Source organism: Zootoca vivipara, chromosome 5, assembly GCF_965207765.1.
Source record: "Zootoca vivipara chromosome 5, rZooViv2.hap1.1, whole genome shotgun sequence".
In the NCBI taxonomy this organism is placed as follows: Eukaryota; Metazoa; Chordata; class Lepidosauria; order Squamata; family Lacertidae; genus Zootoca; species Zootoca vivipara.
In genome coordinates, this window is record NC_142588.1 from 90424166 (window position 1) to 90546273 (window position 122108).

The window sequence follows — 122108 nt, forward strand, 5'->3', positions numbered from 1 at the left end:
TGGACTCTGGTTCTGCCAGAATAATGAACAGCCCTGACTGTTTTACAACACTCAGAAAATTACCAAAAGGCAAGGACAGCATTTGTCTTGCTGATGGAAGGCATTGCTCAATCTCAGGTATAGGTACGGTTTATCTACCATGTCTAGATGTAGAACTGAGCGATGTATTGTTTGTTGAAAAATTAGAATATTCCTTATTGTCAGTTTCATGTCTTACAAAGGTTGGTTTTGCATTTAGGTCATTAATTATACAAAAATGATGGTTTGTACTATTTACAACATTATCTAGTGATGGGATAAAGAGACATAAAACTGTAAAAAAAAGAAGTGTTAGTAACTGATCTATGTCAGGAAAATTCTAATTGTCCACATAAAAACTGCATTCATGTTCTACACAGAAAAATGGGGCATGCAAGTTTTAAATATCTGGTGAACATGCAAAAAATATGTAAAGGTTTAAAAGTTAACCAGTGCAGCACCTATCTTGATTGTGCTATTTGCAAGCAAGCAAAATCAAAGTTGCAACCAATACCAGGTAGGAGTGATAGAATTTCTACACACGTTTTGCAACTTGTTCATTCTGATTTAATTGGTCCTTTTTCAGAGAGTGAGGGAGGATCTCGATATGTTGATTATTGTGGATGATAAAACAAGATATTCATAGCTATATTTATTGAGAAACAAATCAGAATGTGCTGATGTTTTTAAGTCATGGAAGGTATGGGCAGAAAAACGGTTTCAAAGGTCAGTCATTCAACTCCAAACCGACAAAGGAGGCGAATATTTAAGTAATCATTTCCAGGAATGGCTTAAACGCCATGGAATAATGCATCGCCTCACATGTGCAAATAGTCCCTGGCAAAATGGAGTTTCAGAGAGAAGATTGGGTATTATACAAATCGTATAAAAAGGCTTGCTAACTGATGCTGGACTGCAAAATAATGCAAAGCTTTGGGGAGAAGCTCTTCTGACTGCAATTTTTTTAGTGAATCGTACTTTCACTACTGTATACTGTCTCCCTGCTTATTTAACTTATATGCAGAATTCATCATGAAAAAGGCTGGACTAGATGAATCCCAAACTGGAATTAAGATTGCCGGAAGAAATATCAACAACCTCAGATATGCAGATGACACAACCTTGATGGCAGAAAGTGTGGAGGAATTAAAAAACCTTTTAATGAGGGTGAAAGAGGAGAGCGCAAAATGTGGTCTGAAGCTCAACATCAAAAAAACCAAGATCATGGCCACTGGTCCCATCACCTCCTGGCAAATAGAAGGGGAAGAAATGGAGGCAGTGAGAGATTTTACTTTCTTGGGCTCCTTGATCACTGCAGATGGTGACAGCAGCCACGAAATTAAAAGACGCCTGCTTCTTGGGAGAAAAGCAATGACAAACCTAGACAGCATCTTAAAAAGCAGAGACATCACCTTGCCTACAAAGGTCCGTATGGTTAAAGCTATGGTTTTCCCAGTAGTGATGTATGGAAGTGAGAGCTGGACCATAAAGAAGGCTGATCGCCGAATAATTGATGCTTTTGAATTATGGTGCTGGAGGAGACTCTTGAGAGTCCCATGGACTGCAAGAAGATCAAACCTATCCATTCTGAAGGAAATCAGCCCTGAGTGCTCACTGGAAGGACAGATCGTGAAGCTGAGGCTCCAATACTTTGGCCACCTCATGAGAAGAGAAGAATCCTTGGAAAAGACCGATGTTGGGAAAGATTGAGGGCACTAGGAGAAGGGGATGACAGAGGACGAGATGGTTGGACAGTGTTCTCGAAGCTACGAACATGAGTTTGACCAAACTGCAGGAGGCAGTGGAAGACAGGAGTGCCTGGCGTGCTCTGGTCCATGGGGTCACAAAGAGTCGGACACGACTAAATGACTAAACAACAACAACAGCTTTCACTACTGCCACGGGGGATATTCCCTACAAAATGCTTTTTGGGAAGGAACCAGATTATGCAGGTTTACATGTTTGGGGGAGTTGGGCTTTTGTTTATATCCCCAAGTCTGTGAGACACAATGGTGAGCCTAAAACCAGAAAGCTACGTTTCATTGGCTATCAAGGCTATTCTAGCAGACATTATCATTTTGCTTTGGGAAATGGCCGAGTAATCATTTCACAAAATGCTGAATTTGCTGAACAGGATAGGTGTTCATGCCAATCCTAGTATTTTAGTTCCTCTATCGGTTCTATCACAGAAGCATCTCAGGCAGCCAACTATTGAGGAAAGGTTAGAAAGTGGGGAAAATTTACTCTCAGAAACTGACACTTTGCAAAGTGCCACAAGCAGTGATTCAGAGGAACAACAAAATAATGAACTAGAGGAGCAACAAGAAGAGGGGGAAAGTCCAGTGATTATTCCTAGGAGGTCTACAAGGACTACCAATTCTAGCAACCATGTTTCTTTCTGAAGCCTTAGCTGTGCCAGATTAGCTTCAGTAATTCAAGGAAAATAGACCTCCACATAAATTTTTCAGAGCAATCTTTGCATTTTTATTCAATAGTAGATACTACAGTACAGTACTGTACTGGGTTAAATGGAGGCCTGCTCCCAAGTAAGCTTAAACAAGACAGCAGCCTGTGAGTGGCAACTGGGAAAAGGCAGGTAACCCTGGCTGGCAGTTTGGGGTGGAATGGGGAGTTTGCCAGTGGGACTCATTATCTGAATCTAGGCCTCTGAGCAAAACTTAGCTGAATACAAGTACATTTAATTTCCAACTGTGCAATCTAATGTGCATTTACAGCACAATGAGTAGTTGGATTCAATATTTATAATCCAGCACATATTTGAATTGCATGCGTATAATCTTGTAACCGTACCCACAACCAGGCACATTTGAACTGCATTGCAGCATGTGGGGCACATTGAGGCTCCCACCCCTCTTCCTTTTGCTTGACTTCTGACTGAAGGCGTTTCTCACATACAAATCGTAACCCATAAACTGAGAATTAAAGCAAGGCATGCACCCTTCAGTTATCACCGCATACTTAGGCTTACAGATCAATACATTTAGGATGGCCCTGTTCTTGTGAAACATACCTCTCCTCTTCCTGGGATCTAACCCGTGGGAAGCAGCTCACTCCTTGTGGAAGGACCTTTGCTGGGCAAATTGTGCTTGTATGTTTCCATAGTCAGCAGTAGTGGAAACCCAACTGTCCCACGTTCCTCAGAATTGTTTATTTCAAATATTTCTTTGCCTTCTTTCAGGGCAATGCCCTCCTCCCAAAGGCATAACTTGCTTTTTTTTAAAAATAAGTGAGAAACATTTCTAAATTTTAAGCTCTTTGAGTAATTTAACGTATTTTAAAAGTATGGCTGCGAATTTTTTCTTGATTTTCAGGTTTTATCTTCCGTAAACGGCTTTGAGGGTCGTGTATACAAGCCGCATATAATTTTTTTGGGAAACGAATACAATACATAATAAAAAATAGCGGCATATTTCAAGTTTTTGTGATTTTAAGGCCCCTTTCCATTGGATTCCTTCTGTCGTCGCTGCCCTATTTCGAAACGTGAGAGGAGAATGAAGCACAAGCCACTGGCCATTAACCACCGCGCCTCTGACGGCTTCCTTTCAAAATAAGCGGGGCGGGGAAATAACCGCCAAATCTCGCCCGTTGCTCGAGAATTCCCGCCCAAACGCGCCTCGAACGTCCTTAAGAGGGCGGAACCAGAGGCGGCCCGGAACCGTTCCTTTTTGCGCATGTGCAGGTTCCCGCCCCACCCTCCTGTGGGCGGGACCCTCCCGGAAGCGGAGGCGGGGCCTTCGCGGGCGTTCCTCATTCTGGGAGCGACAGGCGGAGGCTCGTTAGTCTCGGGTTGCTGCCGGAAGCGAAGCTCCTCGGAGACTGGAAGCGCGCCCCGGGTAAAGGTAAAAGATTACTGCGCACGCGGTGGAAAAGCGCGCGCTTTTTGATTTAGCCGCTCGGAAGCAGTTTGGTTGCAGATATATACAGTATATGTGATGTTATCTTAAAAGGCGGGAATTACTGTTGCAATATATATATATAATTTTCTGAAAAGGAGGGAATTCTTGTTGCAAATAAATAACAATTTGTGTGTGTGCTGGAAAGGTGGGGGTTCCTATTGCAAAGCATATATGTATGGTTTTCAGAAGTTGGGAGTACTCGTTGCAAAGAAATAAATGCATATGTGGGAGTTCTTGTTGCAAAGAAACACGTGCGCACACGCCTCACTTCTGAAAAGGTGGCCTGTTTTGCCTTTCGAGTGGCAGCTTCAAGGAGAAAAGTGTGTGGGGGATGAGCAAGTTGAATTCTTAAGCGGATCAAATTTTTTGCTTGACAAGGGAAATTAAGTGTGTATTTTGTTTTTGTTAATTTTCTTTATAAGGGCTTTGGCTACACAAATAAACATCTCTGCATCGCAGAGTGGCTCACAGGAAGATGGGTTAAAGAAAGGCCATTTGAGTCTTGGATCATTTCAAAGCACTGCATGTAAATCTCTTAGTAGTATAATGTCCTTGCTATGCATGTGAAGCTAATAATAGTAATTGATTATACCCCGCCCATCTGGCTGGGTTTCCCCAGCCACACTGGGCTGCTCCCAACGGAATATTAAAAACACGACAAAACTTCAAACATTAAAAACTTACCTAAACAACTTCCTGTTGTGAGCTGGTTTCAGAGAGATTAGACCTAAAAGTGCTTTCACTCAGTGGCTCCCAAACTTTCCTTCTGCAACAAACCACTTGAAAATTGCTGATTAGCCATGGCACATCACTTAAAGGCTTTCCCCCCTAGTTACGTGCATTTGTAATGTGCTGTGCCAGATGCAGTTTGATTTTTTAAAATTGTATTCTTATTACTGCTTTTATTTCTTTTAATGTGTTTTATTTCTATTGCAATTTGCATTCCGTAGAATTCAAATCAATACAATAAAATACAGTATTATGAATACTGTATTGGAAAAGAAGTGATAAAAATGCAGTTAAAATCAATATGAATATTGAGGCTTGCAGGCCACTACCGGTAGTACTCTACAGTTTGGGAATCCTTGCTTTAGCTAATAAATAAATAAACTGGGTTACTTTGTTCTCTTTCCTGCAATGTTCTGGAATTTTTGAGCTTAATGGGGTTGTGCGGAGTGACTCAGCTAAAAGAGTTTCAGCTGTGTGTGTTGGTCACATGTAGTAATAGTAATACAGTAGTCTAATAAAATGTAAGGAATGACTGTATTTGTAGTATTGTGTATACAGTGGTACCTCGCAAGACGAATGCCTCGCGCAACAAAAAACACGCAAGACGAAAGCGTCTTGCGATTGTTATGGTGACTCGCAAGTCAAATTTTTCTATGGCCGTGTTTTGCAAGACAATTCCCCCCGTGCTCCCCCCGTTTTTTTTTTTGCTTGTTTAAATCGCAAAACCGTCAATACCCAGGATGCATTGTGCATACCCGCAAGTTGCTGTCAGAGAAATCAGGGGCCGGGCCGGAAATAGCAGACCGGAAGTAGCGCTGCCGCCATTTTGGAAGTGGGCGGAGCATGCTCAGAAGTGACTTTTGATGCTGCTTTGCCCAGTTCCAAAATGGCCGCCGCGCCAGAAGTCGCACTGCGGCCATTTTGGCACTGGGCAGAGCAGCATCAAAAGTCGCTTCTGAGCATGCTCCGCCCACTTCCAAAATGGCTGCCGCGCCAGAATAAACCAGGGGAAAAACAAAAAAAATCAGCTAGGAACAGCTGGAAAAACGGGGATTTCCCGGGGAAAATGGGAGTCTTGGCAGCTATGATTGTGTCTGGAGCTTTAGAAAGCCTCCCCAATGCAGCCTGGGCTCACTTCTCGACATGCAGTTCCAGGGTAGACTTCGAGGAGAAAAGAAACTTTTTTGAAGCTTTTTGCAAGGTTTTCAGCAGTTAAGGTAAGTTTCTTTGCACTTTTCATAACTTTTCATAAAAAAACTTTTAAAGGTTTTAACTGCCTTTTTTTATAAAAAAGTGCCTTTTAAGGTTTCTCAGTGCCTTTTTTAAGGTTTAAATTGGCCCCCCTTTTTTTAAAAAAGTGCCTTTTTAAAGGTTTAGACTGCCCCCCCTTTTAAGTGCCTTTTAAGGTTTCTCAGTGCCTTTCCTTTTTTTAAGGTTTTAACTGCCTTCTTTTTTGCAAACGTAGCAACTGTGCTGACATGGGTCCCAAGAAAGACTTTGACACGGAGTTCCTGGAGGTCGTGAAGACACAGGGCTACCTTCCACAGCAGGTCTTCAACTGCGATGAGACCGGGCTGTTTTGGAAGAGGATGCCCAAAAGGACCTTCCTCACTTAAGAGGAGACCAAGCTGCCTGGCCACAAGTTCATGAAGGACCATCTGACCCTCCTCTTCTGTGCCAACGCCAGCGGTGACCTGAAGATAAAGCCCATGCTGGTGTACCACTCCGAGAACCCACGGGCCTTCAAAAAGCACAAGGTCAACAAAGACCAGCTGAGCGTGTTGTGGCGATCCAACGCTAAGGCTTGGGTCACACGTGTCCTGTTTGTGGAGTGGGTCAATCTGGCTTTTGGCCCTGCTGTCAAGCAGTACCTGCTGGACAACGACCTGCCGCTGAAGGCCGTGCTTCTGGTGGACAATGCTCCTGCTCATCCTCCAGGCCTTGAGGAAGACTTGTTAGAGGACTTCCGCTTCATAAAAATCATGTTCCTGCCACCTAACACTACCCCACTACTGCAGCAGGTCATCGCCAATTTCAAAAAACTCTACACCAAGGAGATTTTCAGGCGCTGCTTCGAGGTGACTGATTGCACCAACCTCACCCTGCGTGATTTCTGGAGAAACCACTTCGACATCGCCAGCTGCGTGAAGCTGATCACCACGGCCTGGGACGGGATCAGCCAGAGAATTCTGAATTCCGCTTGGCGCAACCTGTGGCCAGACTGTGTGGCAAGAAGTGACTCTGATGCTTCTGCACCAGAGTCAACAGTGCTGGAGGACATTGTTTCCTTGGGGAGGACCATGGGCCTCGAGGTCACAGAGGAGGACGTCTGCGAGCTGGTGGAGGACCACGACCACGACCTGGTCAAACTGCAGGCAGAGGCTACGCAGGAGAGGAAGAAGTGACAATTGAGGAACAGCTGTCCTCCACAGAACTGAAGGACATCTGCCAAAAGTGGGAAAACGTGCAGACTTTTGCGCGTCGGCACCACCCAGACAAGGCTCTGGCACGTGACCTTGCAAACATGCTTGACACAAGGATCATGTCCTCTTTCAGAGGGGTGCTGAAAAGGCAGCTGAAGCAGCAGACCATGGAGAGGTTCATCATGAAGAAGCAAAGAGTGGAAGAGGAACCAGCTGCTCAGGCTTGCCAGCCTGAGACCGTTCCTGCCTACTCTACAGTGCCTTCTACCAGTTGAACAGCGTTCATGCCATCCCCCAGAGACACCCTCTGCAGCTCTGGGTACGTAAAAGATGGTCCTGCCTCATGTTTGCTGATTTTTAAATGTTTTTCTGTCATGTTTAAAAAGTTGAAGTATGCCTTTACAGAGCACTTTATAAACACTATGTAAACCAAATTTGACTTTGTTCTGACTTTTTTTGCCCATAGGAACGCATTAATTAAATTTCAATGCATTCCTATGGGAAACCGCGCTTCGCAAGACAAATTTTTCGCAAGACGAAATGACTCTCGGAACGAATTAATTTTTTTTTTAAGAGTTAAAAAAAACTTTATTTCAAATTTCAAAATATACAACAAAAGCAGTAACAAACTTAAACAAGGTAAAATCAATCATATGCATAAATACAACCCCCCTTTACCCACCCTCCCCCTCCCCTCTGTACTTCCCTCCGCACTTTTTCGACTTCCTTTTCCACTCTTGTGTTCACCCGTGCATTTACTTCCAATATAATTCCACTTTACTATTAAGATTTCTAAATAATTATTTTTGTTTTTATTCCCTTCATATCCCCTAGTCTACACATATTAACATATCTTCTTTCGAACAATGTTTCCTCATATACTGATCATAACTTTCCCACTCCTTTCTTAATTTCTGCTTCGACTGATTCCTTACAGCTGCTGTTAGTCTTGCCATCAATAGATACTCGCTCAATTTATTAATCCATTCTTCTACTGATGGTATTCTAGCGGATTTCCAATTTGCTGCTATTAGCATTCTTGCTGCTGTACTTGCATATAGGAACACTTTTATATTTTCTTTAGGGATTTCCTCATTTAACAAACCTAATAGGTACATTTCTGGTTTTTTTGATATTGATCGTTTCATCATTTTTTTCATTTCTTCATGTATAGTATTCCAAAATTTTACTATCTCCTCACATTTCCACCATATGTGAATAAAAGTTCCCGGTTCTTTACTGCATCTCCAGCACAAATTGGATTTGATTTTATAAATCTTCGCTAGTTTCACAGGTGTTAAATACCATCTATAGTAAATTTTCAAAAAAAATTCTTTTAAATTGTTAGCAGCTGTAAATTTGATGTCCTGACCCCACAGCTTATCCCATTGTTCGATAGTGATTGTATGGCCAAGATCTTTTGACCATTTTATCATTGCCTCTTTCGTACTCTCTTCCATAAGATCCCAATTTAAAAGTAAGCTGTATGTTTTAGATAATACTTTCTTTTTGTTTTGGATAACCTCTAATTCAAATTTAGTACTTTCTTTTGCAAATCCTAATTTTTTATCTTTTTGGAAAACACTAATTAACTGTACATATTGCCAATTGCTGATTCCTAACTTTTTTAATTCTTCATATTCCTTCAGTTTGTAACGGAACGAATTAATTTTGTCTTGCGAGGTACCACTGTAGTTTGGCACTTTCCTATCTAAGGATATTTTAGAGAAGTTGCAGAAAATAGCAGCCCAAATATCAAGGCTTGTGTGTGTGCCCTACAGGAAAACTTTGCTTGTTTACTTATTTTGGTAAGAAACAGGAAGAGTTGAGTGTGGTTGGTGATCTAATAGTGTTTTATAAAATTAATTATAAAAAATAATTCATGGTGGAGGGGTGAGGCTTGTGGTTGTTGTTTTTAAAGAAAACCTAGGAGTCTCCCAATGAAGTTGATTAGCATCTGATTCAGAAAAACCAACCAAGGTTTGTCATACAGCCCAGTGCTCCAGTGGAACTCACTTCCTCAGGATGGGATGATGGCCAGCTTAGAAAGGTGGGTGGGAAGATTAGACAAACTGAGGGAGGATAAGTTTACTGTTACTGTGATTGCCAAAGAAGAAGATGATGACTAAATGGAGCCTCCATGTTCAGGGGTAGTATGTCCCCTAAGGCTTTTGCCTTTGTCTTCTCAGAGGGTATCTGATTGGTCAGTGTGGTAAACAGGGTACTGGACTGGATGGAGAAGACCGTCTGCTCCAGCAGAGCTCTTCTTGCCTCAACTTGTGAACCTTTTCCCTTCTTTCCATACTAATAATTGACCTCAAAGCTGTTCTTTGATGGAATTCTGCCTTTAATCAGATGTTGCCTTTCAGCCGTGCCTCCTCTGCTAGATGTAATCTGTGTGTAAACTTTAAGAAAGGTGTGTTGTACACAAAATCTGCCCTCATTCCCTTATGGGGTACACAAGAGCCCTTATAGAGTCCCTTGTAGGTTCTCCATTGGTAGGAGAAAATAGCAGAGGCCAACCAGAGAATATTGAGAAGCAAAGCAGCCAGCAAGCCTGATCTTTATTAAAGCTTTTGCAACAGGGTGCTCCCCCCACACTCAGGAGAGAGGAGGAGGACCCAGAACAAAGGTGTGCCTGCCCTTATATAGACATTTTTAATTGCCCGCTCTGGAGTCCAACACCACTTCCAGAAACAAAATTAAAAAGTCCATTCCAGTAGCACCTTAGAGACCAACTAAGTTTGTCATTGGTATGAGCTTTCGTGTGCATACACACTTCTTGGTCTCGAAGGTGCTACTGGAAGGATTTTTTTTTATTTTGTTTCGACTGCGGCAGACCCAACAAGGCTACCTATCTGTAACCCCCATAAACAGAAGGGGTGTAGCCCAAGACCACCCCCCTGATACATCATACTTACATCACAGAAAAGGCGGTCTACAACAGAAATCAGAGTCTGAGTGCGTTGTTTATCTCCTGTCTGCCAGGTTATCTGATAATGCCTTATCTGATTGCCTTTTCTGGTATTTTGGCCATTCCTTTGAGATGGTCATTACTTAATTCCTGAGACAATTGGAGGGTTTCCTCACCCCCTCCCTCCTTGAAGAGAAACATTTGGTCAGATTGGGAGTCAAAATGGTTTCAGGACTGTCTTCCTGTGCTTCAGACGTGGTTTATATATTTATGTACGTGTTTGCTTGGTACATTTATGAACATTCATTATATGTATATAAGACCTTAAAATTCTTATTACAGGTGTAAATGGCGATTTGCTTCTATTCGGTTGCATGCTGGAGGAGCAAAGAGCAAAAGTGTTGTGCCCTGGCATGCCTCATTGGCTTGCTTAGTCACTATGATAATTTGGGAATTGAGAGCAGTTTCGAATTCAGTTTCCTTTTCCCATGTCCCACCCTTTGGTCTTTTTCTTACTGCTCCGTGAATGCATGCTGTTTTCCCATTCAGGATCCGTTTGCTGCTTGTGTACTCCTGGGGTGCAGTAAGTGCTGATATCTGAGGTTCTTTGTGTTTTGTTTCCTTTGGGGGGGGATGTCTACTTGCAATTAAGTAGGTTTAAGATTGCAGCTAACATAAAAATGGCTTTAAGGTGCTGCTGGAAGGAATTTTTTTATTTTGCTTCCCAAAACTATATTTAACATAACGTGTGCATCAAGTTTTTTGGGGGGTTATGGCTAAATTTGGATGCAACTCTTAATTATTTTATGTGGTTGCTCAGAGTCTGGGCAATATGAGTGGAATATGAATGAACAAAGTTGATTGTTAGAGAGGTGGCAAAGCAGTGTGCAGCAAATCTCCGATTTGGCTTCCAAGGGAGCTTTGGTTTCAAAATCAATCTCCAGTTTTGCTAACATAAAGAAAAAATCATTTATCTATAATCTGTGCTCCCCTCCTCCCACCATATGAGAAATGTTTGTGTTTTGTTGAGCACAGAATATAAGGATGCATTTTATAGTGAGTGCTCTCCTTCCCGCCATTTACAGTACAGTAGTGTTGTTGGGAGAGGAGACACTGTGTAACTTGAAACCTCACATTGCCTGTATTTAGCACTGTGGGATGGGCACTTGGGAGTAAGCCCCATTGAACAATGCCTCTGAGTAAACACACAAAAGGATTGCTCTGCAAATGTCCCCAAACTGCCTGCCTTCATTTTGTTCCATTGATTTATTGCCTTGTTCACTGGATAATGTACAAAGATTCATTTGTAGAAAGTGCCCTAAGTCGTTTGGGCAAGAAATATCTTTAGCCAGATGCAAAGAAAGGACAGGGCCTCCTTCACCTTTAACAGGATTGTAGAATAACTCCTCTTCAGCAGCTGTTGTATGACAGCCTACAGCAGCCCCCCCCCCAATCTATCCACCAGAAACTTATTTCTTCACCACCGACCCTTCTCGTTTTCTTGAACGTGCACCCAGAGGAAAGGTTCTGTTTAACTCAGAAGCTCACAAACTGCAATTGGAACACTATTTGGTCAAACCAGTATGTGAACAATTGAAAATGCTGAATTTTATCTTTGGCCCCTCCCATAAGTGTCCCCACATAATAAGGTCATCTGAAGGCTCCCTGCCCTGAGAACCATATGTGGTAACTGAATTTATGAAGAACATGGACTTCTTTGTAGTGGCACCATTTTTATGGAATGGGAATAAAGATGCCTCCCAGGTTAGTTTGTCTTTCAGAAGGCTAAAGATCATTTTGTTTTAAGAATGGGGCTTTGTGGATTAGCAATCAGGCAAATACCTTGTTTTTAATGGAAATCTTTCAAGACAGGGCTGCTAATATTTTTGCTCTGCTTCTTTGGCTTGCATTTATGATAAGTTGTGTTACTTAGTCTAAAGTGTGTGTGTAACCCCCAGTTTGCTGAAAGTTGTTTGATGAAAGTTGTGTTGCCACCTTCTTCCCCAGGCAATTTTTTCTCCAGCTGAAATTAATACACACTAACTTTTATTTTGTTACCTTTGTACAGCTATATGCATAAGTTCTGTTTTATCTTCTTTCCCTGGGGGAAAGAGAGAGAAAAGGCTTTGGAGCAAATGCATGTGTGTATTAATGAGGCCTGTGCCAGAATATAGAGCTCCCTGCTGTATTCTTAAAAAAGCTACTGTGTTCCAATTATTATTCCTGATCAGTCCTCCTTACCCCCTCATAGGGTCCTTGGGGGTCTCAGATCACAAGAGGCATTCACAACCTAGAACAGAACAAATTATGAGAGCTAAGATCTGTGGAAGCTAACCAACCAACTGTAAGTAGCAGTTGTCAAGGGCCAGCACCCAAAACCTTGGGGACTGACTCGTATTTAGCAGTAGCCAAATAACCAAAATCTGAAACCAACCCTGCAAGGTATAATTCTGCCCTGCTCCTTAACTTTAACCAGTCTGGGCCAGGAGACTCCCAGCACCTTATTGGATGTCACTTAGGATTCCAAGGACAAGAGCTCAAAAGATCAGACTCTGTCCCTCGAGCCCACACAATTGTTCAGTAGGTAATGATTTAAGAAGTTGGGAACTCAATTCAGTACTCAAGGCTCTAGCCAGAGAAACAGCAGAAAAAGATGGTGTAGATTTTTTTAAATTAAAAAAAAAGCATTAATAAAAATAACATGTACAGTATACCAGTGAGGAATACAAGTAAACTGCAGTTAAGAAATATCTTTGGGATTTATAAGACAAAACAAAAACTTGCTTACAAACCATCACCGCAGTTGACCCCAGAGGAAAACTGGGAACCAGACAGGTCCCCAGAACAAAAGTTGTGAAGCAAAAGATAAGGAAATACGTTTTTAATCCTAAACAGCACAGCAACAAGGGCGACCCCAGCTATCTAATCAGGAAGCTTCTGGATGCCAAGGTCCTGCGTTTCACACAAAGCAATTTTTTTCTAGTTGACATACTGACCTTGAACACACCAGACATTTAGATAATGCAGGTGCTGGTTCTTGTGAGCTCATTTCCAATTAGTGCGGTAAGAATATCTTCTCAGATTTTTACCCAGAGGCCTGAGCAATGGAACCGTTTCCTTGAAACAGGTCTGTTTTTCAAAATAAAACTTTTAAGGCTTCATTACGGTTGAGAAACTTGGTCACAACTCATGTGAATTCTGCCTTTCATTCTCAAATTACGGGTTTTCTCTTTAGGCTTAAAGATTAAAGCTGGCATAGGCTTGTGCTGGCATTTCTTACCTGACAGATGATAGAATTCAGACTACGGAAGGAGGAAACAATTTAATTGTTGCTGTTCTGAAGGCTATAAATGAAGGATCTTGTGTGTCAAAATTTGGTTTCATCATGAATTCTGACTAAACCACAGAGTAGCCTTCCAACCTGCTGGGCAGAATCTTAGTGCTTAAGTCTGAAAACGTGCATGTAAGAAATTAACTCAATCCTGTGAATCTCATGGTACAAAAAATGTGTTGGCCTTTCAGACAGTTTTTTCCTTCTTGTGGAAACATTTGTCCTCACTCTTTTGTAATAAAGTTTATTGAACAGGAAATTAAAGAGAAGCATCTTAGTGCTCCAAAATCCATACATTTTGTATTGATTGACTGGTTTAATTGAAGCTGACTTAAAATATTGATCATAAAATATTCCCCCAGGTATCATTTAAAGTTTTCAACATTCAGATTCACATGGACAGAAGCTGATTTGGGCTATATTCCAAAACACCTGAAGCAGAGTTTGAAATTAGCAGGGCGCACCAGGTGCATTTTGCAACTAAAGTTTCTCCATTTTCAAGCACCTCAAAAAGTCTGGGTGCCATTTTTTGCGCCTGGCTGACACTCAAGGATTACTGAAATGTATGTTATTTTAAACCTCAAAGTATATGTTAAGGATAGACAATATAACAATAAAGGAGTAGCCTGTTTTGAAAACTGAAGTTTGGTACCAATATTTTTATTGTAAACACCAAATTAAACAGATACTGGTATTAACAATTTCTGCTAAAATTGTGGCACTTATGTGAATTGCATATTAATTCATGCTTAAATAAAAAGTGTTTGCGACCCCCCCCCAGCAGTGACTAGACATTCCGTTTTGGCACCCACAACCTTCTATCCCAGTTTCTAACACTGACCTGAAGTGCACCAGGCTGTGACCTATCTTGATGGACACAAAGCTGTCTGGCAGGTGTCTTTTTGCAAGCATTTTAATTTCCCTCTCCCCTTCTCTCTTTCCCCAGCCTCCCACATCTGCAGAACGTGACTCCCTCAAGCAATGGGCAGGCCCAGGAAAACCTCTGGCAATGTACCCTCCCCTCAACCTGCTGCCACAGCGCCAAAAGCAGCCCCGGCAGCCCCGCGATCTTCTGCCTCATCCAGAACGGTACCTGCCAGCAGCAGAACTCAGAGTGCTCCTGCTGCGAAGGATCATGGTGGCCGACAGGGGGCGGCTGAAAAGCCAGCCAGTGCCACAAGCCTGAGAGGAACAGGGCAAAGTTACCAGGCGAGGTCCACATCGGCATCCAGCAGCGAGCAAGGAGGCACAAAGAGCAACCATGGAGCAGGAGCAAAGACGCCCACAGCAAGAGCAAGAGGAGGAGGAAAGTCCCCCGCTGCAGCTACTGAAGCCTCTGTAGGTCCCGCTGCTTGCAGCCCATCGCCGACACAGGCGGCTAGCAAAACTCAGGGCAAAGCCCACGGTAAAGTGAGCCACTTTCCTTCCCCTCTCTCTGCTGAAAAGGTTGCTGAAATAGAGAAAGGCACCCGGGGTCAGCGCACTAACCCTGAATGGTACAAGTACCGTGAAAACCGCATCACAGCATCCATAGCTCCCCAGATAGCCAACAGCAAGTTTGTGAAGGGCCAGAGCTCCGAGATCCCTCAGTCGTACCTGAAGCGTGTGGTGGAACCTGGTTCCGGCGTGCAGACCCCGGCCATGTCTTGGGGCATCCGCAACGAGAAGAAAGCGGTGCAGGCTTACGAGGCACTCAAGTCCAGAGAGGTTAACAAATCGGTGAAGGTTGATGATTGCGGCCTCTTCATTGATAAAAGGAAACCTTGGCTGGCTGCCAGCCCCGACGGGATTATCAAAGACGCAGATACTGGGGAAGACCTGGGGGTTCTGGAGGTCAAGTGTCCCTACAAACACAGAGATAGGACGGTGACGGAAGCTTGCAAGGACAAAAGCTTCTGTCTGGAGAAGGTGGGCGACTCCTACTCCTTGAAGAAGAACCACCATTACTACACGCAGTTGCAAACCCAGATGGGCGTCACTGGCCTTCCAAAGGCAGAATTGGTGGTCCACACCAACAAAGAAACGGCGATTGCCCCTGTAGATTTCGACCCTGTTTTCTGGGAGACGACTGCATCCAAACTGGAGAAGTTCTATGTGGAGGCTGTGCTCCCTCACCAGGAGGCGAAGAAAAGTGCGGCTGCCTGGGCTAAGGAAGAATGAAGGTGCTGAGAAGTGCTGGCACCCTCCCTTCCATGAAATATGTGCCTTCAGATCTCGTAACGGATGCTCCTTTCTGGCTTCTCGCCGAGTAGTGCAAAGTAGTTAAGTTCCCTTCTGTGCCTTTAATGCATCCTTTATAGTTATTAGTTACACAGCACATCCTGCCACTCACCTCACACCCCCGGACGCACACCCTGTTTTCCTGCGACGATCACACTCCGCTTGCATATAGCCCATCAGCTGGGCAGGAGAACAGCAGATCTTCTGTGGTCATGTGCATTCCTTTCTGCAAGCTGCATTAAGTATGCTGCGTACAGCAAGCCGGCATGCCTGCCATTTCTACTGTGAAAGGTGGCGGCAGCCATGCTATCTCACCTGCCTGTCCTCACTTGGTTGGGCCAGACAACATGATAAAATGGCAGCAGTTGATGTGAAAGGAGGAACACACAAATTAGCTTCTCATCTGCTCTTTCCATGCAAGTGGCAATTGCACCGCTGCCTTAATGATTCCATGCTCCCATATAACTTGGACTTGGATGTTCTGTGAAATTATTTTTGCTGCCTTCCTACCACCAGAAAAAAACTTGGAATACAGTTTCTGAGACCAGAGCACTTGTGGCTTGGGTTTTGGGGTGTATTGGTTTTTGATTTCCTGCTTCTTTTTACAATACAGAGCCACCTCTCTTACAGGACATTCACAGTACTTCTTGGAACCTGTGCTTTGCTTTTCCAAAAAACAGCCTGTGTGGTGTTGAAATTCACAGTTATAAGCTGAGTGGTGTTGGGGAGAAGGGCACCTGGATATTTAAAGAGCCAGAGGACATGAATACAGGAGATGGTGCGGAAATCTAGCTCATGCACCTATTAATTTGGGAATAGGTTCCACCCAATTGTATGGAACCTGTTTCTGAGCAAATGTGAATATCAGACCTTAAAAAGTAAATTCAGTGCTCAGCAGTGATGAAGATGGGGGTATCCATTTTTCTCATGTAATGTAAAGATTATTTTGGGTGGTTGTGTTGCCATGTTGACTGAGAGCACATCCAGGCCTTCTCTACTAGAGTACCAGCAACTTATCCTCTGAAGCTACTGGCAGCTTGGGAAGACTAAATGTTCATTGTGTAATGCTTTATGTTTATAAAATCTCAGTTTATGAATTGCAACTTTGTTCAGAACAGAAATTGGTTTGGTAGTTCAGCATCAGTAATAGAGCATATGGCATGTCTCCTAAATTGTAGATATGTTTGCTTTTGTATAATCAGAGCTTCTGCTGTGCAAAATGTAACACATGTTTAAATAAATGCATTTGCTTTGGATGTTTTGTGGTAGATGCAAAACTTGATCCAGGAGAACAAAGCTGGGACAATGAGCAGGTCATTATAAATTGTTATTTTTGGTACTTGGCAGGCCTGCCTTGTAAATGGTGCCTGAGCATTGGGCAACAGATTTGAGGTCTTAATGGGAAGAGGAATGGGGTGGCTGGAAAATTGGCATGAGATGAGAGAGCCAGGTGGGGTGTAATGCATACTCAAATTTAAAACTTTTAAGTGTCCAAAACCATTTTGTTAAAGCTTGCCTTAGAATCATTTAACACCAGTTTGCTGCAGTGTTTCAAATGCTAGTTTCAAATGCTTCACATGTTAAAATAGCAAACATATGATTGGCTTCCATGACAGACAATAAAGCAGATAGTGCTATGTTAAAAAGCAATGCAGAAAACTACAGGCTAGTTTAAGGACTGTTCTGGTAAATTGGGGGAAAAGCATGATTACTGTAGTGACAAATTTATCAAAATAATTGAGGGTATAGGGCAGGGGTCAGTAACCTAAGGGCCAGAAGCGGCCCACGGAGGTCGTTTGACTGCCCCATGAGCCGCCCCCGAACCAAGCTGTCTGCTCTCACACTGCGCTAAACCGGCACAATGCGGTGCGGGGACTCGCTTCCGCAGCGCCAGAAAACGCCTGTGCACGTGTAGACGGCCAAATTGAATCTGCACACAGACGCCAAAAATCGTGGGCACGCTTGCTCACACATGTGCAATCCAGCCCACAGAGGAATCACTGCAGGACTGAACCGGCCCAGGCAAGATAAACCTTGCTGACCCCTGGACTATAGGAGAACAAGTCTTGCTGAAGAAGACTTTGTTTTGGTGGGTGATGCTGTTGAGCTAATCTTCTGCTTGTTGGCTTCCCTAGAGATCCTCCAACTATTGGCCTCATTAGATGTTCATGACTTTGTCTTGTGAGGTGGAGAAAAACTTCATACACTTCCTCCATTCAATGTATAATATTATAAACTCAGTTCCAAACGCTGCAACCTTTCTTTATAGGGGAGTAGTTCCAGCCCCTTGATCATTTTGGTTGCCCTTTTCTCATCTGGCAGGTCCTTTCTAGAGGTTTGTCCAGGAGAAGCATGTAGCATGTAACCCAGTGTACTTGGCGTTATGAAAGTAACTCGCATAGAACATTCCTGAGTTAACCATAGCAGTAATGGGATTAGAGCACAGTTCCTTATACAGATCAGTAACATGTTACGAAGGCTTGGCGAACTTTGTAGGAACCATAAGCAGCCCATTGCTTCTCCACCCATTTCTCCTTACTATGCTTCCCTCCCCTAAAAGAGTGTGTATTCTCACGCCCATTAGTTTTCCATTGGGAGTTTGGATAAAATTCACTCCAGTAGAATTAAAACTTGATTCCCTTGCCCTTTGAGTCCCCCAAATGAAGCTTACATTAGTACTGCACATTTTTTTAAAAAAAACAAATTCAATGGTTGTGAACATCAATGATCCAAGACACAGATCTTTTGAGTTTTGTTTTTACAAAGGGTGAAAACAACAAATTACACAACGCACCTGTGGGCACAAGTAATCTATGGATTTCTGTGAAAATGATCTATGCTTTTATACCATGGTAGTGCTGGGAAGCACCAAAAACATGAATTTTGCAGTTGTCAGGAGGCAGGTGTGACCTGTTAATTTGTTTTGGTGGGTGGAGGCCTGTTAAAAGAAAAGCACTTTCAGTGGGATGTTCAGCAGAGACGGGGGTGGCGCTGTGGGTTAAACCGCAGAGCCTAGGGGTTGCTGATCAGGTCGGCAGTTCGGGCTGAGCGCCCGTTGCTGCCAACCCAGCTGTCGGAAAGCATGCAGTGCAAGTAGATAAATAGGTACCACTCCAGCAGGAAGGTAAATGGCACTTCTGTGCACTGCTGTAGTTCACCAGAAGTGGCTTAGTCATGCTGGCCCCATGACCCAGAAGCTGTACACTGGCTCCCTTGGCCAGTAAAGTGAGATGAGCTCTGCAACCCCAGGCAGGGGTCCCTTTACCTAGTTTCCTGAAATAGCTGCACATGGCTTCTTTGTTACAGAAGTCACTCTCCTACCTGTATTGCTACCTTGCTATTTGTTATTTTTCATTTGTAGCTCTATACTTTCAAGCAGTGTGTATGGAAGGAACCCCATGAAAAGAGGTGGCCTTCTCAGTCATCAGTGAACAACCTGTAACCATTTCCCCTAGTGAAAAAGTAGAAAAAAGATTGCCCACCCCTCCTGAGACCTGTTAGGTTTCCCATGAAGGGGGTGAAAATACTTTTGCTGTGACCACCACATCTCTCAGCAGCCTCCTTGTGCTAGTGTGAACAAAGCACCCTTTGCTGTGTAAGGCATTTGTACAGCAGTTGCAATAACTAAATATATTAGTGATGGATTTGCATCTTGCAGAGCAAAGGTCCTGTGCATTGATTGCATACTAAGACCAAGCAGGCTTTTCTCTCTCCCTCAAAATGACATACTACCATATATTACTGAAGAATTTTCAACATTTGTGGGGGAGAATTGTGTGCTGTTATTGGCAGCCTTAGCAGTTGAGCCAGATACATTTGTGGACAAAGCCTTTTACACAATGCTCAAACCACATTGGTCTTCACCTTTAAAATAGTTTAAAATGTTACCATATCATGGTTACCACAACATAAAGTTCTGAGAGGATTTTTTCCTATCAAGGCCAGTTTTAACATTGCCCCTCTAAACACACCTGACTTGTTGAAGATCAAATAGGTATTTCTGCATCTCACATGTGCCCTAGCTGTACCAGTAGGCACTTGCTCTAAATCCATGCAGGTGTGTATAATCGCCTGCCTGCCTGCAAGAGGAAAGGATCCTCAAAATCTTCTGGAGCAGATCTAGAGAGAGAAAGTGGGAAGAGGACCACCATATGTGCTTGTACAATGTTGGGTGTTGCACTAAGAAAACCTGCAGAAGTTAAATTCATAAAAGTTAGTTGTGTTTAAAGTCTAAATGAAATAGATAAATTTGAAACTTAAATTTACAACTCTATCCAGTTTCATAGGACTGCATTTCTGAATAAATACATATGTAAAGTCTTCATGGTGTAGAAGTAAACGATCAGCCAACTTTGCTAGTTTTTAAGGCTTTACCTTTGTTTTGATCTGTATACACTCATGTAAGGTTGCACAAGCCAGCAGAGTTCTAGTCATCCACCCCCACCTTAGCAGAATGTAACTATGTAAAACACTCCACTTGAGTTACAATGAAGTCAAATATCTGCAATATAACTGATTAAAAAGTATTTTTATTCTATACATAGCACTCCAAACACTTGGCATAGGACAAAGGACCACAATACACTACTTTACATCTTTAATAGAAAGTGACTACCTATAAAAGTGTAAACACTTTGAGAGGGCAGAGGGGAAGGAAGACATTCATGGAGTAGCTCCCTAAATTCCTACAACCTGATGACTGAGAAGTCTGTCCTACATAGGAAAAGGCCTATCACAAGCCACTGAAAATACCTTGTACAGTGAGAATAGGGTTGTACATACAAGCAGTCAAATATAAGGTGGTGTGTGTAAGATCAAGAAGGCACATGGGTCAAATAAAAGGTTCAGTGGTCTGATATAGACAAGAGTGCAGAGAGACCTGTCCTCCAAAACAAGAGTTTGCTGGCATGATTGCCCCAGGAAAAAGCAGTAATGGTTTGCATAGTAGACAGGTCACCATTTAGCATGCCCCACATTTCACCTACAGCAACAAGGTGAAATATTCTCAGCAACGAAAGAGCAACTTGAAATGAAAGCAGGACCCAATCTGCTTCTTCAATGTGGCTCACCATCATACCTCTCAAGTCTTCTGCTACTGCCATCTCTTTAGATTCTAGAGCCTTTGCAGTAAACTCATCACCACCTCTACTGCTATCAGCTTTGGTCTTTTCCCCACAGCTCCTGTATTCCCTTCAAATTAGACACTAGTGCAACTGGAAGTCTAGGGAAGGGTGGTAGTTTAATATGGAGCAGGTACAGCAAGACATTTTCTAAGTAATTGTATATAAAATATTTACATTAAGTGAAAATTGCCACCCCCTCAGGTGACTAGCCTGACTATGGGAATAGCACAGTGTAAGTTTCTGAAGAGGGCAGATTCTTTAGAACTAGGCGCAATGACCACATTGCTGAAGTTTAATGTCAATTGCCCTGCATTGCAGTTCATGCCAACACAGAATGGGAATCTGCACTTCAGTTGCAGAAGGTTCTCTCCCAAGCAGTGTATGCACAGAAAGACAGCTAGCTGCCTTTTTCTAACATGTGCTTTAGCTTCATGAAGGGATTCAGAAGCTTCAACTACCAGGACATAGTTGGATCTAGGGCCAAAGGAACAAAAAATAATAAAATGAAAATAAAAATCATGACAAACCTAGGGCCATAAACTTACAAAATTTAAGCCTGAGCAGCTACTGTACCACAAAAGAACAAACTTTAGGCCAGCTTCCCATAGATTGTTAAAAGGCACCGAGCCCTTTTTGCACGAGGTCAAAGAGGCTTCTGGCTGACTTAGTGCATTGTGCACTGGAATCCACCAAACCAGTCACGTGTCTGCCAGGCACCTTTGCATTTGCTGCTCTAGTGTAACCCTGAGATCTCAAAAGCAGTTCAGGCCCTATCAAGTGGAGAACAGCATGCCCCACCCACCTGCAATAGGCTTAAATAAGACACACGTTTCTGGAAGCATAGGGCCCCCTCACTTATTTCCCAAGGAGGCTCCTACATTTTGATTGTCTTGCCAATAGGGATCCAGTCCCAAGTTCAAAGGGAACCCGTCCACCCCCCAAGCCAAAGTCAGTCGCAGAATCGCTTGCGGGGAATGGTGCGGGCTCTGTTTGAGCGGCGAATCTCCTGCTTTGCATCACGGCATCGTTGGCAGATGAAGATGTCAGGCACATTGGATTTACGTATCTTAGCACAGGAGAGATGGATCCAAGTGGCACATTCGTTGCACTCTATCATAGGTCTCCCAGCGAAAGGCTTTAAGCAGAAGCAAGTGATGAGATCCCAGGCATCATCCTCTGCATGTGAGAAAGCACAAAATGTTAAAAGGCAGGCACCATAAAGTTTTTACACATGCATGGCACCCACATTACTAATTTTCAGATTAGAGACATAGTCTGAAAAACTTTTGGAGCCCTCTCTCCCCACCACCAACCCTACTGGAAGCAAGCAGTAGTAACATACGGTGATCTACTCACCATCGGTTTTGGTGTCTGAGGCAGCAGCAAACTCACACAAAGCTGCAAGAGGGAAAAATGAGATGTCAGATGACTAGGAGTGCCCACATTTATGCTGGTATGCTAGACCCTGCCTCTACTACTCAACCATGACAGAAGCTCCTGAAACAATTCCTTGTAGCTCATCAGTTCCTTTGTGATACTCCAACTTTAAGGTGTCTTTGAACTCACATTCCCACAACAGCCCAACCCCTCACAAGACCACTGACCGGGAAAGGGGGGGGGATGACACTCATCACTTGGATCACAAAGCTGACAATAGGGAGGAGTAAGAGCTGGATTGCAGAGCACAAACCAAATCACTGGCATCTCCAGCTACAATGACAAGGTTCTCTGGTAGCAGGTGGGAAAACCTCTGCCTGAGACCTTTTAAGAGCTGCTGCATCAGAGAAAACAATACTGGGCTCGATGGTGCATTTATCCCATTCTGAGGGAACTGCTTCATATGTTCAATTGACTTCCTTTTGAAAGCTTCACTATTTTTGCACACTTACTACTACTTTGGGAGCCGTCTCTACTGAGTTCTTCCTCACTGTTCTGCTCTATGGTGTTCCAACAGGCAGCGCTGATTCTTTCCTCTTTGCACGAGTTCTGTTCCTCAGGCTTCTCAGCTGCTTGCATTCCATGGATCCAGTCCTTCTGCTTTATGTATTGCTCCAGGAGAGATGTGGACTGGAGCTCCTCCTTTGGGAGACAGGATTCAAGCTCTCTTGATTCTAGGTGTGTCCCTTTACCTGGCTCAATCCTTTCCTGCTGAATGTCCTTTGTGTTCATTGGCATCACCCTCTTATCTACCTTTCGGTCCAAGATTAACTTCTTTGCTGACTGCTTCCTCTTCTTAGTTTGCAGGGGTCGGCCTGTACAGAAGCTGCTGGAAATGTCAGAGTTCAGGAGGAGGTTTCCAGTCCCTCTGCATGTAGTGTTCCTGATTCCTCCATCATCTGATAGCACATGGGAGTCACAGCACTGAGATGAGACCCAGCTGTCACTGTCTTGAGTGCTGCCTGTGCTGTTCTGGGGGCTCATGTTGCCTCTGTGGACCCAAGGCTCATTCTAGAAGGGGAAGAGAAAATCCATATGAGATTTCAGGACCTTCAGATTGGAAGGGTTTTTTTGGGGGGGGAGGGGGAGTCATCAGAACCCAGAACAGAAAAGTGAGAATCAAAGTAGACAGCCAGCTCCAAGATTGTTAAAGTGTAAGTTCTCTTACCTCCTTTGGGTATGGGATGTAGCCTGCATAAGCTAGCACAAAAGTGCAGAACTGATTGAAGTCTTCTACAGTTCTTTGTCTTTTCTGTGGTGGCTACAAAAATATAAAGTTGAATGGATCAGACTCTTAATCCTTACATACATTCAGTAAAATAAAGCAGTCATGCATAATTAGTTGCAGGCAGTCTGGAGTGCAAATAGGTTCTTTTTACCACCATGGGACGCAGGTGGTGCTGTGGATTAAACCACTGAGCCAAGGGCTTGCCAATAGAAGGTTGGCGGTTCGAATCCCTGCGACAGGGTGAGCTCCCGTTGCTTGGTCCCAGCTCCTGCCAACCTAGCAGTTCAAAAGCACGTCAAAATGCAAGTAGATAAATAGGTACCGCTACAGTGGGAAGGTAAACGGCATTTCCGTGTGCTGCCATGTTCGCCAGAAGCGGCTTAGTCATGCTGGCCACATGACCTGGAAGCTGTATGCCGGCTCCCTCGGCCAATAATGCGAGATGAGCGCCGCAACCCCAGAGTCGGTCATGACTGGACCTAATGGTCAGGGGTCCCTTTACCCTTTACCACCACCACCACCACCATAGTAGCACCTTATATAATGTATTAAATTTGGGGGCGGGTACAGAAAGAAGAAACAATATGATGCATCTGCAGCAGCACAGCAGGCAATGCAACCTTCCAATCATTTGACTAACTTCACCCCAAAAGGTGCACTCCTCCATTGTCTCTGGAGACACGTGGATGCCAACAATACTTGACAACCAATCCTGAACATTCAAACCCAATGACCCATACAGTGCCTATTCCTTCCAAACAAAGATGTACAATCTTATCAGTATGACCTTGGTCAGCATTGTACCACACTCAAACCCCATAGCTCTTTGTAGACTCGGAAGCAGCATTATATCAGCCAGACCACTGACCTGACTCTGAGTAGTTCAGTATTGTATTCAATGACAGGCAGTGGCTCTTAGGGGAACAGGCAGAAGTATCTCCAGCCCTTCTGGGCATTGCCAAGGATTAAACCTGAGACCTTCTGCATGTACACTGCCACAAAGTCCCCCAAAGACTATAGCCTACCTCCTCACAACATATGGGGAAAGACTACTAAAACAAGGATATCCAACCCCTTATTCAAAATAGGAAGGAATATACACAGAGTTGTCAAGATCATCAGCCATAATAAATAATAAGTCTCCCAATCAAATATTAAAAACACAATACAGCATTAAACATTAAAAACTTCCCTAAACAGGGCTGCCTTCAGATGTCTTTTAAAAGTAGGATAGTTGCTTATTTCCTTGACATCTGATGGGATGCCACAGAAATAAAAGACATTTCCCCCCATCAGACCTCTTTATTTAAAACCCAAGAGAAGCATAGCAGGTTCCACCTGTAGGATTTCAGAACAGCAGGAGACAGATCTCAAGAGAAAGCAACCAAGGAGCTCTCCTGCTACTTGGTAATAACAGTGTGGAAATGTGAATATATTTCCCTGTGGACCTCTTATCAGAGCAAGCAAAACAAGATGAAGTCTCCCCCTGCAGACAAAGGGAAGCAACAGATTATCAAATTCCAGCCACAACAAGGGAGCTGGGAATAAGCTTTTGATGTCCTCCCCCACTTCCAAGCAAGCCATGGCAGACACTCAAGAGGAGAGGCCTGCTCCTTAAAAGACACCCTCTGCAGCTGCCTCTCCACAACTGACACCCCAAGGTTATGAACAGCAGCACTGAGCTGGCAAACAGTATTTCCCACAAACACCTGTCAGGATGGGGGTAGAAGCCCTACAACAGTCAGGCAAAAAATTATGATTGGCAAATTTCCACAACTGGATTCAATGCAAAGATGGAGAGCAGCCCTTGTCAAATGGTTCTTCATCTTGAATAATATACAAGGCACAATATCTTCTCCTTCCATGCCCACAAGCAACAACAAATCACCATGAATAGCATAGTCAGAAGAAGAAACAACAATAATTCAGGCTAAACAACAACAATAACTCAGGCTAAGCCTAAACTCAGAGTTAGAAACCTGAAAGATTGACTCGGTGCCAAAACACTAAGAAGAGGCTTGGGCCCACTGAGCAACTTTTCTTTTTGAGAGCAAGGAGACCCTACCCCTTTTCAAGAAAGGTCAGGAGAAGCTCCAGGGTAGCCAAGACCAAGTTTGCACCCTTGAGCTGCACATCAGCCTGCAATTTACCCGTCACAGCCTCTGCCCTGCACCTCAATCTCACAGGTTCACACACACAGTAAAACTAGTAGCAAGCAGGGTGCTTAAGGAAATCAACAAGCTGTGCCATCATAGCATGCCCTCTAAAAAGCATTAGGGAAAGGAGATACGGTTTGTATATCCTTTTTTACCTTTACCTTATGGTATGTAGTTGGATCCCCCTCTTTTTGGGGAGGGGGGCAATAGAGAAAGAGAATAAGTGATTTGTAACACATGGGGTTAGGGGTGGGGGAGAAACCAAGCCGGCTCATCTCCGCCCCTCCCCCGGCTTGGCTTATGCGCGACTGACATTTACTAGCATTCCCCCCCCCCCAAGATGCCCCCTTCTCGCCTCCTTGGGGACAACACATACACAACCCCCCACAACACACCTGATCGCTCCCAAAATGGCGCCTGCGCAGCCGCGACTGTCCCGGGAGAAGACGGGGAGGGGGTCAGAAAAGAGAAAGAGTAGCAGCGCCTCAGTCTGCGCCCCCCCCAAATACCCACAGTTTACGAGACACACACGGATACACACACACACACACACCGGAAACAACCCAAAGCAGACCGTCCTCGGCGCCCCTAGCGGGGAAAGGGCCCCGGCCCCAGAAAACGCGGGACGGCGCTGCCCGCCCCCGACCTCGAGAAGGCGGAGCCGCCCTCGCGCCAAAGGAACCAGCGAAGGAAGCAGCCTCTCCGCCCCGAAAGAAGCGCTGCTCTCCTCAGGGAACCGGGCAGCCGCCTCCCCTGCCCCGGATCCCGGCCGCCGCCGCCACACACGGTTAGGGCGAAGCGGCCGAGCGCCGTCGCTATCGCCTCAGAAAAAAATAAAATAAAATAAAACAACGCCCCCCCCCACTCCTCCTCGGCTCTGACCCCCTCGATTCTCTCTTCTCTCCCCCCCCCCCCCGCAACACAACACACAATTTATTTCTTCTCATCGGAAAAGAAGCGGCTGCCGAGCCGGCAGCTGACAGAACCGCTCCCCCCCCCCCGCCGAGATCTCTCTCCCTCAGGAGAAGGAAACGAAACCGCCAGGTTACAAAAAAAGGCAACCCCCCCAATATATATGTATATATAAATGGTCCCTCAGGAACCAACTCCCAAGGGGACGAAGTCCTTCGCCTCCTCGCCCCCAATAAAATAACTGGAGGCGGCCAGTCCCTCCCCCTCGCCAAGTTGATGCGCGTCGCCATTCAAACTGCGCATCTTGCGATCCATTATGCGTAGAAGGGCTTACCTGCCCCCTCCCGTTATTTTATTCGACCAGGTACCCCCAACACACCGAAGCCGCAACCAACCCGGCTCCCCCGACCCTCCCCCCCCGTTCTTTACCCGGCTTGTAAGATGCCGGCTGCTCCCTCCCTCCCCCACACCCGGGGCAGCGGGAAGGAGAGGGAGGGCTCGGCGCAGGGAGCTCGGAACTCACCTCGTCCCCTCCGGGGGATCCGGGGCTGGGCACGGGGCTCGCACCTGGGGAAGGAGGAGAAAACACGCGGCGTTACTTAGCTGGAGGCCCCGCGACCGAAAGGACCCCACGCGCCCGTCGCTTTGGGGCAGCCGCCCTCCCCCCCACACACCTCGGCCTCCCCGCCGCCCACCTGCGTAGTCCTCGAGGCCGCTCATCGCCTCTGCTCAGGCGCAAGAAACGGCACCGCCGCCGGGGCAAGAGGAGGGGCGGCTAGGCCAGCTGACGTCCTCCGCTTCGGGCTGACCACCCCGCGCCCGAGGAAGGCGGACTGTGGGCACCGCGCGGTCCCCCGGCCAAGGGGCAGCAGCAGGGCGAGGAAGGGCTGTGCCAGCGGGAGTGGCGGTGGCGGCGGCGGCGGCTCCGTCTGTGCGCGGAAGGCGAGAAGGGAGCAGAGTCGCGGGGCTGCTGCTGCTGAAGGCGGCGATGGTGGTCCCCCTTTGCCGCCACCAGGCTCTCCTCTCCTCCTCTCAGGGGTGACCGGCGCCGGCTGCGGGGCGGGCGCTCCGCCTCCTGCGCCGCCTCCCTCGCCTTTAGCCCCGCCTGCTCCTCCCAGGGAAGGAAGAAGCAGCTTCCGCTGAGGGAACGCTCTCGCGGCGCGTGCCCGACGGCGCGTAGCCCCCTCCCACGGTGGCGATTAGTTGCTGGTGGGGGGAGCGCGCGCGGGTTGGGATCTGCACCTTCCCTGCGAAGGAGACTCCTGCCCCCGGGCTTTCTGGGAAGAGGGCGTCCTCCCGGGCGGAGTGGAGCTTCTCCCTCCGGCGCAGCGCCTCTCGGCGCAGGAGCGCTTTTCTTTCCCCCTCGGGGGTTTCACGGCAGCCGACATGCATGGATGCTTGGGGCGCTGATGTCTGCAAACGTTACTTGAAGGTCGGCGACATCCACCCAGCCGCGTGTCCTTTTGCAGCGCCTGGAGACGGGCAGTCAGGTCGTGCATCCATAGTGACCAGAGGAGGAACGATCGCTGGGAGGAGCGCAGTCGCCATGGTGCATCTGTAGCAGAGAAATTGGATGTCTTCATCTGCCCCAGCTGTAATAAAACTTGTCTCTCCGTATCGATCTCTACCCAAGGCTCACTCCTTCATTGACTACCAAAACAGATGGATGCCAACCAGCCGTGGTGGAAAGTCTTGGGTTCGGGAGGGGATGCAGAGTTCACTTTTTCCTTTTCTTCGTCTCCTCCTCCATTGAAGCAGCAAATGGTGCATCAGAAACGCTTCCTGCAGAGGCGGCGGTCTCCTCAAATGTAGGTTTGCAGCACGGGCCCTGTTGTTCCTGTCTTCCTTCTCTCTCCTCTCTCTTCCTTCCCCTCCTAGTTGTCGGAGATGGTTGGTCACCTCCCCACTCTCTCCTCCGCCTGCAGACTCGCAGAGAAAACAAATCTTTCTGGGAATATGGCCCCAGCCCATGGCCATCTTCTTACGTTGGAGGGAGGCACTAAATTTAATTTGTATTGGTGCCTCCTTCTTAAGGCAAATTTTACATTGCCTTTTTAAAAAGTGTAGTCCACAAATATTTGTTGTTGTTGTTTAGTCGTTTAGTCGTGTCCGACTCTTCGTAACCCCATGGACCAGAGCACGCCAGGCACTCCTGTCTTGCACCGCCTCCCGCAGTTTGGTCAGACTCATGTTGGTAGCTTCGAGAACACGGTCCAACCATCTCATCCTCTGTCGTCCCCTTCTCCTTGTGCCCTCAATCTTTACCAACATCAGGGTCTTTTCCAGGGAGTCTTCTCTTCTCATGATGTGGCCAAAGTATTGGAGCCTCAGCTTCACGATCTGTCCTTCCAGTGAGCACTCAGGGCTGATTTCCTTCAGAATGGATAGGTTTGATCTTCTTGCAGTCCATGGGACTCTCAAGAGTCTCCTCCAGCAATTCTTCGGCGATCAGCCTTCTTTATGGTCCAGCTCTCACTTCCATACATCACTACTGGGAAAACCATAGCTTTAACTATATGGACCTTTGTAGGCAAGGTGATGTCTCTGCTTTTCTCCCAAGAAGCAGGCGTCTTTTAATTTCGTGACTGCTGTCACCATCTGCAGTGATCAAGGAGCCCAAGAAAGTAAAATCTCTCACTGCCTCCATTTCTTCCCCTTCTATTTGCCAGGAGGTGATGGGACCAGTGGCCATGATCTTGGTTTTTTTGATGTTGAGCTTCAGACCATATTTTGCGCTCTCCTCTTTCACCCTCATTAAAAGGTTCTTTAATTCCTCCTCACTTTCTGCCATCAAGGTTGTGTCATCTGCATACCTGAGGTTGTTGATATTTCTTCCGGCAATCTTAATTCCGGCTTGGGATTCATCTAGTCCGGCCTTTCGCATGATGAATTCTGCATATAAGTTAAATAAGCAGGGAGACAATATACAACCTTGTCGTACTCCTTTCCCAATTTTGAACCAATCAGTTGTTCCATATCCAGTTCTAATTGTAGCTTCTTGTCCCACATAGAGATTTCTCAGGAGACAGATGAGGTGATCAGGCACTCCCATTCTTTTAAGAACTTGCCATAGTTTGCTGTGGTCGACACAGTCAAAGGCTTTTGCATAATCAATGAAGCAGAAGTAGACATTTTTCTGGAACTCTCTAGCTTTCTCCATAATCCAGCGCATGTTTGCTATTTGGTCTCTGGTTCCTCTGCCCCTTCAAAATCCAGCTTGTACTTCTGGGAGTTCTCAGTCCACATACTGCCTAAGCCTGCCTTGTAGAATTTTAAGCATAACCTTGCTAGCGTGTGAAATGAGCGCAATTGTGCGGTAGTTGGAGCATTCTTTGGCACTGCCCTTCTTTGGAATTGGGATGTAGACTGATCTTCTCCAATCCTCTGGCCATTGCTGAGTTTTCCAAACTTGCTGGCATATTGGGTGTAGCACCTTAACAGCATCATCTTTTAAAATTTTAAATAGTTCAGCTGGAATATCATCACTTCCACTGGCCTTATTAGCAATGCTTTCTAAGGCCCATTTGACTTCACTTTCCAAGATGTCTAGCTCAAGGTCAGCAACTACACCTGGGGTGTACGAGACCTCCATATCTTTCTGGTATAATTCATCTGTGTATTCTTGCCACCTCTTCTTGATGTCTTCTGCTTCTGTTAGGTCCTTACCACTTTTGTCCTTTATTGTGGTAATCTTTGTACGAAATGTTCCTTTCATATCTCCAATTTTCTTGAACAGATCTCTGGTTTTCCCCATTCTATTGTTTTCCTCTATTTCTTTGCATTGCTCATTTAAGAAGGCCCTCTTGTCTCTCCTTGCTATTTTTTGGAAATCTGCATTCAGTTTCCTGTATCTTTCCCTATCTCCCCTACATTTTGCATGCCTCCTCTCCTCCGCTATTTGTAAGGCCTCGTTGGACAGCCATTTTGCTTTCTTGCATTTCCTTTTCCTTGGGATGGTTTTCGTTGCTGCCTCCTGTATAATGTTACGAGCCTCCATCCATAGTTCTTCAGGCACTCTGTCCACCAAATCTAAATCCTTAAACCTGTTCCTCACTTCCACTGTGTATTCATAAGGGATATGATTTAGATTGTATCTTACTGGCCCAGTGGTTTTTCCTACTTTCTTCAGTTTAAGCTGGAATTTTGCTATAAGAAGCTGATGATCTGAGTTACAGTCAGCTCCAGGTCTTGTTTTTGCTGACTGTATAGAGCTTCTCCATCTTTGGCTGCAGAGAATATAATCAATCTGATTTCGATGCTGCCCATTTGGTGATATCCATGTGTAGAGTCGTCTCTTGTGTTGTTGGAAAAGAGTGTTTGTGATGACTAGCTTGTTCTCTTGACAGAACTCTATTAGCCTTTGCCCTGCTTCATTTTGAATTCCAAGGCCAAACTTGCCAGTTGTTCCTTTTATCTCTTGATTCCCTACTTTAGCTTTCCAATCCCCTGTAATGAGAAGAACATCCTTCTTTGGTGTCATTTCTAGGTGTTGTAAGTCTTCATAGAATTGGTCAATTTCACTTTCTTCAGCATCGGTAGTTGGTGCATAAACTTGGATTACTGTGATGTTAAAAGGTCTGCCTTGGATTCGTATCAAGATCATTCTGTCATTTTTGAGATTGCATCCCATTACAGCTTTTGCCACTCTTTTGTTGACTATGAGGGCCACTCCATTTCTACTACGGGATTCTTGCCCACAGTAGTAGATATGATAGTCATCCGAACTGAATTCGCCCATTCCCTTCCATTTTAGTTCACTGATGCCCAGGATGTCAATATTTATTCTTGCCATCTCATTTTTGACCACATCCAGCTTACCATTATTCATGGTTCTTACATTCCAGGTTCCTATGCAATATTTTTCTTTACAGCATCAGACTTTCCTTTCGCTTCCAGGCATATCCGCAACTGAGCGACCTTTCGGCTTTGGCCCAGCCGCTTCATTAGCTCTGAATCTACTTGTACTTGTCCTCCGCTCTTCCTCAGTAGCATGTTGGACGCCTTCCGACCTGAGGGGCTCATCTTCCAGCGTCATAGCTTTTATATGCCTGTTGTCTTTGTCCATGGAGTTTTCTTGGCAGGGATACTGGAGTGGCTTGCCAATTCCTTCTCCAGGTGGATCACGTTTGGTCAAAACATAACTTCTCCAAGTTATTTAAGCCCCTTCGCCACGACAAGGCAGTGATCCATGAAGGGGCCACAAATATTTAAATGTTGCCTATTCACAATTGTTTAGAATTCATGTAAGGGGCAAAATGTATCCGTTCACTTATGCAGATATCCAGTTTAGAATATTTTAGGAAAGACTAGTGCAGGTGTGTACTTCGGGTGGAGAATGTTTTTATACTGTATTTTTCTATTGCTGGGGAACCTGTGGCCCTTCGGATGCTGTTAAGTTTCCCACTATCTCTGACCATTCGTCATGCTGGCTGGGGCTGTTGGGAGTTTAGCAACATCTGGAGAACCACTAATTTTCCATCACTGATCTATACTTTGCCTTTTGATTATGATTGTCAAGGTGGCTTACAACATGTTGCAATAAAAAATAAGAGCAGGCATCTGGTTGCTCCTGTGTCTTGCATAACTATTCCTCCTTTGTATGGTCTCTTTTCCAGGGTTGCTTACAAAAATTGTGATATGCAAAATGCACATGCGAAAACACACTTTCTTTCTAGGAGTCTGCATTCCCCATCCACTATCCCTTTGCAAAGCTGGTGCCCTCTAGATGTTTTGAACTACAATTCACAAAAGTGGATGGGAGCTGTCCTATAGAGCATAACATCTGGAGGGCACCAGGTTGAAGATTGTAGTGCTGAGGCAGCCACACAAGGAGGTCTTCTAGGTGAGGCAATCTGCATGTCCCTTGAGTGCCCACAAAGGGACCAGCTTCTCATTCCAGGCAAGCGACACATGGAAAGGGTAGCATTTTTAAAAATGGCCATTTTTAGGCACAAAGGCTAGATCTTCCCACATTTTAAGATTTGCCTGTCCATTCATATACACATTCAAACCATTGCGTTCAGAATTGCTCCCTGAACTCACTTAAATGACGCAATACATTCAGCACCTACCTACGTTTAAGCCTTGACACAGACATCCAACTGAAGGTTGGTTTTGGGTTTGTTGCTTTAACTTCCCTAATTCAAGAGACAGAATAGTACCATATATACACAAATCTAATGCACTATCAGAGCCAGTGTAGTGTAGTGCTGCTGGGTGACCTTGGGCTAGTCACACTTCTTTGAAGTCTCTCAGCCCCACTCACCACACAGAGTGTTTGTTGTGGGGGAGGGAGGGAAAGGAGAATGTTAGCCACTTTGAGACTCCTTCGGGTAGTGATAAAGAGGGATATGAAATCCAAATCCAAACCATCAAATCTAATGCACACTCTAATTTTCACAATGTAATTTGGCCCAAAAAAGGTGCACATTACATTTGAGGAAATACTATATGTTTATTCTTTTAAATTAAAGTTGGTTCCTAAGAAGAAAAAATCACTACAAGATTCGGCATTGCATGGAATTAGCTCACCCCTTCACTTGACGAAGAGGATAGAATTAGCTCCCCAGACTATTCAGAAGGACAGTGTTTGGGCTGGCAGGCAAGGAAGAAGAGAGGAGAAGCCAGCAATTCCAACTGCATGTTTCTCCCTAGCAGCTGTAACTGCTGCTGCGGCTCCTGAGTTTTGTCTGAAATGGGAAGGATAAACACCAACTGTGGCTTACTGCCACTTTTGGTGTCTCCCCCCCCATTGGTTAAATTGTTATTTAGTTAAATGAAAAATTTTAATGTTTGCCTACAGTGTAGTTTTGCTTGTATGCCTTATGACATAATTGTTCATTTGTTGCTTATGTGACTTTGTAATGTTTGTTTATTCCCTTTTCCTACTTATCTTTATTACCGGTACTTTGTTCCCTGTTCTGGAATTGAAACTATTCAACATAGAGCAGGCTGTGAATACTGTGAATAAAACAAAACCATCATAGGTGTTGAATTAAAGTTCCACATGCTGAAAATAAGAAACAAAACTCCAAAACACCAGAGAGATCCCATTTTATTTACAGAGCAACCTCAATGCTGATGATCAGGGTGTTGAAAATTTGCCTTGCAACAGAAAAAAAATCTCTCTCTTTTTAAATTACCAAGACACGGTGTGTTAGCTGAGACAGAACGGAAGTCCTGCATGGAGTTTAGACCGTTAGAAGCTCAGAGACCGGACAGATGTGTGGACCAATTCATTTGAGCAGCTTAACCACCATTTGCCAACCTAGTGTAAAGCATATGTTTTGGGAATATAGCCAGGATTGTAGTCCAAAACATCTGCAGGGCACCAGCTTGGCAAATGCTGGCTTATATTAAAAGCCCCAACAACGGAACTGCCAAGACCACCAACCACCTTCTGGCAGACAGTGGGGTCAACTGTTGTGTTTCCACCCCAGAAGAACTCTGGCCTTATCCCTACCCATTTCCAAGATCGCAGCCCAGAGTGAAGACGGGGAGGAGAGACACCACCCCTCCCTGCCTTCCACCCTACAAAAGCATCACCTGCACAGGATAGAAAGGGGAACTGAAGGCTAAGCCATGAAGAGAGAAATGCTTTCCTAAGAGGATCTGAATTGTGTGTTTGACAGTTAGAAGAAGAGGCAGGACCTCTTTACTGCGGAATGGTGGGGGGAGAAGGAAGACCCCACCCCACCCCAACCATTTCTATGGCAAGTTTGCAGTTCCACCCTTTTTCCTGGAGCAGCTACTCAATGTGCAACATTTAGCAGCATTTTACACACGCACAAACCACCTGACTGCTCACTGAACATGACAGCATCAGGTTCAATTCTACCAAGGAGACAGGTGGAGAGAGAGAAGGGATTGCTTGCAGCAGGTACCTCCCCTCCTCCTGTCCAAAAAAGCAGCACTGGGCACTCCCCACCTCTCTCTCTGCCATCCTTTGGTCCCTGCCCAGCAGAGACTTGGCACAGATCCAGCAGCAAAACGGGCAACTCTGGTCGCTTTCCTCCCCCTGCAATCCCCAGCAGGTGCAGGCTTCTGGGGCGGGGCGGGGTGTTGGAAGGGTTAACCCAACAGGCACAGCTAATGTTCACATGATGTAGGCGAAGCCCCTGCTGTACCATCAGGTTATGATGGGGGTTGCTGGGCGGCTTACTCCGCTCCCAAACAGCTGACGCACACAGTCTGGGCACCTGCTTTATAGAAAGCCCTCCTTCCGAAACTGCTCTTGCAGGATGTTTCTGTACTCTTCAAAGCCTCCCTCAATGCGCTGCACAGTGCCATTCCCACACACCCACAGCTCCTGGCACACCAACCGGATGAAACGCTCGTCATGGGAAACGAGAATCAGACCACCCTGGAACAAGAAGGACAAAGAAACCTCAGACTTAAAGCATGCCATACCAGCCTCAGCTCTCCCAGCCATTCTCCTGCTAGCCGCAGGTGCTAACCTGGGGCTCCTGTTATCGCTGCAGATTTTGCAACATATTTTATATCTTGCAAGCTCCTTTTTGGACAGCCAGTTTTGGCTGAAATGTGGGATAAAGCTATAATAAAAAGAGACTCCCTGATCCCCCATATCACCAAGGAACAGGGCAGCAAAGCTGCTCAGCTCTGTTCGTAGTGCAATTAAATGGCGTAGAACAGCCTCTGCCAACCAGGTGTTTTGGACTACAACTCCCATCAGTCCCCAGCAGCACAGCTGGACAGGAAGTAAGTGTTTCTGCAGAGGGACTAAACAGCCACTTGGAGGAAGATTTACCCGGAAATTGTTGAGCGCTTTGGCCAGGGCCTCAATGGTCTCCATGTCAAGGTGGTTTGTCGGCTCATCCAGAATGTAGAAGTTTGGGCTGGAAGGAAAAGGGAAAAGCAATGAATGTAGCACTGGGTTGGAAATCCCTGAAGCGAGCCACAAAGGCACTTCCTTCCTGTGCAATAATTGAGGTCATTATAAAAGAAAACAGGTGTGGTGGAGGGCATACTCATCTGAGCATAGTTACCAAGGCATGGTCATCTGAGCAAAAGCCACTCTGCTTTTCTGGCCTCCAGACAGGCTGGCAACAGGACGGACGGCTAACTCGCCAGAGACTCCATAGCATCCCAGCTGATGGCGGTACTCCTCCTCTGTCTTCCCTGGAACCCAAATACCGAAAGGTGTCAAATTCATGAAGAAGCTGCCACTTACCAGCATGTTAGCTGAACAGAACCTCTCAATGCTAACGAGTACCCATTGCTGGGGAGCAGCTACAGAGGAAGGCCTGCTTATGGGTCTCCCAGAGGCATCTGGTTGGACACAGTGAAAAGCAGGTTGCTGGACTAGATGATCCTACTCAGCAGGCTTCTTATATTCTCAAGACCATCAGAGCACTGCTGCTCTGCCAGGATCGACGAGACCACAGTAGCCTAATAACACACTGATCTTAGCACTGGGTTAGAGGAGTGGCGTGGCATTCAAGGCACACAAATTCACAGAAAGAACCACACTTGAGCTGGAGCTAACAGCTAAGAAAAGAGGCCCCAGATTACTAGGATAGAGATGGTAGGTTAGCTTGACAGTGTCTTTTGGTTACGGAGCGAAGTGGATTCTTGAGTGGCTGACCTCAGGAGGACACTGGGAAAATTATTATTGTTATTATTAATTCAATCTATTGCCTGCACTTGAACATCAGGGCCCAGGGCAGGTTCCAACAAGTTCAATATTAAAAACAGTTCAAAACAAATTAGTCACAGGAATAAGGTCCTGAAAACATGGACCTTGGGTCTCAAAGGTCAGGGTAGATGAGTGTTTCTGCTTGACATACCAGTAGAAACTACATTTTACTATGTTTATTCTGTTGGAAGCTGCACAGAGTGGCTAGGGAAACGGAACTACTGAGACACACCTCCCCTCTTGCTGATCTTAACACTAGAGAGGATCTGCAGAGAAGGAGGATATATTTCAGTTATTTGGGGCTCAAGTCACATAGGGTTTTAAACACTAATGTAAGCACCTTGAATTGGGTTTGGAAACTATCTGGCAACAGATGACACTTGAGGTTTTCTGATCTGGTGAGTTACACAATATGCACTTGAACAAATAAAGAAATACATTGTTAAGCTCCCAACTAAAACTACTGGTAGATATAGTATAGAGCACATATATGTGTCTTTTTGAAATACTGGGGTGGGGAGGATGAACTGCTTGCAGATCACCAATAAAGCATATGTTTTCCTAGAGGCTGGATAGCTGAAGGGCAGGAAGGTATATTTCTTCTCTCCCAAATCTGGCTATATTGCACTCATCCTTATTTTTGTTATGTGTCACCAACTAACTCCACAGGAATCCCTCCAGCTTACCTGGAAATTTCTTTGCTAGTAGCTCTGTGGCACTGATGTTGAGATCCAGCTGATCAACATGGTGCTGGCTAAAATAGCCAATCTTAAGGTTCCTGCCAAGCCAGAGCGAGGAGAGAGAATGTGTTATTACAGGAAGCAATTATGCAGCAACAACCTCCCATTTCTGAAACCACCTAAGTGAAGGAATGTTTTTTTTCCACTGTGGACAAAAATGTTGCTGCCTGACACTGAGGAGAGAGTATAAAAGCACAAACGGACTGTTTCTCCTTCAGCTACCAAAGGAGATCCATTTTCCACAATTCCCCCCTATGCCCAAGGCAAATGATCTCCTACTGCATCCATTTGAATTAGTATGCTGAAATAGTTAGTGGAAAGTAGGTTTCGTATATTAATTCCCATATATCACTCATTCCCAAATCATTTGGATTTATTTCTCTTCCAATAAAGAGACAATGTAATGAATGAAAGGGAGGAATCATACAAGACATTAAAGAGAAAGGGGGTTTAAGGTGGATGAAGAGAAGCTTTGCCAAGTACACAAAATCAGACTCTTGGGCTCTGATAGCTCCTCAAATGTATTGAGTTCTTGTCAAGAACTATCCACCACATTTCCAAAGGCTGCTCCCCTACCACAGGGACGAGAAACTTGCTTCTCCTGTTAATAAAAGCTTCAAAATCCCTATGCTCCAAATTTCAAAATTTGCGGCATCTATGTTTTGCAGTTCATACCATCACTGAGGTTCTGCTGGAGACAGAAAGCAACACACAGAAGCATATACCGCAAATGCTTCGCAGGAATCTATGTTGTATCCACAACTCAGCTTTCTGTGGTTTGACCCATTCGCCCCATAACACTATCAAGCCCCCTTATTTTTGCTGAAGCTACCTGTGAGCATGCCTAATTCCTTCAACAGGTGCCAGATCTCCCATCAAGATCTTCAACATTGTAGACTTGCCAGCTCCATTCTCCCCTACCTATTGGAAACAATGAATGAATGAATAAATGAAAGGACATCCTTCAGAACTCTGGGAGGGTTTCACCTGACAATGCCTATTAGTGGAAGCCCTATGCAAGTATGCAATGGGGCTTTCTCCCATTCCTTTTCCTGCACACTCCCTGAAATTGGCTCTGTGTGTGTGTCTCTCTCTGTGTGTGTGTCTGTAGAGATAACTTCTAGAACAGTATGCCGGGGCGGGGGGGCAGGGGGGGAGAGAGAGAGAAAAGAAAAGGGGATCATTCTGTCTGGCAAGCTGCAACCCTTGCACAGATCGAACGTTCATCATAACGTGAAATCAAATGTTACCCTCTGTTTTAATTTTAATTGTCATTTCTCTGCTCAAAACTTCAATAATCAAAAGAGAAAACCCCTCTCCATACCACACAGATGCGGGACTCCAGGTCGGCTGAGACTGAGAGGGAGCGAAAGATGTAGTTGTTGGGCTCATAGTAAAAGTCCACTTCATCCAGTTGCAAGATGGGAGGAGAAAACTTCTCAAAGCCATCTGGGAACCTGCAGGAAAGAGAAGGGAACTGAGCACAAAAGGAAGTAGCACAAAGGAGAGTTTTACTGTTTAAAGTTATTCCTAGTGCTGTTCTGACCCTAATATTTAGCACTTACAGTGCTTTCTGTGTTCAAAGCACCTCTCGTACATTATTAGAGGTACAGTCTAATGGCATGTAATACATCCGATTTGCTGAAGCCAAGTAGGTCAGGACCTGGTCAGTGCCTAGATGGGAAATTGTCACTTAAAGTTACAAGGAATAAACCATTATAAAGAATCTTATTGCAATCCATACAATAACTCCCTAAGGCAGGCCAGTATTATTACCACCATGTAACAGATGCGGTGGGGAGTTGAGGCAAGCTGAGCAAGATTCAAACTGGAGACTTCTCAGTTTATAGCTCCATCTCTTTAGCCATCAGGCCATCCCAGTTTTTCAGGGCTGTTATATGGTCAGGGACCATATCAGGAACACGAGCCACCACATCGTGACATCTGAGGGAAATGGAAGTGTCCCTTCCAATTCTATGATTCTATATCTGCGAGACAACAGTGTGAATAAGATGAATGCTCTATAGACCCGGACACTGTATCATTGGGTCACTGGCAATGGAAGCCCAATGGGATGCTCCCACTGCAGGAGCTTCTAAGTGCAGAACAGGAAATGCCATGCAGAGAATTGGCACTCTCCAAAGAGCCTGTTACCAGACACTTGCATCCAGGCCACATTTTTAAAAGCCCTTTCACAGAACCCTCTGCAGAAGGTGCCTGAGGTATGAATCAGTCTGAAGCCCCCGAGAAAATAAAGAACCAAAGTGACAAACTCAAACCAATCTGTGGACATGAGGTCTTTTGGAGCAGGAAAAAAAGAGGAAGGAGAACATCTTCCCCATATGTTATGGTATTGCATCCCAACCAGGTTTCAACTCGATTCCAAGTCTGGAGAAGCCTTCCCAACCTGGTGCTCTCCAAATGTCAGTGGACTCCAGTTCTCATCAGCTCCAACCAGCATGGCCATTGGTTAGGAACGATGGGAGTTGTAGTCCAAAACATTTGCAGGCGACACCAGGTTGGGGAAGGCAGGTCTCTTCACTTTCTGTTTGCAGTATGCAACACTGTATGTTGTCCCATGCAAGTTCCTAAACCAGCTGCTAGTCCCACTGACTAAGAAGTTCTTGAACACACAAAGGTATCCAAGGCAAACCAACTCTCGACTTAGTGGTCACGAAGTGAACAGTTTATCGAGACCAAGAAGGTCAAGAAAAGAGTGGTTCTGGCTTATGAGGCAGAGAGCGTCTGGCGCTCCTCTGCAAAAGTTAGCTGTCTCATTTATGCGAAGAGACACTTACTTCATTATCACTTCAGAGTCTTTGTCCACAGGTTTCAATTTTGGCCTAAGAGACAAAAGAAGGTCAGACCCATTGCAACAAAAGAGGACACAGCAATTTAGAAGCGGGGAAGGCCTCACTCACACCAGAGCGCCTCCCATGGAAAGAGCCATCTACTCCAGACTCACCGAAATCAATGAAAGCAGACTGTCCCCCATCCTCTACAACTACTTGAGCAAGAGCATCTAAGCCAGCCTTGCTCAACCTGGTGCTCTCCATATCTTGTCATCCCTGGCCATTGACTATGCTGGCTGGGGCTGATGGGGGCCCAATAACATCTGGTAAGGCTGGCCTATGAGTTCAAAGACAGCAAAGCAAGAGGGACCACCTGTGGCCTTGACTCAGTTTGGAAAGTACTGCAGATTTCCAGAAACAACCTGTTTTCTCTGTTAATAACAAGAGCGGGGAACCTTTGGCCCCCCTGATGTTGAACTACAACGCCCACTAGCCCTAGCAAGCATGGTCAATGACCAGGGATGATGGCACATTTGGAGAGCAAAAGATTCACCCCACTTGGTTTATAATAAGGCAGGAATGCTGGCCTGGATTCATTAAGTTCAACACAGTAATGTATTTTTTATGGGGGGGGGGTTTCTTACGCTTCCCATCTATATACAGGTTGCAAAGATTCCAAAAAGAAAATATTGTCCAAGGAACTTTGATATCTTGGTGACTTTGTGGGCCCTGCACTTCCAAGCCTCTGTTATCACCCCTGTCAATTTATTTTGCTTATTGATATATATATATAAATATTTTATACCACCTTCTTGCCCTAACAGCAATCTGCCGAGCCTACATTTACTCATTCACTTATTCATTAACACCATCTTTGTGCCACCCCATAACTTAAGAAAACAAAACTCCTTGCAACCCCAAAGTTAAAAGACAGTTGTCTATCTCCGGGTGGAATCGTGCAATGCAAATATGGGCCAATGCTCAATCCAGCTGTGGTGGATACTCACAGCTTCTCCAGAAGTTTGAGTTTGCTCTGCACTTGAGATGCCCGGTTTGCATTATAGCGAAATCTATCAATAAAGACCTTGAGAAAAAGAGAGAGAGAGAGAGAGAGAGAGAGAGAGAAGGGAAGATCAGAGACTTTCAGGTAGGAGAAGCCCTCTGCAGAGTCTCAGTCATGAGAACATGGCTCATTTGTGGACCCTAGCCACCTTTATTTCTACAGGTGCATCCTGGTGATTTTAATCAGGATGTACTTTCAAAAATCCATTGCCCTGGATGGCACCCTCTGCAATGCAATGAGGCCTAAGAAGTAGGTCAAATTGCTTTCTTGCAGGTGCCGCTGAAGTAATACGGGGGCCCTCAGGTATAGTGGGGGTTGAACCTGAGGAGCAGAGCACATCCTGCGTACTCATAGGCATATCATTCAAAACCCACTCACATGTTTCTCATTCCAGTTTACACAGAAGATTGTAAGCCTGTGGGCCGTACCTAGTGAAGTCTCAGAAACATTGGCAAGTCGGGGTGGAAATGGGTTCCAGTGGTCTTCCTCCATCTCACCCCAGTTCTCAACATCTCACCTCTGTGACCCCAGACCTTGCAAAAAAAGGTTTCAAATGCTTTGCAGGGGAAACTGATCTTTGAAGCAGAATCATACAAAATGTACACATGTGAAGGTAATTGGCGTGGGGTCATTGCACACAGGACGTTGTCTTTCTCGTCAACGATCTTCTACTTATTTTAGGCTGTCACTCAATTAAAATGTGTGAGCTGATTCACCTTATGAATTTTAACCAATTCACTGTGCATTGATTTACATGCTAAAAGGAGGGGGGGGCGATGACACATCCTTTGGTTTAAGTGATGTGCACACGTGTCACAGCAGGACATCAACTGAGGCATGGACTGCTAACACAGAACCCAGAGGTGCGCGGGCACCCATAGGTCCTTCCCTGGTGCTCACAGGGTTGCAACAACACATACTCCTAAGATTTCAAGGGCGGCATTACAGCTGAGTAGTTAACTTGAAAAAAGTGAACATACTTCCCCCCAAGCCTAATTGCTGTTAGTAAAGGGAGAATATGAATTGGGGGGGGGTAGTTGTGGTGCACATATGGTTTCTCTGATCTGCAAATGTGCCCACAGACCCATAAAGGTTGTCAATCCCTGTTTTGAGGCATCTTGCCTTTTTTTTTAAAAGGCAGTGCTTCCCATCTGCAGCTTTTATAAATATTTAAGCATTGTAACATTGCATCTAGAAAATCTACTGACTGATTTATAGTGAAGATTTGAATAAAAAAACTGATTAAATCTGCTGTGCATTCCTAATTTGATTAGGTGCAGAGAAAACTAACAGCCCTCACCTAAACTCACTAACCCAGGTATGAGTGCAGTACTGAATGCTGAAATCCACGTGCAAAGAAAAAGGTTAGAGAATTGGGCTGGGCACAGTATTTGGCCTCTTGAGAATCTCATGCTTCTTTCTTTTTTAAAAGCAAGTTTCTAATCCGTAGGGCTGCAGAGGCGCACTTGAAAGTCTGTATGCAACAGCTGCTGAAATCTCAGAAGTCATAGGCATGTGGCCAAATTCGGTGGGTAGGGGTGGGTGGGGCTTCATTCAGCCCTCCTGCTTCTTATCCCCATGGCCAGGAATTCCAGAATAAATTATGCAAAATAATTTGGAAAGCACAGTACAAATTATGTGAAAAGCAATTTTGCACAATGCCAACATAGGTCAAAGAATTTCACTTTTACTGGAGACAGAAACTGTGGTGGTCGATCAGCCTCAGCCAGAGAATGAGCAGTGGTCAGGGAAGATGGGGCTGGGAGTCTAGCAATATCTAGACGGCTTTAGGATCTCTACCCTAAGCTCAGGAGATGGGTCCACATGAATCTACATCACCTCCCTCTGACACGCTCTTAATATTGACCCACACAGCGAGGCTATATCCCTAAACAGAACCATACCTGGATGTGCTCTCGATACTGTTGCTGAGCCTCAAACTCGCGCTGCTGGTTCTTCAACCGCTCTTCTTTGATCTTGACGAAGTTCTCAAAATCGCCACGATAACTGTCGAGCCGCTGCGAGTGGAGGTGGATGACGTCAGTGGCCACGGCGTTCAGGAAGTTCCGATCGTGGGACACGACCAGGATGGTCGACTGCCATGTCTGGAAGAGCCAGCAACCAAGAGTCAACCTCAGCAGTGTGGAAATTTCAGACAGGTAAAGGAGGACCTAACCTAGTTCTCATCACAGCCTCTTCCCACCTTTCATCAAAATGCTAAGGGAAACAAACCAAAGCAAACCAGAAGCACAATCTGGAAAAATATTCTTTTAGCTTCCAACAGACCTGCAAATAGTTCTCCAGCCAGATGATAGCCTTCACATCCAACATGTTGGTCGGCTCTGGAAGTGAACAAAAATGAAGTTCTTTGGCAAGGGACTTAGAAGTTAAGAAATTAAAAAGCACCCATTCTCCAAACAGGATGGAAGTTCTTCGACAAAGTGATGATGTAACTCTGTGGTAAAGCATATGCTGTGCAATTAAACATCCTGGGTTCAGTCCCCCATGAAAGCAACTTAAGTATCCCAAGAATGGGGGGGGGGGCACGGGACATCCTGGATATCTGCTAACCAACAGTAACAATGGTAGGAAATTAGCTGGGCCATTGAACTGAAGGTGCCATCAATTAAATTTCCCTTGAAAGGACTTGGTAGAGAGGTTTCACTTGTATTTCGGGTCTGATTACCATACAACTGTGCTAAACCTGTAATTCAAAGGGTCACACATCTCTGTTAGGACTGGCAAGTGTCCACATACAATGCAAAAGCTCTGAACTTGAACAACTTAAAAAAAGAAAAAACAACTCCTAGAAGTTCCAAAACACCAAACACATTTCTAGGACCAAAAGAAGGTCTTTTTATCAACCTGTTAGATCTTATATGCAGAATTCATCATGCGAAAGGCTGGACTAGATGAATCCCAAGCCGGAATTAAGATTGCCGGAAGAAATATCAACAACCTCAGATATGCAGATGACACAACCTTGATGGCAGAAAGCGAGGAGGAATTAAAGAACCTTTTAATGAGGGTGAAAGAGGAGAGCGCAAAATATGGTCTGAAGCTCAACATCAAAAAAACCAAGATCATGGCCACTGGTCCCATCACCTCCTGGCAAATGGAAGGGGAAGAAATGGAGGCAGTGAGAGATTTTACTTTCTTGGGCTCCTTGATCACTGCAGATGGTGACAGCACTCACGAAATTAAAAGACGCCTGCTTCTTGGGAGAAAAGCAATGACAAACCTAGACAGCATCTTAAAAAGCAGAGACATCACCTTGCCGACAAAGGTCCATATAGTTAAAGCTATGGTTTTCCCAGTAGTGATGTATGGAAGTGAGAGCTGGACCATAAAGAAGGCTGATCGCCAAAGAATTGATGCTTTTGAATTATGGTGCTGGAGGAGACTCTTGAGAGTCCCATGGACTGCAAGAAGATCAAACCTATCCACTCTTAAGGAAATCAGCCCTGAGCGCTCCCTGGAAGGACAGATCGTGAAGCTGAGGCTCCAATACTTTGGCCACCTCATGAGAAGAGAAGAATCCTTGGAAAAGACCCTGATGTTGGGAAAGATTGAGGGCACTAGGAGAAGGGGACGACAGAGGACGAGATGGTTGGACAGTGTTCTCGAAGCTACGAACATGAGTTTGACCAAACTGCGGGAGGCAGTGCAAGACAGGAGTGCCTGGCGTGCTTTGGTCCATGGGGTCACGAAGAGTCGGACACGACTAAACAACAACAACAGATCCCAGAGGGCCTAAGTAGATCTGCTGGGGATAGATGGATGTGCTTTGCTGGAAAAGAGTTGGACTAAACAGTAATTTGGTCTTCTCCTGCTTTATGGCTCAATAGAGACCACCACTTATAATCTTCTGAACAGGCTATGCTCCACTTTGGGGCCTAGATCTAGGAGTTTATATCACATTCCATGAATTCTTCAGACTTTGCATCTCGCCCTCTAGCACAGACATGTATGATGGTACAAGGTCTACATGGCTTTGCCCCACAATCTATTAATATATATGCCAATATCACCTAAGCAGTTAAAACCAATGTGCATTAATAAACTTTGGGCGCTTATTAAAATGGAGGGACAGTTTTAATGTATGTTTAGAACACAAAACCAAACAGAAACATGGTGCCAGTCGATCTAGATTGGATCAATTGTGTCATGGCCCTCTTGCTCTGGACTGGATTAATTCAGAGCAGGAGGACCAGGACTCAATTTAGATCTTCCTTCAATCTTGCTCTTTCCTCTAGCCTTCAAATTATGGTTAGAAAGCCAACTTCAACCCATAGCTTCAAGCAATCATTTTGAGGTGACCAGTTTGATTGATTTGAAGTTTACCACTGCAAACTTTGGCAAGATCAACTTGGAAATGAACAACAGAACCCCAACAGTTGAGGGTAAAAAGGTAAAGGACCCCTGATAGTTAAGTCCAGTGGCAGACGACTCTGGGGTTCCGGCACTCATCTCGCTTTACAGGCCGAGGGAGCTGGCGTTTGTCCACTCTGCAGACAGTATTTCCGGGTCATGTGGCCAGCATGACTAAGCCGCTTCTGGTGCAATGGAACACCAAAACCAGAGCCAAAACGGAAACAGAAACGCTGTTTATTGAGGGTAGGAGCACATAAATCCCATGGATTTCACATTTGGAGAATACTGTGTAGTATGCACTTTCTTCTCCCCCATTTGCCTCCAAACAAAACTTACCATCAAGCAGGAGGAGGTCAGGCCTGAGAACATCAGAACCAACAGGACAAGGAGAAACGGATGGAGAAAGAAAGAAAGAGAGGCAGACAATCAATATTAAGGCTCAGTTTGAAGGCTACTATGAAGTTGTTTTGAAAGCATTTTCTCTTACAACATGGGATGGACTAAGCCAACAATGACTACCCCATCCAACTTCAGCAGTTTTTGCTTAGTTATCTTAGATTTGCTGGGTTGACATTTCCCACTCAGCCCAGGCTTTTGTACCATTCGAGAATACAGCACATCAACAAGACATACCTGGCGAAAAGGGCACGAGCTAAAGCCAGCCTCATTCTCCAACCACCTGAAAACTCTCTGGAAAGAAGGAACACACATCAGATTCCCTGTGCCAGGTGGGCACCCATCAGCATACATATACAGCAGACATCATTACGGTTCTTAACAATACAAGGTGGAAACCAGAGGTATCCCAGTTTAATCTATTGTCACTCCACCCACATCCCCTGTCCAAACTGTAATGTGAAGCAAGCGGCTACCAAGCTTTCTATCACCTGGTATGTGCACCTCGCCCACAAAGACCACCTTCTGCTAAGGTAGAAAGGAGGAAAAGCTAGGACTCCCAACAGCTCAGATCATAGCAGGAAAAAGTTAAGCTCTGGTAGAGATCACTTACTTGGTTGTCTGTTGCTGCATCTTTGCACTGAATCCCAGCCCAGCCAGAATGACAGATGCTCTGAAAAGTGGCACGGGGGGGTGGGAGGGAGAAGATAAATAATTGAATGAAGTCAGTAAGTTGGGGAGCAAAGTATTTCCAATGAAGAATGCAGTTCCAATTGGCTGAAAGATCTACATGTTGTTCCAAATGCACTCAGACTTTTAACGAGAAATTTAAAGGCACAACACCCATCTGAGATGTAGTGCTGGAGTTTATTTCAATGTAAACACACAGAGAAATAAAGAAAGGAAGATAAGGAGCAAGCTTCATACCAAAATATTGCATTTGCCAGCTCAAGCTAAATGTGAGGATCAGTTGTGCAATTCTCCAACCCAAGCAGTTTTAACAGACATCTGCCTCAGAAGCTGCCAGTCCAATTGGCAGAATTTATTTATTTCCTGACATTTAAACCCAACCTTCCTTCTGCAGTGGAACCCCAAGATTGTGCACTTGTGGTTCCCACATAGGCACACCCTGGGAATTGTTGCAACTCCCCATTTCCCTTAAAGTAAATGTAACTCCTTTAATGATTATACAGCAATCAGTACTGCGGAGATACAATCCCTGGCCCTCTGAGCAAGACTCCAACATGCAGTTGGAGAACAGAAAAGTTGGAGGGGTGTTCCAGCTTGCCCTTGAATCTGACCCATGCAACCTTTCTGTAACATACTAACATCCTGCTTCAATTACATCCAAGGCCTAAATGCATGTCTTGAGGGGTGGGTGGAGGCACAGCTTGGAGTGGCTGGCATGCAACCTCTTCAGCCGCCATCTCACCCCTCAGGGAATAAGTGTGCCTCAGTGGGTGGCTGCCCAGCCATGGCTAGAGGAGTGGCTGGCACTCAGCCTTCTCCTCCCCCCAGTCTTGCTTGGGCAAATGGTTGGGCTTTGTGAGCAGCTAACACATCCCTGTTGTACAAGTTATTCCACTGCTGCTTCTCTGTGGCACGCCTGGCAGAGAAGTGCTTGGCTCTTTGTAAACAAGCGAAGGCTTGAGCTGTTCGATTCTAGCAGAGCTGGAGACAGCATGGGGCACCAAGGGCAGATCATTGTCAATTTATGGGCAGATCAGCAAGGTCAGAGGCAAAATTCATGGTGTGTTCTCCTCAGCCCAGAGGTTGTTGACAGGTGCTATCATACAACCTTCTGACACAAGTCCTGTCAAAAAGGACTCCACCTCCTATCTGGATTTGAAAGTCAGGGTTTAGAACATCATACATCCCAAATCCTGGCAGCCGTTCACAAAATTTCTCTCCTTAACATCTAGTAAACTAAGCAAATGGCTGAAGATATGGATTTGCCACAACTAAAATGAGTGGCATCTTACCTTGCTGGAGCCTTGTCCGCCTCAATCTCTTCTAGCCTGGCATAGATTTCTGACAGTCGAGCACCTTCAGTGCCTTCTCCCCTGAAGCAAGACATAAGAATAGCATGTCAGTTTCGTGGGTGGTAAGAGAAGGGCAGCTCTGTACCAGAGGACGCTTATGTCTGAGCTAAGAAATTTGGGAAGGTGGCATCAAGGCTAGGATTACCTTCCAGAATTGACTCGGGCTGTCAGCTCCTTCTCCTCCTTCAGCAGACTCTCGCGGGTGGTATCACACTCTAGCACGCTCTGCAGGGCTGGCGTATCATCCCCTGCCACTTCCTGCTCCACGTGGAGGATGCTGATGTGTGAGGGGATGCGCAAGTTACTACTGGCAATCATCTTCAACAACGTCGTTTTGCCCAACCCGTTCCGGCCCACCAGGCCATACCGCCGGCCATATGCCAGGTTCAAGTCTGCACCAGTGAGGAGGACACTGAAAGGAGAGAACACACAGACCCTTATAACAGTCAGACTCACTGGCCCATCGGAGTCTCTGCACAAAGCAGGTTGCTGTCCTCCCAAACTACAGAAACCATGGGAAGCAGATGAGGCAGAGTGTCAGATGCCTCATCCAGGCCATGTGGTACAATGGCATCACAACACCTTGTGGGTAGAGCTACAAGTAGCCTAGCTTAGGAAGCTCTCTCTCTCTCTCCCCACCCCCAATCTACTGCTTTGCTTTTAGTTTCTACTCACAAGTAGCACAAATCCAGCCATCACACCACCCAGCGCTGGGCTTCCTCCTGCCTCCAACTGCAGAGGCAGAGCTTAGCCATCACAGCTAGTATTCTGACAAACACCTCCTGGCCTCCCAACCTTTCAACAACTTCCAAACATACTATTTTATAAATGTGTACCTCACCCTTCAGTGTAAAACATTCCTGCAATAGCTAAAAGCCATAACATGCAAATAACACAACAGCAACAGAAGAGATAAAAGCAAGAAAAAACAGGAGCAAGATAACAGCAAGGAAAAAGAGAGATTAAAGGCCTTGGAAAATAAAATGCTCTATGCACAGCACAAAAGACACATCATAAAAGGTGCTAGATTAGGCTCCCTGGGGAAAACATTTCATAATTGGGGAGCCACAACCACAAAGACCCTGTCCTCAGTTGCTACCCATCATTTTAGACAATGAGGTGTTAGGATCTCTTACTTGCAAGTAGGACCCTGGCAGAGACACATGGCCAACTGGAATGTTCCCTCCCTCCTGGTCAGTAGTCTGGGAGCTTCAAAAGCTTTCTCCAGCCCGAACATCACAGCTACTGATGCCAACTGACACCAGCACACTTACGAATCCGCAGAGTTTGTGCAATTGTGCAACAGAACTCAGTAGCACAGCATTTGGCTAATCTACGTTTATTTACATATAAACACACATGGAGCACTGCAACATGGCTCCCTCTCTCTCTAGCATCAGGCAGCAAAGAGAAAGAACAAAGGACAATAGTCCCACTTCAGGAAACACAGTAACACAAACTTTCTGTCTCCGTCACGTCCCACTCTGTGGAATGTAAACATACATTGTCATGTGATAGGCAACAATCCCATGAATGCAAACACGGGGGATGAATCTCACTGGAGAAAGCATTTCATAATTGGGGAGCCACAACCACAAAGACCCTGTCCTCAGTTGCTGCCCATCATTTTAGACAGCAAGGGCACCCAAAGGAGAGCCTTCAAAGACTGCCCAAGTATACAGGCAGGCTGACACCAGAATAGAAAATCCCCAGATCAAAGCCAGATAAGAGTTCTAAAAGGATAAACATCAGCACTTTGAATTGCAACAAGAAAAAGGCTGTTTCAGCATCAGTAGGATGTTCAATGCTCAGTTCCGGTCCGTGATCATGTTTTTTAAACTATAACTGCATACAGGCAGCCCCATGGACAAGCATGCCAACAACCTGAGCACCATCTGCCAGTTCAGAGATTCCCATCCACAGCTGACAGGCATGTCTACCCCACAAACTCTGGGTGCCCATCAGCCTGCAAGCACTCACCGCTCACCGAAGGACACGTCGAAGTTCTCAATGCGTACATCGTAGGATTTGTTCTTGCCTGATGTCTCGAGACGAGTTTCCTTCTTGCTGGCTGCTTGGCTGGCAGATGCTTCTTCAAGCACCCTGACACCAGGCAAGAAACAAAAGGGACCATTAAAACAGGGGAAGGCAAACATTTCTTCCCATTATTTGGAATGCCTCAGCCTCCCCAACATTCTCCTCCCATGAAAACTTGATTCTTGCATGTAGGCTAGAACCTGTCTCCCTGATAAGACTTTTCACTCACAATGGGCTTCCAGACTTCATAGAATCTCGGTCCTGCTTCTTAGTCTGCTTGGCTTTGAGGCGAGCCTCTGCTTTCTCCAGCTTCTTGGCATTCACTATCTGCAGTGCAAGAGAGGGAGAAAGAAGCATCAGAGGAAATGCCTGGTTGAGTCATTGGGATTAGGTTGCCCCCCCCCCCCCAGGCCAAGCACAGTTATGCTACCTCCCCTTCCACCCAACTGCACTACACTGCAGAATGGAATATATGGACTGAAATGGAGTGGAGGGAGACAGAGGAAGCCAGGATGCAATATGCCAGTGGTAACCAAGGTGGTGTCCTCCAAACATTGGATTTCAATTCTCATCAACCCAGGAAGCATGGCCAATGGTCAGGGATGATGGGAGCTGCAGTCCAGCAACACCTGGAGGGACCATGTGGGCCACCCCTGAACTAGAGAGCAAAGGGGTCCTTGCCACCCTAACAATATAGCCTTAGCTGACTCAGCAGTTTGGAATCAACTGACCCTCCAGCTCTGGTTCGCTTACCGAGTTCTGATCTCTCTTCAACATCATCCCTGGCAGCACATCCAAGCCGGAATCTGAAATCAAGCAAGAGAGAAGTGAAAATGCTGCTTACAAGAGCTTCAGCACCAATACATTCCCTTCCTCCACTGTACCCTGCTTAATAAAGCACCGTAGTTGGTAGTGTTGTTGCATTGTTGGCACCTGTCTGTCAAGAGACAATGGAGTACGCCTTTGGCAGTAAAGTCAAACTGCTGCATTAGCAGAGTCAAAGTGACCTCTCCGGGGTGGAAGTCTGGGCAGTGAGTATGGAGATCCTGGGCTTCCTAGCCTCACTGATGTGGTCCAAAGGAAAACAGAGCAATATGTTTAAAACCAGTTTGGCTGCAGGAGCCAAATTTTACTGCAGCAAAGAGCTATAATAAGCTTGCCGTGTTTCTCCGAAAATAAGACACTGTCTTATATTTATTTTTCCTCAAAAAAACACACAATGGCTTATTTTCAGGGGATGTCTTGTTTTTTCCCCTCCTCCCGCGGCCGGCATTGCTGCTGCGCCTATCACTGTCTTATTTTCGGGGTATGGCTTATATTCTTTGAATGCTTAAAAATCCTGCTACGGCTTATTTTACGGCTACGGCTTATTTTCAGAGAAACAGGGTAGGTGGCTTTAAAAAAACCACCAAAATTAAACAGAGGACCAATCAACAACTACTATCCATGGCAGCTAAATAGAACCTCCAGATCTAAAGACAGTATACCTGTTGCATGTTGATGGGGGAGGAGGGCAGGCAAATCATTGCCTTCATGCACCACTATCTAGCCGGCCACTGTATAGATCCCTGGTCTGATCCAGTAGGGGAGCCCAGAAGCAACAGGCCCTTCTGCCAGTGCTACTCACCATAATTGTCTGTGATCTTCGAAAGCTGGATGGGGGCATCCAGGAGCACCTGTCTGCTACCCTGGGAGTTTTCGCTGTCCCTGCCAGACACAAGATAATTAGCTAAGAGACCCTAAAAAAGTTTCTCTCTCAGTCATTATTAATACTTCTCACAGAAACAGCCTCATACGATGAAAACAACAGTCACACAGTCCAATATCCTGCCCTCAAACCCTGGGAAAGCAATAGAAAAGGAAACACGCCAACACCAGGAGTTACCAGAGCCCTGCAATACCTGCAGAATCTAGATCCCCACTGGCTGTATTATTGCCATTTGTTTGGTCCCCTCTGCCTGCTCTCAGCTTCACCCACTCAGTATCAGTCAAAGGGAACATACATATGGAGAGTGTTGTACATCCGCTGGCAGATAGCACGGATGTCCTCATCGTCCTTCGAGTCTCTGGCCACATCTTGCAAGAGCTCCCCGACTGCTTCAAACAGATCATCCACTGACTCAAAGTCTGAGCTGCCGCTGTGCAGCACCCCTGTGAAAGGAATGCAAGGCACCGTTAATGCATGGCTGAGTCTCTTGCATTCCTTTGGGCTTAGTCAGCTACCAGTAAGAATAGGGCCAATATTCCAACCTGGTGCATAGTTTATATTTATTTTTAGTTTGCACCCAGCTCTGATATTTTATGTGAGTGGTTCATAAAACTTTTATATAAATAATTAAACATTTACATCACCTTTTGCATGACCAAAGAACCTTTAGTTGGATGACTTTCCTACACCATGCTGTCAGACAACAAAACTGTTGCTTGGGATACAAATAAGATAGCTGGGTATCGTAAAGTTTGCTTCCCTTAAATTTGTCTAGGTGGATATACACTTATGCTGAATGGAAATACTGAACCATTGACCTAAGACTCAAGTCTGTTAGTAAGCAGTAATTCAATTTATTAAGGTCATGGGTTTGAGCCCCACTTTGGGCAAAAGATTCCTGATTTGCATGGGGTTGGACTACATGATCCTCGTGGTCCCTTCCAACTCTACGGTTCTATCATTCTATGATCCTTCCTGTGACACTGCTTGGGAAATGAAACCAAGGAAAAGTTACTTAATCAGAGAGAAACAAGTGTGATCCTGATTATGTGGTTTGTAATGAGGGGGAGGTCAACAATGTGATTTATTCTTCCCTCATACAATGTGGCCCACACACCACACCTCAGTTTGTGAAGCAGCCTCTGGGCTTTGGCTGATCCGTACCCTGTGATGATTTCCCAGAAAAATACCTTCCTAGACCTTGAAAGGAAAGGAGAAAGGAAGTAGTAGGACAAAGAACAGGCAAAATGTTTCATCATTCTGGAACTCTGAGTCCCGATCAGGGAAAGAACGGATTCAAGGCTTCAGAGATGAGGTGATGTATCAAAGCTGCAACACTAGGCATACTTATGATTGCTGAAGAAGAAGAAGAAGAAGAAGAAGAAGAAGAAGACTTATCTGGATGTAAATCCAGTTGAAATCTATTGTGCTTATTTCCATATAAGCATGTTTAGGATTAGGGCTGAAACTGAAATAAATAAGAGTAAAGTTTGCTTCCCTTAAACATGTCTAGTTGGATAAAAATCCTGAACCACTGACTTAAAACTAAAGCCTGTTAGTAAGCAGCCCATGATCTATTTGCTGCGCTGCCGAGTTTTGCCTCTGGCCTGCCCCACCACTCGTATGTGGCCCTTGGGTGCTCACCTCAGGCTGAAAATGGTGAAGCTGGCAGGTGAAGATTTTTTTGTTCAAACAGGCTTTTAGGAACTGACTGCTTTCAATGAAAGGGCTGGTGCTGTACTGTTTTTAATTATGATTGTTTGCATGGTTCTAATACCATGTATACTTTACTTGTATCTATATTTTACTTCTAACAGTGTTGGTTTTTAAAATTATTTCCCCCCTATGGTTCTCGTTTTTATATGCAAGCTGTCATGAGCCCCAAGGAAAGATAAATATGTAATGATTTCTTGCCTGTCATTTAACAACAAGCAGACCCCCTCAACCCCCCCCCCCCGTATTAACTCACAGAAATACACACACACACATATATATGTCACTTGACTGGTTTCCAAACAAGGTCGGTGGCGTTACTGAATTGTTAAACTGGGTGACTGACAGCCCCTCAGCCTGAACCACAAGTGTCTAGTTACGCTCAAAGTTAGGGGAGAAGGGGCTTGATTCCTTGGAGCACCCACTGAACCAAACAGGAGTTGCTTCTGAGTAGGCAATGTGCAGGAGGACTGAGCCACAAAGGTTATTGGGATGCAGAAAGAAGTTTATTATTATTATTATTATTTAAAGAGAGATTTGCAAGGGAGTGGGCACGTTTTATAAAGCACATTTCCAGTTTTAAAAAGTGTTGTGGCGGTTTGAGCAATCGTGTGACTGCTGTAGGTGTGTGTGTGCCTATGTATGTCTATGTATAGGCACACATATGTAAAGATACTGATATGCATATACGTATGTATGAGAATGAAATATATGCTATCTGGGTGTCATTACCTGGGACCTTCGTTCCAGATAACACACACACACACACACACACACACACCATGAGTGTAGCCGGGGGGGGCGGCAGAGGGGGGGAGTGCCCCCCACCGAAGTCCTGCCCCCTCCCTACCCAAAGTCCTGGCTACGCCCATGACACACACGCATTTGGGCCTTGCATCCTACACAGCCGACACGAGGGGAGGCCAAAGTCAAAGAAGGAGCGGAGGGCCAAGGACCCCTTCGCTTGGCTTCCTCGGGCCGCCCGCCGCCCTCCCTTCCCTTCCCTCGGCATGGCCACCTCAGCCTTGTGGAGGGAAGCCGGGGACAGCCACGCTCAGGGAGCCCGGCTGGGAGGAGAAAGACGCCGCGCTCCCCGCAGCCCAGGCCCACCCGCTTCGCCCTCGCCTCAGCCTCACCGGTCACGTAATCGAACATCTCCCCGTCGAGTTCCGGGAACTCCCTCCGCAGGATCTCGGCGCAGGAGGCCGCCATCGCCACCCGGCCTCTGGGCCTTCCTCGGTTCCCGGATGCAGCCCTCAGACGCCGGCGCCGCGGTGGTCGATGGGAAATGTAGTCCATTCGTGGGAGAAACTAAGGCGCTCAGCCGGGCGCAAAGGACGCTGGGAAAGAGAAGCGGGGGGGGGGGGGAGTTTGCCCCGGGGGGGGGGAGAGAGAGAAAAGGATCGGGGCCTTCCTCTCCCCATTTTTCATCCAATTCCAAATAGAACCAATGGACGCCTTTTCAAAATTGCAATATCATAGGACCAAAGAGTGGAAGAGAGTAAGAGTGGTTCTACATTGGAACGAGAGTTCCTCAGAAGGTGGTAGACTCTCCTTCCTTGGGAGTAAAATAAAAAAATTCCTTCAGTAGCACCTTAAAGACCAACTAAGTTTTTATTTTGGTATGAGCTTTCGTGTGCATGCACACTTCTTCAGATACGGTGAAATAGAAGTCCCCAGGCACTTATGTAGAGAAGGGGTGGGGAGGGATGGGGAGGGGAGGGGGGATCACTCAGAAGTAATTACATCCAGGAGGCCCACAGACAACTTTCCAATACTGCCTTTTACATGAAATTGGACTCAGACCCCACACAAGGATACAAAAAAGAACTGAACAAGATTGTCAAGGAGCTACCCCTACACATCCAAGAACAGATCCTCACAAACACACCAGTGGAACCTCGGCCAGGAACTTTCTATCTTCTACCCAAAATACACAAACCAGGAAATCCAGGACACCCCATCATCTCAGGTATTGGCACCATTACAGTGGGTGTTTCCGGCTATATGGACTCTGTTCTGAAACCATATGCTATCAGTGCTCCCAGCTACGTACGTGACACCACAGATTTTCTGAGGAAAATACAATCTTTGAACAATCTTCCTAACAATACTATACTAGCCACTATGGATGTGGAATCTTTATATACCAACATCCCACACAATGATGGTTTACAAGCCATAAGGAACACCATTTCAGATAAAACCACAGCGGACTTTGCTACCAAACTCTGCCACTTTGTCCTTACCCACAACCACTTCAAATTTGGTGATGACCTGTTCCTCCAGATCAGCGGCACAGCCATGGGCACCCGCATGGCCCCACAGTATGCCAACATCTTCATGGCAGATTTAGAACAACGTTTCCTAAACTCCTACCCACTCAAACCTCTCTTGTACCTGCGATACATTGACAATATTTTTATTATCTGGACACATGGACAACAGACCCTGGAAACCTTCCACCAGACATTCAATGACTTTCACCCCACCATCAACCTAACAATGAACCAATCTATGCAAGAAATACATTTTTTGGACACTACTATAAAAATACAGGATGGACGTATAGACACCACCTTATACAGAAAACCAACTGACCGACAAACATATCTACATGCTTCTAGCTACCATCCCAAACATACCAAACAATCCATCGTATACAGCCAGGCCCTACGTTACAACCGCATCTGTTCCAACTCTACAGACAGAGAATCTCACCTAAGAGATCTACAGCAAACCTTTTTAGAACTAAAATATCCACCTGATGAAGTTAAACAACAGATCAACAGAGCCAGACTGATACCTAGAGAGAACCTGCTGCAAGACAGACCCAAAAAAGAAAATAACAGAACACCACTAGTCATCACATACAGCTCCCAAGTTAAAACAGTACAACGCATCATCAGAGATCTACAGCCTCTCCTGGACAATGACAGCTCCCTTTCTCAAGCTCTGGGAGGAAGACCTTTCATTGCCTACAGACAGCCACCCAATCTTAAACAACTCCTCACCCACAATAATACAACCACCAGACTTAACATGGACACTGGTACCAGAGCCTGCAATAAACCCAGATGCCAACTTTGCTGCCACATACACCCGGACAACATCATTACTGGCCCCAACAACATCCAACATACCATCTCAGGACTATTTAATTGCTCATCTTCTAACATTGTGTATGCCATCAAATGCCAACAGTGCCCTTCAGCTCTCTATATTGGACAAACAGGCCAAACCCTACGCCAAAGGATAAATGGACATAAATCTGACATCAGGAACCAGAAGACAGAAAAACCAGTAGGAGAACACTTCAATCTCCCAGGACATTCTATACAAGATCTCAAAGTAGCTGTCTTACTACAAAAGAATTTCAGAAATAGACTGGAAAGAGAAGTTGCTGAATTACAACTTATCACCAAGCTCAAAACCATGGAGGGACCTGGTTTGAACAGAGATATCGGATTCTTATCTCATTATACATGATAAGCGATCTTCAGCCATCTCAACCCTTGCTTTTTCATGCAAAACCATTTGCAGTCATTTTCGGTCATCAACAGCTATCAGTCAGTCAATCACCCATTTCCACCACCCTTCTGAGTGATCCCCCCTCCCCTCCCCCTCCCCACCCCTCCCCACCCCTTCTCTACATAAGTGCCTGGGGACTTCTATTTCACTGTATCTGAAGAAGTGTGCATGCACACGAAAGCTCATACCAAAATAAAAACTTAGTTGGTCTTTAAGGTGCTACTGAAGGAATTTTTTTATTTTACTTCGACCCAGACCAACACGGCTACCTACCTGTAACCTTCCTTGGGAGGTTTTTAAAAAGCAAAGTTTAAAGGGCCGTTTGTCGTGTATGATTCCTGCATTGCAGGGGGTTGGACTAGATGACCCTCGAGAACCCCTTCCAACTCTACAACGATTTTGTGATTCTGTTTTCTCCTTTCTGAATAGGTAGCTCTTCTACACTGAAAGCAAACCTTTTGGGGGAGGGGTGTAACGAGGGAAGTGTGTGATTTTAATTCAGAAGAGTCAGCTTTTGGAAGATTAGAAAATATTGCTCTAAAGCTACCCGTTTGAGAAGTGGCGTTTTATGTGTTAAATGCTCGTGCAAGTAGCACTGCATGTGAGGTAAGGCAAACAACAACAAAACAGCAACCCCCCTGGTCCACTGAATAATACTCCCAGTATGTACTGTGTTAATATGAACAAGTACGTTTCGGCATATTCGATTTAGGCCACCAGATGGCAGTAACAGCCTGCATTTGATAAAGTACATTACAGTATTTGCCTGTTGTCTTTGTCCATAGAGTTTTCTTGGCAGGGATACTGGAGTGGCTTGCCAATTCCTTCTCCAGGTGGATCACGTTTGGTCAAAACATAACTTCTCTAAGTTATTTAAGCCCCTTCGCCACGGCAAGGCAGTGATCCATGAAGGGATCCCTGCTTATTTAACTTACATGCAGAATTCATCATGCGAAAGGCTGGACTAGATGAATCCCAAGCCGGAATTAAGATTGCCGGAAGAAATATCAACAACCTCAGATATGCAGATGACACAACCTTGATGGCAGAAAGCGAGGAGGAATTAAAGAACCTTTTAATGAGGGTGAAAGAGGAGAGCGCAAAATATGGTCTGAAGCTCAACATCAAAAAAACCAAGATCATGGCCACTGGTCCCATCACCTCCTGGCAAATAGAAGGGGAAGAAATGGAGGCAGTGAGAGATTTTGCTTTCTTGGGCTCCTTGATCACTGCAGATGGTGACAGCAGTCACGAAATTAAAAGACGCCTGCTTCTTGGGAGAAAAGCAATGACAAACCTAGACAGCATCTTAAAAAGCAGAGACATCACCTTGCCGACAAAGGTCCGTATAGTTAAAGCTATGGTTTTCCCAGTAGTGATGTATGGAAGTGAGAGCTGGACCATAAAGAAGGCTGATCGCCGTAGAATTGATGCTTTTGAATTATGGTGCTGGAGGAGACTCTTGAGAGTCCCATGGACTGCAAGAAGATCAAACCTATCCATTCTGAAGGAAATCAGCCCTGAGTGCTCACTGGAAGGACAGATCCTGAAGCTGAGGCTCCAATACTTTGGCCACCTCATGAGAAGAGAAGACTCCCTGGAAAAGACCTTGATGTTGGGAAAGATGGGGGGCACAAGGAGAAGGGGACGACAGAGGATGAGATGGTTGGACAGTGTTCTCGAAGCTACAAACATGAGTTTGACCAAACTGTGGGAGGCAGTGCAAGACAGGAGTGCCTGGCGTGCTCTGGTCCATGGGGTCACGAAGAGTCGGACATGACTAAACGACCAAAAAACAACTCATTTTAAAACAAGCTGATTGCTGAACCGTCTGCGGGCCGGATTTAGAAGGCGATTGGGCCGGATCTGGGTCCTGGGCCTTAGCTTGCCGACCCATGGCATAAAACTACAGGCTGGTAGGACCTGCTAACTGCCACCAGAGGGCATCCTTGAATAAGAGGAAGGAAAGGAATGGAAAGAAGACAAAATAGCTTAGAAAAGAGCCAAGTCTGGAATTACACCTCCTTGTCCCTGTTTTAAGAATATTGCTATATTCATTATCTCAAAAATGCACCATGGTCTTGGATACCATCAATAAAGCAAAAGCAAAAGCAAAAAACAAAAAAAACAGAGGGGAGGGAGTTTTGTATTGGAAGCTAAACACAACAATAAAAATACACTTTGTAATTTGATGAAATTGGGACTGGCTCGTGATACTCTTATCACTCCCAGAAATCTGTGTGGGCTTGTGTCCCTGCACCTGATTACACCGATAAGCAATAAATACCCTTCATTTCTCCACAGCATCCATAGTCCCTTTGAAATTTCCTTTGGCAGCATCTCAGGCCACTGTCTTGGAGAAACTGGAAGAATCAGGGCAGGACATACGTTCTCAAGTCGGCTGAAAGATGTGTTGTTGGAAGAATCAATAAAGACATTCATTCATTCATTTATGATTTTCTTGGTTTACAAAAGTACATGCTTTGTCTCTTTTTTTCAGGTTGTTCAGGTATTTGGGGCTCATTCTTAGCTTTTTGTGTGAGAAAAATAAATGAGTGTGGTTCCCTCCCCCCCCCACTTCTGGGTTGAGAGAATCCAGATTGGGAGGGTTTGGAATAAATAGGTTAGTTTTGGGAGGGTGATCGTTTTGATGATGGCTATTTTGTCTTGAGAGGGTGAAGTTGGTGTTGTTCCATTTCCTCAATTCTGTTGATTTGTCGCCACAGGGGCTTGTAATTGTGGAGATATCATTTGTTGATGTTTCTGGTTATTTGACATCAGTGACATGGCTCAGATACTAGTTTTTATTCATATGGTTTTTGAAGATTTCAATACCAAAGAAGAACTACCTGGGATGGTTTCTTTAGAAGAAAGAACTACAGGACAGGAAATATTAAATTCTTTCTATTCCTTCGTCAAAAAGCTTAATGTACCATTACACAACCTTCTTGCCGTCACTACTCATGGAGCAAAAGCAATGATGTGGGGTTAATGGATTTATTGCCCTTTGTTAACAGCATGGAGATTTCCCTGACTTCCTTGCATCATTCACCAGCAAGTTTTGGCAAGCAAGAGATTGAACACAAAAATGTGATGGACATAGCTTTTAAAATTGTAAATTCAAATTGTGGAAAATCACTTCTAAAGCGGCAACTGAAAGTAATTTTACACACAGATGTAAGGTGGCTCAGTAGGCACAAATTTTTGCTAAGATTTTGCAGTTTGTTGAAAGAAATGATATCCTTTTTGAAGGAGAGAGGAGATGAGTACGCTCAGTTAGACGATGAAGAGTGGTTGTTTGAGCTGGCTTTCCTTGTTGATTTCACAGGTAAACTTAGCGAAACGAAGCTAGAGCTACAAGGTAAAGGTAAATTCATTGGAGAGATGATGAGCATAGTTTTATCCTACAAAACAAAATTTATGCTAATGATGACTGACCTTACAATCAATACCTTTGATCACTTTCCTAATATGCAGGACCATCTGGAAAAAATCCTGATTTTGTTTTTCAAACAGAAAAGTATGTGGCCGAAATTGGTTTTGTTATTCAGGAGTTTGAAAAGAGATTTGGTGACTTCCAAAAAATTGAATCATTTGTAGAGTACATGTCATTTCCATTCAAATCTGATTTGGACATTAAAGAAATTGCAGTCACTATCAGCAAAGATTACTCATTGTCAAACTATCTTTGGAAAATGGGACATTAACTCTGAAAAATGACATTTTTCTGAAGGCCTGTGCAGAAGAAGTTTTCAAAGTTTGTGCCTAGACAAAATTATCCAAATTTGAGAAGCAGTGAAATTCTACACTCATGTTTCAGTTCAACTTATTTGTGTGAATCTGCATTTTCATATCTAAAAATGTCAAAGAGTAACCAATGTTCCAACATGACAGATGAACACCTTAAGGATTCCCTGAAGCTGGCCCTCATCCAGTACCCTCCTGATATCCAGCAGATGGTGAACAAAATGCAGACCCAGCTGTCGCACTAATGATGGAGGTAAGCATGTATTTTTAAAAATATATTGATTTATGTCAGGGGATTTTTGCGGCTACTCCCGAGTAAAGACGCTCCAGTCCGTTCTGTCTTTAAGGGTTTTGTTGTGCAAACTATTTACAGTGCAGAGATAGCAGAAAACATGACCTCCTAGTCATTCGCAGAATCCGGCAATGGCGCCCTTCTGCTCCTGGGCCAACATAATAGCTTGGGGACCCCGAAACGCTGCCCCCTAAACCTGCGTTTGGGCGCGCGCCTCAATTCGGGCGCCGGAAGCAGCTGCGCTCAGCTCCCTCTTCCACCTGTTGGCTAGGGCAGTGCAGGGGCTCTGATACATTGCTGAGTCTTCCTTCCTCCACTAGTTGGTTTGGGCGGTGCAAGGGCTTTGATACCTCACTGAGCCTTCCCTCCATTGCGCTCCCTTCCTCATTCCCCCTGCCTGACCCGCTGCTACCGCTCTCGCTGGGCGAAGTGCTGGTCAGGATGATGGGGGGGGGAGGCTCTCTGTAGGGAGTCCCCCTGACAATTTATAACAAGCTTTTCAGGTTTTATGGAAGCGACTATCATTTGTTATTATTTTTATCATAAGCTCAGCCAAATATAATATGTTTAAGTTGAAGAATGACAAAAGGAGAGTGTGGTAGATCACTGCCAGTTTTTGATACCAGATAGTAGATCACAGCCTACTTGAGGTTGGACATGCCTGCCTAGTATGTTCAAACACATGGCTTATGATCATTGTAATGGACTGGGCTGGCTTGCGATAGAACCCCAGGGTGGAAAGTGTTAATCCCAACCTCCTTGTTGAGTGACACATTCCATTCCTGAGGGGCGGGACTGCCATGAGTTTAAAAGGAATGGGTAGGAGTAATTTCAGTTGATAGAGTTGAGAGGGGTTTTGGGAGCAGGAGCGTGTGGGTAGGAGATCTTAGAGTGTTCTGAGGAGTTTACTAGAATTATATTATCTAGCCAGTGTTATAGGAAACTAAGAATATGATCTAAAGCTTATACGCATGAAACCATTACGCATTTTACATGTCCTCTAGTTTAATAAAGCTTTCTTAAATGTTATATTAAAAACGGATGTGCCTTGTTATTCCAGTGAAGTATCCTAACTCAAAAGGGTGGTGACTGTAGAGAGGAGGTTAGACTAAACCTGAGGAGCAGGAAAATAGTTTAAAACCTCAAGGTCAAGCCCAGGGAAGACAAGTGCCAGGAAGAAGGTGCCACAAAGTAGCAACAGGCTGCTGAGGTGAAACTTAGGTAAAAAGGGAATCCTGACTGTGAGCACAAGGTGGTTCCTGATACACTTGCCGGGAGTTAAAAGGGATACAGAGCCACATTATTGGGTGAACCGGAACTGAACTTTGATTACTAGCAGACCCCAAACCTAAACAGGCAGTTTATTTGGGAGGATTAGTGGTTTGTTTGGGAAATAACCAATTTCCTTCAACACTCTGCTAGTGGTAAAAAGGGAGGCACATCGCATTGGTGGGATCCGCACATATTAGGTGGGATCATCACAAATTTTATTGACAACGCCGGGACTGTCGCATAATAATTGGTGGCAACGCCCGGGTTCGCCGCAATCATCAATTACATTTAGATATCTACTTGCACATATGGACTGCACATACTAATTTACTAGTGGCCATGCCCCTGCTTGTGTTGCTCACCAGGCCAGTTTACTCCCACCCCATAGACCTTGCCAAACCCCACTCAGTCCCATTCAGTAAGGAGAGGGGAATATTTTTGGTTCCATGAGCCAGATCTTTTCTAGATTGTTCGCCTGGGCCAAATTTGACAAGTAGGTGGTGCCTGATTCCACTTAAGCAGGAGATTTTTATGGACACCCCTTTCTGATTCAGGGAGTGGTGTGTATTAAAATCCTACCTCCCAAAAAATGAACCTTCCTCTTCATTTTAGCAAAGATTTCCGTCAGGGTTGTTGTGACTACTCTTGAGTAGCGACCTTCCACATGCTTGTCTTTCAGAAGCTTTTATTAGTGCACATTATTTACAGTGTAACGAACTGCTGGTTTTATGTCTACTCGCTCGAGTCAGATTCCTGCACTGCCCCCCTCCGCGTCCTAGACCAACATAAAAGCCTCGGAACTGAGAAGCGCCTCCCTTTCCTCCTCCTCCTCAATTCCGACGTCAGGGGGGGGGGAGGAAGGGTCTCCGGTCTGACTGATTCCTGTCCTCTCTTTCCCACTCCCTCTCTCCCTGCCTATGGAGCGGGGGCTCTTGGGTGTTGCCAGAGCCCTGGCACTCCCTTTCCGTTTCCTGACTCCCTCCATCAGACCCTTCGCTCTCATGACTGCTGGGAGACGAGCTGCTTTGGATGAGGGGGGGGGCTGTTCTCTGTAAGCCCTCCCTGTTACAATTTCCTTGCAGGTTTGCTTGGAATCCTCTGCTAAAATAATCGGGGGAGGAGACTCGGTTTTAGCATTTGCGATGCAAAACCCTTCATGAATCAGGAGAGGGTTTGCACAGCAGAGCAGGGCAGTTTCTAGGGAGCTGTCCTGCCCTGCCCGCCCACCTGCTTCATTTGAGTTTCCCTCCTCTGCTTCCATTCTACACAGAGTTGCGGGTGGCACTATGGTCTAAACAACTGAGCCTTGGATTTGCCGATCAGAAGGTTGGCAGTTTGAATCCCTGCGACAGCGTGAGCTCCCGTTGCTCGGTCCCAGCTCCTGCCAACCTAGCAGTTCAAAAGCACGCCAAAAAGTGCAAGTAGATAAATAGGTACCGCTCTGGCGGGAAGGTAAACGGCGTTTCCGTGCACTGCTCTGGTTTTGGTGTTCCGTTGCGCCAGAAGTGGCTTAGTCATGCTGGCCACATGACCCAGAAAAACTGTCTGCAGACCAACGCCAGTTCTATCGGCCTGTAAAGCGAGATGAGCGCCACAACCCCAGAGTCGTCTGTGACTGGACTTAACTGTCAGGGGTCCTTTACCCTTACCTTTATCTTTGCTTCCATTCTACACAGGGTCCAACATTGCTGTAATGGTAGATACATTTAAATGATAGAATATTCTTACTGTTAATGTCAGCTGGCAATGTTTTTTGTTGCTGTTGCTGTTCTCTTAGAAATTACTATGCGTTGTTATTTTCTCTCTCTTTTTTTGGCTATATTCACAAATTAAAAATTGAATGAAAGAAATGAAAAACACCCCCCCCCCCATAATGGTTATAAAACAGTTTATACTAGGAGGGAGAGAATAAACGAGAACTCAGAAGTGCTCAGTCTTTGGTGCCCTCCAATTAAAACAAACCAATCTGCTTAACTCAGCTGCTTCATTGAATAGATATGAAAAGTCCAACAGATCATAGACAAGCCTTTACATTGATGTTGGTTCTGTCTCCTCTTTCTAAACACATGCCTATATGATCAAACATCCTTGTGCTATCATTTTCTGTGGGAAAACAACGTTCCCTGTGTGGGAAGATCACCTCCCAAAAGGCGAGAGATAATTAATCAAGTAGAGTCAATCAGAATGTCAATCAGAGTTAAAAAGCAAACCTGTTCTTAGAAGTGTCAACTAAAGGTATGTCATACTTCAAGGAAGTCCCTTCATCAGGAGCCAGCGTAGACTTTCACAGTCATGGTGCCAAGCTGGCAATTGATAGTTATGCAAGCTGCTTCGGCTGCTCTATAGAAGGAGCAACCTGAGACACTTCAAACTGGGATAAATGCATTCCATGTGGGGCTTCACTTGTGCATGACCTGGAAGCTGCAGTTAGTGCAGAATGCTGCAGCACTATTGCTGGCAGGAGTGAGGCCTTGTCAGCACATAACACCTGTGCTCAGAGATCTGCACCGGTTGCCGATCTGCTACCAGGCCAGGTTCAAGATGTTACTATCCTATATAATAAAGTCCCTGTGTCTCTGCGTCCAGATTCCCTGTGTCCCGTTTTCCGCGCTACTGAGCATGTGCCCCAGGGACACAGGGATTGGACGCAGAGACTGCATGCACACACACACACACACACACACACACACACACACACACACACACACACTCCCCACCCCACCCCTCTGCCCTGTACTGGCTCAATAAGCAGTTAAAACAGAGGCCACCAGGTGGAAGGCAGGAGCAGGCAGCAAGGCCCCTAAGCAGGGCAGGCCCTCTCTCAACGTGCCCAAGGGCCTGAGGAGGAAGCCGGGGTGACCAAAAAATCGAGGCCCCGGCTTCTCCTCACTAACAGGCCCGAAATTGAGGCCCAAACAGCACAAGCAACCGGGAGACCCCCGCTGGGCCGGAACGGCCAGGAAAGGCGCGGGGAGGCCATCGAATGCTCAGCGCCAACCGTGGGACCCTCAGAAAGTGCCGGGGCGGGCGCAAGCCCCCCGGACGGCAAACCTCCCTCCCGGACGCAGCAGGCGACTGAAAAACAGCTGCGGAGGCCAACAAAAGTAGCGGGAGCCACCCCCCCAAAAAACTGGGCATCCACCCTGGAGCAGCCGCCCGGGCCGTCCAGGAGCCAGAATTCGGCCACTGGGCCCTGGCAGCAGCAGCGCTATTGACGGGGAAAATTTAGGAACCAAACGGCAGGCGCAAAAAGCGCGCGAAAACAGGGTGGGGAGGGATCCGCACTCCAAACACAAGCTTCGGAGGGGCTAAAGGAAGAAATACCCCCCGCACCCCCCAGCCGAGCCCGGGCTGTAAAGGTAAAAAAAGGGGGGGACTTTGGCTTGGGGTTTGGGAATGGGGGGGGGGGGAGAAAATTAGGGATAAATTAAGGATCAAAGGGAGGGGGGAGGAACAATCAATTAGACAAGGAATAAAAGCCCCCCACGCGCCGCTGCCACCGAAAAAGGCCGAATGTTCTAGCGCCCGTTTATTAAACGGGCTGAATGGCACTAGTTGGCATATAAAACTCTTAGCAACTTGGGACCAACTTACCTGCAAGATCGCCTTACTCCACATGTGTCCAAACATGCAGGCTGGCACTGTTACAGGTCACACATAATAGCCGTTCCACATTTGTAGGAACTCGATCATTTATTGTGGCACTTTGGAACTCCCTATTGAGATCAAGCATGCGCCTTCATTGTACACTTTTCGGCGCCTGCTAAAAACATTCCTGTTTAGACAAGCCTGCTCAGATGCTTAGAAAGTTAAGGCAATCTTGCCATATTTTTCGCTCCATAAGACACACTTTTTCCATCCTAAAAAGGAAGGGAAAATGTCTGTGTGTCTTATGGAGTGTAGGCACTGAACGGTAGCAGGATCCCTCAAGCGGAGGGATGCCTCCGCCGCCGGAGCCATGGCTCCCAGCACTGGCGGAGGGGTGAGCAGCCCAAAATCGGATTGCTCCTCCCTCCGCCGCTGTGGCTGAGGGGAGGGGGAGGGGGAGCAGCCCAAAAGCAGGCTGCTCCTCCCTCTGCCACCGCCGCCAGCAGCATTGATTCAGAATATTTTTTTCTTGTTTTCCTCCTCTAAAACTAAGTGCGTTTTATGGTCAGGTGTGTCTTATGGAGCAAAAAATACGGTAATCTGTTTTAGTATTTTACCTTTTGTATGTTTTAAAGTGTGGTATGGTACCCCCAAGAGGCCCCCTAACACAAGCACACACACACACAGTGTGACTGCACAGGAATGGTGCCCCCCGACATTTAGTCACACAGATTGATTTCAGTGGGGCAACACATTATTGATAATATGAGTGTGGTGTAATGGTTAAGAGTGGTAGACTTGTAATCTGGGGAACCGGGTTCGCGTCCCCACTCCTCCACATGCAGCTGCTGCGTGACCTTGGGCTAGTCACACTTCTTTGAAGTCTCTCAGCCCCACCCACCTCACAGGGTGTCTGTTGTGGGGGGGAAGGGGAAAGGAGATTGTTAGCCGCTTTGAGACTCCTTCGGGTAGTGATAAAGCGGGATATCAAATCCAAACTTTTTTTATAAAAAAAATGGAAAGTGCAATGCTGGTGGTCAACAAAAGAGGTTTAAAGACTGTCTCAAGGCAAATCTTAAAAAATGTATAAACACTGACAACTGGGAAACACTGCCCTGCAAGCGCTCCAGTTGGAGAACAGCCTTTATCAAAGGTGTCATGGACTTTGAAGACACTCAAACTCAGAACTCAAGGGAGAAACGTGCTAAGAGGAAGGCACGCTTGGCAAATCCACACTCTGATCAGCTCCCACCTGGAAACCAATGTTCCCACTGTGGAAGGACGTGTGGATCCAGAATTGGCCTCCACAGTCACTTATGGACTCATTGTTAAAACCGTGTTTATGGAAGACAATCTTACTCAGCTATGAGTGATCAAAGAAGAAGAAGAAGAAGAAGAAGAAGAAGAAGAAGAAGAAGAAGAAGAAGAAGAAGAAGATCTACTTTAGGACTGAGTTGAATCCAACTCCACATGTTTGGCATAGGCCAGGAGTCAGCTTTGCCTGCTGAACAACAGCCCGAAGGGGAAGACGTTAGAGTGACTCCACCTGCAGCTGATCTGCCTTCAAGGGCATGGAGGTGATAATGAGAACCAGCTGGCTTCAGCCTTCTTAAACAGAGCTCTCAACAGCAGTTAGATGCTGGAAACAACGCCTGTGATTCCTGGTTCTACCTTGCCACTTCCTGCTCTTTCTCTGGAACCTTGGCTTCATGAATCAGGTTCCCTGACAGCTGGGTTGTCTGGCTACGTGGATTGATTTTTGTCTGACCCTTGGAACGGACTTAAGTTTGTATGCTGACTCTGGCAAACATATCTAAGGGACTTTTTTGTTTGATTGGCCTCACACTCCACTGAGTTGTGCACTCTGTTGCTCGGCAATGGGACTATGGCAGTGTTGCTACTCTTTTTTTGTGCTGTGTCACCAGGTCTTGCTTGCTATGTATATAAGGTGTTTCAGTTTCTTGTTACTAACAGAAGAAAAAGAAAAAAGGTGATGACTTTGCTCCTAAGGTTGGGATAAGAAACCAAAGTTAAGCTTGGTATAATCTTCTTAACACCTCCCTGACAGCTTTGCCTCTTTGCAGATGAATCTCGATGTGAGACAGTGGCTGCCAGAAGGATGGGTGGGGCGCATCACTTCTAGTTCTCTGTAGCTAAAATATCCTTTCTCTTCCTGGGTAAATGGGACTGTGAAAGACATAGAGGCAAGACAGGCAATAATGGAACTGGAAATTTGTGGAAAAGGAGGCACTTAGAGGGGTGTTGGCTCCAGAGAACAGACAGAGAATGTTTTGCCCAATTCCTGTTCCAGGAATAGTGAGGTACTGCCTCTGCTGTAATACTGTAAACCATGTGTGAGTCAACCTCCTTCTTTGTTAATTCCTGCTGTATCTTTTAAAATTATAATTTAATTTTCTTTTCTAGGAGAATAATGAAATAACCATGCCACTCCCCCCTCCTTTTTGTTGTCGTTGCTACATCTCCCCTTTGAACCTAGTACAGACGCTAGTCTGCAGGGCTTGGGAAAGAATATATCTAGTCCAGCATCCAGCTCTCACAGCATCCCAGCGTCAAGCAGGAGTGGAGCAAAGGGTGTGCTGTCTCCTATGATCACCAACAGCCCTGGCTGTGTGGCATCAGTATATTGCTGACAACATCATAAAGATGGCACATTCTCCACTGTGCCTCATTTCCAAAATGGAACATGAACTCCTGGAATCTCACACCACTCCATGGGCGTACCCAGCGCGGGGCAGGGGGGGCAGCTGCCCCTCCCTAGAAGCAGGGCTGGTGGGCAGAGGCGGAGGCGGAGCACAGCCCGGCGGAGCGCGAGTTCGCAGTTCGTGCCGCGCCCTCCCTCCAGCTCCCCGTTGCGCCCTCCGGCAAGGCCAAGCGCGGCAGGGAACCAGAGAGTGCGGCGCGGCGGGCGGGAACGCCGAACTCGCGCTCCGCTGGGCTGTGCTCCGCCTCCGCCCACCAGCCCCGCCGGCAGCGCTGCTCTTGGCCAGCTTCTTCCTTGGTGCAGGGCAGGTTGGCCCCGGCCAGCCGGAGGGGCAACAACAGCAGCCCAGCAGGCTGAAGGGAAGCGCTGCTGCTGCTATGTGAGGCTCGTTCCTCAATCTTCCTGCCCTTGCCCGGAAAGAAGTCCCCAGTCACAGCTTCCTCTCCTGCGTGCCTGAAGGAGACGGCTCCTTGTGAGGGGAGGCGGGAAAGGCGGCAATTTTGTTTGCCTGCCGATGCTGTTTGCCGCCACCAGCCGGTGGAGGGGGGTGGCCTCGGCCATGTTTGAGGGCACCTCTGTGGTGAACATGTTCATGCTACTCGGATCTGGGCCGCCTCTTCAAGTGCCTGCTCGACTCCAAGGTTGGCAAGAGTATCCCCGCTCTCCCTCCCCCCCTCCACCTCCTCTCTTTCTCTCTCCCTCTCCCTCATCTCCATTAACTCGGAAGGGAATTGAGCTAAAATCAGAGCAGAGCTTCCTTCCTCGGAATTGGGGAGAGGTGGGGATGGTCCTCTTCCTCTCATTCCCCTTTCAATCCGCTGCTGGTGGGTTTCACTACGAGCATGTGCAGAGTGTCTTTCTAGCTGCAGGGCAGGATTACAGCCAGGACTACACCCTGGGTCCCAAGTTTGATTTCCCAGCAGGAACATAGGAAGGGAAATAAGAGAGTGGAATGGGTGGTAATCCAATAGCCAGGCTTAATTGGAGGCGAGGGTCCTCAGGACTTAGCTGCAGGACTGCTTAAGTCCTGAGATGTATGGAATGCTTTGTACATAGTGCCTCTGAGCATGTGCAAAAGTAACTGCTGATAATGACGGTATGAACCCAGATTGCGTACTGTCTTTGCCCCTTTAATCCTGTGGACTCTCATCATGCATATGACACTAGGGGTGTGATTGCTAGAATTAACCCCTAAAACTGCTGTAGCTCTGCTAGCTGCTGTATGAGGAACTGCATTTATCTGGACCTGTCTGCTCTGCTGGCACTTTGGCATGCTTTTAGATGACACTTTGGCATGCTTTTAGGTAATTTTGTGCAGGAGTTTAGTGAGCAACCCCCCCCCCCGGTGTTAATCACCCACATTGATCACTGATAGCCTTTTCGACTCCCAGTGCTGATCTCTGGCCCTGTGTGTGCTGATTCAGCAAATGGCATCAAATGTGTGCAAACAGTCTTTGGACATGCCAATATGAGTCAAGTCACTAGCCTGAGATGAAGGTAGGCTATCTTGCCCAGTGATCTGTGGCAGAGGCAGGAGGCTAATTTGTAGGGCATCCTCTATCTTGCGAAGTGTAGGAGGACTGATTGGTCCATTCTATTCTAGTCTTTCAGATTTCTAAACCTTCCAATCTTAAAGTATAGTTCCAATGATGTTGGAACTTCAACATTTGCAAGGCTCTGGGGGAAGGGAGTCAGACAGCTGTGGTACAGTGCCTGGAAAAACCTCTCTCCGTTTTTGATAGGCAGGTGGCTTGTGCCTAGGGCAATCTATGCACATAATGAAAAGCATGTAATAATCACTTACTGGAATTGTACCACTTTAGAATGCAAAGGAGCAGAGCGTAATAATATGTTTGCGCTCACCACAGCAGCAACTGACTATGCAAAAAACGGCACACATGAAAAATGCCACTTGCTTAGATACCCTAAAAAAACTGCAGCCTTTCAATGCACATTTCTTCTCTAAAGCTTCTTGTGTGACATTACATTTTTGCAAGTAATTTCTGCATTTTGTATGTTATTTTCACCAATATATTCATTATGATGCACATGTTTCCCTATTACTTGCATTCTCCTTTGTTTTGGAGGATCACTGCAAAATTTGGATACATGTGGCCCCTCCCCTCCTGTGCATTGCCCCCCTGCCCCCCCAGTTTTGATCCTGGGTACGCCCCTGCACCACTCAGATATTGGTTTTTCTTTTCAACAGTATAAACCTCTTACTTTTTGCTGTTCATCACCCCTCATGCCTCATTTGCCCTCCTCTTCCACCATTCAGCATTCTGGGCATTCTGAGCATGCTTAATGCTTTTTGGGCTTTTTGGTCCCGTCCCCCCCAATATGAAGTTCGTTTCATTTCTCCAAACCTGCTGACACATTCCTGCTTTGCATGGATGCCACCATTTTGGTTACAAAAGGAAGTGTCCCCAAACTTTGCATATAAAAGGAATGATAGTTGGTGTAATAGGATTAGGGTTAAAGAAGGTAAAGGGACCCCTGAGCATTAGGTCCAGTTGCGGACGACTCTGGGGTTGCGGTGCTCATCTCGCTGTACTGGCCGAGGGAGCCGGCGTACAGCTTCCGCGTCATGTGGCCAGCATGACTAAGCCGCTTCTGGTGAAGCAGAGCAGCACATGGAAACGCCATTTACCTTCCTGCTGGAGTGGTACCTATTTATCTACTTGCACTTTTTTGATGTGCCTTCAAACTGATAGGTTGGCAGGAGCAGGGACCGAACAACAGGAGCTCACCCTGTCGCGGGGACCTGAACCGCCGACCTTCTGATCGGCAAGCCATAGGATTAGGGTTAGGGTTAAGCTAAATGGGCTTTTGTGATCCCCTCCAACCCTGCAACTCTGATGGTAAAAAGAGACGTCAAAGTGGATGGGCAAACTTAATATGACAAATCCCTGTTGTTGGCAGAATGAGTCTTTGCATAACTAAAGAAATAAACAAGCACAGACGTGGGGTGGAATGGCAGCAGAGTTTTGTAAGACTTGGGCACTGTATTGGCAGTAGGCTACAACTACCAATAGGTGTGCCAAGAGTTGTGTTAACAGCACATATCAGGTAGACATCTTATTCCAAGTCCTCCTCAGGCAATGCTTCCCTGTTCTACCACTCCAAGATCTATTGCCCAAGGCCAAAAGGCGAGATGCAGAAGCTGTTATTTGGCTCCAGTGCCATCCAACTACTGGCGTGTGAAGCTGGGTACACATGATCCTAGCTGCAACCCATACCTGTCTTGTGATTTCTTGAGAAATACTGCTGTGTGATGCATTTTCCCTTGAAACACCTTCGTTCTGATTTGAAAATGTACTGCAAGCCACATTCAATTTGCTGTTAAGCTGAGGTGTGTACATTTGAGAGAGCTTTTGCCCAGACACAGATGACAGCGCACAAGCTGAGACAGTTTCTTGATTAGGAGTTGGATTACAATAATGACAACGATAATGGTAGGAATTAAGGTATCTGTGGGTGTGGGGAAACCAAACTGTTAATGTGCACCGAGCGAAGGCATCCCAACAATCTGCAAATGCAGCTTGAAACTCAGGGTGGGGGGATGAACCCGTTGCATTTTAAGTTCCTAATGTGTACATAGCCTACACAACCTGCTTCTTGCTAATCGTTTTCTTTTCTATTTCTCTCCAAGGAATAATAACCTTGGTTCTTTTTGATGTTTCTCATCCTTCATTGATGGACCTGAAATTCAGTGTTAGAGAAGGGGGGGGAAACATTTTCTCTATCCATTTTCTTCATGCCATGCATAATTTTACACACTTATGTCATGTCACCTCTTACTCACCTTTAAACTAAGAAGTCACACGTTGATGGACTAGCAGAGACTATACTCTGCAAAGGCTTGGAAAAGATTACTGCCCCCCCCATAGCTGCCAAGTTTTCCCTTTTCTCGCGAGGAAGCCTATTCAGCATAATGGAATTTCCCTTAAAAAAAGGGATAACTTGGCAGCTATGCCCCCCCCCCGTATGATGGGGAGCCTTTACCAGAGAAGCAAGGAGAAGCAGCTGCAGCCGCTTCCAGGTTCTGGTGAGATCTTGCGAGAGCTCTGAGAGATCGGGTGGTGGCCTCTGCATGATCTCTCTGTGTTCCAAGATCTCACTAGAAGCTAAAGCTGTGTGACCTCCATAAGAGAGGCTTCGGCAAGAAGGGGTGTTGCGTATGTGCAGGGCAGCACCTTGCCGTTTCGCCTCAGGAATTATCATAATTGAGGTTATATAACTTTTTTGCATTATGTAGATATTATCCTTTTTTTATTAAATTTTTATTCAAATTTCTTTTTCTTTCATTACATACATCTCGTATCCATAACATTTATATTACATTCCCTCCCCTCCTGGGCTTCCCCCAACTTCCACTTCTGATTTGTTTTCCCCTTATTACACACTGCTATTTCTTAAAAAAAAACCCACTATATTATTTCTTTATCTTTTACATATTTTTTGTTAGCAAAGGTGTGAGTGTTTATTTAAATCCTGCCATCAAGGCAATAGTCTTCCTTTGTTTCTGCAAGTATACGGTGTAAATGGTTCCCACTCTTTTTCATAGTCACTGTTGTCTTTTCCCCAAAGTCTGTCCATCAATTTTGCCAATTCTGCATAGTTCATCAGTTTTTATTGCCATTGCTCTTTAGTTGGCATTTCTCCAGTCTTCCAATTTTGTGCTATCAAAGTTCTCGCCGCTGTAGTAGCATACATGAATAGGGTCCTCTTCTCTTTCGGTAGATCTTGGCCTAAAATACCTAGCAAGAAAGCTTCTGGTTGTTTAGCAAATGTTATTTTCAACATTTTCTTCAATTCATTATATATCATTTCCCAGGACATTTTGACCTTTTTGCAATCCCACCATATATGATAAAACATACTTTCTGCCTCACATCTCCAACACTCCATTGAGGTCCCCCAACACTATTATTTTCTTAACTGCAAAATCTAGTACGGTATTTTTCGCTCCATAAGAAACACCTTTATCCTCCTAAAAAGTAAGGAGAAATGTCTGTACGTCTTATGGAGCAAATGCGTGGTCCCTGGAGCAGGGGCAAAAAGCAGATTGTGCTTTATTATTTTTTTTAAGAAAGAGCTAAAGGCTAATAAGAGGGAAAGAGGAAGCCGCTCAGCAGCTGATTGCAAGAGATCAGGGAGGGAGATAAGGGACACTAGCTCCCTTCCGGCCCTGGCCCCTTGCCCAGGCCTCCATTGTTGAATGTTCTGCAGAGGGAGGTTGTTTCTTTCCCCACCAACAAGTGACTGGCTGATTGGATTATCTGGCTGATTAGATCATCAGATGCTGCAGAACTGTGAATTGAACAGGATTTTTTTCCCTTTCCAAAGTAAACTCAACAACTTTGAGCTGATCCTTTAAAAAATGGGGCTGCACAACTGTGAACTGCCCCCCCAATGGGGCTTCCCCCTTTCCTCCTCAGAAAACTAAGTGCGTCTTATGGTCAGGTGCATTTTATGGAGCGAAAAATATGGTAATTCTCTTTCTAACTCTTGGAAATTTTTTGATTTATTTTCATTTGGCACTTATATCCCTACCAAAGTTATTTTTCTCCTTGAACTTTAATTTGGACCATCAATTTTCTCCTTTTCTCATCCTTTTGAATTAATTGTGGTTCAAGTGCAGGTTTTATGCACAAAGCAATTCCACGTTTTTTGGAAATGCCTGATGCAATAAATTGACTCCTTAATCTCGTATAAGTCAAAATTTTCTCATGTTTCCTTGCAACATGAGTCTCCTATAGGCAAATTATATCCAAAATTCATTTTAAAATTTCATGCCACACCTTGTTTCTTTTTATTTTATTATTTAAGCCGTTCACATTCCAAGTTAGTAATTTAAGATTTGCCATTGTCTGGTTTACTTAAAAACGTTTTACTTTCTCGCCCTGTTCCTTCTGTTTTTTCCCATTCGTCTCTTCGCATCTCATATTTTGAAACTCTGGGTCCTTGCTGTGTTTGTCTAGGAACTCCTGTTCCTGACTCTCTGTCACTAATCTAAAGCTCTTCTTCCTGTAAGTAAAGGAAACTCATTCTGGAAATTCCCATTTTTAGTTTATCTCTGCTCCTCTGAGGATTGATGTCAGGTTTTGATACTTCCTTCTTTTAACTCTCAATTTAAATGAATTTCTTTGAAAATGTCAACTTTCTTTGAAAATGTCAACCCTCCTCAAAGCTTTTTTGCATTACTGCACCTTTACTTTTCCTTGTTATAAAAGTCAGGAGTGCATCTGGTGGCTGTCTTCTCTCTCTCAAAGCTCGGGTTTGAACTCGATAGACATCCTCAATAAATTCTTCCATTCCCTCCTTTGCCCCCATCCATTCTGCCAATATCCCACTCACATGGCTTGCAAGTCCTTGCTCCTACTCTCTCTCCAGTAACCCCCTTATTCAAACCGTATTTATATTTAATCATAATTGCAAAAGTAAATTCTGTTGTTCAAGCTCATTTTGTCTGTCTGCCAGCCCCCCTACTGCCCCAGCCAGTGCCAGTTGATCCTCTTTTATACCTTCAGCTGATTCCACTGTCTTTTCCAATTTTGCCGTTTTCACTTCTAGGGCATTTACCTTTTCATCCAATTTATCAAATTTATGTGACAAAATCTCCTTAGAGTTCTCTATATCTGACCTTACTTCCAAAAATTGTTTATTCATAGAATGCTCCAGTCCTCTCCTAAATTCTGCAAAGTGTAAAGTCATAAGCTGTGCCATGTCTGATTTAGGTGTCTCACTCTTAAACTTGTATGTAGAAATTCCCCCACAAGCCCAATCACAGCTCAGTTTTATACTAGTATATATCAACAGTTTCACTTTTAAAGACATTTCAGACAATTCCAAAGTAATCCAAAAGAAAAGGAAAAATCACACATATGTACACAATTTAAAGAAAAAAAGAAACCTGGTAGTTATCACAGTCCACAAATAGTGCTACGTTGTTCCCTTGATGATGGTCTGGTGCTTTCAAAGTCTATCTACATATATTTTGTTCTATGTTGTAATATGTCCTGTAGTCTTTTGATGAACAGTGGCATACATGTTTAATTAAGAATGGTCACTACAGTGGTGTTTATCTAAAATGCAGGTGCTACTCATGTGGCACAGTATGGAGCTCTTTATCGCCTTTCTTTATTGTGCTGTGTCATTATCCTGCAAATATGGGGAGCAGGTGGCCCTGAAAACACACTTTTAAAAAAACAACAACCTCAGTTTGAATTATGCACACCTCTGCATCTGTGCTGATTGTTAATGCAAGGTATCAGTTAATTTGCATATTTTGTAAGAAGAGATAGGATTCCCAGAAGCTGCTTGGGGTGGGAAAATGTCAGCTCCCTCAAAGCAATGACTTTGTTACCCCAATAAACCTTGCTAGGTTTGAGGTGACATCCCCCCACAAGCCATTTTTGTGGGCTTTCCCTTCTACCCATACAATCTAATGGAGATATTTACCCTGTTCTGGTATTGCAGAGCCACCCACAGAGCAAGGCTTCAGCTTGCTCCAACGAAGGCTAGAGGTGGGCTGAGGCCTTTGGAGCCTCTCCCTCTAATCCAGCTCTCCCAGGCTCCATCCCTTTCCTTTTGAGAACTAGAGTCCTAAAAGGGCCAACCTTCAGCCTGCAGACGACGCTTCTTGTATGCTCCATGGCTAGAGCCACCTTCACCCTTTTACTATTCACTGTGTCACCAACATCTGGTTGCAAAAACCCTCCGTGATCAGCACGTTGAATTTGCAGTTGCAAGGAAATTAGGCCAAACTTGTCACCTCTATGTTTATTTCAAAGTTAACTCTATTCAAGCACAATATAGCATACTCTCCAAGTGTCCAGGTTTAAATGGGACATCTCGGATTGACAGAAGCCACCCCAGCTTCTGCTACCAATCTGGGATGTTCAGTTTTGGCTCCCAAACTCTGGTGGACCAAAAGGTGAGTATTTTTTGCTTTCATGCTGTGGCGCAAGTCAGTTGGCTCACACCAGAGCACAGAACCAAAAAATGTGGGATAACCTTACCTCACCACAGCATCTTCTTTCTCCTTCCATCATGGCACTTCCAGAAGCTGGCTTCCAGAAGTACGTCTGCAGTGCTGACAAAGGAGGAGGAGAAGGCCATGCCTTCCCCTGGGCTGTGCCAGCCGGCGCAGCATCTCCCAGTGCCACAGAAATAGAGGTACCCTGTTTCTTCGAAAATAAGACATACCCATAAAAAAAGCCATAGCAGGATTTCTAAGCATTTGCGCAATATAAGCCATACCCCGAAAATAAGACATAGTGATAGGCACAGTTCTGGAGGCCACCAAGGAAGAGGCTAGGCTGGACATGTAATTAAAAAAATAAGACATCCCATGAAAATAAGCCAGCATGTGTTCTTTTGAGGAAAAATAAATATAAGACTGTGTCTTATTTTCGGAGAAACACGGTAGAGACAAAAGAGGAGGAGGAGGCCAGTGGACAAAGGTAGCAGGGGGAGGAGGTGAGCGGACAAGCAATGGGGTCGTCAGGATGTGGGGGCTGGTGTCCTAATTTGGCCTCTTGAAATATTGGAGGACATGATCTAGGCCCTTGCAAGCTATACCAATTTCTGAACCTGTCTGAGCTGTTCTGTGAGGTTATTTTGTGTCCATTTGGATTTGCCCGAGCAACTTACGGATCTTCTTTCAATGGAAATTCCAGATTGGGTGGTAAATCCATTTTCAGATACCGAGGAAGTTGGATAGTGAAGGAAGAACCAATTGAGCAACAGAATGGCATTGAGCTGAAGTTTAAGAAATCACACCAAAAGTTTTGGTTATACAGTGGAACCTTGGTTTATGAACACCTTGGTTTACGAATTTTCGGCTTACGAACGCCGCGGACCCATCTGGAACGGATTAATTCACTTTCCATTACTTTCAATGGGAAAGTTCGCTTCAGTTTGTGAACGCTTCAGTTTATGAACAGACTTCCAGAACCAATTACACTCATACTTCGGGTTAAGTACGCTTCAGGTTGAGTACTCTGCGGACCCGTCTGGAACGGATTAATCCACCTTCCATTACTTTCAATGGGAAAGCTCGCTTCAGTTTATGAACACTTCAGTTTATGAACAGACTTCCGGAACCAATTGTGTTCATAAACCGAGGTACCACTGTAGAAATAAATTTCTGTGAGAAGATAAAGGAATGTGTTTTTCCCCTGTCACTTACAGGGGAATCAAAAGTGGAAGGGTCTGGATAGAAGTAAATTTCTGATCTCTATCCTGCACTATGGACAGTGGTTAAGAAACTCCTTGTTGCATTTCCAACATCATATTTGGTGGAATGTGGTCTTAGTGTGGTCATCCAGCTTCTCTCCAACTTGACTCCAGATTACTCAACATGGTGTTTTAAGACTCCTGCTAAGTGACTTCAAATTAGACATTGGGAAACTGGTATCACTTCATCAAACTCATCCATTGCCTTAAGAATTTATTGAACAGTGAGATAGTTAGGAAATCTGGTATCTAGGATTCTTGCTAAATTACTAGTAGACTTTGAAAAGCTGGTATCACTGCATCAATTAATCAATTTTGTTGAATTAATTAAACTATGGTTTTTAAATTAAACTAAATTGATTTTAATTATGGTGCTGGAGGAGACTCTTGAGAGTCCCATGGACTGCAAGAAGATCAAACCTATCCATTCTGAAGGAAAGCAGCCCTTTCAGAAAAGATTCGGAAATATTAATTTAGTTTGACTAAAGAGGATTTAAAAATTGGGATAGTTTTTATAACATAAGGCTAATTTTTTTTGTGGTAATAGAATGGGAATAAGAATAAGAATACTGCTAAATAAGAATTGAAAATGGAAATCGGGATAGGGGGGAGGTTGGGGAGGTCCTTTTTTCTTTTCTTTTTTTCTTTTTATTCCTTTTTAGTTTCATTTTTTCTTCTTTTTTTTCTTTTCTTTTTAGGGTTTTTTTTCTTTTTGCCCCCCCTTTTTTCCTTTTTTCTTTTGTTTCCCTTTTTTTCTTTTTTGTTTGGAAATTGGTTGGACGGATGCCCCCCCCTTCGTTCCCTCTCTTGGAGCCTCTCGGTGGCAGGGGGAGGCCCCGGGGAGGGGAGGGAGGGGTAGGGAGAAATTCAACCATAAAATGAAACACTGCCGGCTGCCTACCTTTCGGGGGTCCCTCTGGTGGGAGGAGAGGGCTCTGGGAGGGTGGACGGAAGTCAGTGGTAAATATGCTATGTATTTTTTCTTTTGCATATCTGTTTTTTTTTGTTGTTGTTTTTTATTATAAAATCAATAAAATATGATTTTTTAAAAAAGGAAAGCAGCCCTGAGTGCTCATTGGAAGGACAGATCGTGAAGCTGAGGCTCCAGTACTTTGGCCACCTCATGAGAAGAGAAGACTCCCTGGAAAACACCCTGATGTTGGGAAAGATTGAGGGCACTAGGAGAAGGGGACGACAGAGGACGAGATGGTTGGACAGTGTTCTCGAAGCTACCAACATGAGTTTGACCAAACTGCGGGAGGCAGTGCAAGACAGGAGTGCCTGGTGTGCTATGGTCCATGGGATCACGAAGAGTCGGACACGACTAAACAACCAAACAACAACAACAAAATTGATTTTTAATAAATGTGCAATAATTGTTACTATTTTGATTTTTTTTGTCTTCCTTAGTGGCTCCACAATTTTTCCATGTTCTCACCACCTCAAGGCAAGGAATCACACGGGTAGAAATTGTGCTGCAAACAGCAACTTTCTATGCACACATGCAATATATCTACATATGTACCGGTTTCACTCCTACAATACGTGCTAACTTTAAGAAGTGCTTTCCCTTCTTAAAGCACTTTCGAAGACTGTTTGAAGTAACCAGTTTTGAGAAATTACTGAATAGACCCTTGGATTTGATTTACTGGAACTCTGCGAAGATGGCAGCTGCCAGCAGAGAAGACTTTTGGATTGATTCGGCTGAAATACCAATGTGAGAAGATATTGCGAACTTATGAAAGGGAATCATAGGCATAAAATCCACACAGAAATATACAGTTGGTTTAACTCGCATGTGGGAACAACTCAGAGGCTGCGAAAGATTGCAGGATAACATCAGAACTATTGGAAATGATTATAATTATATGATTATGAAATGCAGTAAATTATGAGGTGATCAGACCCTCCGAACTTGAAGCATGAGAAGTCCCCTCAAAATTTCATAATTTGGTAGAATATTTTGATTAATTGATATGTATTTGTATAATTTGGAATATTTAATGTGATATGATTGGGTGGCTAAAGTGGAAATTTTAATAAAAATGATTAAAAAGAAGAAGTACTTTCCCTTGGAGAAGAATTTCTTCATACACATTTGTTTAGAAAAGGAAGAGAATTAAATATATTCCAGAAGACTTTCCTTGGCTAACAGAGTGTGTGGAAACAAAATAGAAAACACTATGGATAGAATTTTAGTATGTAGATTTTTCAGAATATTTGTGGTAAAATATTCACTAACCCAGGCCGCTGGGTATTTAGTACCCTGTTTCTCTGAAAATAAGACGTAGTCATAAAAGACGACGTAGCAGGATTTTTTAAGCATTCAAGGAATATAAGCCATACCCCAAAAATAAGACATAGTGATAGGCGCAGCAGCAATGCTGGCTGCGGCAGGAGGAGGAGGAAAAAATAAGACACCCCTGAAAATAAGCCATAGTGTGTTTTTTTGGAGGGAAACTAAAACTCTATATTCAAGATGCACTGGCCGAGGGGCTATGAAATATGATGGGAGCCCCACTGTGCTGGTGGAACACCACTGCCATGAAATACTGGTGCTGCTTTGATACGCTGCTGGGACACTCTGCAGGGGGTAGCTCCACTGTGGAGGTGGTTTGGGTGCAAGGACGGGGGGTGTACAGGAGGATGAGGCATAAACTGGGGTGCAAAACAGAGCTGCAGAACAGAAGAGACCATCTGTAATGGGGTTGGGACAGGCATGCAATCCTATCTGTAGCATGCAATTTTCTCCAGCAAAGATCCCCGGGACAGTATTACTCATTCCCCGAAATTAGCTCTTCCGTGATAAATACATGTTAGGTATGTGAAACGCACAAGCAGGTCTTGTAACAGTGCCTGGGGAACTCGCTGAGTGGAAGGTGCTGTAGCATTGTTTGTGTCCTGGGAGGGCCAAGGTGTTACTGGGGGTGTCCTCCCCAAAATCACTTCATTGTCTCCCCCTGGCCATGCCTGAGTTGCACTATCCCTGTAACAACCTGTAAAAGGTAAACACTGCTTTTGTTTGCATGGAAGCTGGGTTTTTTTGCTTTTAAGCATGCTTTTCCTCCTCCTCCTCTTCCTCTTCCTCTTCCTCCTCCTCCTCCTCCTCCTCCTCCTCCTCCTCCTCCTCCTCCTCCTCCTCCTCCTCCTCCTCCTCCTCCTCCTCCTCCTCCTCCTCTTCTTCTTCTTCTTCTTCTTCTTCTTCTTCTTCTTCTTCTTCTTCTTCTTCTTCTTCTTCTTCTTCTTCTTCTTCTTCTTCTTCTTCTTCTTCTTCTTCTTCTTCTTCTTCTTCTTCTTCTTCTTCTTCTTCTTCTTCTTCTTCTTCTTCTTCTTCTTCTTCTTCTTCTTCTTCTTCTTCTTCTTCTTCTTCTTCTTCTTCTTCTTCTTCTTCTTCTTCTTCTTCTCTGGGCAAGTTCACTCCTCCCCTCTGGTAATTTGTGTGAAAATCATTCCTTCCTTCAGGGGCCTGGGAACAACTCCAGTTCTTTCAGCTACTTGATTGAAATACATACCAGTTCTCACCTTCTTGACATAAGCACTATTACAATTGATGCAAAGTGAAATGCAGCCCAAGAACTAATTAGATACAATGCAATGAATCTTGCCACATCCATCTTCAGTGTGGTCTCTATAAAAGGTTGCTGGTGAATGAACAGAGACAAGTGACAATATCTTTGAAGGGAAGCAACACACTCTTGGGGAAACTATGTTCCAACGCACACAGCTATATTAGCAAAATAAATCCACAGAGAAAAGATAACAACAGGAGAATGGCAGGGATCTTGGAAATTTTGTTTTTTGTGCTGGTGGCTCTTCTGATTCTGCACTTCCTGAGACAGCTCTGGTCACACAGATGCTACCCTCCTGGACCTTTCCCACTTCCTTTCATTGGAGGCCTGTGGCAGATTGGGAGAATACTTTCACCAGATACTTTCCTGAAGGTACCGGTACTTCTTTCTAAATCATTTACTAGTTGAGTAAGAAGCTGGCTTAATAGAACTGCAGATTATTTTATTTCTACGGCAACTGGCGAGTAAAGTGTTGTGTTGGTAAAACCTTCTGGAAAAACTACAGTATTCTGCAGGTATTCTGCATGCTATAGCAACTTTAATTGTACACATAGTAAATTCAGTTAATGATTTCAATTTAATAATAATAATAATAATGCCCTGCCTGTCTTAATCTGGCTGGGTTTCCCCAGCCACTCTGGGCGGCTTCCAACAAAATATTAAAATACAATAAAACATCAGACATTAAAAACTTTGGTGTCATTCCACGTCAGTTCAACGCAGTCATGCCAACCACAGTCTCAGATTTTGATGAAACTTAGTGTTTGAAATTTTACACAGCTCAAAAACATGATGAGGATTTGAGGAAAAAATACACCAGCACTCAATATATATATATATATATATATATATATATATATATATATATATATATATGTATGTGTGTGTGTGTGTGTGTGTGTGTGTGTGTGTGTGTGTGTATATATATGTGTGGAAAAACTAGGCTTAGAAAACCTAAATTTTTAGGGGGGTGGGGAATGATGTTTGCATGCCATCTTGAAATAATGGATGCATGGAGACTTTTTAACATTTATGTTAAACATATTGAGGCGTATTTCCCAATGAGCCAGTTTTATGACAGCATATACAGTGATAACAATAAGGACAACAATTAAACTATTAACCCCCTCCCCCAAAGATAGACATGTCTTTGAATGCAATAATATTCTGATAAACAAATTGGGGGTCATGTAATGCTGCATAATCAAATATAATGCATAATTGAGCTCTGTGTAAAATTTCAAAGAGATCTGATCATTGGTTATGGAGGAAAAAATTAAAATGTACAGAAGGCCAAGGATCTCAAGAGGGACAGAAACGCAGATTTCATGAAACTTTGAAGTGCTATAAAATTAAAACCATTTTAGAGGGGAAAATTTAAGGGGGTTTCTTTCAACCATAAGGGAAGGGAGTATGCCAAGTTTCATCAAAATCCGAGACGGTGGGTGACAAAACCCTTGCCTTCAGATGTCTTCTAAAAGTTAGATAGTTGTTTATTTCCTTGACATCTGATGGGAGGGCGTTCCACAATAACTTCGCTTATCACAGTGAGGGAACTGCTAGAAGGCCCTCGGCGCTGGACCTCAGTGACCGGGCTGAATGATGGGGGTGGGTGGAGACACTCCTTCAGGTATACTGGACCGAGGCCATTTAGGGCGTTAAAGGTCAGCACCAACACTTGGAATTGTGCTAGGAAACGGACTGAGAGCCAATGTAAGTCTTTCAAGATTTCAATTTTCTCATTGTAACGAATCTTATCTGGCTTGTTTGCATCACCAGTAATCGTTTTTTAAAGATATAATGCCAAATTGATTGGCTGCGTGATTACCCTGTATTTAATTTTGGGGGAGCAAATCCATACACATTATTCAGGGATATATAAGAAAAGAAAAGAAAAACTCTTGTATACATTATATTAGCTTTTACATATGGGATGACTTTATATTTGACTATAAATATATACACACTATATGCTGTATTTACTCGAATGTAATGCTCACCTTTTTTGGCCAAATTTTGTCGTGAAAATTAGGGTGCACATTAGAGTTGATGGCACATTTACATTCACCAGCAAATACCGGTACTTTTTTGGTTTCAAGGTTTTGAAAATTGAGGTGTGCATACTGTATGTATATGTAAATGTCTCCCATAAAACAAAATTATTTCTATTAACATATTGTTATAAGTAGAGTGGGGAGATCTCCCACCAAACCCAAGAAATTGATGAATGTCAGAATCTAGCTAATATTGGGGATATGAATGCAAAACACAATGTGCAGAACTGTGCCACACAAGGAATCCCTGGGCTGTCTTATGGAAACCAGCTTGACAAGAACAAAAACATTAATAGACAAAGGTGCGGATGGCTTGTGATTAGCACATCGAATGAAGGTTCTCAGGTCTGTGCTTGCAGGCTGGACTCACAGGAAAAATGTGCCTATAAATTTAGGCTTGGGATAGCAGATGGATGGGGAGGAGTTACTTGGAGCAGAGGTGTGTTAGGAAGAAGGAGAAGAACAAAGACAGAACCTTGGATGAGCCCCTCCAGAGATGACCATCCTGTAAGATCTGGACTCCCACAATTCAAATTCAGCTGCAAATATGTGAATAAATCATTTTTCTTAAAGCTACAACAGTTTCCACAACATCCTGATTCTCAAAGAAGCACAGTCCCTGTGGGAGTGCCTGGAACCCCCTTGGAATCTTGCCACAGCAGCTTGGCAGAGATTGGAGGTTGCCCCCAGCCTTTTAACAATATAAAGAATTATAAGGGCTATAAGAAACCCTCCCTAGATTGAGAACATCCAAACAACTATTAGACAGTTTTGAGTCTGAGCACTGCCAGGGCAACTGCTGCACAGGAAAGCACCTGTGAGCTGCCGTAGCCAAAACCGCCCGACCTGGTGTCTTGTGAGCAGGACCTGTCACAGGGGAGGAGGGTCAACTCCTGCCTCAGTATCACTCCTTCAGGGATGTGTTCTGCAAGGAGGCAGCCAAGTTGCCATGGCACCAGCTATATTGCTGTGTGATTGAGCTACTCCTGATGTCTGAGGCTGAGCTTACAGTTCTGTCGTAGTTCCTGGATAAGAATTTGGCAACAGGCTTCTTGCAATCATTGAAGGTGCTGGATGGTGCCCCAGTAGTGTTTGTCAAGAAAAAGTGGGCAGTGGAGCTGAAGATAAAAAAAAAAGGTAAAGGATCCCTGGATGGTTGAGTCCAGTCAAAGGTGGCTATGGGGTTGCAGTACTCATCTCGCTTTCAGGCCAAGGGAGCCAGTGTTTGTCTGCAAACAGCTTTCCGGGTCATGTGGCCAGCATGACTAAACTGCTTCTGGTGCAACAGGACACTGTGACAGAAGCCAGAGTGCACGGAAATACCGTTTACCTTCCCGCCACAGTGGAACCTATTTATCGGTTTGCACTGGTGTGCTTTCAAATTGCTAAAATGGCAGAAGCTGGGACAGAGCAATGGGAGCTCATCACCAACCTTCCAATCAGCAAGCCCAAGATACTCAGTGGTTTAGACCACAGCACCAACCGCGTCCCTTTACTGGAGCTGAGACCTTGCTTGGATTATAGAAACTCAACCGGATCATAATCCCCACTTGGTACCCACTGCCTCTCTGAACGGTTTTTCTGCTTCACCTGCATTTTCCCTTTGCCCCACTCCTTTCCCATGGAAAACTCATTCTTTAGTGCTAAATCGGAGCAAATGTCATTCTGAATAAAATCTGAACTTCTGTTCATTCTGACTGAGCTCTAAAGAGTAGTTTTCCTTGGGGGGGGGCAGCAGGACAAGATTTAGTGTGGGTAAGTCCTGGACAGCCTTGAAATACACTCTGTATTTGCCAGCTCACTGAATGCCTGTCACCGCGGCCAAGGGTTATATGGTAGTCGCAAAAGTTTGTAATCATTTGCTATGTTTTAACATAACAGTTCTCTTTTCTACGTTGATGTTAATGGCAGCTGGCTAAGCAATATGGAAACATTTACACTGTATGGATCGGACATCAACCTATGGTAGTACTGTCTGGATTCCAAATGGTGAAAGAAGGCCTTACGAACGCACCAGAAGTCTTGTCTGAACGACCAGTGACCCCTTTCCTGAAAGCTGCACTTAAAAAAAAGGGTAAGTTGTTGAGAAGGCTGATGGGTTTTGCTGGCCCTATCTTCAGAGAAGAGTATAAAACTGAACTCTGAAAATGCCCATCTTCTGAAGCTCTTTCCAACAGATGAGGTCTTCAAAGAAGTCATTGCACTGTGTTTAGCAGCTCGGTCATTAGGCACTAAGATTGCCGCAAAATCTGGTTCATAGGCTAGGGCGGCTCTTGCACAAAACTCAGAAGTCAACAAAGGTGATGTGAACTTACGATAACACTTTTTGTGGGAGTTTTGGGAAGGTACTGAAAGAGGAAGTCTTGCTGATTTGAAAGGAAGAAGTGACTCTTCTGTGCATGAGAAGTAGAGGGAAGGAATTTAGTGGTGAATATATTCTGATTTCATTCATTCTGTGATGCCTCCCCTTTGCTACATGATTGCTGTCCAGAGGAACTAAAGTGCAAAAAAGTGGAACCAAAATAAACCAGAACAAAAAAATTATAGGATTTCAGCAGAAAGTTATAGGATATGCACTTACTGGAAATGAAGCAGTCTCTTCTTTTTATGTTTAGGTTTTTTTCTTTATTGATTTGGCTTTTTATGAACCTTATTTTTCGATAGTTTTCCATAAGTATTACTTATATGCAGGAATTAATATTTGAACATATATATCTGTGATAAAGGAGGACGTTTACAGAGAATTGAGGATTAGAAAAAGAAGGAATCACTTTTTGGGCAAAAAATATATATGAAATGCACAAATACAGGATGGGAGACACCTGGCTTGAGAGCAGTACATGTGAAAAGGATCTAGGAGTCTTGGTAGACCACAAACTTGACATGAGTCAACAGTGTGATGCAGCAGCTAAAAAAGCCAATGCAATTTTGGGCTGCATCAATAGGAGTATAGCATCTAGATCTAGGGAAGTAATAGTACCACTGTATTCTGCTCTGGTCAGAACTCACCTGGAGTACTGTGTTCAGTTCTGGGCACCACAGTTCGAGAAGGATACTGACAAGATGGAACCTGTCCAGATGAGGGCAACCAAAATGGTCAAAGGCCTGGAAACGATGCCTTATGAGGAACGGCTTAGGGAGCTGGGTATGTTTAGCCTGGAGAAGAGAAGGTTAAGGGGTGATATGATAGCCATGTTCAAATATATGAAAGGATGCCATATAGAGGAGGGAGAAAGGTTGTTTTCTGCTGCTCCAGAGAAGCAGACACGGAGCAATGGATTCAAACTACAAGAAAGAAGATTCCACCTAAACATTAGGAAGAACTTCCTGACAGTAAGAGCTGTTCGGCAGTGGAATTTGCTACCAAGGAGTGTGGTGGAGTCTCCTTCTTTGGAGGTCTTTAAGCAGAGGCTTGACAGCCATATGTCAAGAATGCTTTGATGGTGTTTCCTGCTTGGCAGGGGGTTGGACTGGGTGGCCCTTGTGGTCTCTTCCAACTCTATGATTTTATGATTCTATGGATCTATGTGGGAGACAGATCAGAGTGGGTTTTCCCAGGGTAAATTTTTTTTCTCAGGGTGTTAGGCTGAGGAACAGGGAGACCTGATGGGGGGAAATCAACTCTCGGTATTCTTTATTTGATATGTTGCCTTTTCTTATCTTTCTATAAAAGAGATTGGGTTTTATTGCTTAGAAGTTAAAACTTTTAATAAAACTCTATTAAAAGAAAAGGAAATGAAGCAGTGCTTGAAGACAGGATAAAGTGATGGCCTCATAGGCATTTTCTGAAGCTTTCAGTGCTGGTGAATATCACTGTACTAGACAGATTCTGTGCCAGTCTTTCAGTTCTTAGGTTATGAAAGAATGGCACCTCTGAAATGCACAGGTATTATCTGCACTAAATTTGGCCTCATCTTGGTTGACCGACAATTTTAAAAATATGGCATTTTTGTGAGTAATGTTTTCTCATTGATTCCTTCCTGTTTTAGGTTTGGTATTTTCAAATGGTCACACCTGGAAGCAGCAGAGACGGTTCAGTGTCATTACTATGCGGAAGCTGGGTCTGGGGAAGACAGGCATGGAGCTCCAAATACAAGAGGAAGCCCATCGTCTTGTAGAGGTCTTTGCATGTGCAAAAGGTATGTGATATTACCGTATTTATATGAATCTAATGCACCCTCAAACCTAATGAACACCTCAGTTTTCAAAACCTTGAAACCAAAAAAGTGCTTGCTGGCGAATGAAATGCGCCATCAAATCTAATGTGGAGCCTTATTTTCACAATGTAATCTGGCCAAAAAAAGGTGCACATTACATTCAAGAAAATATGGTAAGTAATGGTGCTAATACCTATCCCAGTTTGCAGAGATCTTTATGCATAATCTCTGCACATTTTGGAATGGAATTTCATACATTTTCACTTGTATTCAAATATTTTTAAAATAGCAATTGATCCTAGCAGCTTTCCGAGATATAACTGTAAATGATTTCATTTGTAGGGCAGCCACATGATTATTCACTCCCCATCACTAATGCAGTGTCCAGCTTGATATGTGTTTTGGCTTTTGGATACCGATTTTCTCTTGAAGATGAAAAATTCCAACAATTGATCAATGCCATTGATTGCATCTTGAAAGATGGAAATAACTTACTTCACATGGTGAGTAGTCTTTTGATTCCCAGAGGCCCTAACTCAAATAAGCATTCACAGAACATTATGATAGTACTCTTAAATTTTAGGGCTCATCTTACACTTCCACAGGTCCCCCCCCAAAAAAAACCCCACACTGCTGTTTACCGCTGAATTAGAGCAAATGTCTGTTGCTTTTTCTCTGAGTTGATTTTCCAATTCAGTGATAAACAGTGGGTTGCCCTGGGGAAAGTGGCAGGAAAAGGAAAAACCATTTGGATCCGTGTCTCGAAAGCATGGCAGAAGCAGAAGTGTCCATGAGCCCTCAGAGTACTTGATTCATTGGAGGGATATGGGAATTTAAATCCGGGTTGGATGGCCTGTCTTGTATGCCTCCTTCCAGCAACTTCTGTAGCCAAGCTGATGCCAAGGAAGGAAAGTCCACAACCTCCTGAGGGAGTCCATTCCACTGTCAAAGAGCTCTTACTGTCAGAAAGTTCTTCCTGATGTTTAGTCAGAATCTCCTTTCTTGAAAATTGAAGCCATTGGTTCAAGTCTTACCCCTTGGAGCAGGGTATAATGATAATGATTGATAATGGTAATGATTAGCACTATTTTTTATAGAAAAAAAGGTGCCACAACTCACCATTAACGCCTCCCTTGTTCTCAATGCTAATAATAATAATAATAATAATGGTAAAGGTAAAAGGACCCCTGACCATTAGGTCCAGTCGTGACCGACTCTGGGGTTGCCGCTCATCTCGCATTATTGGCCGAGGGAGCTGGCGTACAGCTTCCAGGTCATGTGGCCAGCATGACAAAGCCGCTTCTGGTGAACCAGAGCAGCACACAGAAACTTCGTTTACCTTCCCGCCAGAGCGGTACCTATTTATCTACTTGCACTTTGACGTGCTTTCGAACTGCTAGGTTGGCAGGAGCTGGAGTAGGAGCAGGAGCAACAGGAGATCACCCCGTCGCAGGGATTCGAACCGCCGACCTTCTGATCGGCAAGCCCTAGGCTCTGTGGTTTAAGCCACAGCGCCACCTGCTTCCAATAATAATAATAATAATAATAATAATAATAATAATAATTATAATATAATATTTATACCCCGCCCATCTGGCTGAGTTTCCCCAGTCACTCTGGGCGGATTCCACAGAACATAAATATGCAATAATCTATTAAACATCTAAACAGGCAGTGGTGCCAAGCTGAGAGGTGCCAGAACTGACTTCCGGTGAGTTTCAGCTGAAAAATAAGCCCTGATTATTATCATTATAGGAAAAAACAAGTTAGGTCCATCTTCTATGTGACAGCTACAAATCCACCTGTTACCTCATTCAACCCATATTTTATGAGCTTTGTCGCAAGAATATCATGGGTGACTTTGTCCAAAGCCTTACTGAAATCAAGATACACTATAACCACAGCATTCCCCTGGTTCACCAAGCTTGTAGCTCCACCTAAAAAGAGAAATGAGATTCATCTGCCATGGCTTACTTTTGAGAAACCCATGCTGGGTCTTAGTAATCACAGCATCCTTTACTAAGTGCTCACAGACTGACTGCTGAATGAATGAATGAATGAATGAATGCTGCACTAAACTCTTTGCAACAAAAATGATCCTAAATGTGAGAATAATTCACCTTAACACTGTGTCCTTAAGCTTTGACAGGTCACATAAATTTAATACATATCCACCTCACTTTTCTCTAAAGTATTCAAAGAGGCTAAAGAGAAACCAGGAATGAACAAAAAACCCACAAAGCATCAGAAGCAATATAATCATAATTGCAACACCTATTTAAAACTTATTAAAATAATATGTAGCAAAATCAGAATAGACAGGTTAGTTAAGTTCAGAACACAGTAGCATCTATCCATTAACTCATAATCTTCAGCCCCATGTTTATTCACCTAAACAGAAGAGTTTAGGAGGAACTTCCTGGAAAGGGTATTTCATGTTTTTGCTGCCACTATGGAAAATTCTCCAAAAATTCTACCAGCTGCTATATTTCTAATGATGACGGGACCCAGAGCAGGGCTCAGAGACTGAAGCTGTGGTTCTGAAAGGAGAATACAGCTTTAGGTACCCTGATCCTGGGTCATGAAGGGCTTAAAAATATGTAAAATGTATGTTATATGAACTGACTGCTGGCAGCTACATTTTTGTACTGGTTAAACATCCCAACCTGTCTTCTAATGCGGTCCTATATAGTAAGATTGCAGTCATCTAAGTAGTGCGTGAATGCCCAATTCACTGCCATCTGAACTGATATAAAAGCACTTTGCTGCATGCCATCCACTGGGTCAAAGAGCGCCCACAGACATTTAGCCACAGCCTCAATAATAATCCAGGCCATGATTCTGAAGTGCCAGTCCAAATGAGTTTGTTGATAGACCTTGTTACCAAACTAATTTGTGGTAGTGACAGGTTTTTGCTTTCTTCTCGCCTGCAGCTGTATGAAGTCTTCCCATGGCTCATGAAACATTTCCCAGGGCCTCATAGGAAGTTATTTGCCTCCGCAGACTTGGTACTTTCATTTGCAAAGGAGGAGTTAGAAAGGCATAAAGAGCAACAAAAGGATGAGCCGCAGGATTTCATTGATTTCTATCTACTTCAGATGGAGAAAGTAAGCACCCGCTGTCAGTTCCCACTTACCGGTACTTTGTGTAGTCCAGATGAAGTTACCCTCAAACAGCATCTGTCTTGAGTCTTTTCCTCTGTAAATTTGGGTGCACCTGATACAGGGATAATTCAATATACAGTCGTACCTTGGTTCTCGAATGGAATCCATTCCGGAAGTCTGTTCGACTTCCAAAACATTCGAAAACCAAGGTGAGGCTTCTTATTGGCTGCCAGAACTTCCAGCACTCAATTGGAAGCTGTGGAAGAAGCATTCCAAAGAACATTTGCAAACCGGAACACTCACTTCCGGATTTGTGGCGTTCGGGAACCAAGACGTTCGAGTCACAAGGTGTTTGACAACCAACGTAGGACTGTATTGGGGAAAATTGGGCTTTAAACCACTTAATTTGGGGTCATAGATTATTTATTGTAGTGGTTTTGGCTGGGTGGATCAATCATCACTTTTTGCTGCTCTCATTTCTATGCCCACTATATCCTGAATGCTTTTACTTCTTTTCTGGCTGTGCTCATAACTATTTCCAGTTAACTCCTGAACAGAGGGATATATTTGTCTCTTTTGATTCCTCAGATTTTTGCACCAAACCAAAAAACTGCACAAGCAAATTTACAATTTTCTTAAGTGTACTTTTGCACTTTTGGGGTGGGGATTTTTTTTAAGGGTGTGCTATCTGCAAGCATACCCTCACAGTACTGTACTTAATTGACATAATGATGTTGTTGTTTAGTCGTTTAGTCGTGTCCGACTCTTCGTGACCCCATGGACCATAGCACGCCAGGCACTCCTGTCTTGCACTGCCTCCCGCAGTTTGGTCAAACTCATGTTTGTAGCTTCGAGAACACTGTCCAACCATCTTGTCCCCTGTCGTCCCCTTCTCCTAGTGCCCTCAATCTTTCCCAACATCAGGGTCTTTCCCAAGGATTCTTCTCTTCTCATGAGGTGGCCAAAGTATTGGAGCCTCAGCTTCACGATCTGTCCTTCCAGGGAGCATTCAGGGCTGATTTCCTTAAGAATGGATAGGTTTGATCTTCTAGCAGTCCATGGGACTCTCAAGAGTCTCCTCCAGCACCATAATTCAAAAGCATCAATTCTTCGGCGATCAGCCTTCTTTATGGTCCAGCTCTCACTTCCATACATCACTACTGGGAAAACCATAGCTTTAACTATACGGACCTTTGTCGGCAAGGTGATGTCTCTGCTTTTTAAGATGCTGTCTAGGTTTGTCATTGCTTTTCTCCCAAGAAGCAGGCGTCTTTTAATTTCGTGACTGCTGTCACCATCTGCAGTGATCAAGGAGCCCAAGAAAGTAAAATCTCTCACTGCCTCCATTTCTTCCCCTTCTATTTGCCAGGAGGTGATGGGACCAGTGGCCATGATCTTGGTTTTTTTGATGTTGAGCTTCAGACCATATTTTGCGCTCTCCTCTTTCACCCTCATTAAAAGGTTCTTTAATTCCTCCTCGCTTTCTGCCATCAAGGTTGTGTCATCTGCATATCTGAGGTTGTTGATATTTCTTCCGGCAATCTTAATTCTGGCTTGGGATTAATCTAGTCCAGCCTTTCGCACGATGAATTCTGCATATAAGTTAAATAAGCAGGGAGACAATTAACATAATAGTATCCACAAATTAGAGGGCAGGGGCAAACCCAAAAGAGAACACCTGCTGATATTCAAATGCATATTCAAATATGTGTAGGTGTGTACTACTCTGGTCTAATATGAATGGGGAAAAGTGGATTGATACCTAAATAATGTTCAGATGCATACAAATATTATGGTGCTTGAAAGAGAAACCACCCCTGCCATGTCCAACATCTTAAACAGTTTTGCTGCACCATGTAAACACATTCCTGACCTCATCCATGTCCTTTTTATGACTAAAGCAGGCACCTCTGGAAGTTTAAGTATCCACTTATTTTGCTAATATTGCTCACCCAATTCATAGCTAGGATTGAGCCCTGTTATCTATCGGGCTACTAAGAGATTTATTATTATTATTATAACATTTGCATTCACTCTGTCCTCATGGCACCTTTGTATTAAAATCAGTCTCTAAAGTAGTTTATAGGTGCATACACACCATACATGTAAAGCAGGCATCCCCAAACTTCGGCCCTCCAGATGTTTTGGACTACAATTCCCATCATCCCTGACCACTGGTCCTGTTACCTAGGGATCATGGGAGTTGTAGGCCAAAACATCTGGAGGGCCGCAGTTTGGGGATGCCTGATGGAAAGCATATGATTCGCCCCTCCCAAAGAATGCTAGTTTACCCCCAAAGAGCTACAGATCTCAGGATCCTTATAAACTACAGTTCCCAGGCTTCAAAGAATCATAGAATTGGAGAGTTGGAAGGGATCCCAAGGGCCATCTAGTTCAACCCCCTACAATGTAGGAATCTCAACTATAGCATCCATGGCTGATGGCCATGCAAACTCTGTTTAAAAACTCCAAGGAGGGAGAGTCCACCACCTACCAAGGGAGACCATCCCACTGTCAAACAGTGTTAGTGTTCAGAAGTTCATCCTGATGTTTAGTTAGAATCTCCTTTCTTGCATTTTGAATCCATTGGCTTGAGTCCTACCTTCCAGAACAGCAGAAAACAAGCTTGCTCCATCTTCCATGTGACAGCCTTTCAAATATTTGAAGAGGGCTCTCATATCTCCTCTCAGCCTCCTTTTCTACTCCAGTCAGCTTGATTTCATTTGGGTGTGGGTGTGTGGGGTGGTCAGACAACAAACCCACAGAGCCATTCAGAAGTGTAGAAAGTCCCTGATCTGCCCTGAGACGCCTTGTTAGTGGTGTGATCTGATTCAGAAAAAAAACATTTCCAAGATCACCCCAGTTCACCTTGTAATTTCAGGTACACAAACAGACAATGCAAACCACTATTAAATAAATTTGGGAGAGGATACCCATAAACTTGCACTGGATTTGTGCAGGTGATGCCACTGTTTTTGCACCATCACCCCAATTTGTTTTGTTGGAAAGCTGAATTGGAAAGGGCTGTGGTTTCTTTTTATTACCTCTTATTTTGCATGTCTTCAGAAGGGTGCTGGAGAGATCCTTTCCTACTCCAGTCCATGACTGTGTCCAAGTACCTTCCTGCACCTCACCTGTAAAACATATTATTAGGTGTTGTGATAGGAAGACACGCCCCTCCAGGTCAGATAGATTTTGTATGGCCTGTAAATAATTCCAACATTTCACCTTTTCCATTATCGTTAATAGATCAAGGATGACCCCAACTCTACCTATGATGAAGACAACCTGGCAGAGTGTGTTCTTGACCTCTTTATCGCAGGGACAGAGACGACGGCTGCTACTCTGCAGTGGGCACTGCTCCTCATGGTGTCTTATCCAGATGTTCAAGGTGAGGGAGAACTTTGCAATGGAAGCAAGCACCTCTCTGGATCCCTGTAGGAAAGAGCTTAGATTTATTTGCTTTCTTAGTAGCAAGTTGTGATTCTTCCAAGGTTTCATAATGGGTGGATGACAAATATATGTTCATAGTCTGAGCACAATTATTTTCTCAAGAGCAACCAGAACGCCCCATGATCAGTTTGGGAGAATCTGTACCCAGTTCTCCCCAGTAAAAACGCAACAAATTATCCACCAAATCACAATGTTCCCACAGTGGCCAACCAGGTGCATAAGGGAAGCCTGTGAACAAGACCAGATTGGAACAGTATTCTCTGTACTTGTGATTCCCACCGACTGGTATTTACAGACATACTACTTTTTACACTGGAGGGATGAGGGAGAACAAAGCCATCATGTTTATCAGCCATTGATAGCCTTCTCCTCTAAATAATCATCAAATCCCCTTCTAAAGCCATTCAAGTGAGTGGGCATCACATCTTGTGGGAGTAAATTCCAGAATTTAACTCTGCACTATGTGAAGAAGTTCTTTCCTTTGCCTGTCCTGAATCTTCCAATGCCAGCCACAGGTATTTGCCTCGGGGTATGGCTGAGCAGGGCACAGTGTGGGTCGCCACTATGGCCAAGCAACCAATTTGCCAGGAAGAAGATGGGGGAAATGGGCAACCATAGATGTATGCTAACTAGCCTCTTTTGTTTCCATGCACTGGCTGCAATCCTGTTCTGTGTGGGAGAGAAGCCAGGCGTACGTCCAGCATTAAAAACTATGCACTGAGTTTCGGTAAGGGCAGAACTGAGTGGGTGAAAGAAACATTTGATCTGGCTCCTGGTGAAACAGTCTTCCCAGAGAGTAAGGAACTCCCCTATGAATTTGTGGAAACACGAGAAACTGGCTGCTACTGAGTCAGGGCCAGGGTCCATCCAGCTCAGTATTGCCTACACTGGCTGCCATCAACTCTATGGGATTTCAGGGAAGGAACATTCCCAGCCCTACCTGGAGATTCTGGGAATTGAATCACGGACCTTCTGCATGCAAAGCAGATGTTCTACCACAGAGCAATAGACCTTTTCCACATGCAGCTGCATTTACTTAATTATTAACTTCTTATTTTCAGGGTGCTACCAGCATATACCAATGAGCCTCACTTAATATACCATGGTCTTTTCACCCCACCCTCTACAGTTTAATTGATGGGTGTTTCTCAGATTAAAACTAGTATATTTTAAAATAAATCTTCATTTCCCACTGTTTCCTGCAGATAAAGTCTACAAGGAGATGGAAGATGTTTTAGGTTCCTCCCTTCCCATTTGCTATGAAGATCGAAAGAAATTGCCTTACACCAATGCGGTGATGCATGAAATTTTGCGTGCAAAATATCCCTTATTAGTTGGGATTCCCAGACGAAGTGCAAAGGATTTGGAAATGCATGGTTTTCGGGTTCCAAAGGTACAGGATATAGATAAGGCAGCAGCTGTATATTTTGAGAGCAAAGAGCACTTGATAGTGGCACTTTATATATATATTTAATAATAATTTTTATTGGTTTTATACATTCAGAAAGAAAAAAAGGAATAAAAGAAAAAACGTACCACACACCAAAAAAATAATAATACACACAATAATAATACCTATGATCATTTTGACTTTCTTCTAACTTCTAAACCATTATTTCTGGGACTTCCCCAAGTGGGGGGGGGGATAGTGGCACTTTACATGCACACATGTAGCACAAAATCTGAGGGAGAAGGATCTCCCCTTTCTTGGAAAGAAAAATCTGAAGATTAATAACCTGAAAGTTAATAAATTCTTTTTTTTGCCATATAATATTTTATTAATTTTTAACAATACAATAATCATTTCCAACTCTATTTTCCACATTTTGTCCTTTTGGCTTTTTTGGGCCTTGACTTCCATCCACCCCTTCTAATGATTTTCTAACATTTATTCTAACCTCTATCCTTCACTTATCAATCATTGAATTTAATTATATCAAAAACTTTTCACTAAAGTCTATACCGTATTACAATGACTTTTCTGTAACTTACAAAGCTTCTTGCAGTCCTACGAAAGTTAATAAATTTTATTATGACAAATACAAGGAACAGACTATTGCATAAGTGACCTGGGATGAGAGGATGAAACCCAAACACATAACAAGTTTTATCAAGATACATATAATCATAGAATTGTAGACTTGGAAGGGAGCTTGAGGGTCATCTTGTCCAAGCCCTTGCAATGCAGGAATCTCAACTACAGCATGCATGACAGATGGTCATCCAACCTCCAAAGTCATAAAAACTTGCAAGGAAAGTGTCCAGTACAAGAATCCCTTGACCTGCTTTCCTATAATTTGGCAGGCCTTTTCCACCCATGAGGGATTAGCATGCATGCCAATTTCATTCACTTCTGTCAAAAGGGAAAGAAAAGTTATATAATTCCCAACCGCAAATTGAAGCAAAAGGAGAGCAGGCTCAAACACGCCCTGTGTTGAACTGAGCAGCCTCTGATGTGCTTTGGGCTGACACACACTATATTCTGATGCGCCAAATCAGAATTAGAATACAGTGGTGCCTCGCAAGACGGATTTAATTCATTCCGTGAGTCAATTCGTTTTGCGAAAAATTCATCTTATGAATCGCGGTTTCCCATAGGAATGCATTGAAATTTCTTTTTTTGCCCATTGGAATGCATTAATTAAATTTCAATGCATTCCTATGGGAAACTGCGATTCGCAAGATGAATTTTTCGCAAAACGAATTCGTCTTGCGAGTCACCATCGGATCACAAGACGCATTCGTCTTGCGAAAAATTCGTCTTGCAGGGCATTTGTCTTGCGAGGTACCACTGTAAAATGTTGTGATTATTGTACACCATAAATATAGACTGTATCTCTGTATGTGAGAAATGTGTTAAGATTGATTACTGGGGCAGTGAATGGCAAAACTGTTTTGTGCTGGTCCAGATGCATTCTGAGCCAACTGTTTCTTCTTTTCAGAGGACATTTGTTATTACAGATCTGAAGTCTGTTCTTGCTGATCCCACACGATGGGAGAAACCTGAAGAGTTCAATCCACACCACTTTTTGGACAAGGATGGAAATTTTAGGTCTAGAGAAGAATATCTGCCATTTGGAGCAGGTAAACGCATAAATAATTATGGTCACATTTAGTAGCTTGTTTCAAACAAGCGGATGGTCAAAGTTGATTAAACAGAGGGAGGGCCATGAATAGATCCCCTGTGGTTTAAAAATCAGGTTGGGGTTATATTGTTGAGAGAGCAATGAATTTAGCATTCTTCTTCCACACCATTTTCCCAATCTCAATTCTCCCTCCATAGAGTAGGAGTAGCTCTCCAGATGTTGTTGGGCTACAACATCCATCATCCATGACTCTTGGCCATGCTGGCTGGAGCTGATAGGAGTTGTAGTGGCATTTGGAGGGTACCACGTCGGCTATCCCTGCTTTGGAGCAAATAGCATCTCTGGAAGAGCAATTTAGTTTAGGGAAATGGTTTAAGAGGGGAAGGGTTAAATCTCCACTCTCCCAGAATTAAAGCCCCAATCAGAATTGGGGGATCCAGTGGCTATATATATATATATATATATATATATATATATATATATAATCAGTTTTCTTCCTTTTTTATTTACAAAATTATATACTGTAAGTTTCATAAAACCCCAAAAATTATTAACATAAAATGATGAATTAGTTATAAACTAGTTACAGGTAGGTAGCCGTGTTGGTCTGACGCAGTCATACCTATGACAAACTTAGTTGGTCTCTAAGGTGCTACTGGAAGGATTTTTTTATTTAGTTATAAACTGTAACTCTGTTGTAAATTGCATCCACTTCCATGCACAAAATATTTTTCTCTCTATGGTTACTGCAGAAGCTCAGCCCAGAACAACCAGCTGCTCCAGTCTCTTCTCTCTCTCTTTCCATCTCTCTCTCTCCATTACTTCTTTTTGTTGTAAGGAACGTCACACCCCATAGTCGCCTTTGACTGGATCTCCATCACTGTGGCAGCTGCCACTATTGGCCACCAGGTGTCTCCCTGAGATGTTGGGGATTCACACACTTCTGGCAGTAGTTAGACCTGCTTTCCCAAAGTACTACATATAGTGAGTGATACAACCATGACCTGTATGCTCCATAACCAAATGCTCATGCTGCTTTCAAGCATAATCTTCCTTTGGGAGCTGCAGCCACTCAAGGTCAGCTTCTAGTATCTCCTGGAGCAAAGCCAGCACCCTCAGGATGTCAACCCAGAGAATTAAAGGGAGATATGTTGGGAGTAGCTCTTTTCCAGCTTTCTGCTGCTGTTGTTGTCATGGCTAAAACTACTTGTTGAGCAAATCAGATGAACTAGAGAATAGATGGAGTTGGTTATGATTCACATGCTGCTTTCCCCTTCTTTCCTTTGCAGGGGCTCGAGCCTGTGTGGGAGAGCAGATGGCCAAGATGGAGATATTCATCTTCCTAACCACCCTGTTGAGGGCATTCCGCTTCCAGCTGCCAGAAGGAGTGAAAGAACTCAATAAAAAGGCTGTTTTTGGGCTGACATTGCATCCCCATCCTCACAAACTCTGTGCTATTCCCCGATGCAGTGCATCAGGAAGCATATAAAAATAATTACCATGGTTTGTTTATTTATTGCCACAAATTTCTCCATTGTTATTATTTTCAACTTTGACTGACATTCCGTCCTTGGCTTTCTCCGTTCTCAGTTCTACTGTCACTGGACCAACTAAAATATCCCTCATTTGCAGCAGGGGCAGAGTTTGGTAATCTTTGATAATATGGCACTCAGAGCTAGCCCAAAATTTGGCGCCCCCAAACAGATCTTCTCAATTATGTGTCTTCTCAATTTTGCTCCCCCTCGGCTCAGCGCCCTGTGGAGGGGAACCCCCCATGCTCTTTGCAGTTTCTGTGCTCAGGACTGAATTCTATATCTGAACTTAGGTATTGTTTACACTGTGCCATTCAATGGTGAAGAGGAAGCTCATTTGTTGAATCTGCTCTTTTTCAGCTTATAGAGTCATTGTATTTTCTTTGTTAAGTGCTGAATCGGACATTTAAAAGGGAGAATTGAATGCTGACATGGGTCCGTAGTGGAGTTTTGTGCTGTGTTGACATACTAACCTATTTGTAGCACAAAAACGTAGCTTTTTTCAATCCAGAATGGTTCATGCTTGTCCTCAATAGACTGCTTTCATTGTAGGCTGATACTAGATCCTGCCATTTACAAGCCTAGGGGTGGCTACTTGATATGTGAAAACCCTCCTCATTGTTACGTTTTCTATGCCTTTTCCACCATGCACATGCCCCAGATGAATCAAGGAGGAAATGGTGATTGTGATCATGCTATACCCCCAGCCCACAATGTCATTGGTCAGGTGTAGATACTTCCTGTGCCACCATTGCTGGGATAGCCCATATCTGTTTTCAAATGGACACACTGTAGGGTAACGCCAGGTAGAGCTAGGAAAGAGTCCCTCATTGAAAGGTGCTGACAGTACTGAGCTGGATAGAGCACTGGTAAGGCAGCTTTCTATGTTGTCTCTGCCCACAACAAAACTCCACCTTTTCAAAAGGCAGAATAATAGTGCTAAAGGTATCTACAACTGTGCAGGTTGTGCTACTTTTCTGTTCGGGGGGGGGGGGTTAGTTTATGAGGTCTGAGAAGATGGAAGAACTGAGGGAAATAAAATAAAAAATTCCTTCAGTAGCACCTTAAAGACCAACTAAGTTTATATTTTGGTATGAGCTTTCGTGTGCATGCACACTTCTTCAGATACACTAGAAACAGAAGTGTCAGACCCTATATATATACAGAGGGTGGTGGGGGTGGGTGGGAATGGGAGATGGGCTGATGGGAGTGGTAAACCTGTAGATGGGTGTTAATGGCTGCTGATGGCTGCAATTAGTCCTGGGCTGAGGTGCTAAAGAAAGCTTGATCATGCATAATGAGATAAGAATCCGATATCTCTATTCATCCCAGGTGCTTCCATGGTTTTAAGCTTGGTAATGATTTCCAATTCAGCAACTTCCCTTTCCAGTCTGTTCCTGAAATTTCTCTGTAATAAAACAGCTGCTTTGAGATCTTGTATAGAATGTCCTGGGAGATTGAAGTGTTCTCCTACTGGTTTTTCAGTCTTATGGTTCCTGATGTCAGATTTATGTCCATTTATCCTTTGGCGTAGGGTTTGGCCTGTTTGTCCAATATAGAGAGCTGAAGGGCACCGTTGGCATTTGATGGCATACACAATGTTAGAAGATGAGCAATTAAATAGTCCTGAGATGGTATGTTGGATGTTGTTGGGGCCAGTAATGATGTTGTCCGGGTGTATGTGGCAGCAAAGTTGGCATCTGGGTTTATTGCAGGCTCTGGTACCAGTGTCCATGTTAAGTCTGGTGGTTGTATTATTGTGGGTGAGGAGTTGTTTAAGATTGGGTGGCTGTCTGTAGGCAATGAAAGGTCTTCCTCCCAGAGCTTGAGAAAGGGAGCTGTCATTGTCCAGGAGAGGCTGTAGATCTCTGATGATGCGTTGTACTGTTTTAACTTGGGAGCTGTATGTGATGACTAGTGGTGTTCTGTTATTTTCTTTTTTGGGTCTGTCTTGCAGCAGGTTCTCCCTAGGTATCAGTCTGGCTCTGTTGATCTGTTGTTTAACTTCATCAGGTGGATATTTTAGTTCTAAAAAGGTTTGCTGTAGATCTCTTAGGTGAGATTCTCTGTCTGTAGAGTTGGAACAGATACGGTTGTAACGTAGGGCCTGGCTGTATACGATGGATTGTTTGGTATGTTTGGGATGGTAGCTAGAAGCATGTAGATATGTTTGTCGGTCAGTTGGTTTTCTGTATAAGGTGGTGTCTATACGTCCATCCTGTATTTTTATAGTAGTGTCCAAAAAATGTATTTCTTGCATAGATTGGTTCATTGTTAGGTTGATGGTGGGGTGAAAGTCATTGAATGTCTGGTGGAAGGTTTCCAGGGTCTGTTGTCCATGTGTCCAGATAATAAAAATATCGTCAATGTATCGTAGGTACAAGAGAGGTTTGAGTGGGTAGGAGTCTAGGAAACGATGTTCTAAATCTGCCATGAAGATGTTGGCATACTGTGGGGCCATGCGGGTGCCCATGGCTGATTTCCTGGTTTGTGTATTTTAGGTAGAAGGTAGAAAGTTCCTGGTCGAGGTTCCGCTGGTGTGTTTGTGAGGATCTGTTCTTGGATGTGTAGGGGTAGCTCCTTGACAATCTTGTTCAGTTCTTTTTTGTATGCTTGTGTGGGGTCTGAGTCCAATTTCATGTAAAAGGCAGTATTGGAAAGTTGTCTGTGGGCCTCTTGGATGTAATCAGTTTTGTTCATGATGACGACAGCTCCACCCTTGTCTGCCTCTTTAATTATAATGTCTGGGTTGTTCCTGAGATTTTCTATGGCTCTCCTTTCAGCATGGTTTAGATTTTGTTGTAGGTGATGGTGTTTTCTGGTCACATCTGTTTGGATTCTGTGGCGGAAGCAGTCGATGTACAGATCTAGTGTGGTATTGCGTCCATCAGGAGGGGTCCACGTGGAGTCCCTTTTTGTGTAACATCTTTTCGGTGGTGGTTGGTGGTCGATGTTCTGTTCATTAATGCGTTTGGAGGGTGATGGTTGTTCCCCAGTAATTTGAGAGGTGTTGTGTTGTGGGGATGTAGTTTGTTCTACTTTGTCTTGTTCTTGTTTGTGATGAAAATACTCCTTCAGGCGTAAACGGCGGAAAAATGCTTCCAGGTCCCCGCAGAACTGAATCATGTGTGGGGATTTAGCAGGGCAGAATGATAGACCCCGTGAGAGGATGGATTCCTCAGCTGGGCTGAGTGTTTGCTGTGAAAGATTGACAATGTTGTTGATCTTGTTTTGATTAGTGGCTTGTAGGTTGGAAAGGTTGCAGAGTTTTTTATTTTTCCGGTTCTTCAGTAACTCCAGTTGAGAGTGGTAAATGGTTTGTTTTTCCTTGTGGAACTCCTGCCAGGCTGGGTGATTCCTGATAGAGTTGTCCAGTGCAGAGAGTTCCTCCTTTATAAGCTTCTGTTTTGAATAAAGAACGCCAATAAGATGTTTGAGTAGCTTCTTGGATAAAGTGTGGCAAAGTTTCCTGGCATATTCTGTGGGATACGTTGATTGAAGGGGGTTCTTAATTCTAAGACCCTTAGGAACAATATCCAGGTTCTTGCATCTGGTCAGAAATATTATGTCAGTTTGTACCTGTGCCAGTTTCTTGGTGAGGTTGATGGACTTCCATTTCATGCGGCTCAATGTGGTGCCTTCCATAGTTCTAGTTACAGGTAGGTAGCCGTGTTGGTCTGAGTCGAAGCAAAATAAAAAAATTCCTTCAGTAGCACCTTAAAGACCAACTAAGTTTATATTTTGGTATGAGCTTTCGTGTGCATGCACACTTCTTCAGATACACTAGAAACAGAAGTGTCAGACCCTATATATATACAGAGGGTGGTGGGGGTGGGTGGGAATGGGAGATGGGCTGATGGGAGTGGTAAACCTGTAGATGGGTGTTAATGGCTGCTGATGGCTGCAATTAGTCCTGGGCTGAGGTGCTAAAGAAAGCTTGATCATGCATAATGAGATAAGAATCCGATATCTCTATTCATCCCAGGTGCTTCCATGGTTTTAAGCTTGGTAATGATTTCCAATTCAGCAACTTCCCTTTCCAGTCTGTTCCTGAAATTTCTCTGTAATAAAACAGCTGCTTTGAGATCTTGTATAGAATGTCCTGGGAGATTGAAGTGTTCTCCTACTGGTTTTTCAGTCTTATGGTTCCTGATGTCAGATTTATGTCCATTTATCCTTTGGCGTAGGGTTTGGCCTGTTTGTCTCAACTGGAGTTACTGAAGAACCGGAAAAATAAAAAACTCTGCAACCTTTCCAACCTACAAGCCACTAATCAAAACAAGATCAACAACATTGTCAATCTTCCACAGCAAACACTCAGCCCAGCTGAGGAATCCGTCCTCTCACGGGGTCTATCATTCTGCCCTGCTAAATCCCCACACATGATTCAGTTCTGCGGGGACCTGGAAGCATTTTTCCGCCGTTTACGCCTGAAGGAGCCATCAGCTCCTTCAGACCCCACACAAGCATACAAAAAAGAACTGAACAAGATTGTCAAGGAGCTACCCCTACACATCCAAGAACAGATCCTCACAAACACACCAGCGGAACCTCGACCAGGAACTTTCTACCTTCTACCTAAAATACACAAACCAGGAAATCCAGGACGCCCCATCATCTCAGGTATTGGCACCATTACAGTGGGTGTTTCCGGCTATATGGACTCTGTTCTGAAACCATATGCTATCAGTGCTCCCAGCTACGTACGTGACACCACAGATTTTCTGAGGAAAATACAATCTTTGAACAATCTTCCTAACAATACTATACTAGCCACTATGGATGTGGAATCTCTATACACCAACATCCCACACAATGATGGTTTACAAGCCATAAGGAACACCATTTCAGATAAAACCACAGTGGACTTTGCTACCAAACTCTGCCACTTTGTCCTTACCCACAACCACTTCAAATTTGGTGATGACCTGTTCCTCCAGATCAGCGGCACAGCCATGGGCACCCGCATGGCCCCACAGTATGCCAACATCTTCATGGCAGATTTAGAACATCGTTTCCTAGACTCCTACCCACTCAAACCTCTCTTGTACCTACGATACATTGACGATATTTTTATTATCTGGACACATGGACAACAGACCCTGGAAACCTTCCACCAGACATTCAATGACTTTCACCCCACCATCAACCTAACAATGAACCAATCTATGCAAGAAATACATTTTTTGGACACTACTATAAAAATACAGGATGGACGTATAGACACCACCTTATACAGAAAACCAACTGACCGACAAACATATCTACATGCTTCTAGCTACCATCCCAAACATACCAAACAATCCATCGTATACAGCCAGGCCCTACGTTACAACCGTATCTGTTCCAACTCTACAGACAGAGAATCTCACCTAAGAGATCTACAGCAAACCTTTTTAGAACTAAAATATCCACCTGATGAAGTTAAACAACAGATCAACAGAGCCAGACTGATACCTAGGGAGAACCTGCTGCAAGACAGACCCAAAAAAGAAAATAACAGAACACCACTAGTCATCACATACAGCTCCCAAGTTAAAACAGTACAACGCATCATCAGAGATCTACAGCCTCTCCTGGACAATGACAGCTCCCTTTCTCAAGCTCTGGGAGGAAGACCTTTCATTGCCTACAGACAGCCACCCAATCTTAAACAACTCCTCACCCACAATAATACAACCACCAGACTTAACATGGACACTGGTACCAGAGCCTGCAATAAACCCAGATGCCAACTTTGCTGCCACATACACCCGGACAACATCATTACTGGCCCCAACAACATCCAACATACCATCTCAGGACTATTTAATTGCTCATCTTCTAACATTGTGTATGCCATCAAATGCCAACGGTGCCCTTCAGCTCTCTATATTGGACAAACAGGCCAAACCCTACGCCAAAGGATAAATGGACATAAATCTGACATCAGGAACCATAAGACTGAAAAACCAGTAGGAGAACACTTCAATCTCCCAGGACATTCTATACAAGATCTCAAAGCAGCTGTTTTATTACAGAGAAATTTCAGGAACAGACTGGAAAGGGAAGTTGCTGAATTGGAAATCATTACCAAGCTTAAAACCATGGAAGCACCTGGGATGAATAGAGATATCGGATTCTTATCTCATTATGCATGATCAAGCTTTCTTTAGCACCTCAGCCCAGGACTAATTGCAGCCATCAGCAGCCATTAAAACCCATCTACAGGTTTACCACTCCCATCAGCCCATCTCCCATTCCCACCCACCCCCACCACCCTCTGTATATATATAGGGTCTGACACTTCTGTTTCTAGTGTATCTGAAGAAGTGTGCATGCACACGAAAGCTCATACCAAAATATAAACTTAGTTGGTCTTTAAGGTGCTACTGAAGGAATTTTTTTATTTTGGTTCGACTCAGACCAACACGGCTACCTACCTGTGAGGGAAATAAAGTTCACCATGATTGGGTCCTGGCATTGTGTGGGTGCCCTCTAAATAGCATCCACACAAGGCACTCACACAATCATGGTGAATTTCAACTGCCACAAACTTGACATGAGTCAACAGTGTGATGCAGCAGCAAAAAAAGCCAATGCAATTCTGGGCTGCATCAATAGGAGTATAGCGTCTAGATCAAGGGAAGTAATAGTACCACTGTATTCTGCTCTGGTCAGACCGCACCTGGAGTACTGTGTCCAGTTCTGGGCACCACAGTTCAAGAAGGATACAGACAAGCTGGAACGTGTCCAGAAGAGGGCAACCAAGATGGTCAAAGGCCTGGAAACGATGCCTTATGAGGAACGGCTTAGGGAGCTGGGCATGTTTAGCGTGGAGAAGAGAAGGTTAAGTGGTGATATGATAGCCATGTTCAAATACGGAGACGGAGCAATGGATTCAAATTACAAGAAAGAAGATTCCACCTAAACATTAGGAAGAACTTCCTGACAGTAAGAGCTGTTCGACAGTGGAATTTGCTACCAAGGAGTGTGGTGTCGTCTCCTTCATTGGAGGTCTTTAAGCAGAGGCTTGACAGGCATATGTCAAGAATGCTTTGATGGTGTTTCATGCTCGGCAGGGGGTTGGACTGGATGGCCCTTGTGGTCTCTTCCAACTCTATGATTCTATGAATGGTTTCTTCCCTGTCACATGCATGTGTGTTTGTAGAGTGTTGGGGAGAGGAGCCATGCTTGTTTATTTCCTTTACTAAATGCTTCTTATTAAGCACCTCAAAGTGATTTCACAGTACAGTAAAAACCATACGCAAAACAACTGCATTTGTGAATAGAGTTAATACCATTGGATATACAAAAACAATTTCAGATAAATTCAGATACTGTCTGGGATAAAAGTAATCACTTAGAAGGCATGTGTGAAGAGGAAATTCTACAGCAGGTGCAAAAAATACAATAAAGGCAGTGCCTGTTTACTTAAAAGTATGGTAAACCTTGCAATGATACAAGTGTACAGAGAGATCCCCTAGCACTTTACCACGCTAACTCACCATGCTATACTGAACCTTATAGCATGTAATCTTCAGCTTCTCTGCTGATAATCTTGCACTGAGCAAAAGCTCTTCTCAGTGGCTACCTCACACTCCTGCCATTGCTGCTGAATGCAGTCTTGGCCTTATACGTGCCTCTGTACATACATACATTCCATAGAGAAAGGGAGGGTGGACGAGTCAAGCTCCAGGCATTTAGTCTTGGACTTTTTCTAAGCCACCCAGTGCAGCTGGCATGCTAGCTCTAAACAGAATCCAGACATGGAGGATGGGCTGCTCAAGACATGGGCCAAGCACTTAGTGCAATTTCACCCATTTTTTTTTCAAATTACACCAACAGCCTCTTCTACACTAAGGGAATTGTGTGACTTTGGAAGGAACTTCGAAAGGGACATTTTAAAGCTTTAACTGCCTATATTTCCACAAAATAAAATAAAAATTCCTTCCTAGGGTTGCCAAACTCAATAGAGGACAGGACTTCTGTGCCTTTAATTGCCCTGCTCTCTTTTGAGTCTGGAAACCTTAAAGAGAAACCAGCAGACCCTTTGCTTGGAAATTAAACAAAGGGTCTGCTGGTTTCTCTTTAAGGTTTTCAGACTCAAAAGAGAGCAGGGCAATTAAAGGCACAGAAGTCCTGTCCTCTATTGAGTCTGGCAACCCTATTCCTTCCAGCAGCACCTTAGAGACCAACTAAGTTTGTCACTGGCATGAGCTTTCGTGTGCATGCACACTTCTTCAGATACACTGAAACAGAAGTCACCAGACCCTTATATATAGTGAGAGGGTGGGGAGGGGTATTACTCCCTCCTTGTGGTGGGAGTGGGTGATTGACTGACTGATAGCTGTTGATGACCGTTAATGACTGCAATTGGTCTATATTTCCACACTTTACTTTGCTGCATGTTTTGTAATTTTTAATCTCTACTGGGGCTCTCTCATTGAAGAGTACTTGCCCCAAACCTGGATCTAGGCATCCAGGGAATCCTTCTATTTTACCCTTGCCACAGAAATATGCTAAAGGAGAAGATAATATTTGGATAGTGCTGGCTATGTAACTAAAACCCATTCCAGGGTGCCAGCTACAGGAGGTAATGGATCAGGCGTAAATGAATTCTCATCCTAGACAGTAACATCAGGTGTAAAGAAAGAAACCAGCATCAGTCTTCAGGGCCGTCTTGAGCAGATCGCGCGCCCTGGTGCTGAGGGGCGGAGATTGCTCCGCCGCCCGCCCCGCCCTCGCAGGGCGCAATTGGTTTCCGTGCGGCTTCGCCGCGCGGCGCCCTCCTTCCCAGGCCGGCGCCCAGCTTACCAACCCCGCGCCATGGTGTACTGCGCCACCGGGGGTCTACGACGAGCCGGGCCTGCCAGTCTTTTTGTTCATGAGCTTAAAGGTTGATTTCCTGAGGAAACTTATTTTTTCTTACTGCAGTTAACCTGCAGTTAAATTTGAGTGTAGAGTAGCTGATTTTCATTTGAGTATATGTCAACAGGTGGGATTTAGAGAAGGCAGGAATAACATAGACCACTATATGATCCTCCAACATCTCAAGGAGAAATACTCACCATGGAGCGTGGTATCACTATACGTCGCCTTTATTGATCTAAAGGGGGCCTTTGATTCCATCTCTAGATCTAAACTCTGGCACAAGTTAGAGGCCACAAACATTGATCAAAGGCTTTTATAGGTAAAGGTAAAGGGACCCCTGACCATTAGGTCCAGTCGTGACCGACTCTGGGGTTGCGGTGCTCATCTCGCGTTATTGGCCGAGGGAGCCGGCGTACAGTTTCCGGGTCATGTGGCCAGCATGATAAAGCCGCTTCTGGTGAACCAGAGCAGCACACGGAAACGCTGTTTACCATCCTGCTGTAGCGGTTCCTATTTATCTACTTGCACTTTGATGTGCTTTCGAACTGCTAGGTTGGCAGGAGCAGGGACCAAGCAACGGGAGCTCACCCCGTCGCAGGGATTCGAACTGCCGACCTTCTGATCAGCAAGCCCTAGGCTCTGTGGTTTAACCCACAGTGCCACCTGCATCCCAAAAAGGCTTTTATAGACCTGGTTAAAAGCCTAAGCAGACAAAACCTCCTCTCTCCCAAGCTACACCATCGTTGGATTTCAGTTCTGCTGTATGCAGATGTTGCTGCAATTCTATCAAGGATTCCAGCCTTAGAACAATATTGTAATGAAGATTCCCTTACAATAAATCAGTAGAACCCCCCCCCCAAGATAATGGCATTTGGTAAGAAACAAGATTAGAACATGGACCATTGGACAGTGGCGGAGGAAGCCTCTTGGGTACCTGGGGCGGGGCGAACTGCCCATAGGGACGAATGGGATAGGGCGAGCAGCGCCCATAGGGATGGACAGGACAGGGGGCGCCCATTCCTGCCCCACTCCGTTGTTTGCTTGCCTGCCTCCTTCCCATCTTCTCCCCTGCCTGCCTGCCTGCCCCCTCCAGCCAGGAGTGCGAGGAAACGGCGGGGCGAGCTGCGCAGGGGGGGGGGCAGTGCGATCCACTGCGCTCTGCAGTGCCAGGGCGAGCTTCCATGTGCTGTGGCGTTGGCGGCTCAAGACTTTTTGTCACTCCCCCTCAGGGATGGCACCTGGGGCGCAGTGCCCCCCTTCCTACGCCCCTGCCATTGGAGGCCATACAATTGAAGACATGCTGACCTTTAATATCTAGGTGTGATTTCCCAGGCCTCTGGCTCAAGGAAAGCCCATAACATTCAAGTAACCAACGATGGTTTAAAAAATAAAAAATAAAAAATCTGTGCATAACATCCTCAAATTTCTCCAAACTAGGGGTGGCCACTACACTCACGCAGCTCCAAAACTATACCAGGCTAAAGTTTTTGCCCAACTGTTATATGGCACCATCTTAGGACCACCACCTTCCCCTTTCTTCTATTTAGAGCAAGTTCCATCATAATTCCAAAGAATGGTGGTACAAGTCCCTAGAAGTATATCAGACGCCAAGTTATGACTGGAGATTGGGTTGGTTAGAGTGGAAGCGAAGTGTGCGTCACTTCCATAAACTACTGGCTAAAGATCTGCTATTTCCCACAAGGTGTCCCCCATCCTATAGTTGTGCATCTGGTCCTTGCTGCTTAAGTGCAGAACCTTACATTTGTCCCTACTGAAATTCATTTTGTTAGCTTGTGCCCAGTTCTCCAATCTGTTAAGGTCATTTTGAATTCTGATTCTGTCTTCTCCAAGCCCTCCCTGTTTGGTGTCATCTGCAAATTTGATCAGCATCCCATCAATTCCTTCATCCAAGTCATTTAAAAATAACAGTGGGCCCAGGACAGAACCCGGCAGCACCCCACTTGTCACTTTTTTCAGGATGGGAGGAACCATTAATGACTACTATTTGGGTTTGGTCAGTCAATCAGCTTCCTTGTGAGAATATCCTTTGGTCAGTTTTACCAGCTTCCTTGTGAGAATATCATGGGGTCTTTGTCAAAAGCCTTACTGAAATGAAAATACACTATATTCACATGTTTCCCCTGACCCACCAAGCTTGTAACTCCATCAAAAAGAAATGAGATTCATTTGACATGACTTACTTTTGAGAAACCCATGCTGGGTCTTAGTAATCACAGCATTCTTTTCTAAGTGCTCACAGAACAACTGTTGGTGGGTCATGTTCAAATATATAAAAGGATGTCATATAGAGGAGGGAGAAAGGTTGTTTTCTGCTGCTCCAGAGAAGCGGACAGGGAGCAATGGATTCAAACTACAAGAAAGAAGATTCCACCTACACATTAGGAAGAACTTCCTGATAGTAAGAGCTGTTCGGCAGTGGAATTTGCTACCAAGGAGCGTGGTGGAGTCTCCTTCTTTGGAGGTCTTTAAGCAGAGACTTGACAGCCATCTGTCAGGAATGCTTTGATGGTGTTTCCTGCTTGGCAGGGGGTTGGACTGGATGGCCCTTGTGGTCTCTTCCAACTCTATGATTCTATTATTCGATCTGTTCTAGGACCTTCCCTGGTATCGATGTCAAGTTCACTTGTTGCTAGTTACAACAACAAGCTGTTTCTAGCTTAGTATACTCAAGTGGAATTTCCCCGTTTCAGTGTCAATTAAATTATTATACTATACTTATACTTACACGCATTCCACTGTTGCACACGATGACCCAGAACACAACTCCTGTTGCCTGTACACACCCTTCTTAAATTTCAGCCAATCTGTAAGCTCCTTATGCAGCCAAACCAGTTTCTTTAGATGCTTCCCACTTTTCTTTCTTGCTTCCCACTTTTCTTTCTTGCTGGAATACCTTCATTGTCCCGATCCTCTGCACAACAGCTGATTTGTTGTAACATCCCTTCCATATCTTGCCTAAAGAGTATTTTAAAAACTTAGGTATAGCTACAAACCACACAATTAAAGTAGCACCTGAACAACCAAGGGAAAGCCACAGAATTCGAGAATTGCAGAGTTGAAAGGGATCTAGTCTAACTTCCTGTAATGCATGTTGAATGAAGAGAACAAGAACTATGTAGAAATTTACAGCAAGATATAGGACGCTGGAAGTATTTATTTTTTTAAAAAACTGTATATGCTTTACGATGAAATGCGGGGAACAGCACAGAGCTTATAAGGATGCGGATGCAATGTCAACGCTGTTATAGGTCCTTTGTTGAGTTTCTTCACTTCTGGTATGTAGAAACTGAATGCCCTCAGCAGGTTGGTGAAAAAGATGAAGAGCTCAATCCTCGCCATCTGCTCCCCAATACACGCACGGGCTCCTGAAGAGGAAATAAGGAGAAAGTGGGAAGTGTGCAAAACATTTCCCACCAAATCCAACTCTCAGCAACTAGTTTAAAATCTCAGTAAGGGATCTGGGTGGGCCCAGGTTTCCTACCTACCACCAAAAGTGGTCTCATGGAAAACCCCATTGCTATAAACCCAATTTCAGCAGCAACTCTAATTTTAACTGCCGTATGATTCAAGTGCCACCAATAACTTTCACCAAATGTAGACAGTTGCAAAAGTATAGCTATACACACGTTCTGCACCCTGAAAACAAATTCAGTAATACTATACATAATATTTTGGAAGAGCATAAGATTCCCCCCTCCTTGCTTCATGGCTTCTTGTCCCCATTTCTCATGAGGCTAATGGAACTTCAGGTATTCTTCCTTAGATTGCGGGAAACCCAGAAGTACCGGAATGGGTTACTTCTGGGTTTCGCCGCTCGCACATGAGCAGAAGCACCAAATTGCACCTGTGTGGATGCAGCACTTTAGCTTGTGAACCCTGCGGGTTGTGGAGGTGCCTCCGTCACGGATTACGTCCACAACCCAAGGTTCCACTGTAAAATCATAGAACCATCGAATTTTAGAGTTTGAAGGGACCCTGAGGATCATCTCGCCCACCCCCCTGTAATGCAGAAATATGCAGCTGTCCCATACAGGGACCAAACCTGCAAACTTGGTGTTATTAGTACCACACTCTAATCAACTGAGCTATAAGTTTTGGGGCAGAAGGATCCCCTAAACTGTGGATCATTGTAGTACGTTCTGCCTCATGGAGAGCCTGATCCTCCTCATAATTTCTAGGTTTAGTAAATGTTAGAACTTAATCAATACTTGGAGTGTTAAGAGAAGGTTCCAGATGCTGAATTTAGCAATGTCAAAAATACTGGCCAAACCAGTTTTTTTGTCCTAAGAGATCCCCTGGCAGAAGAGCCATCCTGTAGACCTTTGCATCGAGAAACACCTTTAAGACAAGACTTTTAAGCCGTGCACCAAGCATCTCTATTGAGCAGGCATAAGCTATAAATGGGGACTACTCTTTCGACTGTTTGCTTAAATTGAATAGGAAAGTGCTGACAGTCTCTTCAGAAACCTCCCATCTTCTACCAGAGCTGGAGCCTGAGGTCCTGTGACTATTCTCAGGCTTTGCTGGGAGACTGATGATGAAAGTCTGATAGCTCAGTGGGACACCCACCCATCAATTGACTTACTAACCAGGAAAAAGAAGAAGACGAAATCACCTGTCCCAGATATAGGCAGGGAGAAGAGGCAGACACCTGCTCATCTCTTTCCTGCTGCTGAAGAATAGCATAAACAGTCTTCTTGGATTACAGCAGGGGTCCCCAAACTTACCCGGCTTTGGGCCGGTGCCCGCAGTGCCGATTGTGCGGCGGGCCAGAGTGCGGGGGAGTGCACATGAGCGTGCGCCCATACACGTTCGCACATGCTATTTCTGGCGCACATCCGGGGTGGATGTGCACCGGAAATAGCTTGTGTGCATGCGCACGGGCCTCCCCCAACCTGGACGTGCGCCGGAAATGATGCTTGCGCATGCGTGCAAACTATTTCCGGCGCACATCTGACTCGGAAGTGGGCAGCTGCACCACGCCACACCATGCCATGCCACGCCACACTGTTAAGAGTGGGCGGCGGCTGCGGGGGGCACCAGGGGCCACATAAAAGAACCTCGCGGTCTGCATCTGGCCCATGGGCCTTAGTTGGGGGAAGCCTGGATTACAGCATAGATTCAGCAGCTAATTATTTGCATTCTCCCCAGAGTTTTGACAGCTGACAGTAATGCTTTAAAAGTGAAAACAATTCATTTGAAGCCATGTTCTATCACTTTTCTTTACATGGCTTGCCACCGTTCTCAAGTTTCAAGGTGGTCTTTGAGCATCTTACTGTTTTCAGTAGGTTTGACAACTCATGCTATCTAGAGTTACCCTTAATTTATAGATAGCCTGCCAGTTAACTGGCAACAGAGGTTGCTTAGAAGTATGTGACTCAACCCCTTCCCCCCATATTTTCCCTTGGGTTGAGAAGGCTACTGTGACCTGTTTCAGAGTCTCTACGTACTTGCAGGTAAAGGTAAAGGGACCCCTGACCATTAAGTCCAGTCGTGGATGACTCTGGGGTTGCAGTGCTCATCTCGCTTATCTGAGGGACAAGGGCGTACCCACCACGGGGCAAGTTAGGGCAGCTGCCCTACTCTAGAAGCAGGGCTGGTGGGCAGAGGCGGAGCACAGCCCGGCGGAGCGTGAGTTCGCCATTCCCGCCGCGCCGCGCCCTCCCTCCAGCTCCCTGTCGCGCCCTCTGGCAAGGCCAAGCGCGGCGGGGAACCAGAGAGCGCGGCGCGGCGGGCGGGAACGCCGAACTCGCGCTCCGCTGGGCTGGGCTCCGCCTCCGCCCACCAGCCCTGCTTCTAGGGAGGGGCACAGCCCGGCGGAGCGCGAGTTCGCCGTTCCCGCCCACTTTGTGGCCCCTCCCCTTCCGTGCCTTGGCCCCTCCCCTTGCCCCCCCTAGTTTTGATCCTGGGTACGCCCATGCTGAGGGAGCTGGCGTTTGTCCGCAGGCAGCTTCTGGGTCATGTGGCCAGCATGACTAAGCTGCTTCTGGCGAACCAGAGCAGCACACGGAAATGCCGTTTACCTTCCCACCAGAGCGGTACCTATTTATCTACTTGCACTTTGACGTGCTTTTGAACGGCTAGGTTGGCAGGAGCTGGGACCTAGTAATGGGAGCTCACCCCGTTGTGGGGATTTGAACCGCCGACCTTCTGATCGGCAAGCCCTTGGCTCAGTGGTTTAGACCACAGTGCCACCTGTGTCCCATGTACTTGCAGAAGAAGACACAAATTTGGATTAAATATATGCATACACTTTATTCCATATGAAAAGTTGCATTCTCTTCCACGGGTGGGGTGGACAGAGGACTCAGTAATAAGGAATGAGTCACACACATGTAATAAAAGACAAAATGTCAGCAGGTAAAGCTTTCTCTTATTTGTATATCTATACTAGAAAAAGATTAACCTATTGAATATCTGCCTGCCACATAGCAGTTATTTATTCTTTCTGCCTGCCCTGAGATCTCTGCTCTTTCCAATACCCAACCACATTCACTCACTGGCTTAAAACACTGCAATGTGGGAGCAGGATCGTATCTCACAGAGCAATTGTTTTAACTGTTGCTTGTAGTGTTTGCTTCATAGCATCCATTCTACAAAATGAAAGTTCATTTCTTTTGGCTGTGCGCCTGGTACTGCAATGCCAGCTATATTTTGTCCTCTATCACACCTTCCTTATAAAAGCTCAACCTCATTGAAGCAACCCGGTAAACATGGTTATGAATCACTTAATCATTTACCTGCTCCAAATGCCAGGAATTCTTCTCTAGCCACAAAATTTCCATCCTTGTCCAAAAAATGATTTGGATTGAACTCTCTAGGCATTTCCCATTGTTTTGGATCATAAAGAACAGAGCGCAGATCTGGAATAACAAAGGTTTCCTGCAAGGAGAAACAAATGACTCAACCTATATCCAGGCTAGGGCATTATCTTGCAAACGGGTTGTTGAGACCCTATTTTTCTGTGTACTCAGTTGGCATAGGCTCATTGCTATTCTGCTGCTTGCTGCCTACACCACTGGATGGAAGCTTGCATAAAATATACACGGTATGTATTTTTCTCCCTCCCTCCCTCCCAAGTAGCTTACAAGAGTATACCTCAGATTTCTTGTTCATTTTTCTTTTAAAAAAATATTTTTTGCACAATTCTGATTCAACAGAATTGCACCTGGAGGCGTGGCTGGATTATTGGTTTTTTTAAAAAAATGTTATGTATTTTTGTGTTTTTACACTGTAAACTGCTGTGATCCTTAGATGGAGGATGGTATATAAATTTAATAAATAAACAATACATCTCTTAATATAGAAATCAACTTCACCAGGCTCATGTTATCTTCAGCCCACATAATATACAGAGGTGGGATGTGGAGAGAATGTGCACAGTGGACCCAAATTGCTGTGAAACAGAGAAAGCAGAGTCTGTACCTTGGGAATGGGATAACCAAGTATGTTTACATCCTTCACAGTCTGCCTAGGTAGCCCAAAAAGCAATACATATTTAGCGCGCTGGATCTCGTGAATCACTGCATTGGTATAAGGTAGTTTCTTACGATCTTGATAAGACATTGAGTGAGATGAACCAAAAACATCTTCCATCTCCTTGTAGACTTTATCTGAGGGAAAAGAATATTTACCCACTTTTTCTTACATAACTCCATAAACTCCAAAGAGAACTTCATATAAAGCTTTCTAACCATCTTCATTCAGAGCTAAACAACAGACTATTAGAATGTGAGTAATATTTCTACATGTGCCTTGATTCTCTTCAATAAATCTATGTATGAGAGCTTTGTAGAGTTTTGTTGAATACTATCCAGATTGAGAGAGAAGTCTCAGGACAGAATAGTAAGAACAGGTGAGTTCACCTTTCTTTCTAGGCTTGAAGAATTAGACTGAAACTAGATTGCAAAGGAGGAAGGGAGGTTTCTTCCTGCTCTGGGCAGAGCCAATAGAAGTGTGTGTGTGTGGGGGGGGGTATTTTCCAAATTGAGAGAGAAATCTCAGGACGGAATACAGACCATTTCATTCCTGGATCACGATGGGCTGTTGTTGTCACTGAACAGGTCTCTCTTACCATGCTCAGACTTTGGTAACATGACCCCCTAAACAAGGACAAATTCCGGTGCCCTCTTTCTGTTCTGTGCATGTTGTCAAGTGCTCTGTGTCGTAGTTTCTCCACCCTTGACTTGGCACCCTGTGCGGGGAACTTCCCCCACTGCCCTAAATCTGGCACTGCTCTTACCTTGGACTTCTGGATGAATTGCAATAAGGAACAATGCCCATTGCAGAGTAGAAGCAGTTGTCTCTGTCCCTGCACCAAAAAAATCCAGAATACACTCAGCCAGATTGCCTTCATCATATGTAGTATAAGGATCATTCTGGTCCTGTTAAGGATAATAGTAAACATTAAATTTAATTTACAACAGATTTAAAGCATTTCACTTTTGGGTGTATTTTTGTGCAATTTTCAGTATTTTTGTGCAATTTTCTCTTAATGTACACATTTTTGTATTCAGTTTTGCCTAACCCAGTATACACAGCTTGGCAAAGCAATTTCTTCTAATATAAAGCAATTTTGTGTGTTGTTTTGACTATGATTTGCATATATATGCCTACTTTATCCAAGGGTATGCATTTTTGTGATGAGCAGAATTCACATACAATGAGGATATTGTACCTACTTTCTCAAGCTGGAGTAGATAGAAATCAATGTAGTCTTGTGGCTCAGTCAGGGAATGTTGCTCCCTATGTTTCTCTATCTCCTTCTGTACAATGGAAATTGCCTCATCATAGGCAGCAAATACCTTTTTATGAGTTCCTGGGAGATATTGCATGAGCCATGGGAACATTTCATAAAGCTAAAGGGAAGCAAAATCCAAATGTTTATTTATAACTTGAAAAGAATGCTGCTAAATATCAGAGGTACTATCTGTCCATGCAAAAAGAACAACTTATGCAAAACACTGGGGAAGAGAAATGCCACCAAAAATCTGAGGACCTTGCAAAACTGAAGAATATTCCCACCCATTCCCCATCTTTAACCCTCACAACAACCCTGTGAGGAAGGTTAGGCTGAGAAAGAGGAACTGGTCTTTGCAGCCAGACCTCCTCCATCTATGCCCAACACTCTATCCATGGCCACAACGGTTTTCTGAGTGCTACTGAGCATGGGTTAGGCCTCAATAAGGAAGGGGGTGGGGAGAACTCACAGCATGGAAAAAGCTGCCTCCAAATTGTAAGCTCATTTCAAGAATTTCTAGCAGTCTCTTGAAGTTTTCGTCATCTGTAGATAACTGGTTTCCAAATGTCAAAGCACATATTACACTGGAGATTGACTTAGTGACTGGTACCGACGGATCAAATGGCTGTCCTGCAAAAGAAGTTATTTACTGTCATATTACTGTCAAGCTGATAACTTTCACATTAGGGTTGGAGGGATACTGGAATCTCTAGCAGTAATTTGTTCCAGAAGAAAACAAGCAAAATGCATGACATCCCACCCCAACATAGATAGATCAAATAAAGGTTTCGGTAGACTGGAATGTGCCAGCATTATCACCCTTGTATCACATACCCTTTGACTTTGCAAAGACCTCCACAAGACGGCGGGCTGCCTCTTCTATTTGGTGCTCCATGCCTTTCTTCCCCAGCCCCAGTTTCCGCATGGTAACTATTCCAAACCGTCTCTGTTGCCTCCAGGTGTGACCATTTGAAAATAAAATTCCTGAAGCCACCAAGAAACAAAAAATTATTGGTCACAAATACTCATGCACCAAAGATTGTTGGGTCGGTTGCCAGCTTTAAGGTAAAGTTAAAGGGACCCCTGACCATTAGGTCCAGTCGTGACCGACTCTGGGGTTGCGGCCCTCATCTCACATTATTGGCCGAGGGAGCCGGCATACAGCTTCCAGGTCATGTGGCCAGCATGACAAAGCCGCTTCTGGCAAACCAGAGCAGCGCACGGAAACGCCGTTTACCTTCCCGCTGTAGCGGTACCAATTTATCTACTTGCACTTTGAAGTGCTTTCAAACTGCTAGGTTGGCAGGAGTTGGGACCGAGCAACGGGAGCTCACCCTGTCGCGGGGATGCGGGTGGCGCTGTGGGTTAAACCACGAGTCTAGGGCTTGCCGGTCAGAAGGTTGCCAGCTTAGAAGAGGCAAAATTAAGTGCTTATGCATGCATTCAAGAGCAGCACTTTATTTCAGAACGTAAGAAATGCAAGGCTGGTGCAGAACCACAGCAAAACTGGACAAGGTGCCTTATAATTACCTCCTTGTCCTTATGTCTAGTAAAACTAGGAACTATTATAGCAGAGGTCAGCAAACTTTTTTAGCAGGGGGCAGGTCCACTGTCCCTCAGACCTTGCTGACCCCTATGAGTTCCCTGGGGGGAAGACAAGTAAAACATTTTATTATCCACAACTTACCCCTTCCTTTTAATGTCGTTCTAAGGAAAGGGGTCACCGGTCGGTCAACAAAATCTTCCCCATGGTTGATCAGGGCTTCTTTCACAGCCTGGAAGCCAGACAGTACTACGACAGGTAGAAGTCCTATCCGTATAGTGTAAACGTTTCCATATTGCTTTGCTATCTGCCATTGGGATCAAAGTGGAGGCAAGAAGCAATCATATGGAGGAAGTGATTCCAAGTTCATATGTGACCTACACCCTTCTTCAGCTCCTGGCAGGGTGGAGCTCTCCACTCCCTTTTAAATATAAGCTGCTATTTTAAAGTAACCACTTACGTTTCTGCATTTAATAATGGAGGGGATGGCATACCTCATGGATCAGGACAGGGTGGGGACAACCACAGAGATGAGCCGGGGGTGGGAGGAGGAGGGGATGGGATAGCTCATGGGTTGGGACAGGGTGGGGGGAGTCACAGGGATGAGCCTGTGTAAACAGAACACACGTAAAACATTTCGACAAAATTAAGGGGGACTCTGAAGGTGAGGGGAGTCTGAAGGGGGACTCTGAGGGTCCATTTAACAGACTGAGCCACAGCAACGCATGGCCGGGCCAGCTAGTCATGTACTAATAAATAAGCATACACAACTTTGTGCAGCAGCATTGAAAGCATATTACAAGATAAGAGAGATACCGTATATATGGAAAGAAGGTTACAGCTCTTAACTCCCCAGTTTCGGAGGGCTATTAAACACCCATTTCTTTTATCTGGCCTTCCCTTGACTAGTTTGTGTCATGTTTGCTGGATTGGAGCTGGGGTAGAATATATTATTTTGGATTTTTAAAAATATTTACTTCGTATCATTGTAGCCTTTTTTCATGTGTGCTGCTGTGGATGGGCTTTGCCCCCCAAAGCAACATAGAACTGTTTTGCTTTTTTAAGGTTTTTTAATTGGTTTTCAAATTACTTTAGAACCACAAAGACAGATGATCAGTAACAAACAAATAATAATAATAATCATACTGCATCCAACTAAATGCAGGGCATACAAAACCTAAACATATTAAATGATACCACCCAATCTAAGATCAAAACATCCATATTTCTTTAGACAGGGGATAGATCCCTGTAAATCTGAAACTATAATACATGAAATAAAATCCCACCATACTGAGTAGAAATGACCAGAATCTTCCTGTCCCTTAGAGACCCCTAATGTATGGAAGAGGAAGAATGACCTCTGGGAGGAATGCAGAGAGAAGAAACGCCATGGTGTATCTGCAGCAGCACAACCGGATGCCTTCATCTGCCCCAGCTGCAACAAAACATGTCTCTCCCATATCGGCCTCTACATCCACAGCAGGTGTTGCAACCTTTCAACAGTTTAACTTTACCCCAAAAGGTGTGGTGCCTTTAGAGAGGTGTGAGATGCATGTATTTGATAAAAAGCTGTGACTTGTAGAGTCTATACACCTTCTGATTCACTGCTTGTTGTGCTCCTTGATGACTGCTTTGGAAATGCTGATTCAGAGGCATATTGTTCATTGACTGGGGATTTTAGGTCAACTTGCTGGAGATTTATAGAGTGACAGTTGCGATTCAGTGAGAACTTTTGCTTTTCATCACCACCCTTTGTAGTTGAAGCAGTTTCAGTATTAGAGACTGATAAACTGATATGGATTGGTGCCTTATTGGCACTTGCTATCCAACTATCCCAGCTGAGCTTGGAGAGCCACAGTTTTCAGACCTTTGTCATACAGAAAACCCCGTCTTCCAATATAAGGATGTGAAAGAAGTAGCTATATGTTTTTGTACTTTTTGGCATACATGCCTCTGGTAGCTGAAGCATCTGGAGATGTAAAACCACAGGCAGCCCCAAGATGTTTTAGCACCTGAGACAAAATGCCCCTGTGATGTTTGTGTATGTGTTGTTGTTGTTGTTGTTGTTGTTGTTGTTGTTGGGCTCTGCAAGGCGTTTTCCTCAAGAAAAAGCCCTAGCAAAGCCAGTCCCTGCCAGGTAGGGAGCCAAACGCTGCCAAGGGCTTACAGAATGCCTCCCTCTCACCAAAACCTGTTCCAGAGAGCTTCTGCCACTGCAAATGGGCTAACATAGCTCCCCTTCTGGCAATTGTTGCATTACATTCTTACTTACAAAATAAAAACATTCTTTCCAGTAGCACCTTAGAGACCAACTAAGTTTGACAGGAGTGCCTGGCGTGCTATGGTCCATGGGGTCACGAAGAGTCGGACACGACTAAACAACAACAACAAGTTTGTCATTGGTACGAGCTTTCGTGTGCATGCACACTACTTCAGAACACACTTCAGAAGAAGTGTGCATGCACACGAAAGCTCATACCAATAACAAACTTAGTTGTATTGCTCATACCAATAACAAACTACAAGAAAGAAGATTCCACCTAAACATTAGGAAGAACTTCCTGACAGTAAGAGCTGTTCGGCAATGGAATTTGCTGCCAAGGAGTGTGGTGGAGTCTCCTTCATTGGAGGTCTTTAAGCAGAGGCTTGACAGGCATATATCAAGAATGCTTTGATTGTGTTTCCTGCTCGGCAGGGGGTTGGACTGGATGGCCCTTGTGGTCTCTTCCAACTCTATGATTCTATGGTCTCTATGGTGCTACTGGAAGGATTTTTTTAAAAAAAATTGTTTCGACTACGGCAGACCAACAAGGCTACCTACCTGTAACTAATTCTTACTTACTTCAGATTTCACACCTTGAAATGATTTATAATTGGATAATTTCTTCCAGTTACCAGTGGAAGAAAACAATTCACAATTCTTATTGCGGGTTTTATTAATTAATTAAGCAGATCAATTAATTAGAAAGATGTACCTCAATTAAAGCTTCTGGAGAAAGTCTGATCCCAAACCGCCACAGGCTTCCAATGAGAGGAAGTGGAAGAGGCCCGGGAGGGTAGCGTCTAAGTGACCAGAGCTGTCCCAGAAAGCTCAGAACTGGGCATGGAATCTTCTTAATCCAATTTATCATTGTTTTCAACATCCTCCGGCCTTTTCTTTCCGTATCTTTGTATCTGTCCAGCACACCTGTGCGAAGTGGCTTTTTGGCTCTCTCTGAGATGTTGAATTCTGTCTTTGCTTTTCTTCTCACTGCCTTTTAAATACTCTAATTAACTTATTAGTAAGCAGCAAGGCCTCTTGCACATGTAATAAGTTTCAGAATGGGGTCAGATAGGCATTAGTTCAGCACGTGGTGTTATTTCTAGACCTATTTATTAATTAGTCACCATGATTTGTTTGTACAAAGTTCGTGGGGAGGTTATGATATAACATAGGGAAGAACTGGTCTCCCACTCTTTTTAGTACCTTTTCCTGTCACTGTTTTTACTGCAAAAAAAAGTGAAAAAGAAAGAAAAAATGAAGCGAATAACTCTCACAAATAAGCAACAATCTGGAAATGTTCTTAGTTGCTTCTGATGGAAATAGATTTCCATATCAAAGTCTAATATAGGTAATCCAAGCCAACACAGGTCCCAGGTGATATAAATAATGGTGGTGACCACATTAATTCTGAATACAAACTCAACAACTCTTCATTAAAGCCCTAAACGGCCTCGGTCCGGTATACCTGAAGGAGCGTCTCCACCCCCATCGTTCTGCCCGGACACTGAGGTCCAGCTCCGAGGGCCTTCTGGCGGTTCCCTCACTACGAGAAGCCAAGTTACAGGGAACCAGGCAGAGGGCCTTCTCGGTAGTGGCACCCACCCTGTGGAATGCCCTCCCACTAGAGGTCAAAGAGAACAACAATTACCAGACCTTTAGAAGGCATCTCAAGGCAGCCCTGTTTAGGGAAGCTTTTAATGTGTGATGGATTTCTGTATTTTAATGTTTGATGGATTTCTGTATTTTAGAATTTCTGTTTTGTTGGAAGCCGCCCAGAGTGGCTGGGGAAACCCGGCCAGATGGGCGGGGTATAAATAATAAATTATTATTATTATTATTATTATTATTATTATTATTATTATTATTAAATATATGTACCCAAAGCTGTCCCTTTATTTTCACACACACAATCTTTGGCTTTGCCTCCCCACAGCCTCTGCGATGATCATAGCTGCCAAGTTTTCCCTTTTCTCGCGAGGAAGCCTATTCAGCATAATGGAAAATCCCTTTTAAAAAGGGATAACTTGGCAGCTATGGCGATGATGAAAATTCCACAAAGTACCTTGGATATTCTGGCTTTCCCAACTAACTTCTATGAATGGGTACTTGGTTTCCTCACAAAAAAACTCCACAAAAACTGGTGTGTATTTTTGCAGTGGGCCATGGCATCCATATTGAAACCTACAGTTTGCAAATGTATGTACAACACTGCTTGTTGTTTCATAGTGTAGATTCCATTTTTATGCCCTGCTTGGTGAATGGGTCAATTTACTTCCTGTCTATATCTCTTCTTTTCATATGTGCTCAGGATAAGTCTTCTGTCCCACTGAAGGTAAAGGTAAAGGGACCACTGACCATTAGGTCCAGTCGTGACCGACTCTGGGGTTGCATGCTCATCTCGTGTTAT

The 122108-nt window shown here is 44.6% G+C and overlaps 5 protein-coding genes across 14 annotated transcripts; 2 read left to right on the forward strand and 3 right to left on the reverse strand.

The window, feature by feature from the left end:
* Positions 1 to 3667: 3667 nt before the first annotated feature.
* Positions 3668 to 16808, forward strand: LOC118078586 (uncharacterized). Of its 6 annotated transcripts, none has more exons than XM_060274318.2 (2): positions 3668 to 3878; positions 14279 to 16808. In XM_060274318.2, the coding sequence occupies exon 2, from the start codon at positions 14314 to 14316 to the stop codon at positions 15490 to 15492; it is 1179 nt and encodes a 392-aa protein (XP_060130301.1). In that variant the 5' UTR covers positions 3668 to 3878; positions 14279 to 14313; the 3' UTR covers positions 15493 to 16808. The 6 variants fall into 6 exon arrangements, with proteins under 6 accessions (XP_060130301.1, XP_060130303.1, XP_034958395.1 ...); XM_060274320.2 differs by having other exon boundaries at positions 3790 to 3872; XM_035102504.3 differs by lacking the exon at positions 3668 to 3878 and adding an exon at positions 6980 to 7406.
* A 3253-nt stretch (positions 16809 to 20061) lies between these two features.
* LOC118078585 (PHD finger protein 13) lies at positions 20062 to 28288 on the reverse strand. 3 transcript variants are annotated; one of them, XM_035102500.3, is made up of 6 exons: positions 27104 to 28288; positions 26932 to 26975; positions 23281 to 23373; positions 22565 to 23123; positions 22032 to 22073; positions 20062 to 21851 (listed from the first exon to the last, which is right to left on the reverse strand). In XM_035102500.3, the coding sequence occupies exons 1-6, from the start codon at positions 27126 to 27128 to the stop codon at positions 21625 to 21627; spliced, it is 990 nt and encodes a 329-aa protein (XP_034958391.1). In that variant the 5' UTR covers positions 27129 to 28288; the 3' UTR covers positions 20062 to 21624. The 3 variants fall into 3 exon arrangements, with proteins under 3 accessions (XP_034958391.1, XP_088525371.1, XP_034958393.1); XM_088669245.1 differs by having other exon boundaries at positions 27083 to 27438; XM_035102502.3 differs by lacking the exons at positions 26932 to 26975; positions 27104 to 28288 and adding an exon at positions 25892 to 26145.
* Positions 28289 to 33445: 5157 nt separating this feature from the next.
* On the reverse strand, positions 33446 to 54177 carry ABCF3 (ATP binding cassette subfamily F member 3). Its single transcript, XM_035102495.3, has 21 exons — positions 54065 to 54177; positions 51511 to 51658; positions 51135 to 51214; positions 50261 to 50313; positions 49737 to 49834; positions 49451 to 49573; positions 47616 to 47882; positions 47411 to 47491; positions 46042 to 46101; positions 45666 to 45722; positions 45369 to 45391; positions 42945 to 43000; positions 42563 to 42763; positions 40603 to 40679; positions 39602 to 39646; positions 38128 to 38260; positions 37636 to 37724; positions 36750 to 36841; positions 35414 to 35546; positions 35176 to 35263; positions 33446 to 34770 (listed from the first exon to the last, which is right to left on the reverse strand). The coding sequence occupies exons 1-21, from the start codon at positions 54138 to 54140 to the stop codon at positions 34612 to 34614; spliced, it is 2139 nt and encodes a 712-aa protein (XP_034958386.1). The 5' UTR covers positions 54141 to 54177; the 3' UTR covers positions 33446 to 34611.
* Positions 54178 to 54325: 148 nt separating this feature from the next.
* LOC148685777 (cytochrome P450 2J4-like) lies at positions 54326 to 99339 on the forward strand. 3 transcript variants are annotated; one of them, XM_088669249.1, is made up of 11 exons: positions 54326 to 54469; positions 60354 to 60459; positions 81177 to 81264; positions 84858 to 85020; positions 86936 to 87085; positions 87446 to 87606; positions 90037 to 90210; positions 93457 to 93598; positions 94866 to 95053; positions 96603 to 96744; positions 98036 to 99339. In XM_088669249.1, exons 4-11 carry the CDS (start codon positions 84909 to 84911, stop codon positions 98233 to 98235), a joined length of 1269 nt encoding a protein of 422 aa, XP_088525375.1. In that variant the 5' UTR covers positions 54326 to 54469; positions 60354 to 60459; positions 81177 to 81264; positions 84858 to 84908; the 3' UTR covers positions 98236 to 99339. The 3 variants fall into 3 exon arrangements, with proteins under 3 accessions (XP_088525375.1, XP_088525374.1, XP_088525373.1); XM_088669248.1 differs by lacking the exon at positions 81177 to 81264; XM_088669247.1 differs by lacking the exons at positions 54326 to 54469; positions 60354 to 60459 and having other exon boundaries at positions 80810 to 81264.
* Positions 99340 to 110288: 10949 nt separating this feature from the next.
* LOC148685778 (cytochrome P450 2J2-like) lies at positions 110289 to 121544 on the reverse strand. Its single transcript, XM_088669254.1, has 9 exons — positions 120414 to 121544; positions 117580 to 117742; positions 116727 to 116876; positions 116362 to 116522; positions 115834 to 116010; positions 115395 to 115536; positions 114578 to 114765; positions 113893 to 114034; positions 110289 to 110517 (listed from the first exon to the last, which is right to left on the reverse strand). The coding sequence occupies exons 1-9, from the start codon at positions 120579 to 120581 to the stop codon at positions 110333 to 110335; spliced, it is 1476 nt and encodes a 491-aa protein (XP_088525380.1). The 5' UTR covers positions 120582 to 121544; the 3' UTR covers positions 110289 to 110332.
* Between the last annotated feature and the right edge of the window lie 564 nt (positions 121545 to 122108).

Coding starts and splice junctions, on each gene's coding strand:
- LOC118078586 (XM_060274318.2), top strand. CDS start 14,314: ATGGGCAGGCCCAGGAAAACCTCTGGCAATGTACCCTCCCCTCAACCT.
- LOC148685777 (XM_088669247.1), top strand. CDS start 81,094: ATGGCAGGGATCTTGGAAATTTTGTTTTTTGTGCTGGTGGCTCTTCTG. Junction 87,607..90,036: donor GAAATAACTTACTTCACATG/GTGAGTAGTCTT, acceptor TCTCGCCTGCAG/CTGTATGAAGTCTTCCCATG. Junction 96,745..98,035: donor ATATCTGCCATTTGGAGCAG/GTAAACGCATAA, acceptor TTTCCTTTGCAG/GGGCTCGAGCCTGTGTGGGA.
- LOC118078585 (XM_088669245.1), bottom strand. CDS start 27,128: ATGAGCGGCCTCGAGGACTACGCAGGTGGGCGGCGGGGAGGCCGAG. Junction 26,976..27,082: donor TGGGCGGCGGGGAGGCCGAG/GTGTGTGGGGGG, acceptor CTCCTTCCCCAG/GTGCGAGCCCCGTGCCCAGC. Junction 23,374..26,931: donor GATCCCCCGGAGGGGACGAG/GTGAGTTCCGAG, acceptor ATATTTTTGTAG/CCACCACAGAAAAGACAAAG.
- LOC148685778 (XM_088669254.1), bottom strand. CDS start 120,581: ATGTTGAAAACAATGATAAATTGGATTAAGAAGATTCCATGCCCAGTT. Junction 117,743..120,413: donor CTCCAGAAGCTTTAATTGAG/GTACATCTTTCT, acceptor TCCCAATGGCAG/ATAGCAAAGCAATATGGAAA. Junction 116,877..117,579: donor AACGACATTAAAAGGAAGGG/GTAAGTTGTGGA, acceptor TGGTGGCTTCAG/GAATTTTATTTTCAAATGGT.
- ABCF3 (XM_035102495.3), bottom strand. CDS start 54,140: ATGGCGGCCTCCTGCGCCGAGATCCTGCGGAGGGAGTTCCCGGAACTC. Junction 47,883..49,450: donor GACGTGTCCTTCGGTGAGCG/GTGAGTGCTTGC, acceptor CTCTCCTTTCAG/TGTCCTCCTCACTGGTGCAG. Junction 37,725..38,127: donor TGGAGTCCCGCATCTGTGTG/GTATGGAGAGGG, acceptor TGTTTCCAATAG/GTAGGGGAGAATGGAGCTGG.